A 122,683-nucleotide genomic window follows, 5' to 3' on the forward strand; every position below is an offset into this window, starting at 1 on the left:
GTTCCATGCCTGCTATGATTACCTGGCAAGCAGGAGCTGGAACTGATTCCCAATACTACACTGTCAGACTGAAGTCTGGCTTTGGGGTCTTGAGCCCAGCAAACATGCCCATAACTCTGTCTGAGCGGCTGTAAGAAAAGAAAGACATGAACAGCTTAACGTAAGACAAGTTAAATCTTGATCACTTGAATTCCGTCAGTTCTATGATATCTTTGCCCAAATTTCCGGAGAAGCAATGAGGGAAGGAATGATTTCCAAGCCTGTATTCACTGCAACATAACTCTGCAGCTTTAAACAGATCAACAATTGAAAGCCCAGAACATAACATGGAAAATGTTGCCTTGTTAAATCTAAATTTAACTTTCAAACAATATCAAGGGATGTTGGCATTTCCTCTATACTCTGCATCATCTGGGAACAGTTTTATAGAGAATATCCAGGGAAACAACCCTTTCCTTTGCTGTCTGCCCAATTTTTCTTGCTCGATTACCCTGCATAGAAGACCGGCTCCTTGGCATTTTTGCAGCTTTAAAGTAGAAAACTGGTGCCTGCAGCTCAGGGCAGGAGAAACTGAAGTTGTTGCACCTTGGAAAGCATCCTCCATGCAGAAGCGTGTCTGTGGCCCTAGAAGTCCTGTGCTTTCTTCTCTTGCAGTATATGGAGAGTGAAAAGACTAAAGACATCTTCAAGGAAGGATGAGTATTTTAGCAGAAATGGACAACTTTTGTTTAAAATATCCTGGACTGGCAGGAGGGAAAGGCAAAGGAGGCAGGAAGCTTCTCCTTATGGAAACCCCATTTTCCTGCCCCAGAATGAACCAAACTGGAAATGACCTTTTGGAAGTGCCCAGCCAAAACCTCCTCACAGCAGAGTCAACAGCAGTCCTGGATGGGGTTGCTCAGGGCTGCAGATAGGTATTTTCAATTGAAAAAGGGAAATCCCCATGAAATTAAATGATCAGAGCTAGAATTTAGGGATGGGGCAGGGGGGAAAGGGGGGGAGGGAGTGGATTTCCCTGCATTTTCCTGCTCCTGTGAGAAGATCAAATCGGGATAGCAAAAGCAGCCAGGTCAACTCAAGGTGGGGACGCACCCTCTCCTCCCACCCTCACCTGGCACCCCTCCAGCCAGGTGGGAAGCATCCGTGGGCTGCTTCCCTCAGGAGTGGGTGGGCAGTGGGGCACAGGCAGGACAGTGTTGGGGACAGCAGCCCTTTCCTTCCGTCTACTCACCTTCCTACCTACCTACCTTCCTTTCTAGTTTTCTACTTACTTTATCTATCTATCATCTATCTATCTATCTATCTATCTATCTATCTATCTATCTATCCCTACGTACCTACCTACCTACCCTACCTGCTTGCTTACTTACTTACTTACCTACCTACCTGCTGGCGGTGGCAGCGGCAGCAGCGGGGCTCAGTCGGCACCGTCCCATACCCCGCTCTTATAGGCGGCGGTGGGTGCGGAGCCCTATGTAAATCCTGGCGCGGCCCGCCCCGTCGTACATCCCCACCGCACAGCCCCCCTGCACCGCTGAACGGCCCCACACTGCCGCACCACCGCGCGGCCCCGCCGCACCACCGCACCGCTGCACAGCCCCGCACCGCCGCACCGGTGAGCGCCGCCGCCACGCGTGTCCGCGCTTGCGTGCGTAGGGGGAGGGTCCTGGGGATCGCGGCCACGCGTGTCCCGCTTCCCTCGGACAGGGAGCTGGGCGCTGGGGCTGCACACGCTGCTACCTGCGGCGGGGTTGGGCTGCGCGCGTTGTCGCCAGTGGAGGGGGCAGGGGTCCGTGCTACGCCCGTCTTGGGGCACGAGCTGGGAACGGGGCCCTAAGTGCGGCGGTGGAAGGGATCGGGCCGCACGTTTCTTCCCTGTGGGATGGACAGGGTGGGATGCGATCATGTGTCGCCTCCCGTCCACCTGCGTGGGAAGCAGAGTCCTGGGCTACCACTGTCCGCGTCTGCTTGGGTACAAGGCACAGGATGAGATGGGGGGACATGTCTCCATCTACATGGGGGACCAAGGGGCCAGGGCCAACTGGTGTCTCTGCCTGCTTGGGGCACACACGGGCATGGAACTCTAGGAGGTTGAGGCCACTTGTGTCCCTGGTTGCATGGAGGACTGGGGGTGTCTGAGTCATGTCTTCACCTGCAGGGTGCGATGGAACCACACACATCCCTGCCTGTGAAAGAGCGGGGCCACAGGACAGAGGGTTGAGACTGTGCATATCCCTGTCTGCATGGCGCAGCACACGGAGCAGCACAGGAGAATGTGAAGCTGGAACTCTCAGCTGAAGCACAGGAAAGGAGCCTGTGTGACAGCTGAGTGCCACTCATACCCATCTTCCTTGGACATGAGGTCCCTTAGCTCAGGCCTGCATGCTCCTCCTATTGAGTGCATCCTGTAAGGGCTGCTGTGACTCAGCCGTGCCTGTCTGAATGGTCCTAACAAGTGCTGGAGAAGGCTTGATAGGCAGGGGAGACATGGTGTCAATGTCCCCTTAGGCCTTTACGAACCAAGTTCTGACAGGGAGAGCTGCTCCTGGGGAAGGGAAATGGTTCTTGAGGTCTTGTTGGAAAAGACCAACTGCTGATGTACCCAGCAACTTGTAGGAAGACGTAAAGGCAGCGTAGAGGCGTGGAGGAGAAGTTCCATGTTGGTGGGAAAGGCCTTCAGTAGTCTGTGGCCCAACCTGCTGCTTGGAGTAAGACCACTACTGTCACTGTATCACATTAGCCACAGTCGAGGTTGGAAAGCCTCCAACCACCTCCCCACAGTCTTGGATTGACTAGGCAATAAGTGGACCATGGAGAGATGAAAAGTTCATTAGAACTGGCATGTGGTCTCACGGTTTGAGTCAAAAGCAATCCCCACGTATGAGGGAATGGGAAGTTTGCTTAGTGACAGAAGGAATTTTAAAACACATTTTCTGCTGGAGTCCCACAAGAAGACCTAAGGGGAAGGCAGAGACATGCTCCGCTGTGGCTGTGGTGATGTGCTTTGAGCCTTGGCTTTGCCTCATGTTTCCTGAATGACTCTGGTAAATCTTCTCTGGCACCTTCAGGCCTCGCCTCTAGATGGGGATTGCAACCCTATGCATTTTGAGTCAGCAGCAGATAAATACAGCTGTGTCTATGGGGACTCCCTTCCTACAGTGTGACAGTTGTGTGGACCTCTGTGCACAAGCAAACCACAATTGCTGCAGGTTGCTGAGGGTGTCTCCAGCCAAACAGGCCTCCACATCGGTTTTGGCAGGCTGTTTGCATGGGGAGAGCTTTCTGGCGAGAGAATCCCATGTGGTGATGGTGACTGGGCTCTGCCACTTCTGGCAGAGGTCCTGAGCATCTTCATGCTTCACCCACTGGCCAGACTTCTGTGTTCCTCCTATGAGAACCATGGAGCCTCTGGTTCCCACCAGCTGCTCAACTCAAATCTCCCATCCACAAGACCATGCTCAGCAGAGGGCTGTGGGGTGGAAGAGCTCTGTGGCCCCTTGCACAGGAGCATGTTCCAGGAGGACAGGGGTGGCACTGGGTGACCAGGAACACCAGCAGCAACTCTGAGGCTTTCAGCATCTCCCATAAACATGGAAGTGAAGCCAGAAACAAAAATGCCATCAGTGAAGAGGTATTTCAACAGTGATTTATCCATGTTATGGAAAGCTAAACAAAGCAATTTGCTTGTTTTGTGAGGCGTAGAATGCAGGTGAGCACTTGTGGTGGAGGAGGAATGTGGAAATGCACTTGCTCAGAAACATCTTGTTTTCTAAGGCAAAATACCAATACTCTGGTCTGGTGGAAGAGAGTTAACACAGGTTATGTGCTATGCTCACAACCTGGCAGTGAGCGCTCAGTTATATAAACACAATTAAAGTGAGCACAAATGACTATTTAAATCTCAAACCACTTCATTTGTGGTTTGAGATTTAAACAAACAAGTGGACAGTGTATTTAGTGATGCATATTTTACAATCTGTGCCACTGCAATTCCCAATACATCAAAAATTAATCCTATACTGCTGCTGGCAACCTGTAAGCCTTTCTGACGCCATTGTTTCTTTAGGTTTTGATTAAAATAATGAAAAAAAGAAGCCAGAAGTATTGTTTTGGCTTGTGAGCAATGTAGAAAAAGCTGAAATCCGGGCATCACCGCATCTCTTGGTAACGCAGCTCCTCTGAAATGATGCTAGTCTTTGGATGCGTACCCACAGTGCTGGAACAAGCAACAAAGAGCCATATTTAGTGGAAAACCCTACCTTGGAGTTAAATTCAAGCTTGGCATTCCTGTGCATGGAAAGCCAGCGGCAGCATTGTATGACCAAAAAATGTGGCCTTCATTGTCCATGGCTGAGAATCCCTCTCTTTCAGTTAGGCATTGGACAGGGTTTTAAAAGGTTCAGGTCTCACTCATGAAACTTGCTCTAGATCCAGGGCCTTTGTGGAAAATGAAATGACAAAGAGTCATGAGAAAGGATGGTCATGAAAGAGTGCTGTCAAGTTAGCCCAGAGGTGACCCAGGTCTTGATGTGCGGTACCAACACCACTGGGGATGCAGGGAATTGCCAGCTGAAAACCGTCTGTTTCTTCAATGAAGAGCATGTTTCTATAACAGAGCTTAACATCTTCCTGCCAGGGATGATGAGTTGTGAGCCTACAGCTGGGGTACCCTGGGGCCACAGCACTGGTCCTGCTGCACTTCTCAGGCCAGTTGACACCTCCTGACAGAGCTTTCCCAGGATGATGGGGTCCCTGCCACCTCCCACAGCCCACATCAGCAGATACAGCTGATGGATGGCAGGGTTTTACAAGGCAGCAGAAAACACAAGAGGGAGCTGAGATTATGGTCTGTGCATGTTCTCACCCGATAGAGCAGTCCAGCTCCCTCCTCCTCCTCCTCCTTCTCTTCCCTTTGTAGGTCACTGCTTCCAAAGACTTTGTGGCCAATGCAACCTGCAGAGATGATGTTGAGTTTGACCACGGTTCTGCTGGTGACATGGACCTTGGGGAGTAAGTATGGTTTCAAGGAAGTGGATCCAAGGGGAGATCCTGGATAGTTTCTGCTCCTAAGAGAAATTTCCTCTAACTCGTGGGAGATCATATCAGTGATGGAGACGATTCAGCTTGTGATGAGATAAGAAAAAAATTAAGCAAAATGCTGAACTTGCAGAGCCTGCAGGTTGGAAGACTCACCTCCTGCTCTTCGTAGGTGTGCACAGCTTCTAACCAGGAACTGGAGCCTCCTGCTTGTATTATAATAAAAGCAATAAAAATTAACACAAAGGAAAAATGTATATATTTACTGGCAAAGGCTGACTTGGGTGCACAATGCACAGAGGAGAGCATAACTCCAATGTTAAGGCCTTTGCTTACTCACATGGACATTGAGGGGATCAGAAGTAGAGAGATACCTGATAGAATGAGAGAGCAGAAGAAAATGAAGATCCTTTGAGAGTAGACTGGTGTGGGCCAGAAACTGATTTGGGAACATCATGATTGTGAGCATGAATTTCTAATTTTAGACACTGCTTATCTCTCAAAAGGGCTAAAAAATTTATCTAAGAAACTGTTTGTAAAGAAAGTGTCAGAAAGAATATAGGAAATACCACACTATAAATGTAACTCTGTAATGAAGGTGCTTGTTTCATTCACTTCTTTTGCTGCTCACCAAGTGGGTTTGATCTCTTCTAGGTGCCCAGGAAAGCATCTCCTGGGAGGTCCAGCGCTACGACGGCTGGTACAACAACTTGCTGCATCACAGCCGTGGCTCGGTGGGTGAGTGCTGGGCATGGGATGGGGATGGTGCAACAGGGCAAGCTGATGCTTTGGCATCTGGCTCACTTTACAACAGAGAAAAGATGTTTCTGAGTTGGCCTGACCCAGGCAGGTGACCAGACGATGCCACCTCCCATGGCCCTGCAAGGTGGCTCTTGGCCTCAATTAGAGGTGGCGAAGAGCCTCATTAGAACAGTGTGAAGGGGTCAAGCAGCCCAGCTTTGTCTCCCACATCCTGGCCTTGCCACTTTTATCAGCTGCCCAGGCACCATCTGCAGATCATGCTGGTATTGGATCAGCCCCAGAGCAGAATTGTGCCTTCGCAAGGCCATTAAAAATGTCCAAGGTACAGAGGACCCAGCTCTTCCCAGCAGGCATTTCAGTGGTGGTCAGGGATCCCAGAGGTGAGAAAAGGAATCTTTAGCCAAAATCAGCATGCAGTTCAAGCAGCATTCAACACAAGGTCAGAGACAGAAGAGTTCAGGCTGAACTTACTCCTTTTCTGCTCTGCACAGGGCAGATATTGTGCTGTTGAGCTGATGTGCAGCATGTACCGGTCTGTACTAGGACAAGTATGGGATTTGCCTGTGCTAGTGGCAAGCTGCTTCCTCACACCTACAACCAACCCAAGAGCCTACCTCCAGAAGATCTCTCTGAGACATGGACCAGGGCAGATCAGGCAGGATCTTTTCTGAAATACAATATATTACAAACCCTCCTATTTCCCACAGCCCAGATTGGTCTGATGACACAATTGTGGTGGCAATTACACAGCTTCCTCTGAGTCCAAATGGCTCTCCAACATCAGCCCTTTAGTTACACCAAAGCCTGTCATGGAGATCCAGTGGGTTCCTGGAAGACAAGCTCTCCCTCTTCCAGAGCAGACAGATCAGGCCTTAACATTTGCAAACAAACCTCTGGAAACTAAACCTGAAACTAATCCAGTAATTCAGGATTTCCCCCAGTTCTGTGGAGCTCCAACTCAACACACTGGCCAAGAGCCTTTCAAAATGAACTTGCTCATCAGCGACAAATGACCTCTTGCCTCTGGGCTTTTCAGTTACAGAAGAGGCAATGGGTGCAAAATCAGGGTGTTTCTCTCTCATATTCTGCTTTCTGCCTCTCTGACTGTACCTTCTCCTGTTTCCTACTGTGTTGGGAATCACCATGCTGTGTAGAATAGTCAGCATGGGCAGCTTAGCATCACTCCAGGTACCCAACTGGATCACCAGCTCAGACCTCCAGGAGGCAACTGGGGTGCACATAGACCAGAGAAGGACAACTGTAAGGGAACACGCATATGGACAATCCCTCCTAGTTTTAAGAGGACTGATCCCAGTGTTGCAAGAAGTTTTGGGTGCTGGTACCAAGATTTGCATGTTCTTGGCAAGTATTAAGAGTCTGTGCCATCCTTTTGCTCTCTTCTGGACCCTCACATATACTGGTGTGCCCCGCTATCACTGCTCTCCTGCCTTTTGGGTGCCACCGGACCCATACCATGTTGTTTGGTGCTGCAGGTGCCAGGCTGCTTCGTCTCCTGCCAGCCAACTATGCGGATGGTGTGTACCAGGCGCTGCAGGAGCCCCATGTGCCCAACGCTCGCCAGCTGAGCAATGCGGTGGCGCGAGGACCCTCTGGGCTGCCGTCCCGCAGGAACACGACCGTGCTGGCTGTCTTCTTCGGTACAAGCTGGCACCTGGCCCCGAGTGCAAAACTCGTAGAATCCCAGACTGTTTGGGTTGAAGGGACCTTAAAGCTCATCCAGTTCCAACCCCTGCCACGGGCAGGGACACCTTCCACTAGAGCAGCTTGCTCCAAGCCCCTGTGTCCAACCTGGCCTTGAACACTGCCAGGGATGGGGCAGCCACAGCTTCTCTGGGCACCCTGGGCCAGCGCCTCAGCACCCTCACAGAGAAGAACTTCTTCCTTAAATCCAACCTGAACTTCCCGTTTCGGTTTAAATCTATTACCCCTTGCCCTGTCGCTACAGTCCCTAAATGCCGGTTTGGGTGGAAAAATGCTGGTTTCTGGCACCCCAAGGCCATGCATTGGAGCGTTCCTTATGCACCACTTCATAGCAAACCCACACCTGAAAGATAAAATACCAAAATATGCCATACCAAAGTACTGTCCAGCCAAGAGAGTCTGAATTTACAGTGACCTTTGGCAGTTACCCAAAAGCTGATATTAGTCATTTAATAACTTGCTCATTTGTTTTAGTGGTAGAATTACTTAATTGCAATAGGGACATGCTGTGTCTGATGGCTGGGCAGAACTGCTGCAAGTGGGAGTAGTTTTTGCTGTTGCCTGGGAGCTCGATGGAGTCTTGGGTCTCCAAGCCCAAGAATGTCTATCTCTGGGAAATGCTTTCAGCTCATTGAGAAAACATCCTTTACTTGCCAAAGAAGTGGAGACAATTAAGTCCATGTACAGCTTAAGGTTCATATACATCCCTGGACAACCAAGCTAAGGTGCTTGGCCCCAGGTTGGGCCACAGCAGGGGCAGACACAAGTGTCTTAGGTTCTTACCACTTAGGTTCTTCCTGGAAGTAGTTTCTCCCATCACACCAAAGCTTAAATGGGCTGACAGCAATATCAGCCACCAGGCACAGCATCAGCAGCAACCCTTGGCCTTGAAGGCCACAGGCAAGGAGGAGCTCAGGGCCAAATGCAGAACCATGCTCCTGGTAAAGTGATGGCCAGAAGATGATCCAGGTGCTGATGGTCTCTGGACATCCACTGGCTGAGTTTCTCCACCCTGGTCCTTGAATGACTCTTCCCTACCTGTGAGGTCTGGCCAGCGGCTCTTGGAGCCCGGTTCCTGTGGGCTGGATCTCAGCACATCTGGGCTCCAGCCCACAGTGACTTTTTCAAAGCTGTGAAGCAAACTAGCAGTGAAGGCAGGAAAGAAACCACTGCACAAGGGGGGGTCTCCTCAGCCCATGTACAGCTCAACTGCCCACCATCACATCCTGGTGCTGGTGCCAGTCCTCCCATGCTTACTATGCCTAGGGCTCTGGCAGGTTTCCATGTGCTGTCGGACATCCTGGGGACAGAGAAACCCGGCTGCCCTGCTGAGTTCCTGAACATCCACATCCCATCTGGAGACGTCGTGTTTGACCCTGCAGGCACTGGAGATGTGGTTCTGCCCTTCCAGCGCATTCACTGGGCAATGGAGACAGGGCAGAGCCCCAACAGCCCCCGGGAACAGGTAGGTAGCATTTCCTTTGCTCGTTGCCTTTCTGCTGAACTCGTCTTCGCCCCACACTGGGAGCTGTTGCAGCCAAGATAATGTTTGCAAATGTAAAAGAAGAGAGCACCATTGGTTCCTTAAAAGTACACATCTCTCAAGTGTTTGAACAATTGCAAATGAGCCTAAAGGACAACCTCAAAAGTAGTGGTTCACGTGAAGTAACATTTGTGATTGCTCAAGGTCAGTGCTTTTCTTGGGCAAAGACAATGTAATAACTCTAGGCCTGCCCGTGTCATCTACATGGAGGGCAGAAGAGGAAAAGGTAAAGCAGGATCAATTCGCAGCATTCCTTGGCTACCAATTTTTATCCCTTCGGTCAATATGAGCAGAGGGAGGGCTGTCTGTATTTGCTGAAACAAGTGATAAACGGAGCTTCTTTAGTACCAGCGTAATAAACTCTCATAACCAATTCATGCACTTGAGCCGCTCTAGGTCTGCAATGATGACACATTTTATTAGCCACCAACTTTTACCTTTAGAAACATACCCCAGAACTGAGCCAGGACTCTTACAAAGCTGTAAAGCTTTTCTGGATTTCAGTTATTTTGGAAAATATCCAGATTTTCCCCTAATTTGTTGGTAATTCACTGTGCTGAGGCTGGATGTGTTCCCAAGCCCATGTGCTTTTTATTTTATGCTGGAAAGCTTCCCAATCAAAATCATCAAAGTAAAAAATCCCCCTGAACATTTCACATGACACACAAGGAGGAAACCACATCAGCACATCATGTTTTTAGCAGCATTCCAAACCTTAGAAAAATGAAAACTCCGGTACATTTTCAGGCTGAAAGAATGGCTTTGTGAAAACATTTGGCAGGGTTGATATTCAAGAGTCTGTTCCTGTCCGTGGCACTAATTCCTGCAGTGTGCCTAGAGATTGCTGGTGGGTATACTTGCATCCTGATAGCTCTTGTTAAAACTGATGCGAGAGCTGCTCTGCAAGACCAAGGGGCTGGGTTGGTGCTTTTCAGGCTTTGTTTTTGGCACCTTTCCCCCAAGACCCTGGTTAACGTGCATTCCCTGTGCCTGCTATAGACCAACGAGGTGACAGGCTGGCTGGACGGCAGCTCCATCTACGGCCCCTTGCACTCCTGGAGCGATGCCCTGAGGAGCTTCTCAGGGGGGCAGCTGGCGTCTGGGCCTGGTGGGCGAATCCCAAGGGAGACAGACGGGAGAGTCCACATGTGGAAGGCACTGGATCCGTCCACGGGACAGGGTGGTCCACAGGGCATCTATGGTAAGGGGGGCATCCTCAGAGGGTTTTCACCTACTTGGCTCCATCGCTGACTGTGAGCAGGAGGAGCAGGAGGTCCCTGGAGCTGAGCCCAGAGGGGACCCTGAGAAGGGGCAGGAGGATGTGGAGAGCTGGGAAATCCACATCGGGAGTCCTGTGGGAGAGCAGGCAGTTTCCCAGCCCTAGCGGGAGGTGTCAGTAAATATTCCCATCAGCCTCATGTGGAAGGGAGGCTGAGATGAGCTCTTAGGCAGAAATGCTTCCCTGTGAGGGTGCTGAGGCGCTGGCACAGGGTGCCCAGAGAAGCTGTGGCTGCCCCATCCCTGGCAGTGTTCAAGGCCAGGTTGGACACAGGGGCTTGGAGCAAGCTGCTCTAGTGGAAGGTGTCCCTGCCTGTGGCAGGGGTTGGAGCATGATGAGCTTTAAGGTCCCTTCCAGCACAAACCATGCTATGCCATGCTGTGCCGTGCTACGCTGTGCTACGCTACACTATGCTACGCTAAGCTACGCTATGCTATGCCATTCCATGCTATGCTATGCTAAGGTGTACACTCTGACAAAGGCTTTCCTGCAAAGACACACCATGAAATTAAGCAGCCACATCACCAGGAAGCAACAGGTCATTTCACAGCCAGCATGCAGAGATCAGTGGGTGCTGGTCTCTTTGATCCAAGTCAGGGGAAAGGCAGTGAGGAAAGGATATGGGGAAAGGGGCTGCCACTGATAAAAGCTGCTCAGCTTGCTTTGAATTCCTCACCTTCGGTCCATGCTGGGATCCTGCTACCAATTCTTGCTCGTTCACACTGCTTATCTCAGTGGAAGGAAGGGCAACAGGATGAGGGGATACTGGGCTGCAGCCACAGGGCTGGGGGTGGCCATCCAGCTATGGGCAAAACTAGACCCAGTGCTGGCATTCCCCACTGATGCTCCTGATGGCTCTTGCAGACCTGGGGAGTGCCTGGGGGAATGAGAACCGCTTCCTGCAGGCTGTGAGCATCGCCTGGTTCCGGTACCACAACCACCTGGCTGCAGTGCTGGCACAAGGGCACCCCACCTGGTCTGATGAAGACCTCTTCCAGCACACTCGCAAGTGGGTCATCGCCACTTTCCAGGTGAAGGATGGCACCTCCTTGGCTCTGCCAGGACCCCTGTGAACCTCTATGGACATGGCACTGACAAAGCTCTCCTGTGTCCTACAGCATTGTGCTGTATGATGGTCTAACACTAGCTCTAACACTAAGCCCTAACACTAATCTTAACCTCTAAACCTAACATTAACATCCTGACCCTAAAACTAACACCCTAGCCCTAAGCTAACGCTAAACCTAACACTAACATCCTAACCCTAACCCTAACACCCTAGCCCTAAGCTAATGCTAAACCTAACACAAACACCCTAGCCCTAACCCTAACAACCCTAACCCTAAACCCTAACCCAAATCCTAACTATAAACCTACCCCCTAACACTAACCCTAACCCATAACTGTACCCTAAAGCCTAACCCCTAACCCTTACTCTAACCCTATCCTTTACCCTAATCCTAACCCCTGACATCCTTCCTGGCACTGTGCTGATGCAGCAACCCTTGTGTCCTAGAGCATCGTGCTGTATGAGTGGCTGCCGACCCTGCTGGGGACACAGATCCCAGAGTACAAAGGTGAGTGGAAGAGACGGTATGCTGGGAGTAGGGGATAGAACCGGGGAAGCTGGGAGATATCACAGGAGAGGGGGCTCGTCCCCCTTTCCCTCCAGCCTGGCTGCTGGACTGTGACTGCTGCCTGCAGGTTACCAGCAGCACCTCGACCCCAGCCTCTCACCGGAGTTCGTGGCAGCTGCAGGGCAATTCCTGGCCACCATGGTGCCACCCGGCATTTACAAGAGGTAGGAGCAGCCTGTACCTGGGTAGGGGAAGCTCAGGTTGGGGTGGTGGCTGGGGATGGTCCCTGTCCCTTCCCCACATCCTGCCCCTTGCTGGGACAGCCAAGCCCTTTCAGCTTAGGGCAGCCCTGGCCAGGGGCTGTGGGTCCAGCCATTCTCTGATGTTCCAGAGACCCCAAGTGCCAGTTCCAGAAAGTTCCTGGCTCTGATGGCTCGTTCCCAGCAATGCGGCTCTGTAACAGCTACTGGAGCAGAGAGGTACACAGAAGGGTACTGAGGATGTGGTGGGCTGGCTGTGGGGGGGCTTCATTCCTTGCTTTATATTATGGGGACCCCACAGGGGTCTGAAAGGGAAACTGGGTGCAGAGCGTGACAGCCAGCCAACAGGTGAGAGATCCTCCCCATCCAAACATCCGCAGATGCCACCTTCAGCTATGGCAGGCTCAGACCTCAAGGTTGAGCTGACGTGGAGAAAATGAACCTGGAAGAAGTCCTTGGTCCCCCTATGCCCAGGGTCTGCACCCCTATGGGCAGGAGTGTGGGGCTGCTCCATGTCCTCACCTCCAGGTGAGGAATCATCTGCTCTTCCCATCTCCCCTCAGAGCACCAGGCTGCAGCAGGAAAAGGAGGTGGATGTGGACAACCTTCTGCTGGGGATGAGCTCTCAGATAGCAGAGCGGGAGGATAACATTGTGGTGGAAGATCTCCAAGGTCTGCACTCCCTTGCACTGCAGGGTACATTGGTGGGGAAACCTCTCCCAGGGCTGTGCAGGGGCTGAGGTGGGGAGGCAGGTCTCATCACCATCACCATCAGCACCCAGACACACACTCAGCTCAGCTTCAATCTGCTTAATGGAAGTGCAGAAAAGCTGCAGGGCATGTTAAGCACATCCGTGGGACTGTCCTGGCAAGGGCATGAAGACAATCTCCGTGTTCAGCATGGCCCATGGCAGAGGGATGAGGCCATCCCAGCAGCTATGGCAGTTGGGGTTGCTCCTCCTGCTCTTCCTTGCCATCCTTATGGCTTCGAATCCACCACAGATTACTGGTATGGGCCCCTGAAGTACTCCCGCACTGACTACGTGGCCAGCTGTCTGCAGCGTGGGAGAGACCTTGGCCTGCCCACCTATAACCAAGCACGGGAGCGATTTGGGTTGGAGCCTCTCCAGAACTGGTCAGACTTTGCCCCACACCTGGAGCGACAGGTAACACGGAACTGGTCTGGGCATGGAAAGTGTGTGTCAAAGGATGGCAGGGCAGTCCAGGCAGTAACTGGCTTCTTCAGCAACATAGGAAGAGGGACGTCAATGCGCATCCCAGCTTATTTTCATGCCTGTGGGGCTGTTGTATTGGGGTAACTACATAATTATGAGGTATCAATAAATATATCCTGCCCCAGTGATAACCTCCTGTGCCACTTGGTGCCCTGCTCCTCCTGGAGCTGGGGTGCTCTTGAAGTGATTCTTAGTTGCTCAAGTCCAAGCCATGACCTCAAGGCTGTGTGGGGCTGAGCATCCTCCCAGCCCATGGATGTGAGATGTCTGGGAAATGCACATTCCTTGCTCCTCCTGAGGCTTGCCAAGATTTGTTTGATGCCCTGGCAGAATTCTCTCTTCTCACATGCATGTGGTGGGGGTTTCTGGACAGGTCCTGGAGAAGATCGCTGCCCTGTATGCCAACAACACAGCTGGGCTGGAGCTACTCCCTGGGGGCATGCTGGAGGCTGACGGCTCCCTCTTCAGTGCCATCATCCTGGACCAGTTTGTGCGCCTGCGTGATGGTGACAGGTTTTGGTTCGAAAACACCAAGAATGGGTAAAGGCTTCATCCCCATCTGGCAGGGTGCCCACTGCTCTGCAAGCCCCAATAACACACAAAAACTGGGCCTGGAGGAAAAAGCATCCTCCAGCTTCCTCGATGCCTGAAATGATGCAGGGAGTGAATCCCTCCTGCTGCCAGCAAGTAACACCCGGGGCTACCACTTGGCCCTATGTCTTTTTCTCCAGGCTGTTCACAGTGGAGGAAACTAGGAAGATCCGTAACACCACCTTCCACGATGTCCTGGCTGCTGTCACCTACGCAGACCCCACAGATCTCCAGGCCCACGTGTTTGTCTGGAGCAAGGGTGAGTGCTTTGTGCAACAACAGGGCGCAGGGAGTGATCAGCACCAGCAAGTTAGGGAGGAAAGCAGTCCTGTCTTGGTAACAGTGGCGCAGGGAAAACATCGGGCTGGCATTTTCTCAAGCAGGACACTTGCTGTGCCCCTCAGCCAGCAAAACACATGCAAAATGCAAAGGTTGCTCATAAGCAAGGCGGGCAGCACTCCTCATGGCGGTCACACTCCTTACTGATGCGAGGAGGTTTTTCGTTGCTCTTGCTCCTACATAAAAGCACACATAGGTCTGCAGGTTAAACTAGTGAGTGACCCAGAATGTGATGAAGTTGGCAAATGAGTTAAGCTTTCCATACCAAAACTGCGTAATGTTACCTACTTGCCTTTAATTGCAAGAGTTATTAGCCCCATATGACCATCCTGCCTGGCTGCTCTGCTGGCAGGGTTGTTGCAGCGCTGTTGGGAGGGTCAGATAGGCTTTCCTGCAGATGTGGTTGCAACAGCAGCATGAACTTCCATTTGCTGAAAGCATTTTATCTGCTGAACAGCCCTTACAAGGCATTTTGATTCCCTTGGTGTATGCTCCATGCAATTGCACCAGGAGGACTTCCTGGATTTGCAGCACTTGGATGAGCAGAGGCTCTGAGCTCCATTTTGCTGTGGCCCAGAGTGCTTCTTGCTCAGCCCATCCCACTGGGAGAGGTGATGGCACTGAAGACCCAAAGCACTTGAGTCCAGTTCTGTGCTTGTTTTGCTGCAGTAGGCAAAGTTTCAATCCGAAAGCAAAGGTTGTCCCCTAAGACCTGGAGTTTAACTGAAGCATCCCAGGTTTGCAGTGCTCTCTGGGTCACTCAGCAATGGATCCCACCAGAATTTTAATGCAGAAGTTCTTGGGATGAAGGAGGTGAGATGGGTAAAAGGTTGGTGACACTCACAGTCTGTCTCCCCCCCATGTAGGGGACCCGTGCCCCCAGCCCCAGCAGCTGACAGCTCAGCATCTGGCCAACTGCACACCCATGATGGTGCTGGACTACTTCAAAGGCAGCGGAGCAGGCTTTGGGATCATCATCGTTGTCCTCTGCTGTCTGCCTTTAGGTTTGCCACTCCATTTCCTTACCCACCTCCTCTCCTACTGGAGGAAGGGGCTTAGTGCTCATGGACTAAGGAGATGCTGAGTCTCTGTCAACCCTCAGGTCCTTGAGGTGGCAGGGTCCTTGGGCACCAGAAGGGAGCTGGGCTTTCATGGAGCGGCCTGAATTAAATAAATCCATGCAGCACTGAACTGGGGCCAATGGGGAAGGAATAAACCCCTGTCTGACCCTGTCGCATGGGTGATCCTGTCAAAGTGTGAAGGAGCTTTGTGCCATCTCATGCCTCTCCCTCCCCTGTGTCCCCAGTGACCCTGTTTGTTGCCTGGATCGTTGCCATTCTCCGCAAGAGAGATTTCCAGAAGCTGCAGCAGAAGCAGAGCCCCAGGGTGCAGAGGGAGATGACTGGAGAGGCCATACATGGTGAGGTGGCACTGGTGATTCTGTGATGGCCCCTGGTGTTGCTGCTGAAGTCAGGGCACATACTGAGGCAGGTCTGGGTTTGGACCTTATATCCAGCCTGGGTGTAACAAGAAGCTGTTTCCCCAGGAGGACAGTCAAGCAGTGGAACAGGAAGCACAGAGAGGTTGTGCAGTCTCCATCCTATCCAAGCCCTGCTGATCAAAAATAGCCTTGAGCAGACTGTCCTGATCCTGTAGCTCATCCTACTTGGGGCAGCAGGTTGGGTGAGAGACCCTTCTAACCTGAGGCATACTACGATCCTCTAATTTCACTCTACCTGGAGGAAACCTATGTAGAGCACTTGCACCGTTAGTTCCAGGACACATAAGTCTCCAGACATATAGGTCTGCAAGGGCCTTGCTCTGAAGAGTGGAAAAATCCTTCCACCCTGCTCCATAGCTTGTACTCCTCCTGCATCCATGAGCTTGAGGTCTGCAGTTCGGAGATCATAATTGTTCCCTTAACATGTGCCTGGTCATGAAATCACTCCCAAACTGCATCTTGGTGAAGGAGGTGGTGGGGTGAATATGGATGGGCCCAGGTGTGGCTTTCCAGCTGAGTCCTGTGCTCTCTCCCATCAGCCATGGAATGGCACGGTCCCAAGACAGACAGCTCTCCTATCTACGTTCAGCTCCAAGCTGATGAGGTGCTCAAAGTGCTGGATAGGACAGGGTCTGTGCTCCGGAGCATCAGCTTGAAAGCCTACCAAAGGGTGGAGGTGGTCCTCTCCAGCAATAAAGGGAACAAAGCTCTGCTCCTGAAGAGCCCCAAGGAGTATGACCTGGTGAGTACCATGATGCCTGGGGTTTGATACCTTCCCCCAACCCCCACAGGCCTCTGCTGCCCGTCACAAACACCCTGCACCACTCAGCCCTGGGCACTGGGAGCAGTGTAGGTCCCTGAAGGATGGCTGTGGCCTCCTGAGAACCACCGGGTCCAGCTCATACCATGGAGCAACCACTGTGGTGAGCAGCAGCAGCGCTCACATCCCAGTCGAGACCCTGTTGCTTACCACCATTTGGTGGGGTCTTCTGCAGGTGCTGCTTTTCAGTGAGGAGGCAGAAAGGAGCAACTTCATTGGGAAGCTACAAAGCTACTTGGAGGAGAGCGGCCTCGAGCTGCATATGTCTGAGATGAAGGAGCAGAGCCTGATGAAACGGGCAGTCACACAGGAGCAGAGAAAACAGACTCTGGAGACTTTCTTTAGGCACCTGTTTGCTCAGGTATGTAGAGGTGTGGCAGGTTCAGATGCATGGGTAAAGGTATTTCTGTACTGATTAAGCAATGAATGTTGCTGCTGTTGCTCCCTGTAAGTGCTGGTATCGCGCACAAGGAAGCTGCCAATACTTTGGAGACAAAGGGAGTTCTGCTGTGGTCTTTTGTGGTAAAGAGTCTTTTGGATGATGTAACTGAGGTCTCCATAATGGTCAGTGGTGTTTAGTGTGAAAGTCACATTATGTAGGAGAGACACAGGACTTCCCCATGGTATCTGCCGTGAGTTTAGTGCCAGATGAGCCACTGGTCTTTGTGCAGTATGTCAGGCAGCGGAATGCCAGCCTTCTGCTCTGCCAGTGCTCATGGGGTGTCTTTTGTGGGATACAACCTGCAGGTGCTGGAAATCAACAGGTCCGATGCCGGGGAGCTCAACTTTGAATCTTCACAGAAGGCAAAGGAGTCTCTCACATGTGAGCTGAGCAGGGCTGAGTTTGCCGAGGCCTTGGGGCTCAAAGCCCACTCCATGTTTGTGGACTCCATGTTCTCTCTGGCTGACAAAGATGGCAATGGCTACATCTCCTTCCGGGAATTCCTGGACATCTTGGTGGTCTTCATGAAAGGTGGGAGCTGGAGCTGGTTAGTGTCTTCATCTGTTGCCATCAGTCCTGTCTCCAGGCTCTGGCAACACCACCAGCAGAATGAGGGACAAGATCCATCCAGCAGGTCGATCTGTAGGCACTCCTACAGGTTAAAATTCCCTTCACTTAGGACAGCTTCAACTTGAGTTACAGGGCAGTAACAATGCAATTTGTTTACTGAAAGGCTGTTCAGAAGGGAAGCTATCTTTTACCACCATAGAAAAGTCCGCCCTATCATCTCCTGAATGGACCATGTATCCTGTCCTTGAGACGTCATAGAATCGCAGACTGGTTTGGGTTGAAGGAACATTAAAGCTCATCCAGTTCCAGCCCCTGCCACAGGCAGGGACACCTTCCACTGGAGCAGCTTGCTCCAAGCCCCTGTGTCCAACCTGGCCTTGAACACTGCCAGGGATGGGGCAGCCACAGCTTCTCTGGGCACCCTGTGCCAGCGCCTCAGCACCCTCACAGGGAAGAGCTTCTGCCTTAGATCCAACCTGAGCTTTCCCTGTTTCAGTTTGAACCCATCACCCCTTGTCCTATTGCTACAGTCCCTGATGAAGAGTCTCCAGCATCCTCATAGGCCCCCTTCAGATATTATATGTGATTCTGCCTAAATGACCACTGGAAAGGTGGATTCATAGATGGAGGTGGTGAATGTCAGATTCAATCAAAGCGGCTCCCAGAAAAATCATTGCTGTGCGAAAGCACATTTTGAGTCTGCAAAATAATGCACCAGAATGTGCACATACCCAGTTCTTCCCCTTACACTTGAGAAAGTCAAGCAGAATGGTGGTACACTATTCACTTCCAGTTGCTATTTAAGCTGCAATCAGCAGTATGCTTTCAGTCTTTTCAGAACTGGGTGAGGCTTCACTGCTGCAGGTCCAGGCTCTCAAAGACAATGTTTGAAAGCATCTTTACTGATGAAAATAGAATCTGTTCTTACTTTGCCTCTCTCCCTTCCCACCAGGGTCCCCACAGGAGAAGTCCAAGGTGATGTTCAGGATGTATGACATTGATGAGAATGGGTTCCTCTCCAAGGAAGAGTTTCTGAGGATGCTCAGGTATTTCTCCTCACCTTTCTAGATGTTTTCACAATGTCTGTAAACACAGATGTCTTCAAAAGCGGTTCCCAGTTTCTGTGCTTCTCTCCCCAAGGGTGCTACATGAGTGTGAGCCCATGGGCTCAACACTCACACCAAAAGCCCATTTCTCCCATGAAACTGGTCTGGGGCTCTGCCCTGTGTTATGTGAAGGACTCAGGATTTGGTCCTCTAAAGTTCCCATCTCACCTCCTTGCTCCAGGTCCTTCATTGAGATCTCCAACAACTGCCTGTCAAGAGATCAGGCAGAGCAGGTGACTGAGTCCATGTTTCGGGCCTCAGGGTTTCAGGACAGGGATGAGCTGACATGGGAGGATTTCCACTACATGCTGCGGGACCATGACAGCGAACTTCGTCTCACCCAGCTCTGCATCAAAGGTCGGTGGGCAGGAGCACTGGAACACCGCAGGCCCTGCAGGGCTGGAGGTGATGGGCAGTGCCCAGTAGGTAGCTCCCATTGGTCTCTCCAACCCCACTGCAATAATAGGGCATCAGCTGTTGCTCCATGTACATGTTTGGGGCAGATCAGAGCCTCTCCCTACATCCCTGCCAAAGGGAGATGCCTAAACCTTGTCCGCTGCATCTCGCACATGCTGAACCGCTGTTTGTCTTTCTGGATCATCAAAGGTGTCCCAGAGGTGCTCAAGCAAAATCTGCATAACCACGCCTCCTTCATAAGAAAGAAAGAGTCAAAAAGGTAAGCTCTCCTCCTTAGTGTTGCTGCTGCATCTTTACCTGCCCTGATGCACATCCGTCTGTCACCTCGACCCCTCCAACAAGTGCTCCCACCAGGTGTTTGCAAACCCAGCACTGGGGAAGCAGGATGACCATGCTCAACATGCCTGTGAGCAAGCTGGATGCTACAGTGGGGCTGTTCCCTTCCTCCCCTGGCATGCAGGCAGGCAGAGGGGAGGAACTGCCTCTTGCACAGCCCCTATTTCATTTGGGATGGGAGTCCTACTTTGTTTTCCATAACGGGGATTTATCTTGAAGCGAATCCAGCCCATGTACCATGCAATTGAAGTAACGCAAGCAGGGTTGCAGGACAGAGCTTGACACCTTCCGAGCCTGAAAGTGGAGAAAATGGGAAAAGTTTGGTAAGCCCTTCCTGCAAGTACAGCTTCAGGCTAGACAAAGCTTTATTTCCAACAGAACCATCTCAAAGGAAGAGAATGACCCAAACCTGGACATTGTGAACCACTACGTGGAGCAAGAAGGGCGAGAGCTGAGGAAGAGACCAGGCAGAAAGTGAGCGCACCCTCTCTTCACTGGGTGTGCTTTTCAGGTTCAGGTTCAGCCTTTTTGCTGTTTCTCATGTTGGTGTGCCAGACTGCATAGCCCTCCAGTCAAACGGCACCGCTGCAAGGACCCAGCACCCCCATGATGGTGGTACTGCATAGGCAGGAGATACCTCAGCCCAGGCAGGCACATCACAGCCCCTCGCTGACCAAGAAGCTGCAGGAGCAGCCCTGCTTCGGTGGGGATGGTGCTGTAGCTGGGTCCGGGTGATGTGCCTCTATTAAAAAAAATGAAGTGGCCAAGTCCAGAGCCTGTGATGTTGGGTGTTAGAGTGTATGCCTTGCCTGCAGAGAGGGGCTTTGCTGCCAATTCCTGCCTGAGCTTCTCTTCCCCGTGGGATGCTGCTGCTTCACCCATAGCCTGCCTGCAAGAGCTGCAGGAGAGACTCTGATCCTCACTGCTGTGGCAGCAGCAAATATTTCTACAAGGAAGCAGATAAGTGGTTGTTATTCATGGCCCGAATATCCTGATATGCCCTAATAGCTCCAAGGACCTTCTTCTACCCTAGAATCAGTTTGGAGGATTGAATATTACTATGAGAAGTATCTTTTACAGTTCTTATCTCTGGTTTCATTTATGAGTCATTATCTGCACGTTTGTTACCAGCTTTCAAAAGTGTGTAGGCTGTGGGATGACCTGATATCAAATGCTGAAACTGTGCTCTGCAGGTCACCAGCATCCTCGGTGTGCAGAGCTGGTCACAGAGCTGTATGGGGAGGAAGACCCAAAGCTGGGCAGCATGGCCCTGAGCCATACCTTACTGGCTAAACCTTGACATGACAGCAGCCCTCCTGTATTTGCCAGGGTGAATCAGTACCAGCTGCATTTGTACACTGAAGCAAAACGGAAGAAGTACGAGAGGAAGAAAGTTCAGCAGAAGATCCAGGAGTTCAAGCGCTTTGTTGAGAATTACCGGCGCCACATCGTCTGTGTGGTCCTCTTCTCTGCCATCACCACCGGCGTGTTTGTGGAGAGAGCCTACTGTGAGTGCAGCACGTGCAGAGGGGTGTATGGGCTTGGCTCCTCAAAGCTGCTGGCTGCATGGGGCGTGCTGGGATCTGAAAGGTCCTGGCATAGCTTTGGGCAAACAGTGTTGTTCCACCCCTGGAATAACCAAAGATTTACCTAGGTTGGGAGGCACCTCTGGACGGGTCTGGCCCAATGTCCTGCTCAGAGCAAAGCCAATTTCAAACCTGAATGAGGCTGCTGAAGACTTTATCTAGAGAAGGTCTGAAGGGCTCTGAGGTTGATCCCACCACCTGGTTGAGCCTGTGCTAGTTTTTGGCCATCCTGCATGTGGAGAGTTTATTTTACATCAAACCTGAATTTCATTCAGTGAAACTCAAGCTGTTGCCTCTCACCCTTTCGCTGTGTGTCTCAGAAAGCATTTGGCTCTCTCTTCTCTGTAACACTGTGGTTGTAGACAGCCTGAACAAGCCTGACAGACTTCCCTGACCCATCTCCTTCAGCTTGAACAAGCCCATTTCCCCCAGCTTTTCACCTACATGATGTCCTCCAGCTCCCACGCACCCTGGTGGACTCCACTGGGCTCATTCCAGTTTGTTGATGCCTCACTTGAGGACACAGTACCAAGGTGCACAGCAGAGGAGGACAATGCCCTCCCTTGACCTCCAAGGAGACCTTGTCACCCAGCAGCTCTGGGGGTTCTGACACGGAGAGTCATGCCTCTGTCCCCACACAGCCCCATCCCCGGTGACCTTTTCTTGGTGGAGCCACACAGGTGGTTGTCCCCTTGTTGCAGGGAGGGTTATGGCCCTCAGCTCCAGGCACACTGACACACCCTTCAATCTCTCTCCCCAGACTATGCCTTTGCATCCCCCAGCACGGGAATCGCACAGACCACCTTTGTGGGGATCATCATCTCCCGGGGATCGGCCGCCTGCATCTCCTTCATGTACTCCTACATCCTGCTCACCATGTGCCGCAACCTCATCACAGTCCTGCGGGAGACCTTCCTCAACCACTACATCCCCTTCGATGCCGCTGTGGACTTTCACCGCTGGGTTGCCATGGCAGCCCTCATCTTCTCAGGTAGGTGGCCTGCTGGAGAATATGCCACCCAGGAGCCCCATCTGGAGCAGGAGGACCATGACACAGCAGAACCAGGCAGAAGCTTGAAGAGCTGTATGGAGCCTGCAGAGGCACAGATGCTTTGCACCAGAGGAGGAATTGCCGGGTCCCTGGGCACATCCGCAGGGTCTGCCGCACCTCCATCCACAGCAACAGTGATGCTTTTCTCTTCTGATTTCTGTCTCTCACAGTGCTCCACACTGCAGGTCACATAGTGAATGTCTACATCTTCTCAGTCACACCTCTCAGCGTGTTGTCCTGCCTCTTTTCCAATGTCTTTATGGATGATGGGTAGGTGAAAATTAAAGCGCAGTCCAGGCAGAGTGTACTGGGCATGGACACAAATGAAAGTGGGAACCAGGAGTTTGCTCTGGCCACTCCATGGTGCAATTCCTCTCCAGGTCTCAGCTCCCACAGAAGTATTACTGGTGGTTCTTCCAGACTATTCCAGGTGAGACCACTGCAGGCAGACCTGCATGTCCATGTCCACCCCTCTGCCAAGCCCTGGAGGATCCCCTGTGTGGTTACCCTGATCCCCCAGGACCTTCCAACCCATCCACTCACAGGCATGACAGGGGTGCTGCTGCTCGTGATCCTGGCTGTGATGTACGTGTTCGCCAGCCGCCACTTCCGACGCGTCAGCTTCCAAGGCTTCTGGATTACCCACCACCTCTACATGCTGCTCTACATCCTGGTAAAGTATTTTGGCTTGGAGGCAGGGGTGGTGACAGCGCACCACAAGCCTGTGGGTCAGCCCAGCTGATGAGATCTAATAGCTGGGGGGTCTGAAGAGAGCTGGTGGCCCAAATCCCAGCTCCCTGCTACTGCTGAACTGCCACCAAATCAACCCCTGGGCAATGGCTTGCCATGGTAAGTACAGTGCTGATGGGGGCTGCTCCCTGCCCAGGTCATCATTCATGGCAGCTACGCACTGATCCAGCAGCCCCGCTTCCACATCTACTTCATCATCCCAGCTCTTATCTATAGTGCAGACAAGCTGCTCAGCCTGAGCAGGAAGAAGGTGGAGATCAGTGTCGTGAAAGCCGAGCTCCTGCCCTCAGGTACCACAACATCCCTGGCCACATGGCACCAGCTTAGCCCAGGCTCTTTGCGCAAGCATTGGGGGCTGCAGCAATGCAGGAAACTCCACTACTCAGTCACAGAATCACAGAATCACAGAATGGTTTGGGTTGGAATGGACTTGAAAGTTCATCAAGTTCCAACCCCCCTGCCATGGGTTTCAGTTTGAACCCATCACCCCTTGTCCTATCGCTACAGTCCCTTATGAAGAGTCCCTCTCCAGCATCCTCGTAGCCCCCTTAGGTACGGGAATGGTGTTTGAGGTCTCCACCTTAAAGAAGTCCTCATCCCGGGCCCCTCTCTTCCTGCCAGGTGTCACCCACCTCCAGTTCCAGCGGCCACAGGACTTTGACTACAAGTCGGGGCAGTGGGTGCGCATCGCCTGCGTCGCCCTGGGCACCTCCGAGTACCACCCCTTCACCCTGACCTCGGCACCGCACGAGGACACACTGAGCCTGCACATCCGGGCCGTGGGGCCCTGGACCACCCGCCTGCGGGAGCTCTACTCCCCAGAGAGCCTGGCCCTTATTGGCAAACTGCCCAAGGTGAGCCCCACGCTTCTTCTCCAGGGACATCTGAGCCCAAAAGCATCTGTGGCAGTGTCTGTGCCCAGCCTGTGGTGCTCCTCCAGCCCTGAAGGCAGCCAAGACCTAGGCAAGCGGAAGCAGGAGTTACTCTACTGATGGCTGGTTCCCTTCCAGCTCTATCTGGACGGGCCCTTTGGGGAGGGCCACCAGGAGTGGAACAAGTTCAAGGTGTCGGTGCTGGTGGGAGGAGGCATTGGGGTGACACCCTTTGCATCCATCCTCAAGGACCTGGTCTTCAAGTCATCCATAAGCTCCAAGCTGCAGTGCAAGAAGGTAAAAGGAAGTATCTGAAGCACAATAAGCTCTCCCGAGATGCCCCCTCCTGCTGCTGGCCTCTGGGGGATCCTCCATGATCCATCTGTGAAGGAGCCCCATGTGGGCATGCACAGGGTACTGCCCTCACTCTGAACCTCATCCCCACGTGCCACAGATCTACTTCATCTGGGTGACGCGCACACAGCGGCAGTTCGAGTGGCTGGCGGACATCATCCGCGAGGTGGAGGAGGCGGACAGGAACAGCTTGGTCTCCGTGCACATCTACATCACGCAGCTGGCTGAGAAGTTCGACCTGCGCACCACCATGCTGGTGAGCCTGGCCACCTGCCTGGGGAGGCTGCGGGACAGGCCGGCCCATGCTGGGCCCTCTGAAGTGCTCTGATCTTTCTTCCAGTATATCTGCGAGCGGCACTTCCAGAAGGTGCTGAACAAGAGCCTGTTCACAGGGCTTCACGCCATCACCCACTTTGGACGCCCTCCCTTTGTACCCTTCTTCAGCTCGCTGCAGGAGGTGCACCATGAGGTCAGTGCCCGGGTGGGGACAGGAGGAGGGCACCCATCAGCCATTGTGGAAGAGTGGTCCTAGCCTGTCCCCGAGGCCCTGGAGACCTTGGTGGCCTCTGCACCAAGGGCAGGGCAGAAGGGGCATGAACCCCACTTTCCTTCTGGAGCCAAGATGAGCTGCATGAGTCAGAAAGGCCCCATACCAGCCAAACACACCCTGCTATGGCAAGACCCCGACCGCAACCACTGCCCACAGCTGACAGAGACCTTTGGGGATCCCATCTTTCCTCCATGGCTCCAGCAGCTCCATGGGGAGGTGATAACCTCCCCAAAAGCCTCCTTAGGCTGGGGCACGCTGCTTGGCCAGCATCTGTGCCCAAAGCTGCCAAATGGCAAGGGCCAAGAGGGGCTGGGCCAGGGAAGAGCTGGTGCTGTGGGTTTGACCCGTTTGGCTCCCTCCTGTTGCAGGTGCAGAAGATCGGGGTTTTCAGCTGTGGCCCACCCGGGATGACGAAGAGTGTGGAAAAGGCTTGTCGGCAGCTGAACAAGAAGGACCAGACCTACTTTGCACATCACTATGAGAATTTCTGACTCTACCCAATGCTGTTTCACCCCTGGGCTGCAGTCTTCATTGTTCAACATCAATGCCTGTGTGGCAATGCTTCAGGTGGTCATGGTCCTGGGCTCACACCACCATCCCCACAAGAAAGCCATTCACGGCTAAGAGTATGGGTGCTGAGACCCACAGAGCTGAGACCAGGACATGGTGCAGCAGTGAAACGTTGCCATCACAGCATCACCCCACACAGTCCTAGTGTGAAACCCTTAGCCCAGGGCATCCTGCTACTACCTACATACTCCTGCAGCCCCACACCCAGGGTCACGCTGGCATGACCCAATCCAGAAAATCCAGTTTTCAAGTTAAGCTTGGCTCTGCCACCTCGATAGACTTAGATTAGACATTAGGCAGAAGCTCTTCCCTGTGAGGGTGCTGAGGCGCTGGCACAGGGTGCCCAGAGAAGCTGTGGCTGCCCCATCCCTGGCAGTGCTCAAGGCCAGGTTGGACACAGGGGCTTGGAGCAAGCTGCTCCAGTGGAAGGTGTCCCTGCCCGTGGCAGGGGTTGGAGCTGGAGGAGCTTTAAGGTCCCTTCCAACCCAAACCAGGTTGGGATTCTATGAAGATAGAGCTTGTGCTTTGCTGGGTGGCTTGGGGAATGCCTCTCAACCGCTTTGGGGAACAGCTTGGTGCCTGCACAACCTGAATTCACAGCACTTTTCCCCAAGATCTAGGTTGTTTGCACATATTGTGAGGAGCCAGTGAGCCCTCTCCTTGAAACAGGCTCAGCTTTCCTATTGCACTTGCTTGCGCCCATTAGCACCCTGAGCCTTCCCTGGACTTGCAAAGGGCCTTAGTTGTGTTCATGTCAGCTTCTTTCAGCAGCATCACCATCCTTCTATCGATCAGGGATCTTTGTGCTTGTTTAAGTAATGCCTAGCTTTGCATTGCTGGGCTGCTGCTCTTGCAGGCTCTATTTGAGCTTAAATAAAGCTGATGGAATTTTTAAAGCACTTTCTTGCTTCCTGTAGTTGGGTCTCAGTCACATGGAGACCTACAGTGCCTGAGCTGTAGCACTGGCTTTGCTCCTGTTAAGAATATTTATGCAGCCTACTGGAAAATGAACACAAGCGTTTCCCCCTCCACTGGTGACGCAGATGGCATGGAGTGGGGATGCAGGCACAGCTCCACAGGTTGTGTCCTACCAGACCCATCACCCCCAGCAATGCTCCCAGGGCCTGGCATGGGAGCAAATTATAGTCAAGAAACCCAAATAAAAGCTCCAGCCCTTGGGATATTAAACCGTTCCCAAAGACCACAGGGAATAGGTCTCAATCTCCCAGCAATAACGGGGTCATGCAGTGGCCAGTGCTCCCCCAGCCATGCCAGTGGGACTGCCCAAGAGGCACTGGCTCACTCCCACTGCTACGTGCTGGGCAGCTTCCCTTCTACAGCCACCACACCCCCTGCAGCAAGGTGTGTTTCAGCAGCTCTTGGATGGGTTCTGCTCCCAAAACTGACTGCAGGGCCAGGCTCACAGGTAGGTTTTACCCACTCAGGCCACCACATTAACCAACCAGCTTACTCAGAGCAGTACTCTGACTGCTTCCCCTTCTGGCTACGGACAGTTTCCCTGAGCTATGGCTTAGCCCTGTAAAACACAGCATGGATTTGCAGGCTTTTACTTCTGCCAAGATTAACTTAGCCAGAAGAAGTATGAGCTTTGATTTGTAAGTGGCTGTTGAAGGTTTCTTGGTCCTGCCAGCACTGCACTCACCTGCAGCCTGGTGAGACCCAGCAGAGCAACAGCCCAGGAGTCTGCACAATCCCCAGTGCCCAAAGTCACAGACCCCTTCAAACCTCCAACCCGAGGCTCTAATGAAGACACATTTATTGAGGAAAGTTCAGTACCGGCCCAATGAAGACTGATCTCTCAGTACTAAAATTAATGCGATGTAATCAAAGATTAGATTTCTGTTATCTGCAACCTGTTACCTTGGCAGTACCTCGTGTGTGGCTCACAAACTCAGCAGGAAGGCCAGATATCCCCGAGAAGTTACCATCACCATTCATTCACAGTGGTAAAACCTTTGAGTGATGTTGTCCCCTTACTTCTCACCTGTGCTCCCCTCCATGTTAAAGGCCAGCTGTGCCCCTTGGGACCCACATAAGCACAGGCCGCTCTGCAGTCCCAGCCACAGACAGGGCAGTTTCCCTGCCCTGAGGTGGTCCTTCTGCCCCATGGGGAGCTCTGCTGGGGGGATGACACTGCAGGTACGGTCACAGCTGGCCTCCAGGCTGGCTTCTTCAAAACAGCCCCACGCTCTGAGCTTTGGGCCTGCAGTTTGCTATTTGCAAAGAGCATGGAGAGATTGACCTGAATGAGCAGATGCTTCCCATAGAGGGTGGGCTGGCCAGGCTTTGTTCCACAGGCTGTTACAGTCCCTGAGCATCCCTGAGGGAAGGTGTAAAGGAAGGTGGAGTATTCATGCACCCTGTGATTGCCAAGCAGGAAGAGCTGCGGCAGGCACAGCCCTAGGGCAGTGCTGGGGCAGAAAGATGAAGAACCAGCATGTCTGTCCTTCCTTCACCCATGTGGCTGGTGACACCCTCCTCCATTGTGTCTGCATGGACAAACCTTGTGGCCATGCAGAGACACCCAGCCTCTCCTGTGTGCAGGGGCTGCTGAAGAGCCAACCACGTGAACCACCATCTCTAACCAAACAGCAGTGTTTTGATTCAAACTATTCCCTACTGGTTCTCTATGTGTAGTTACCTGTTAATACTCTAATGGTGTATCCCTCAGTGCCATTCACCCTCATTATCATTTGATTTTGTAGCTCTATTACAAAGCAGTGCCTGCATAAGGTGACCGTGTAACCACGCAATAGCCATACATCAGCCTTCCGTGGCCTCATCAGCGCATCTCAGGCAGGCGGTGACACAGGGAAAGGGCCAGGCACAGCAGATCTCAGGGGTTGTGGTCACTGGGGTCACACTTCAGCATGACTTTGACCCCTTCCCCCCTCTTGGTGGTCTCAAATGCCTCAAGCGCCTTTTCCAGGGGGAAGCGGTGTGTAACTAAGGGCTTGACATTGATCCGCTTGGATGCGAGCAGCGCAATTGCCACAGGCCACCTGCAAGGAAGATGGAGAGCACAGAATGAGAACAGTTAGCACCCTGAAGCCCCACATAAAAGACATGGAGGAGCTTGGTTTCATTACAGTCATTTCCTTAGCTCAGAAACCAAGGGGCGCTTTTCCTGAAACAGTCTTGGAGGCACATGAGCCCAACCAGCATGAGACTCACGTGTTACAGTAGCGGAATATCCCCCGGATATCCACCTCCCTCACAGCAGCGTTCACAATGGGCACGGTGACCATCTCAGGCCCCAGTCCCACCAGCACCAAGGTCCCACCAGAACGAGTGGCCTGGAGAACAAACAAGTGTGTTATATTTTGCAGAACATCCTGAATAAATAACCCCACGCTTTGTGGCTGTAATGGACTGCCTGGGGCATGGCAGAGAAGCAGCGGAAAAGCAGAGTGCTGCCTGCAAAGATGTTAACTCTTTATTCATCTCTCTTAGTTTGTTGTCTGACAAGCACCTTTGCTCCCCACATCAAGCCCACTTCAATTATGCACTACGGGAGTGAGGTAGGTAACTGTCATTCACTGTGGCACCCCAGAAAAAGAAAAGCCAATTCCATTACTGTTCTGCCTTGGGGACAAGTGATACTCACATAAATGCCAGCCTGGATGCAGGCCTGCACTCCCGTGCACTCTACAGTTATCTCAGGCATGCAGCCAAGCAGACTTTCCACTTTGGAGGCCACCTCCTGTGGCGTCTCATTCTTCACCTGAATGGTGAAATCTGCCCCCATCTCCTTGGCTTTTTGCAGGCGAGAGGCAGATAAATCTGGGGAAAGACAAAACAACTCAAGAACTGGAGCATGATGTGAATCTGAAGGGGAGCAAGAATCTGCTTTCTTTACCCCACCTGACACTTCAACAGAACTACCTTATTGGGTGACCAGCTGCCAGCTCTCTCTGAATACAGCATTTGCCAGCGGTAGAACAAAGTAGAAAACTGCAGCCCACTTGTACCTTCTCAAGAATGTATGTAGATGACCAAGGCCAAACGGCTTCCCACCCTTGATGCAGGTAGGCCACCATCAAGGAGCCCTGATGGAAGCACAGATGTACGGGGTCTGAGCACGATTCACAGGCCAGCATGCAATCAGGAGAGGAAAGGGTCTACGTTCCCTCCCTCAGATTCACACAGCCTTTGGTGAGGAGGCAGGGAGGAGATCTGCCCAGAGAAGGATTAACAATGAGGACAATTTAAAGACACAGGAGATGCTGAAGGCTTTTGAGCTGCAGAAGACGGTACACTTCAAAGAGGCTAAAGCATAAACTCACAGATTAAATCCACACCATGCAAAGCAATGTCAAAGCTGCCACCACTAGATTTGAGGAGTGTTTTTGAAGACAATCAGTTTGTAGATCTCTCAATTTCTCTTTGGAATACTGACAATGTGCCAAGACAAACTACAAGGCCAAGCTTAACTCCAAAGGGCATGTACATTGATGCCACAAGCAGGAATCACAGCAGGAACAGCTGTAGCCAAGCACTTTTGTGTTGCTGTCCTGACACTGCAGAGAAGAGGAACCTCAGTGGAGGCAAAAGCAAAAAGCAGCAGGAGGTCAGGACAAGGCAGTGCTGAGCTACACTTACCCTGTCTGAACAGTGCGGATGTGCCTTACCAAAGCTGCAGCTGTCTAAGACTGCACTGCCCAGGGTCTCTCTGGCAATGACTCTTTCATGAAGCAAGTTCACTAGTTCACACAGGACCTTCATCCACTGGTGAAAATGGACTGTACAAAACCATGTTACACACACACTCAGTGAGTTAACCTAGGGAGGAGTTTCCAGTGAGGAAAATAAACACCACTCACTTCTGCATTTTAGTTCCCTGGCTTTCAAGATTATTTGCTGCTGCTCGCACCCTCAAGAATACCTCTCAAAGGGCTCTAGGCAGAGGCAAGGTTGCTCTGACCTTCCTTCCTGATGGCCCAGAATCACCTGTCTATAGACAGCACAGCACTGACAGGAGAGCACAGGAGGCAGCACTGACTGCCTTTCTGACAGGAAACATCAGGCTCAGAGGATCATGAATGTGGCTATTTCACTTCCAATGGTACTGGATGAGAGCAGATCAGGAGCTCTCTGAGGGCTTCCTCAATGAACCATCTGCAGATGCTTTCAGCTGAGAGAACTGCAAAATGCATTAGTTATCAACACTAAGTGCGTTCCTGCTGTTACAAAGCTCTCCTATCCCTTCACCCTCCTTCTAACAGCACTGGAGGCCGCTTAGCATCTCTCCACTAGTTTGTGTCACAGATGAATGAGCAGGCAAGCCCATGAAAAAAGGGAGTGGATCTGGTAATCCAGCGGACCTCAGATACCCCACTAACACAGAGCAACAAAGCTGCTGATGCCAAACTTCTGCAAGGGCATGGCTATACTCTGGTACTCTGCCCAGGGGGTTCTCAACAGCACTGTCATTATCTTTTGAATATCCACAAAATGGTTTGTAAAATGGAGTGAGCTGCCCTGTTCAGCAGGCACACTGCGTCTTCTCTTTCACATCCCCTGGAAGGAAGCCACCCATCCCTCTCCATGCACCACTGGTTACCAGGACATCTCTGGAGAGAAGAAGGTGGACAGCAGAGGAGAATGGCATCTCCTATGCAGAAACAACCTCTTTGTCTTGCACTGACGCAGTGGTCTGGAGGGGCCTGTATGCTGGCACTGGAAAAAATATCTGGATCAACAATGGAAACTAAGCTGTAACACCAAAAATTTCCTAGACCCAAAACTGAGGGATGAGCAATGCCTCCTGTCAGAGGCCTAGAGGCTTGAAGACTCAGAAAATAACGCTGTTGCCAGGGGCATCCTCCTCTCCAGGGCACACAGTGCACCCACCCACCACAAAGAGGAAAATACCCTTCTCACTAGGGCACAGTCTTCAGAGAAGTCAGAGATGAGCAGGGTGTGAAAACATCGAGGGAAAAGAGAAGAAGGACAAGGCTACTGCCCTGATATGAGCCACTGACTCAGCCTCAGTGCTGGAAGGAAGCCAGAACCTACCCTGCCCATCACAAAGTTAACCTGATGTTACTTAACTGCCAGGGCAGGCAAACAATATGCCCCACCTGCAGCAGGAGGGCTTGGGATGCTGGGTGTGGACACAGCCACCAAGATGAGCACCCAGGGACCTGTGGAGGGAGTTTCAAGGGATAACGAATGGTAACAAAATGCAGATGAAAGAGGAATAGATAAGGCCGAAAAGTAAAGGCAGCATCACTCTGGAAGCCTCAACACGGGCTCTCATTCCTGCAGTTGCAGGATGCATCAGTCATGTCTGTCCCTCCCAAACAGAACATGGCCTCAGGCCATGTGTACAGTCATGCCTGATCCTCTGCTACCCAAGCTACAGACCTTTTGCTCTTGCTGTTGTAGATCCTCCATGCAGCATGAGCATGGACATAGGTATTTTTGAAGCACCTGAAGTACTAAGAAACACTCCTGCCCGGCATTGCTGGTGTCACCCAAATCTCAGTGTTCGGCAAGGAGACCACGGGGGGTCATCAGTGCTCCCAGCAATGGACCAAACTCCCCATGAAGTTTGGTCTCAAAACACGAGCTTGCCGCAGTCACAGCTGGATTCAGCCACCCAGAATATCTGCCCCATCACTAATATATTTTATAATGTCTCTTTGGCAGAAACACATCCAGAGGCACTGTCCTGCAACAGGCCAGCCAGTGCATTTCAAAGTGGCCACAAAAGTCACTCTCGGGCAACAACCCCCCATTCCCCACATTTCCTATAGTTGGCCTCCGGTTTGCTGATCTGCTTGGGAAGGAAGTCCTCACATCAGAGAGAGACACAGGACACAGAAATACCATCTGACCTGTGATAACACCTTGGTACACCTGGCCTAAGTGAATCACCACTGAGCATCTACTGAAGCTGACATATGTGCAAGTTATCAAAAGAGGTTACTGCATTGTTTAGAGCTGCAGACACTTGTGAGTGTCGAGAAGGACTAAGTTGTTCATATTTTAAACCTTACTGTGGCTGAACCCCACAGAGCTCTTGGGAAACTGGTCACTTACACAGTTAAAGTGTTGCACCTTGCCTCTAGGCAGAAATCTGCTTTCACCTCCTGGCTCCGGGAGCTAATGAAAGTTTTGGCTGCCAGGATAAGAGCAGCCTGTTCTTGTATCTCTGCTCCCACGGAGTTATCAAATTACACCTAAGCTTCTTGTGATGTTCTTAAACCAACTTAACAGGAAAATATCCTGACACTCTCTCACTTTCCGTGCTGATCTTCCTTCACAAAGGAGTTGAACTTTGATCAGTTATTCATCTTCCCTGACTTTGACTCCATGGGTTCTGAGGGCACCAGCATCCAGGACTTCAGATTTAGATAGCACAAGGGGAAGTTTCCCTTAAGCAGGAATTGCTAATTGTACCTTTAGTGACAGAGTAAGTCAAAACAGCCCAACACCTCCGTATGAATACCCAGTGTCACTTCACTTGCTGGGGAATAAGACTGCTCTTTTACATGCCTCTAAGGAGAAAAGCAGCTTTTCAGAGCAACAGCAATGTACACAGCAAGGCAAGAAGGACAGCAGAAGGTTGCCCATAAAGATCAATCACACTCAACAGCAGAGTGGAGAAAGCCATAGACCTTAGGGAAGAGTAGATGAGGACCCATGAAACAAACCAATCTTCTGCACCCAACTGCAGTCCATTAAATACATCAGCCTCACCCTCCCCCCAAAAAGCAGAACACTAGACTGTCAGGAATAAAGCACTTCAGAAAGAAGAGCAAAGGTTATCAGAAGCAGTAATAGCTTTTATCAGGAAAGCTGCTTTCTGGGAGGAAAGGCAAGCTTTGACACACATGTGCCTTTGGAAGGGTAGTGCTGAGTATTAGTCTCTACCTACAGTGCCAGCTGGTCTAAGAGAGTGTAAGGGAGTCCCAGAGAAGGGACCCAACCCCTTGGCAGACGCAACTGTCTACAGACACTCACTGCAGAAGCTACAAGAGGTCACTTCTCCCCACGTCACGAAAAAGCTCTTCTAGATATTTCTCTGTTTGTGTGTGGTTTGTCAAACGACACACAAACACCTGAAGCCTGAAGTGCTGCTCAAAGTGCTGCACAGACAAACCTGCTCACAGACAAACATGTTGTAAAAGCTCTGGGTGATGAATTCAAAGAATCAAAGTACAGCAGACTACAAGAGAGCCACTGTGGGCAGACAGCTGCCTCACCTCATAGGTGTTGGCTCCTAAAGCTGATGAAAAATAGAGTTCCTTGAGAAGGGCAGCAAAATTCCCAGCAGCAACAAGCCGAACTAAACCCATTCCTCAGCTCATGTCACGAGCAAAGATCTGACTAGGGACAGCCTCTGAGCATCTCAACCGATCACTTCTCAGGTGGGAGAATTCTACAAGTCAGGACCATTACCTAGACCAAGGCATAAAGATATGAAGGGGTTAATTCCATGTAGCCAAGCTTGCTGACCATACAAACCAGGCATCAAGAACTTCCTACAGCCATGTGGAGCCCTATGGCACATACTATATAGACTTGCTTGCCAAAGGTCCCCAGGAGCAGTCTACAGGCAGAGGCAACAGCAGCCCCAGTGTTACAGGGGAGAATGCACGCAGGCAGGACTGCAGATGGGTGGGCAGGCTGGATCAGCTACTTCAGCCTCACCAGCCCCTGCCAGCTCACCAAGCACTTCCCCACCCAAAGATCAGGTCACTCACCAGCTCAGCTTGACAGCAAGGTTTCTTACACATGACTCAAGAGGCAGAGTTGCTTTTCCTGCTATAGCAACCAATATCCTCAAACACTTCACAGAATCTGGACTGATCATGTCCACCAAGCACACACCTGCAGGGTTGGGCCAGCAGAGCCAACAGTGCCCTGGACTTGGCAGCAAGAGGATTTAGGGAGGAGAAGGCAATGATCTGCCTTAGGTTTTCACATGAGCTACTCCTGAAGGATGCTTATGCAAAGGCAAGAAGGTGGGACATGAATTTTGTCTCTCAACTGAAGCTGAACACAGTAATTGAGAGGGCAAAAATACTCTTGGCCCTAAGTGTGTGAGGTGGAGTAACAGCCTTCTGTAAGGTTCAGGTTGGGGCTTTGGCCCCAGAACGCTGAGGCAACCTGTGTTCACTGTCTAGTCGTACCTGTGTCTGCTCCTCCCAGCCATCAGCACTCAGAAAGATCCAAGAGTAGCAGCAGGAGCTGGGAACACCACTTCCGGGGCCTGTTCAAAACCCAGGTGGAAATTTCAACCAGAGAACTTCCTGAGGTTAGTCCCTCTCTCCGTTCTTCTGGGCAAGCTATGCAGAAGAGCCTGACATTTTGAGGAGATGGAAGGAGCTGTGCTGTGTTAGCATGGCAAAGAGAAGGGGGAATCAAACAGCTGCCTGCAACAACCAGAAGGGCAACTGCAAAGATGATGAAGACTCATTTCAGTTGTTGAAGCACCTGAGAATGACAGTTTGTGAGTGGATCCCACAAAAAGCTTCTTCATTAAGAGGCGGTACAATCCTGGAGCAGGTAACCAGAAAGGTGATCTCCATCCTCAGAGGTTTTCCAGATGCAGCCAGACAAAAACATGGCTCAAGCAGCAGCTGGACTAGAAATCTCCAGGACACAGTTATTTAGGGAAGGCCCATTCCCCAAATGCAGGAACCCTGAAAAAGCCATTTCAGTCATTAAGGGTAATCAGAGGAAAATGAACCCTTCAGCAGGACAGCAGAAAGAAGGGCAGCAAAGGAGGACTAGAGAGGCACAATGTGGTTGCACACAGAAAGGACTGTGCAAACACTGTGTCCGTGCTATTAACTAGCTCTACAAGAAAAAAAAACCTGCTCAGAGCAAACCTCCAAGAACAGCTCCAAACAGGGCCTCAAATACGGTGTGTTGCCTGGCCTGCATGCCTAGGTGAAGACTAGAAGCAGATATAATTAAGGTCTATAAGCACTACAAGGAAGACAAAACCCAATCCTCAAGACTTAATCTATGAGCTAAAGGCAAAATACAAAGTTGATGTCAGAAAAGCTCAAAATGGAAAAAAAAACCCAAAACCCAGTTAGTGATCAGAGGCACCGGGAGCAAGCACAGCTTCTGTAACTCTGCTTTGTCATACACACAAGACACACTGCCTCTTCCCAAAAGACCTGCTCAGAGTTTGAAAAAGTTCTCTAGACTTGACTCAAGGACCACTCATTTTTCTCTGGTTTACTCTCCTGGAAGTACTGTAGCTACTCCACCAGCACAACTTGCCTGTGCTAGGAAGCAGAAGTTATTACCCCGGCCTGCTAACCTAGCAGAGAAGCACTAGCTGTAACCTGCATCTTCTTACAGATCCCAGTTAGCTCAAGAGATCAAAGAATTGTCCTGGGGAATGACGTGTTTATTAGGATGCCCTCCAAACAGGCACACGCTACTACTCCATTCATAAACAGACTTTCCACTGTGCTTGGGCCGCCTCCCCTAGCAGTTACCTTGAAGGAATAATGTGGAACTAGTCAGCATTGTACCGTGGGAAACGGGCACACTCTTAAGGGTTAAAAGGACTTACCTGTAATTACCACAGCTGCTGCACCCATCATCTTAGCAACAAGCACATTTACAAGGCCGATTGGTCCTGGGTACAAAGGGGAGAAAAGAGAATATACACAACTGCCAGACAGCCCCAGCCGCAGGCTCTGAAGTTGCCCAGAGCTCAGCATGTTCCTAGGCTAAAGGAGGCTCTGTGTTTCAGAGCTGTTCACCTGGATCACAGTATCACCATGATTCCAGGGTACTGAGACCAGCTGCTGAGAGAGCACAAGGGATTCTGCAAGGAAAACCACCACCCGCTCCTCTGCTCCCTCAAGCTGGTAGGCTCAGCAAACCCAGACACTGCCCTTTGCATTTGGACTACTCAAAATGCAGCACTGTAGCTCAGCATGGGTAAGACAGACCCATGGTCTCCCTCAGCATCCCTGTAACTCTGCCATGAGGCACGCCTACAGTAGAGCCCAAGTTCATCTTGCAGCCTGGCCACTGCCTACCATACCATGGCAGGCAGAAAACCCCAGATCTGAATATATTCACTGTACCAGAGCCAGACACGAAGACTTTGCTTCCCAGAGTGACTCCTGCTCTTTTGCAGGCATGGATTCCCACTGAAAGGGGCTCGATAAGGGCTCCTTCTTCAAAGGTGACATTATCTGGAAGCCTGCAAGAATCAGACACAAGCAACAGTCACTAAAGAGGTTTATGAGGGTGATGACAAAAGCCACGGAACTCAAAGACCAAACACTGCTCTAAATCATGGTGCCAAAATACATTCTTATGCCTGGTCTGAGAAATGCAGGGCTGGAATGCTTTCAAAGAAGTTATATTGCCTTTTTCCCTCCTCTGAAGCAGCAAAGAGGAATAGAATGGTTTGGTTTGGAAAGGACCTTAAGATCATCCAGTTCCAACCCCCTGCCATGGGCAGGGACACCTCACACTACCATGTTGCTCAAGGCTCTGTCCAACCTGGCCTTGAACACTGCCAGGGATAAAGCATTCACCAGTTCTTTGGACAGCCTGTGCCAGTGCCTCACCACCCTCACAGTAAAGAACTTCTTCCTTATATCTACTCTGAACTTACCGTGGTTTAGTTTCAACCCATTACCTCTTGTTCTATCACTATCGTATCAAGTGCACCTAAACCAGTTACCAGTGAAGTCTGCTCAAGCACCAAATGCAGAGATCCACAAACTTCCCCACATCATCTCTCCAGAATGAGGTGAGTCAACCCAAACTCCTTTGCCACTCATTTGGAATAACCCCCACAGCTGCCTACCCTGAAGGCTGCCCTATGGCTGGGACCTACCAGTGAGCTCCCAGACCCCTCATCTGGGTCTGATTTGATTTTTCAGCTCCACACTTTTAGAAAACATCTTACTGCCAATGCTGATGCCACATAAAGTAAAGGCAGCCAGATCCAGGTCTCTCATCATGCCCTGGATATCCTCCCCTGATGCACCAACTGTTTTAACCAGTGGACTGGGCCCAGCATAAACCCTCCTACCAGCAAGGAAAAGTGCATACAGTAGGTATCAACTTTTGGACAGAAAAAAGCACCATAACACATTAAGTGATGGAAAAAAGCAGAGGGGATAAAACCTTTCTGAACTGCAGACAGAAATAAACCTCAGCCCCACAACCCAGTCCTCCAGAAAGCCCCCAGCATGGGCTGTTACACTGTGAGAAAGGTCTTTCTGACAGCCCTGGGAAGCTCAAGGTCAGATCTCAGCCAGGCCAAAGTAACGGAAATGACAGCTGTGGGAAGATATCTGTAAGATAGCTCTATGTCCCTTATATCCAGGAGGCAGTAAAGGACTGACTCCAAGAGTTCGGTTGTCTCAGAGTTTGGCATCACATTTGCTACTAGGGAGTCTGCCCTCCTCCATCAGTGGGGAAGGCAGCTTTGCAGCATGATCCCATCCCAACACAGTCTGTCCATCAGCAGAAGGACAGATAATATCTGCTTAAACATGTGAGAGACCACTGAGCTCAGCCATCACCTCTTCTAGGCAAACCTGTGCTGGCAGAGGCATTTCACGCCAGGGAATCTGCAACGCATCAGACAGGCCTGCATTGCTGACCTGAAACTGGGAGCACTAGAATCAGGCTTTGCATTTCAAAGCTTAAAAAAAATAAAATTAGCCAGAGTGGTATTTCCGCAAATTGGAGAAAAAAGACAACTACAAACCCACCACTGCTTCCCATGCGAAAACTAGTGATGTTGTCAGAAAATGTTAATAACGCAGTGACAGCAAGCCTGGACGAGTTGAGAAGTGAGTCCCACCCAGCCCAGCACGTCATCCCACTGCAGCTGCTCAGGATCCACTCTGAAAGAAGCTTCCTGCCTGAGGACTTTCATGAGAAAAGCATTCAAGTGCCTCTCCCAACAGATTGATCCTGAACACTTCCTCTGCAGACACCAAAGATGTTCCTGCTCATGGAAGCATCAGCTCCCCACAGACTGAGAAAGAACAAGCTCCAGCCTCAGGGGGCCACTACCCTAGATTGGTTTTAAATCCTTGTGTAAATGCACTTCTGTGGGTATAATGTTTCAGAGGTTTAATCAGGTTTCTAGTGTATTTGCCAGAGTACGTAAGTGCAGACTTGCTTTTAAGCAAATGTGTCATCCTGCCACAGTTAAGTACATACTCAAGTTTGCTGAACTGGATATGAAAATAGATGTGTAATGCTGGCAGCTTAGTGGGGCCACTCAGCACCACACAAAGAAGCACCTTAGCAGGGACATTGCTTTCTGTTCCTGTTCTGCTCTAGATAGGATGACTGTTCTAAATGACAGAGGGAGGTATCACCAGTCAATGTGGTGCTTCCTGGAAAGCAGCAGTAAAGCTAGCTCAGCTCCAAAACCTTCAGGCACTGTTCTTAAAAGGCAAGGACATAGAAAGAAGCAGAAAAGAAACTAACAGCAGGTAACAAATAGAAAAGGAAAATAATTGAAGTGTAAAACAACGGTGACACCCAGGAAATACGCAACATGTGTTTATGTCTAGCACCAGAGGGAATAAACTACACCTGTCTGACAAACCTTTGCAAAGTGGCAGCCATCCAAGCCTTATACATGTTATTAACGGGTCAGAAAGCAAGAAAACCTGTTGTGTAAAAGTAAAGAGTGCTCACTGCAATACTCAAAGGGGCCAAGAGATGATTGTTTCAGCTAATCCCTCTCAGGGAGTATTACTTCTCTGCAGAGGGAGCACCAACTAACTTGTAGCAGTAGCTGGCACTGTGCTTGTAGTAGCGGCACAGGTTCCCATTATCAGGAGGTGTCGCACAGAAGAAGATGGTTGGGGACAGGTTGTAGCGGCCAGTTTTGCAGAACTCATCCATTTCTCTTGGGACACCAGGCTCGATGGCCACTCGATCACCTGCCAGGGTGAAAGCACAGTGTTACTTAGGAAGAACAGGCGTGCATAGGTAGCACCAACCGACCATGTAAGACAGCATGAAACCTTGGCACAAAAGAAGCATGAGGGACATCTGCTAACTGAGAAAGCTCATGCTGCACACCCCAGGCAAGTTCCTAACACTTCCTTCACAGTGGCCTCATCCTCAAGACCTTCAAGTTACTTGAGCCAGTGTTTCAGAAGCACAGACACATACAAACACATATAAACCTCTCTCCAGCTGCCTTGCACTCAACCTTAGCAGATGAAAAGGCAATCCCCACCCCAGGCAATCACATGGTGACCAGAGCTTTTTCAGAATCCGTAGTAATTGGAAGAAGAAATAATCAGGACAAAGCAGGTGATCTCTGCTGGCCACCATGCTGCCAGCTGGAAACGGCTGCCCCTTTGGGGACAAAGCTTATAGTGCAGAAGCAAATCCAGGAGTCAGGAAGAACTTGTTGGGGAACAGAGACATCATCATGGTCTGATGGAGTAACCTGGACTGCTGGAGGACAAAGAGCAATTATGTAATTGTAATCATGAGGCAGGATGGACTAAACAAACAAGTGTGGGACTGCAGTACAACTTACAAGTATGCAAGGGACACAAGACAGTCCATTTTATTTGGCAGAGGAAGACAATTAAAGGCAAATCTCCCAGCGAATCTCTCCACCAACAGGCTTTCAGTCAGAACAGGGACAAGCAGGAGGATGGATAGAAGTAAAAACCCATCCAGCCCACTGCACCACCCCTGAAACAGCAAATGGGGGATGTCTCAGGGTTAGAGGAGCAGGACAAGCACATTTTGAATGTTCTCCCAGCCTCTCACTATGTTCAGCTATGGGCCTCCTAAGCTGTATGTGGCTTCTTTGTATTTAGTAACCCTCAGCATTTCTCTTCCTCCTTCCACCACGTAAACTTTAAGCATCCTTTGCCACAGCGGCCTGCAGGTGAAGCTGCTGCATCTCAGGTAAATGCTGCACTTGGCTCCCACTGTCCCTTGCTATTGTATCAGAGAAATCAGAGAACAGGCAATCTTCCATAGAATTACAGAATCATGGAATCCCAGGTTAGAAGGGTCCTCAAGGATCATCTGGTCCAACCTTTCTTTGCAAAAAAACCAATCAGGACAAGATGGCCCAGTATCCTGGCCAGCTGAATCCTAAAAGTATCCAACATTGAGGAATCCACAACTTCCCCAGGGACATTATCACAATAGCTGATTGCTCTCTTTCTGAAAATTTTTTCCTCTGATGTCCAACTGGAATCCTTCCGGAATTAACTTGTGCCCATCACCCCTTGTTTTTTCCATGGGACTCCTTGCAAAAAGGGAGTCTCTGTTGTCTTTGTAGTCACCCTTAAATACTGGAACATGGTCATAAGGTCTCCCCTGAGCCACCTTTTCTCCAGGCTGAACAAGCCCAGCTCTCTCAGCCTTTCCTCACACGGCTTCCCAGGCCTTAGATCACCTTTGTGGCACTTCACTGGACCCTCTCCAGCCTGTCCACGTCTTTTTCGTGCAGTGGGGACCAAACTGAACTCACTATTCCAGGTGTGTCCTGACAAGCAGTGAGTAGAGTGGGACAACGACACCTTCATGAACCAGGTGATGCCTTTGTTGATGTTCCCCAACATCCTGTTGGTTTTCTTTGCTGCAGCTGCACACTGTTCCCTCCTGTTGAGTTTGTGTCCCCCAGGACTCCCAGGTTCCTTCCCACAGAGCTGCTCCCGGCCTGGCAGATCCCAGCCTGTGCTGCACTCCTGGAGTGTGTTCTCAGATGCAAGTCCTGGCACTTGTCCTTGTTGAGCTCCATGATGTTCTCATTAGCCCATGCTTCCAGCCCATCCAGGTCACCCTGCAGGGTGCCTCTCCCTGCCAAAGTGGTCACTTCCCACTCAGTTTGGGTACACTTGATCCCACCTTCCAGATCATTTATGAAGACACTGAACAGTGCTAGGCCCAATATTGATCCCCGAGGGACCCCACTGGTGACAGGTCCCCAGACGGAGAAGGAGCTGTTCACCACCACCCTCTGGGTGCCCATCAGCCTGTTGCCCACCCACTGCACACACCACTTGTCAAGACTGTAACATATCAGTTTCTCCAGGAGGCTGTAGGATGTGCCCTCTTCCTGCCCTCCATGAGCCTTTAGACCTGTATCAGATGTCCTTGAGTTGTCTCTCCAGCTCCTAGGCTCAAGTTCCTTAGTCATTTGTCATAGAGACGCTGCTCCACATCACATCATCTACATGTCCTCCTCTGAAACTTTTTCACTTCTTTTATATCCCTTTGGAAAGGAGGAGACCTGCATGCAGAGCTTCAGATGTGCAATGATGTCCTCTGAGTCTCTATCCCTTTCCTAACATGGATTTGCATTTTTCACCATTACTGTGCCAATATTACCATGCACTGTGTCAGAGTCTCAGGTCTCACTCTTCAGCAGTAATGGTCAGCCTATTTTAGATACGAAGCTGGTTTTATTTCTTCTGTCATGGACACAACTTTCTGTTTACCTGCACTGAATTTCACCTGCATCTTATTGCCCCAGCATCCTTAAGGTCTCTCTGTAACTCTTGCTAGCTCTCCCATGTCTTCTCCACCCCGCCTATGTTGCTGCCATCAGCAGACTTTGACAATTCACTGCTCAGCCCATTTTCTAAGATATTCATGAGCACAGTGAAGTGTAGAGGTCACACCTGGGGCCTAGTACAGTTGCTCCAGTGACCTCTCTACACTGCAGGAGGCCATTTGTTCCTTCAGAAACATACACAGCAAAGAAACATTAACAGCAGGTTGCTGGCAAGAGCAACATACATGTTTTTTGAGGCTTTATCTAGCTTGTTCAAAAGGCACCTTCTACCAGCAGTCACCCCACTCTGCATTAAATTGAGGTCAGACAAGCTCAAAATACCCCATGATAAAGCATACTTAAGAATTCCATAAACTACAGTGGCCAAACTGCGTGATTAATTGCAGCACAGTGACACTCTTTTGAAGGAGAAGGTCACACTGTGCAATTTACAGCTCAGAATATCAGATAAATGAATGTAACAGAAAAGCACAGCCTGTTATCAACACATTCTCCAGAACTGATCTGCAGGAAAACAAATAAAAAGACAGTTTTGATTCCAATTACCTGGCTTGAGGTGAGTCACCCCTGATCCCACCTTGACCACAGTCCCAGAAGCTTCATGCCCCAGCACCATGGGATCCTTCACAACAAAATCCCCAATTCGACCATGTTGCCAGTAGTGAACGTCAGAGCCGCAGATCCCCACGGAATGCATCCGCAGCAGGACCTCTGCAGAAAGGGGAGAAAGGTCCCTTGTAGAAAAACCTCCCTTCTTCGGCACTGGGAGAGCGACAGGTGTGCTGTCCCTGTGCCTCACAAAGGCCAAGCCAGCACTGACACATTATATATATTTATATAGTATATATACTAGTACATATATTTACTAGAATATATATACCTGAACTGCATGGGCACACCTTAGGATTCATGAGACTCCTGAAAACACAAAACTATACAAGGATTTACAAATCAGGAAAGCTTAAAATACAGTAAGGCCCCTGTCAACAAAAGGTAACACTATCTAAGAGGAGCGTGACTACTACTGGAGCAAGTTCATTTAATTTTTCCTTCTCCATAAGTTGATTTCAGCCCTGGAGAGTCGGTGAATCAAACTTCTTACCAGCCCATATGCCTGGCCTATACTACTATACATAGTCCTGCAGTAAGGTCATCTGACATGTCCCAAAAGCTACTTAACGTGAAATACATGAACTGATGAAACAGAAAGCAAAAAAAGCCAGATAAGAGGTGTATCTGTGACTACTCCAGCTCTTCTTTTCAAGTGGAAATGCAGCGTTATCTCTTTCAGCCATACATTCTTTTTTGGATTGTTTTATACTTTCTCAGTATTATTTTATCTCTATAATATCACAGAATGACAAATGAGAGTAACAAAAGAAAGAGATTAGTAAAGAAAACAGAGAGAAGCAGTCATCTCTAGACCTACCATTAGGGCCTGGTTCCGGGATTGGATGGTTTTCCTATGGACAAAAAGGAAAAATCATTCCACAAAAATCAAGAAGGCTGTAGGAATTACAGGAACACAATCTCACCTATACTGATATAGGTATATTGATACCTTTATGCATCAATAACACAGATAAGTTCAGGCTTCACTGCTTAGACTCCTTATGCAAGCTATGCATCAATGCAGAGTGCCACTGACATGGTGGCAAAGAAGCTTTAGAGAAGCACAGGAGGGTCATACCCGAAGAGAAGCCAGTAAGGCCAGGGGAGCACTGACAACCACCTCCAGTGTTTCCAGCTGCAGGAACATCCCAAGGAAAACTCACACATCTGGGTGTGAGCCAGTTTAGAGACCAGCAACAGAGACAGGATGGGGCCAGATCCACCCTCACAAGTCTCATACACCTAGTTTTGGAGACGCATTGTTGAACTAGAGGGACCATCTCAATTCTCACCAAATTCATCACTCAATTCATCACCAAAAGGTGATGGCTTTTATTTCCAGGAGTCAGGCTGCACTTGCTTCTAATGAAGGTGCAGTTGCTATCAAAGGAATTACCCATACGGACACCATTTGGCCTTTGGCACATGTTGCCTGACCTGTGCAGGAACTGTAAAAAATCAACTTCCTTGACAATCATCCCCTAAACAAGCTGCTGCACATAGCCAAAGTCTGCATGTTCCTAAGAGCCCGCCTGCCAGAACTGTTTGTACAGAAAACTGCCTGTCAATGTTTGCTCATGTAAATCTTCCTTCCCCAGTTTGGCACTTCCCAAACTGGCAAACACAGACCTTCAGCAGCGATGCAGTGATTCTAGGAATATCCAAGGAATCACTGGAATATCAAGTGCCCAGTCAGAAAAGCAGAATCAGATTGAAGCACCAACTGAAAATAAAGGCCCCTGTCTCCACGAGGGTACTCCGGCACAAGCACAGACATGACCTGTGCAGCTGCTCCCTTTGAACCCTCCTGCTGCTTCTCACTTGGGCTCTGACATCAAAAGCAGGAACGTGTCAGCCTTCAGTTGGGCTCACGCTGCCCACAAGGCTGCCTACCCAACGGCACTCACCCCCGTCCCTCCGCTCCACGTCTCTCCTTCCCTCCACACGAAGCAAAGAGGGGCTCGGACCCTTAGCCCCAGCCCCAAGCTTTGGGATCCCTGCACCCTGCTTGGTCAGCCCCTCGGACACGGGTGCAGCCGCTGCCCTTCCCGCTCCCAGCCCAGGGGCAGTTCCGCTCTGACCCGGCACCTCTCGAGGGAACCGGACACCCCTCAGCCCTCAGCCCCAGAGGGCTCCCGGCCCCTGGGAGCTGCCCATCGCCCCGGCTTGCCCCGGCTCCCTCCCACCCCGGCCCGGGCAGCGCTGCCGGGCCGCCCCTCGGCCGTCCGGCCCTGCCGCCCCGGCGCCCTCTGCCTGGGCCCCGCCGAGCCGAGCCGAGCCAAGCCGAGCCAAGCCAAGCCAAGCCAAGCCAAACCGAACCGCGGCGGCCGCGGACAGCCCGCTCCTCCCGGCCCGTACCAGGCGCAGGTCCCCGGCTCGGTGCACCACCACGGCCAGGTTCTGCCCCAGCGCCGCCATGGCTCGGCTCGGCTCGGCTCGCGCGGCGCCCGGGTCCAAGGGCCGCCGGCGGGGCCTCCCACCGTTGGGCCGCCCCTCAGCCCCCGGCCGCCCTCTGCGCCAGGCTCGGCACCGCCCCCGCGGCACGGACCGGGCAGGCGCGCGCCAGACGGGGCCCGGTTGCAGGCCTTGGGCCGCAGAGCAGACTGCAGGCCCGAGGCCCAGACCCAGGTCCGATGGGGCCAACCCCGCAGGGCAGCCAGGGCCCAGTAGGCCCCAGATAACCCCCGGCACCTGCATAGCCTGGGGAGCAGCTTCGCCTGGGGTCCCGCTGGCTGCCCTCCCTGCACCCCCACTCCAGCCAGGGGCTCCTGCGGCATGGCCGCTGCGGTCCTTGTATACTGATATAAGACTTGATATAAGTCTTATAGACTTTAAGATATAAGATATAGATATAAGACTATAAGGCTTGATATAAGAAACGCTGGTGCCTGGAAAATATAAAGTACTTTTTAGCTTAACTTAAGTTGTAGAAAGAAAACTATGTTATAAGTCTGTGGAATTTAGGAGCCCCACTAACCATGAGTTAATTGTTTCACACTAGCCTTCTAAAACATTTCACACCATCCTTCTGCTTATCGGTTAGTTCAAAGACAGAACCTCCCAAACATCTGCTCGCTTGGGATACTCCTTGCCTGCCCATCCTGCAATAAATCCTGTTCTAAATCTTTGCTAGTTAACAGAATTATTACAGATACGCCTGGTTTCAGCTAATTGTGTGACTGCTGGGGCGTCCAACTGTGCCAAAGGTGAAAAGTTTAAGAAGAGGAAGACTCGTTTCCTTCATCTTGAAGACCCCTACTCACAAGAGGAAGACTCATTTACTTCATCCTGAGACCCTCACCCATGACCACGGGGGGGGGGGGCACTGCGCATGCGCAAAGGACCCTTTAGCTCATTATAATACGAAGCGGGGATAGGTCATGAATATGTATAGGCGTGTAACTTTGGAGGATAAATGTAGCGGGAAACGACACTGAGGTGTGCATACTTTGGAGGAGCTATCCCCATGCACCTCAGCGCTGAATAAAAACATAACCTACTTTACAACTTCAACGAGTTGTGGAGTAAAACCGCGTATCATAACGGGGTGCCTGCGGGCCCTGTACCCTCTTAGGTCGTGTCCACCCATATGCATGCTTGCTGCTGCGCAAAGTGCAGCAGGTTGGTTCAAACCACCGCTGGTGTGAAGCTGGCAGCGACAGGGTGCTGTGCACTTCAGCTAAAGTTCAAGCAAACATGGCCCATGGGCTTGCGTGGACCCAGCCGGACACAGGAATGGGGCTATCTCAGCTGTGGAAATGCCTTACTGGGGTTAAAGTAAAGAGATTTTGGTGGTGCTGGGTTTCAGGGATGAAAGGTTTTCCACCCAAACAGACTTGGCAAAGAGCTCAAGATTATCCGCTCCAGTGTCCCCTGAGAGCATTCTGAAGCTGAAAACTTTCCAAGCTTGACTTCCTTGGAAAACCAGAAAATGGACATGATATGTCATGCAAAGTCGCCAGAACCAGCTGAAAATAGCCTGCACTTTTAATATTGCTTTTTCCTCCTGCTTGCCTGAATGGGAGTATCTATGAATTTGCTTTTCTTGCAAAAATGTTCCACTTTCCAGGCATTTGTTTTCCCCCCATCAAGGTCATTCCCTGTAATGTGTACCTGAGTTGGAGTGAGCATGAAATGAGTGGCTGTGCGCCAGCCCTGTGGTTACTCTGAGGGCAGTGGAAGAAGTTTGCATGTGAGGAGTGCTGTGTCAAAGCACCTTACTCAGTATTGACAGGGTAATGCAATTCCTGCCACATGCACTGCCTCAGTAGGTGAAACAAGAATATTTGCATTTCTGCAGAATACTGAAAGATGGAGAACAGCCTCTCTTCCTGGATACACTCATATTCTCAAGGCACCCATTTGTGCCTCTCCTCCTTAGGATGTATTTGCAAGCAGACTCCAAACTTGACTTGCTGTGCAAATTGTCTGTGTTATCGTGTCCGCGTCCCAGCATGGAAGGTGCTGTGAAATCTAGAGCAATGTGCAGCCTCTTTGGCTCCCTAAATCTGAAGAAATGCTGGAGGCATATAGTGGGGGCTCCGCTGGGAACTTGGGGCTCTTGCTGCAGTACAAGTCCTTTTGCGTCTTACGTGGGTTTTGCTCCCCAAGTACATGGCAGGGTGTTGAGGGTTCCCCTGGGAGCTGTCACAGGAGTCATCTTCAGCTCCTGTATCACTAAGTCTTGTTTTCCTGATGGACTCTCTTCCCCAGTATTGCTAATTTTCGGATAAACCCCTGAATAAGTGGAGTTGCCTAGACTTATGCATGTCTGGGGATGCCTGGGGAGCTTGTGATTCCTATGCAGCCTTATCCCTCCTTTTTCTGAAGAGAAATTTCTCAGAGGCTCAGTGCTTGCCCTGGATGGTTTATGTCCTTTTGAAACCACCTCCATTTCATTGGGCACAGTCGCAGACTGCTGTTGCAAAAAGTAGAGCTGTATCCTTGCATGCTGTGGCACACACTGGGATTTCCTCTTTGTGCATCAAACAGACCAGGCAGGGGTGTTGGGTGGGCACAGAAGTGTGTGTTTCTATTGCCACGGGCTGTCTTGCTGCAAAAGTGGCTTCTTTGCTGCTTTGTTCTGCTTTTGTGCGCCAGTGCATGGTCTGAAGAGCCTGGCCTCTGGCTGCTGCTGTGCCTGGGTGTTACTGCCTTGACAGGGCAGGTTTAAAGCACTTTGCTTCTGTCGTATTCTCTCCCAGGAGGAACTAATGGTGCTGAATCTTCTTCTCAGGGCACAGTGATGCCCTTGGTCAGCATGGCCCTGTGGCCAGACAGCCTCTTCTCCTGCCCTACAGCATGGTGGGGAGAGAGGAGGTTCCTTGCCAGCATTTGGCCAGACAAGTGTCTTTGTTGGGACAGGAGAGTTGGTTCCTTCAGCTATTCTGCTCCTCCCTGCCGTTACTGTCAGCACTGTCTTCAGTTTCCTCCCCTTCTCTTTTCCACTTTCCTTCTGGATCACATCCACTTCACATTTTCCACCTGCTTTCTCTGCCAGTATTTGCTGCCTGGCAGCTAGCTCCAGCATGCAGACTGGCTCTGCCGTGCTTCCAGATCACAAGAGCTTTGCCAGTCGCTACAAGTCCTCCGAGGTCTTGGTTTAAAAGACATTTTGAACTTCTTGCCATGCTCCATTTCTCTTTCTTTGCCTTCAACACTGCCTGGCAGTCTTTTGACTGCCAACCAAAGAACTCTATATGCCAGACCTACTTAGGACTTAGCTGCATATGCATTTCTTTTTCACGTGTGCTTGTGGGCATCCAACCTATACTGACCGTAGAGGTCATTCACATTCCTTCAAGCACACAATAGAGGTGCTATAAAGATCATGCCATAACCATAAAATGGCTTTGTAAATCAATAATTATTGCCAGAAAAGTTTCACTTTGCATTAGCTTAACAAAAATACGTTTGCCTTTTCAGTCAATGATCAGGATCACTGTTGCCTCGCTAGGTAAGAAGCTAGGTGCTTTATTGACATGACTACAACTCAGTTCACTTATAGCAGTCAAACTCGGCATGAATTTTCTTTTTTTGCAAGTTTTAAAATACCTCTTTGAACCATCTCAGGTGAGGAGAGGGGTGGCATGGCCTCAGGGGACTCATCTCCATGTCTTAAAGAGGAGCTCCCCCGAAACAAAGGGCAGCGTTGCAAGTTGGACACTGGCCAGTTCCCCATGGAGGATGAGGACAGTGTTTTGGGCCCCAGATCCTTCAGCAGTCCCACCAGCCTCAGGTGTAGTGTTGACATGGGGGCCCTTTGTGGAACAAATACCTGCTCTAAGCATCAGATCTAAGTGCAAGGCTCTGCCAGGTCCAAAATGTAACTAGAGGGCTGAATTCCCTGTACCCTGAGCCCGATCTCTTCACCTTCAGGAGTTCTCCATCTCCATGCACAGCTCAAGCAGGATTGGAGGCAGCTACTTCTTTTTCTCTCCCCTTATTTACCCTGAAAAGGATTTCTGTGTTTGCCTAGGAGGTGCTGTTACCCTCAACAGGATCCCTGTGAAGCTCTTTGACGTCCCAGAATAGCAATTCTGTTTCTGACCAACGAGGTCAAATGTTTTCTCCCAGATTTATGCAGAAAACTATCCAGACCTACCAGCACCATTGGAAGAAACCAGCACCAACAGTTAGAAAAATACAATAATAACTTCTTTATCCCAAAGAGAGGAGATGCCATAGCAGCACGTCAGCCATAAAGCCACCATCTTCTGACAACCTTATCTCATCTCTGAATCAAAGTGAGTATATTAGGGCTGCATAAGGTAGGTCATGGCCACCAGACCTAGATCCAGATTAACCTTCAAATGAAGTTCAGTAATCCTGTGGAATAGCTCTAAGTGTGGGCAGTTTTGTTCTGGAATAATAACTGTGTTGTATTTTTAAATCTTACTCCCTGCAGAGACAAGCCCTCAGATAATTTTATAGTGAGGGGATTTCTTCCAAAAACAAGAACCTCTGTTGCTGAATGTGCCAACAGCGATAATGCAGCTCAAAATAGCTATCAGTGATCCTCATTTTTAAATATTTACTTATACTCCAAAACCAGTTCCTTTGCCGTTTTGGGGTGCATGACCACAGAGCTTCCCCCTGCTCTTTGTCCTCTGAGCCCTTCATGAGATGTTCCACCGGGAAGACAGGATCAGAAGTCTAGTGGCTGAACTGCCCCTCAGAAACATGGAGCTTACAAGCAGCCTCTTTGCCAAATGAGCTTTGTCCAGATGGCAGCAGCGGCCTTGGGACATGTGTTGTGTCAGAGGGTGCTGGGGCATGCGTCCACCTATTTTTTTTCTTGTGTGCGTCCTCCCCTGGAGGGAGGGAACTCATCCAGCTCCAACCCCTGCCACGGGCAGGGACCCCTTCCACTGGAGCAGCTTGCTCCAAGCCCCTGTGTCCAACCTGGCCTTGAACACTGCCAGGGATGGGGCAGCCACAGCTTCTCTGGGCACCCTGGGCCAGCGCCTCAGCACCCTCACAGGGAAGAGCTTCTGCCTAAGAGCTCATCTCAGTCTCCTCTCGGGCAGGTTAAAGCCATTCCCCCTTGTCCTGTCCCTACAGGCCCTTGTCAAGAACCCCCCTCCAAGTTTCTTGTGGATACCTTTTAAGTACTGGAAGCTGCTCTAAGGTCTCCGTGGAAATCAAGTAGTGATGTTACTTCCCCTTCACTGCAGCATGCCTTTCTCTGTGTACCACCCTGAAGCCATCTGTCTGCATAAGCATGATTATCTTGCTTATATCTGGCTTTTTTTCTGGGTTTTAGTGGGTTTGGGTTTTGTTTTTTTTTTTATTAGTTTGTTGTTTGGCTTTTTTCCTGCTGCTTGCCACACACCGTTGACTCCAGAATGGTTTTCAGATCCAGCCACATGGTACTCAACTGCAACCCCAGAGAAATGGCTTGATCCAGACTCACCAGAGGAGTGAACAGCCTCTGTTTTGGACTTCTAGATTTTCTTTTTTTTCTTTATTTTCTTTTTTTTTTTTTTTTTGGTAATAAAGGACCATGACTTTTGATGAAGGAAAGTCAGAGAAGCTGCATGGATGCTTTTCAGAGCTTTTTCTAAGTTCATGATGCAGCCATCTCTGAAAACATCATCAAGTCCTCATGGGCTGCTGGTTCCAGGGGAGCTGTTTCATACCTGAGGGGCTGGCTGAAAGAGCAGAATGCTCCCTGTGAGTGAAGCAGAAAAATAGGACAAGAGAGCAGAAAACAAGTGGGGCTTGCCAAGAGGTGCACATTGGTAGCTGGAGAGCTTGCCACAAGGAGGCCTGAAGGCAGAGAGGAGACCCTGGACTGTGGTATCATGGAGACAGGGATGGTAGTGAGAAGCCATTTAGAACTTAGATAATGCATAAGGAAGTTACCAGGTTCTTCACAAAGGAATCAAGCTGTGTGGGAGATCCAGCTACTTCACACAGGGATCAGTACTCCAAGACAGGCTCTGGGTAATACGAGATTTTTGCACTTTGTCTCTCTTATGCTAGGTCATTCCCCAGGGTGTGTTTCCTGAAAGAGCATTTTTTAGCAGTAGCAGCACTGGGCTGGAGACAGTTGTTCGCTTTGTTTTGTAGCCATATCTAATTCATGACTACACCATCCATCACTAAGCTCAACGCCAGCAGTATGAAGGAATGCTATAGAAAACCCACAGGTCTTTAAACACATCTCAAATAACTAAGTGCTGTGACATGAATCATAAACCACACACCCTCACATGAGGAAACACACGGAAACAAACCCATCAAGTGCAGCAAGGAAGCTGGACACTAGTTTGTTGCCTTACCCCTCAAGGTTTGTTTGGGAAGTTAATAAAAAGGTGTTGACATTCTTTCTTTTTAAACAAGGTAACCTATTTACAATAAATTCAGCCACCCAGTGCTAGAAATGAATGCTAGATCTCATAAGGCATTGAATAACTTCCTCTTCTCCAAGAAGTGAGAGAGTGAAGCTCCTGATTCTGATGTGGATCCCACTTCTGACACATGTATGAGCAGGAGAGTAAGTATTGGCCCCAGTGGAATCTTGGCTCTTGGATAGTATTAATAGCCCATATGAGCAAAAGAGATTGAGACTTTAACAAAAGCAATTTAGGGTATCTGGGTAAATGTCCAGAGGGAATACATTGAGAGAAGAAGGAAGCTCTGTCTCCATAAGCAGAGGCGATGAATGCAAGTGGTCCATGTTGTGAACATCTGCAGGAACTTGGATGAAGCAGGAACATGGACAAGCTCCTGAAGGCCTTCTGGGTCCAGGGTAGATTGAACATAAGTAGGGTAGGATGCCACTGACATAAAAATCTACTCAGCAGAAGCCGTGCTTGGAGACTAAAACCCAAAGACAGATGGAAGACATGTTGTGAGTCCAGTGATAACCTGAGTACCTGCAGCATCCAGGTTTCTTACTCTGGCAGCACTAGATGCCTGGAGAGCTTTCCCAATGTCACCAAAAAGTCCTCAGACAGCACAGCAGTTCCTTCTTCAGTGGTCTTCCCAGAAACATGAGGAGCCTAGCAGTGAACTCCAGTAGGGTTTATATCTGTGTTTAATCTCATCCTGAGTACACAGAGGTGTGACATTCTTGTCCTCTTCTCTTCACAAAGAGTGAAAAGATTAACCAAACCAAATGTCACATGTGGTAACCATTGGGGTGGATTGTGGCAGTGCTAGTCTGTGCTCCGTCAGATGGATGTCAAGAGCAAAGAGCATCTCATGACACTTTTGCAGAAAGCACGAGATTGCTCTAAAATCAAACAAACACGGACAAACCCTGCTGCCACCTTATGTCCAACTGCTTGCTGCACAAAACTGGTTTGCAAAGCATCAGAAGGACTCTGAGAAACCTCTTACAGATTAGAACAGCAGGATCTGGGGCTAAACAAACTCTTGCTCTTGCTGGCCAAACTGCTGATGACTTGAGGAGTACCTCTGCCAATGGGAGGGAACAACCCAGACAGATCACAAAATCACTGCCCACCCTGAAATCTTTAGCCACAGAGGAGAAATGGTTCCCATTCTGACCCTCTCATGTATACTGTGCCCATTTATAAGCCTGGGACAGTATCCTAGGGACAGGAATGGCCTGTCCTACATAATTTTTGTGAAAGTTATGCATTGTTTCTGCCACCTTCTAGTACAAACACCTTATAAAAAAGTTGGCATTAGATGGAACAAAGCCAACATGTGAGAGTTCAGCAGCTTTTCAGCTCCGGAGGTGTGCAGAGAAGAATGTGGGAACATTAGGAACACCCCACCCCTTCAGATCTCACCCTTGGAGAAGTTCTTCCCCTTTCCAGCCCACCCCACCTGTCCTTCTTGCCAACCTCCTCTGGTCCTGAAAGGCCTCCTCCTCTTTTTCCTCTCTTTTGCCCCTTTGTAGTCTTGTACAAAGTCACAAGCAGCCCTGTTCCTTGCTGTCACCCACGCAATAAACATCTCTCCTTGCAGTCACCCCCTGCCTCATTCCCCACACCACCAGACTTCTCCCTTGGCTTGCCCTTTATGTTCCTCCTGGTCTTGTTGTCACCTACAGGCATTGGGCAGGTTTCCAGTCTCCCCTGCAAGAGGTGGAGAGTCCCTAGAGCTCAGTGTCTCCTGTAGACTCAGCATGGCTGAGGGCTACAAAAAACATCTGATGTTTCAGTCTTGGGTGGTTCTTTACTAGTCTGTAGGCACCATTGATCAAATTTTCTCCATCCAAGTGTCATTCAACAGTGTCGTTTTAAACAGTCTTGGAGTATCTCCATTTGCTGGAAACCACCATGATGAGATGTTCTGACATTCCTAGTGTTCCGCATTCTTCTCTGAAGGTGAGAAGCTACTGAACTCTCATGTATTCATTTCATTACGCATTTGTTCCATCTGATGTGGACTATTTTTGTGAGGTGTTTGTATTAGGAGGTAGAGGAGATTATGCATTACTTTTATGAAAGGTATGTAGGATTTGCATACTCACCCTTACACTGTGAGCAGCAGGAATGATCTGGAGCATCCTTTTTCGGCCAAATAACTAAGAGCTGGGTGTGGTTGAATGGCACATGGGGCTTGGCATGACCAGCCCACTGTCCATGTACAAATGGCATTCCTTCAGAAACGCAATGGAAATGAACCCACTGAAGGAGGAAGCTGAGCATGGAAAGCTGTCTTGAGTTGAGCTTGGAGAAAGCCTAGCACTAATGCTAGGAGTGGTCTGGAGCCCTTCGAGCCACAGGCTGGAGATGTTGGGCTGCAGGCTGGAATAAGAGGGAGCTCTCACCTGAAGACCAGTGGAGCTGCAACTGATGGGTGCTCAGCTTCTTTCAGCATGTCAGCTACTGACTCCCACAGTGACAGAAGACACTCATGGGCTGTGACTTACAGAATTATAGAATGATAGAATGGTTTGGGTTGGAAAGGACCTTAAGATCATCCAGTTCCAACTCCCTGCCGTAGGCAGGGACACCTTCCACTAGGTCATGTTGCCCAGCCTGTGCTTGAACACTGACAGGGATGGAGCATTTACCACTTCTTTGGGCAACCTGTGCCAGCACCTCACCACCCTCAGAGTAAAAAACTTCTTTATATCTAACCTGAACTCGCTCTGTTTAAGTTTGAACCCGTGATCACCTCTTGTCCTATTGCTACAGTCCCAGATGAAGAAAGAATCCCTGTCTTCTTTGCTGTTGCATGGTTGAATTGACCTGCACATACAGAGTGATACATCTTACTCTGATATTTGCTCTGGAGACCAGTCTTACAGTTTACTTGCGAGGCTTCTCCCAAACAACTCTCAGCAAATTGCTTGTTCTAATTTTTCACATCATGTTCCTTTCGGAAAGCAGTGACTGGTTGGCTCCTTCCCTAGAGAGCAGCTGAGTCCAGTTATGGACTCAGGAGTGATAAAGCCCAGGAGTGATAGACACAACAAGGAGATGGGAAACTGCATCTCCAGAAGAAACTGCAAGGAGCAGCAGGGAGCAGGCATTGGGATGGTGGAGAAAGACTAATGGCCTCACGCAGAATTGAACATAAAGCCACAGAGCTGACTAAACCAAAGTCTGGAAGCAGGGACTCTTGCAAGGACACAATGCTGGCAAAAACTTTTATAAACTTCTTGGGTTTTTTTGCCAACTTTGCTACTTTGAGTTGCTTTCCGTTGAAAAGTGCTGTGTTCTAATTTATACCTGGGTTTGTCTTTGTGGGGTGCTGGGTCCACGCCAAGGGTTTGGCTGACTCAGGGTCACAACATGTCCTGGCAAGAAGTTGAAGACTGGAGCTGAGGAAGACACAAGACGATGCCTTGAGAAATCCCATATAGGCTACATCAGACTTATTTGGTGGATCGGTGACACAGGACAGTGACTGCTCTTTTAACTCCTGGCAGATGGCCATCCCTTATATCCCTGGGCTAAGATGGAAAGTGGCCAGGAAGTGGTCAAGTCTGGCCCTAAATTGCAGGCCAATTAATTCATTGGTGTTCAGGATACTGAATACAGCCTGTTCATTCCCTTCTTCTTTCCAACATACCAATTGGCTTACACAGGAGATTTCAGCATTGACTCACTCCTGCATTTTCTTCTCTACCAAAGCAGTGATTGAGTTGGAAGTTGCTGGTCCCATTAGAGAAGCTGTGTTGTAATTCAGTGCTAAGCCGATCTCTTTCAAGCTCGTGCACTCCCTCAGCTGAGTCCATTGTTTCTGCTTACCACCATCACATCTGTGCGCCTGCCCTGGTTTCAACTAGGACAGAGTTAATTTTCTTTCTAGTAGCTGGTGCAGTGCTGTGTTCTGGCTTTAGTCTGAGAATAACACTGGTAACACACCAGTGGTTTGGTTGTTTCTCAGCAGCACTTACACTGATCAAAGACTTTTCAGTCTCATGCTCTGCCAGTGAGGAGGGGAGAAGGAAGCCAAGAGGGAGCAGAGAGAGGATACCTGACCCAAACTAGCTAAAGGGGTATTCCGTCCCACAGCACGTCATGCTCAGTATAGAAACTGGGGGCAGGTGGCTGAGAGCTGCCAGTTGCTGCTCAGGGATGGGTTGGGCATTTGTCAGTGGGCAGTGAGCAATTGTACTGTGCATCACTTGTTTTTCTCTCTCACACCTTCCTTTTCATTACAATTGCCATTACTGTTGTTATTGTTAGCAGTAGTGCTACTATTTCTATTGTATTTTACGTTATTTCCATTATTAAACCCTTCTTATCTCAACCCATGGGCTTTACCTTTTTTCTGTTCTCCTCCCTGTCCCACTGGAGGTCAGGATGGGGAAGTGGGTGAGTAGCTATGTGGCACTCAATTGTTGGCTGGGGTTAAACCATGACAGTCCTTTTTGGCACCCAACATGGGGCCTGAAGGCCATCTCAAATGTCAGATTTGTTATAAGTGGAGACCAGTGATGAGTGGCATTCCTCAGGGGCTGGTGTTGGGGCCGATCCTGTTCAACATCTTTGTTGGTGACATGGACAGTAGTATTGGGGGCAACTCCAGCACATTTGCTGATGGCACCAATCTATGTGATGTGGTTGACACATTGGAAGGAAGGGGTGGGATCCAGAGGGGTCTGGACAGGCTGGAGAGATGGGACCGTGCTAACCTCATGAAGTTCAACAAGGCCAAGCGTCCAATAAGGTCCTGCCCCTGGGTTGGGGCAATCCCTAGCAGAAACACAGGCTGGGGGAGACTGGATGGAGCAGCCCTGAGGAGAAGGACTTGGGGTGTTGGTCAGTGAGATGCTTCCCATGACTCGGCTTCAGTGTGCACTTGAGCTCAGAACAACCCTCCACGCCCTCCACCCCCTGTGTGCATGTAGGCTTTAACCTGCCAGAGGGGAGACTGAGATGAGCTCTTAGGCAGAAGCTCTTCCCTGTGAGGGTGCTGAGGCGCTGGCCCAGGGTGCCCAGAGAAGCTGTGGCTGCCCCATCCCTGGCAGTGTTCAAGGCCAGGTTGGACACAGGGGCTTGGAGCAAGCTGCTCTAGTGGAAGGGGTCCCTGCCCGTGGCAGGGGTTGGAGCTGGAGGAGCTTTAAGGTCACTTCCAACCTAAACCAGTCCATAGATCTATTATATTAGTTTAATACTTGCTGATCACAATCTTGATTTATTTGCTCTCAGAGTTGTTGCACGTGTTCTTAGAGTTGCATTATGTAGTACCTTACTTGCAGTACATGTTCCCTCTCATGGTGCTCATCATCACTGGGGCCTGGGCTAAGCTTATTGGTTTGATTATTTTTCAGTACAGGTTTATGATATGATAGAGTTGCTGGTTCTGACACTAACCTGGTATGTGTAACTCAGCGTTACTGTCACCTCTGTATTTTGGGAGCCATCTGTTGGGAACTATTATAATTACACATTTTACATTTTCTCAGAGACAATCTACGGAGGAAACATCTCTTTCTTCTCGGGAAACAACCTTCGGATGTTGAAACTGGCATGGTCCTATTGCTAGGAACCATCATGTTGCTGCATGTAGTTCAGATTTTGTTTAGAGTTAAGCAATTATTTGCAGCTACTCCAACTTCCATGACAGGCACTGTAGCTACTGCTACCCTGGTGAGAGATACTACAACTACTCAGACCCTGGCAATGGGTGATGCAGGTGAGCCAGAGGACCAACCCATGTTGGTATCAGATGCCCCCATACACAACAAGAAAAGGACACTGAAGACAGCTCATTTAGTGGAGGAGAACAAAGCAGAGCCATCAAAAGAACAGGAGGAAGAGGCAGAACAAGAGGTAACTTGTTCCCAATCTCTGAGTGAGCTGCAGGATATGTGAAAAGATTTCTGCCATCATCAAGTTGATTTTGGATGAAAATAGACAATGAATTTAATTGTATGATATAAATTGCTATTTAACACTGTATATTACTTGTATTGTTATGACACTTCTATGGTAGCTATATGCCATATCAAGGGTATTCAGTAAAAATAACACAGATTAATGAAGAATGAACTTTGATGAAACTGGACAGTGGTGATGTACTCAGAACTGGCTTCAGCATGCAACAGTCCAACACCACACACCATATTCCCTGCCCTGGAAGACTCTTGTGAGAGATGGAGCCCAAAGTCATCAACTACATGAACTTAATGGACTTTTATAGGGATGGTCCATAGACTAAGAGAATATATTTGTGTGTATAGAGCAAAAGACAGCAAGGGTGATGGTATGTGGGCCCTGGCATGACATAAATGATATGGAGTAAGGGGTAGATACTGTCCTGGTTTTGACTGGGATAGAGTTCATTTTTTTCCTAGTAGCTGGTGCAGTGCTGCGTTTGGGATTTAGTCTGAGAACAATGCTGACTGATAACACACCGATGTTTTAGTTGTTGCTCAGCAGCGCTCAGTCTGATCAGGGACTTTTCAGTCTCTCGTGCTGTGCTGTTGAGGAGGGACAAAAGAAGTCAAGAGAGAGCAGAGACACCTGACCTGAACTAGCCAAAGGGGTATTCCATCCCACAGCACATCACTATTATTGTTATTGTTACTGTAACTGTTATATTTTACTTTATTCCAATTATTAAACTGCTCTTATCTCAACCCAGGGTTTTACCTTTTCCCAATTTTCCTTTCCATCCCCCTGGGATGGGGCAGGGAGTGAATGAGCTGCTGTGTGGTACTTAGTGCCCAGGAAAGCAACCAGCAGCCAGCACCCATTTCTCACATCTGTATTGGTGGACAAAGCTGTTAAACAGCCTGAGCTGCTGGGTGTCTCTACCTGCTCACCACTTACTCTGCACCTTACTTTACAAAACAAACTTGACAGAGCATTTCCGCCCTTGCCTGCAGTTTACATCAACAGCCTATTTTGGCAGGGCTACATAATTCCTTCCCAAGACCTGCTCATTTCTGCAAACAAGTGTTCCCATGCTGGCTATGGCCATGTGAGCCAGCTGTGGGGGGAGAGGATTGATTTTTCTGCCCGTTTTGTCATTGGAGTTGTCAGGGTTTTTTCCAAAGCCTGGTTAAAAGCACAATTTGGTTCCTTTGAAGTGGCTATTTGCAAGTGGCTTTGCACAGCTAGCACTGCGCTAAGTAGCCTCAGAGGCAAGGAAAACCATTCCATTAAAAACTTTTAACTGCAATTAGCTCAACTCAGAAATCATCACTAATTTTCTTATTTTTAGATGCAAGCCTGCTTCTGTCAACTATACCTTTCTCTAAGAGGTGCTTTAGAACTGCACGAAAGCCATAATATATTGGTGGTAGAGAAAATGTAGCTTTAGATTTGAGTACAGTACGATTCAAATCTCAGTCCAGCCGAGCACATGACCACATTCAGCTGTCCTCCAAAGCTTTCGTGATCTTGGCAATGGCTCCTTCCATGCAGTAGTCTTGGCAGCTAACTTTAAAAGCCTACAGTGAGCCTCTGAAGGTATCATAGGTTGTGTTTTTCTAATGTTGCCCCAGTCCTCCCAGGAATCTGTTTGGTAAACAGCCTGTGTACCCATAGTGGGAGAAGATTTCAAGAGGGTGATAAAGATGACTTCACAGATGTCTGTTGCCACAGGACCTGGCATTAAATAGGACAAACCTGTGTTTTCTGCCCAAGACTTTAACAGAGGTTTTTATACACAGGTGGTTCTTGCCTGAGCCTTGGGCCAATTCTCTGGTTAACCGAGTTTGTGGTACCAACTTCTCCAACAAGACATCCTGCAGAATTAGTGTGAGTAGTACATGGGGAGACTCCATGTTCCTGGCACAGCCTGGAGCACTCCTGACACATATAACTCCTTGCTGAAGTCCATGTTGACATGGATATAACCAGGATTTTGTTTCTTAGCTGGGAAACAGCTGAAAGGGAAGGGAAACCATGTAGTTTTGGAGGAGCAAGGCCAGGAAAACCTCAGGATGCAAAAGGGTTGCTGAGTTGGAAGAAAATGGTTTCTCAGAGATGTGAATCAGCCCAGGGCCCTGCCTCATTGCTGGAATACTCCAAAAGACTTCAGCTGAAGAAGATGAGAGAATCCTAGTCTTGCTGCAGGCAGGGATGACTCAAGTGGAAAGGCATGGTGTGGCTCCATGGGTGGAGGAGGGTGCTCCCCTCCAAGAAGGCAGCAGAGGTATTTTTTGTTACTACTGTGAAGTAGGCTGAAGTTGCCTGTTGTTTTCATTGGATTGAAGCAGAAAGGTTGTTTTGAGACACTGAATGAGCAAGGCGGTGGCTGGGAGGCAGCACCAACCCAACAGGTATCTTCTGTTCCCCATCACTGGCCAAGCACACAGCTTCCATCAGGTTCCCACCTCCTCTCGTCCCTACAGCTCTTCTGAAACCTCCTGCTCCTCCCATTTAGCACTGTCAGCACTGGGATGAGCATCTCCTGGGCAGAGCTTTCACTCTGGTGCTTGAGCCTCACCCAGGAATGCTGGTTCTGCTCTGCTAGGGCAAGCAAGGAGCAGTGAGAGCAAGGCAAGGGACAGGACAGAATCATAGAATCATGGACTGGTTTGGGTTGAAGGGATTTTAAAGCTCATCCAGTTCCCACCCCCTGCCATGGGCAGGGAACCTTCCCCTAGACCAGGTTTCTCCAAGCCCAACTAACCTGGCACAACGCGCAGACTGACTTGCCTGCAGCAGTCTGCGTGTGCTCATCTGTGACAAGTGAAACCCAGTCCTTTAGTTTTGTAATTTTTTCACACCGGAAAATATCTGGAGTGGCCACTTGTGTGTAAGTCAAGCACGGCCCAGGTCCTGCGCGCTGTGCTTGACTCACCAGCTCGGCTCCTGCTCGAGGCCTTTGTGCACTTAGTAAGAGAAATTTTATTTAAACACATAATGGCACAGAGAGGTTTTTTTGCCCTAAAATGAGGACAATGCATTCTGTGTATTTGCTTTTACTTTTCTATATTCGTCTTCTTACAAGATTATTTTCAATGACCTTGTTTAGAACCAAATTGTCCCTGTAGCATTTCCCTACTAAAATACACGTTTTCCTGCACAACACTTGTAGCAAATCCTGGTTTAGGATCCTGCTGACTGTGCCGATTTGTCACAAATTTAGGATGATTTAGGATGTGTTGACTATGCCAGTTTGTTGTGAATCCTGATTTAGGATCTTGTCAACTGTGCAAATTTGTTGCAGGTGAGTTATTTAGGTTGCTTGAAGAATCACCATCAAAGGTATTAGGCAAAGTGGTTTTAATATGATGTCAAAATGAGACTTCAATGGCAACGTTCACTCTGTAACTTACTACATGAATGACACATACAAAGGAAAATCAAGTTAGAATCAAGTTTGAATGATTCACAGAGCCACCAGAGACACAAAAGGGTAAGGGAGACCCTCCCAGTGAGTCACTAGTTTTAGAGTGGACCCTCTTGTTTTCTAAGCTCCTGATGGAGCCTAGGTGTGGCTAGGTCCAATCTCAGTCTCAGCCTTGGACAACAGCTTATATCTAAAATAATTACCTCAAGGGATTTATTAGTATTAATTAAACATTCTGTCTGCAACTTACCGAGTAAGAGATCTCTCTGGTAAGGAAGGATCTCTTTGTCAGGTAAAGAATCTCAAACCTTGAGAGGCATCTCTGCTTACGGGGGCAGTCACCTGGAGCACAGTCTAGTTGCAACTTAGACCTTGAATTGGACTCATCCAAAGATCCGTCATTAGTAGCAAGGTCTCTCTCTGCCCCAAGGAGCAACCTTGAGAGGCATCCCAGCTGAAGAGGAGATCACCTCCATGCAGCCACGCTGCCAACCAGGGATTGCTCAGAAAAGGCTCACTTAGGCTTTTTTTATGGGATAAAGGGCTTGTAGTCAAATGGGAAAGGTATGCATGAGACTCCTTGTATTCACAACTTTCCTTGTTTCTTGATAAATGAGTCTTGGAAAAAAACATCTGTTATCTATGTGTTAATTTCATGATCAGTGTTCAAAGCTCATACACACTGATGCTCATTGTGTCCTCTTCATCGAGGACTGTAGTGATAGGACAAGCAGTAATGGGTTAAAACTGAAACAGAGGAAGTTCAGGTTAGATCTAAGGTAGAAGTTCTTCCCTGTGAGGGTGCTGAGGCGCTGGCACAGGGTGCCCAGAGAAGCTGTGGCTGCCCCATCCCTGGCAGTGTTCAAGGCCAGGTTGGACACAGGGGCTTGGAGCAAGCTGCTCCAGTGGAAGGGGTCCCTGCCCGTGGCAGGGGTTGGAACTGGATGAGCTTTAAGGTCTCTTCCAACCCAAACCAGTCTGGGGTTCTATGATTCTATATCATTCCACTCTTTTTTGGGTTTCTTAGAGGAATTCTTGGCCCAGATGCAGCTCAGGCCTTTACCTGCTTTGGAACCTGTACCAAACTACTGCTGGTTTGATTCAGGGGTCAAGTGCATCTGTTACAACCCTTTGTTGTTTGCTAGCCTGAGCTTTGCTCCTGATGGCCTCAGTTGCGCAAGCATCAATGCTGGTATAAAGTCCATGTTTGCTCTTCCCTAGGAAAAACATTTTCAGAACAATTTAAAACAGGTGACCATTTTCCCCTCAGAGTTAACGTATGTTTGAATAGTGACCAGAAATACCCACAGCAGCAGGAGATCCTAGAAAAAGAATAAAAGAGGGGAGTGCAGGTGACAGAGAGAATGGGTAAGGAAATCTGTCCAAAATCTATGAGAGGAGAAGTACGAAGGAAAGCGCACATAACAATAACAGCACTTTCAGAGGCTGGACATGAGTGTGTGCATTTCCCTAGCCCCATAACCTTCACAGACCAGGTTGGGTTTGCCCATGTTTACTCTAAGGCTCTGCTTTAAACAGGAATGGGTTTTCCATGGGTAAGTCAGGACACCTCAAGATACGTCTTTGTAAGTAGAAACTAAGATTGTTAAATGCTTTCTTGACATCAGTTGCATTTTTGAGGAGTATCTGCCATTGAGATCTGTTACCAAGTAAGAATCAGGCCACACACAGCTTGCTGGGTTGACATGGAGCTAGTTTCCCCTGATGGATTCCTCTCTTCTTTCTGGAGTGGTTTCACGATCGTCTTGTCCAGGGAAGCGCATGCATCCCTGTTCCAATATCTGAGGAATACAGATGTCTTCTCTCCGAGTATCTCTCCTGTATAACAGGCTCTGAAGATGATGTGCCTCACTATTCTTGGCAGTGGTCTGTCACTTGGGTTTTCTCCTGGGACTGTCCCAAAACACTGCCTCATGCCCAGCCTTGTCCATGCAAGAAGGTTATACTGGGAGAAAGAAACATGAATTTAAATGGAAGTAGTGGTAACAAAATTATTTTCCACAGGCCACTGTGGAAAGCATTAGATGTGGTGCCTCAGGGATATTTTTACCCTGAACATCTCAGCCCAACTCTTACCTTTCCCATCTTGACTTTGACTTTGGCCAGTTCCTCTCTGTCCTTTGGAGCTGCAAATACTTCAGATCTAACATTCATTCCCAGACTTTGTCCAGAAAGGAAAGCTCTGACTGTCACCACTCAGAAAAATGTGAGAAAACCCGTCTTGTTTTCTCTAGGGCTCACCCAACCCCATCCTCTGTGAGTGTCACCGGTGTTTGCTTCCAGTCTCTAGTCCAGGAGCCTTCCATGCAGCACAGCTTTAGTCTGATCCAATACACAAACACACACCTCTGGGAGATCAGCTTTCTCTTAAGCACAGTTTAGTTTCTTTAGACAGCCAAAGTTTACTTGCTGGCTTTGGATTCATGTGTGTGATTGCAATCATCTTTTTGAAGGATAAAAAGACTTCAAGAAACTCTTAGCTTCCAGTTTTCTTTTATGTAGTGCTTTTTTTAAGGGTAGGTGTTAGCACTTTCTTAATGCTTGAACACTAAGAAATGCTTAAACCCTCTGGAAAACATTGGCTGCATTCAGTGGGTATAATAAATTTAATCCCTAAAATAAGAGGTATGTTTTATTCTGAGCTGAAAAACTTACTGTTTTAAAAACCAAAAAGCTGTTGATCTGCATGTATGAAGTGATAAATAACTGAGTGTGGCCAGAGACCTGCAGGGCCATTTCAGGTTATCCCCTCTTCCATGTAATGTCCCCGTAAATTCATGGAATCATAGAATGGTTTGGGATGGAAAGAACCTTAAGATCATCCAGTTTCAATTCCCAAAACTGCAAGAATCAGAGGTCTGAAAGTTGAGGGAACCCTGGAGGTCTTGGTCCAAGTGTGCACTGAAGGTCTCCAAGGATGGACTTGCCCAGCAGCTTCACTGCTCTTAATGTGCTTTTTCCCCTTGTATCTGACTGGAATTCCTCTCCCATTCCCAAGGGGGGTGGTTAGTTGTTCCCCAGCCATGAGACCTCTCCATAAGAATGAAAAAATAATCATTTTAAACTGTTAAATCTTAAGAAAGGATTTTTAGCCTCAGTTAAATACTAAAATAGTTTTTAAGGCTCCACTACCAAAATGTTTTACATCTACTGCACGTAAGTTTTCCTGTATCTGTTTAATAAAGCCAAATCCATCACATGAATGCAGCATATCTTTCCCAAGAGATGCCCTTGGAACCTTTAATCTGTAACATGGGCAAATTTTTCGGAACCAGCTTTTTTTTGAGAAAAGAAATGCAGACAACAGGCCCAGCTGTCTCTGGGGTCCCAGGTAAGCTTATTTGATTATTTAAATAGTAACAAAAGAGTCAAAGGGCTCAGTTCAAGCCAAGAAAGGGTCATTTTAAGACACGTCAGTTGAAATCCAGTTGATGTGTTACAGAAAGATCCTGGCACAGGCAGGCTGATCCACAAAAGAGAAGCATTTCTCTCCAGTTCCCCCAAACTGCCCTAAAAGAGGCAACATACCTATAGGTGGCAACTTCCACGGAAAAGCAACATTTCCTACTGATTTGCAGCCCATGTCTAAATCCCTGCACCAGAGAGGTAACCCCCAAATAGGGGTATTTAATTAAACTTTAATCAAATTTTACCCTGTTTGGTCCCAGTCAGCATTTTGATGTGCTCAGGACACAACTTCAAGGGCTGGTTCAGAACAGGATAGGCATGACTTGTGGTCAGTGATTAGTCTGGGAATGCATGAAACAGAAACCAGCAGAAACCAGCCCCTGGGATTGGAGGTGCTCTTCTGAATTAACATCCCTGTAAAGACTGAGCTGCAGGGTGCAGGGTGGCGTTGGTGAGGCTGCATTTGTTTCTAGAGGAACAGCTTGCTATCAAGACATAAGTTTGTAGGTAAGACCAGCTAGCGTAGCTGGGGAACGGTAAACCATGACAGCTGCAGGAGCATTGCCAAACACTGTGCTTGTGGCAGCCAGAGCCTTTCTGAACCTGGGATCTATTTCTGAAAGCAGATGGCAGCTGGCAAAATGGCCAGGCAGCAATTCCCATTCCAAAGGTCTCAGCTGCTTTGTCTGTGAAGCCCTCACCATAACTGCTCCTCATCCATCCGAGAGATAAGATGAAAACCAATAGGTTTTTGTTGAGTGTTTTGGCCTCACAAAGTGATGGAGATCTGCAGGGGTGATCGGTTCCCAGCTTCCAGTCAGCTGCGACATCTTGGAAAGGAAGAACTATCCCAGGGACCCATTCCAGGTCCCACTGCTACTGCTCACCCCTGCGTTTTTAGGAAGTGGTCCTCCAGCACAGAAGCCATATCTCCTCGTGACAGTCAGGTCTGTGTTGGGAAAGCAGAAACGCTGGCTGCAGGTGACTGCAGGAAGGCAGGTGAAGGCACAAAGTTGCCTGCAGTGCAGGGGTGTCCTGCCAGGCTGCCTGTCAACCCACCAAGGGCCCTACTGAGTCAAGCACATGGAAGCAGTGCCAAGTGCTGTTGCCTTTGGCCAGCGATGGAACTTGTGGTTCAGATTGACTGCATCAGCAGAGCCTGTTCCAGAGGTAAGATACTAGGATAAAATGGTTGGCAGGAACCTTGTAAAATGCCACATGTGGGTTGCCACCAGTGCAGAGACCTCCTGGGAGCATCAGCAGGGATGACCCAGCCCCTGGCCCCTGGCAGGGAGAAGGTGGCAGCTACTTGGTCTGCCTGGGTCTGGGCAGCGATGATGCCTCTTGCTGGAGGAATCAGGGCATAATGCAGCTCAGGTTGAAACCAGGGACACTGTGGAGACAGCAGAGCTGATGACCTCTCCCAGCCATTTGAAAGGTTGAAACCCCTCTAAGCTTACTTGTTCCCTTCAGCTTTCTTTCCCAGAAGGCCATATGCACATCATGGCCACTGCTGCTGGTGCTGAGAACTCACAGTAACCTGAAAGTCAACAACAACCCTAAGATGTAAGTACTTTCTCCATGTAGGGCAACTCTTTACCACCTGTGGAGAAGCAGCATTAGTGCTTCTAGGTGCAACATTAGTGCACAGCCATCCAGACCTGTGTGCGCAGCTTTTCCAGTTCTGCCTTGGGAAAACATCCAGAAGAGCCAGTTGCAGGAGGACTTCCAGCACTTGTTACCAGTATCCATGATTTCCAAGCTGGAAACACCCAACAGTCACTAGCATTGGTCATGGCACCAGCTGCACCAGACGTTTGGCTTGGACATGTTGGCACAAGCTAGCACCCTCCTTTTGCCTGTTGAAATGCCTGTCCTGGGTGACATTTGGTCCCCAGGAGAGGTCCAGGAGTTCCTACTCATTTCTGCAGCCCAGAGGAGGATGAAAGGAGTGTGTCAACCACAATGAAGCCCACCAGGTGAAGCACACTCTGTCTGCCATGCCTGGAGAGCGTGGGAAATGAAGGGGAGGGAAGAGCTGTGGATTCCCATAGCAGGACAAACACCCTGGAGACTCCAATCAGTTTGCATCACAGGGGAAAAGCTGGGATTTCTCCTGCTTTGAGCACCACAGACCTTGGGAGCAGGACATTTGGGATGTCTTTGGAGATACTTCTAGTTTCTGGATGGAAACTCTAGGCTGGTGTTTTCCTGCTTTTTCTGTCCCAGGGGCCTGAGCTGCTACAGCTGTTTCCCTTCCTCTTGGTGCCCTGCCCACTGCTCTACAGTCCGTGCTGGGCTGAGATCTGCAAGTCCAGCGGTGGCTTCTGCTCCCTCAAGGCATCCGAGCTGGCTCAGTGCTTCCTCAGCTGATCTCCTAGTGCCATCTGCCGTCTGACCCAACACCGTCGTAGCGTGGTGGTGATGCCCTTGTCCATCCCCATCCTCAGCCTGCAAAACGAGCTGGGAGGGGCAGCGTGCTGCCAACTCAGGTGGCCCCCACTGCCCGGTGCTTAGTAAAGAGCTGAACGTGTCATTGCTGTGTCACCGCGTACACTGTTGTGCTTTCGTAGATTTTAGCTAAATGAGTAATCCTATAAACTGTGGATTGGGAGAGGCACCCGCAAGAGGAGATCTCCAGCCCCAGGGATTTCCCAGGCTCAGATGAACCAAGCCATGATTGAGTGGCAGATGACGGTCCCACCGCAGCCAGGCTGGGCTACAGACAGCCTCCCCCCAGCAAGCCCGCTGAGATTCACTGTGGTTTTGGGTAACAAAGCAATAGTGAGCAAAAAAGTAAAAAGGTTTTTTTCTGTTACTTCAGCACTGAGAAGTATTTGTGTCAAGACCCGACCCTGGCCCATGCCTGGGGGAAGAGGATGGTACAAGACAAAAATCTATGCATTTTTCTATGAAAAAAAAATCTGTTTTCTTCACTGTCCCAAACTGCAGCCTCCTGTTAAGCTCCCACAAGGGAGTGTCCTGCTTTCTCGTGCTCAGGTCTCGGATGCCACCTCCTGGCTTTCCCACTGTACTATGCATCTCATCAACACGCTGACACAGAGCAGGAGCACCTTTCCCATTGCACTATCAGATATAACGAAGCGATGTTAAGCCTTAGTGGTTCAAAGCAGCTTTTATTCTTTGCGGCTTGACCCAGTCTCATTTATTTTTGAATCAGGATGGAGGTAAACCCTCTAATCACCCTCCTGCCACCCGCCCGCGCTTAGGAGAGTCCAGGCTTTTGTGCAGAATCCCATCATGGCAGCACCTTGACTCCCAAAGTTCCTCTGGGCTGTGGCCCATCGCCTTGGCCCTGGCACATCTCACCTTTCACCAGATGTTATTGTGGAGGGTGTGTTTTGCTGCTAACGCCAGATGCAGCCTGGGTCTGGGGCTACTTGAGACATCTCCTCATAGCTGTGGCCACTGAGTCTGCCCAAACAGACAAACACTGGGAGGACATCAGTGATCGTTGAAACGGTCTTTAACCATGAAAGGCTTCAGCCTAAGCAAGGAGGGATGCCCTTGGGAAAGAAGATGTGACAGACACTTCTCCTTGCACTGCTGGAACAGACCAGCAGATGGAAGGTGTTGGGGTTTGCTGGAGCCATTTTGATCCTTTGCAGAAGCTGTTTGAGTTGCTCTTCAGTGCATTCGCTGTAGAAATGGGCTGAAGGTACCGGATCATGGAATCTGCACAACTGAGCTGCATCTGGGCACCCTTGATCATCAGCAGGACCATGAAGAGAGCATCCTGACCTCGGAGACTGTTGTGACCAGCAGGTCCCTGGATGAATGCAGGTGTTAAATGACCTACCTCCTTTCCTATATCTCTGGCTTCAGGTAGGGACTGAGTTTTGCATGTGGCCTGCCTGAAGACACCCTGGCCTGTGACGTATCTGATCAGCGCAGCTGTGCCAAGAAGCCTTTTTGCATCAGAACAGCAGGATTTTCTATTTCCAAAGTGCTCCTGGGCCACAGGCCATGCCAGAGCACAGTGCTTTAGGGAGAGAAAGGTTCAAATGCTCCCACGTGGATTTATCCTTTTGTCCCACCTTCAAAATGAGACAAAGAAAAGGGGAATTTCCAGTAAAATGTAAAATTAAAATGTGGCAAAACCAGACTTTTCCCTTATTTGTGCTTCTTCCAGCCCTGATGCCCAGAGCATCCCACAAGTGAAAGCAGAGGGCAGGGGCGGTGGGGGCAGGGGCATTGCACCCACACACGAGCAGGCACGGACACAGGCAGCAAGCACACACGTGTGCACACGCCTGCGCCAGGCGTGCACCGGCCACGGAGGGGACGCTTGGGGACTCTCAGCACAGACGTGACCTACTTTAGCTCCGAGGCGAGCCACGTTTTGCAGGCCCGAGTAAAAGCTTAATAGAGCCAGGCATGAATTATTGACGGCCTGGGCATGTTAATGCACGGACTAACGGTGCTTTTCTGTAGCAAAAAAGTCTCCTCTATAATTTAAAGCCTCTCACGCTCCCATCACCGGCCCCCTGCGCTCTCTGGGGTGTTTCCGCTTAGGTGAGCAGAGCAGTGAGATGTGGATAGACCCAGCAGGGGAGAGCCGGCCCGGTAGGAGCTGGGATTTGGGCAGGAGCCGGGATGAGGGTGGAAGCCAGGATGCAGGCGGGAGTCGGGATGAAGGCAAGAGCGGAGATGTGGGCAGGAGCCGGGGTGAGAGCAGGAGCGGGATGTGGGCAGGAGCCAGGGTGAGGGCAGGAGCAGGAGGCAGCTTTGCCTGAGCCACAGGCAGGGGGATCCCGTGGGAAGGGGCTGGCAGCACTGCTCTGGCAGCCTCGCAGCGAGTCACTTCCCGGAGCAGCAGCGCTCCGCGGAGCCCATTCCCAGGCGCGGGGGCCACTGGGGCTATTTTTGGACCTGCCTTTTGCTGCTCCCGGGTGTTTTATTTTCGCTCGCTGCTCCTCGCCTTCGAGCAGCGCTGCCCTCACAGCCCCGGGAGAAAGGGAAGCACCGGTCCCTGGGGCGGGAACCTGTGCGGGGGGGATTTAGGAGCATCACAAGGCAGGGACAAGCTGAGCTGCAGGAACCCCTTCGGCACAGCAGGGAGACCGCCCCAGGACATCTCCCAGGACAACCACCCCCTGCCCCAGGGGTGCCATTCCCACAGCGCTTTCAGCAGGTACAGATAAGGCTACAAGAAGACATCGTCAGCCCTGGCCGGGGCGCCCTGCACCGGAGGAGGAGCCGGGCGATGCTGCAGCTCCAGAGGACGTTTGCCTTCTATGGACATCTCTCCTCGCTGCACCGCTGGCACGGAGGAGAGGCCTCAGCCTCCACAGGCACTGGGAAGGGAAACAAGCACACCCCAAAAAGGCTCACCGAGGCCTCCAGCAGCACTCAGCCTCAACAGCCCCTTTAACACATGGTAGCAGGCAAGGACTCGCCCTGCTCCGATAGGGACAAGATGCCCCAACCCCAGTCACGGCGTGCAGCAGCATCCCAGAGCAGCCTGTATCCTTGTGGGCAGGGCTGGGGCCACAGGCATGGAGGGGAAGGGGTGTGAGTACCAGCAATCCTGAAGCAGCCCCAGAAGAAAACACAAAAGACCACAGAAAGAGTCACAGCAGCCTCTGGGGATATATTTTTGTCTTTTTTTTGTTTTGTTTTTTTTTTTTTTTTTTTTTTTGCATTTCATATATTATCCAGTTTCACATTCTCATAGGATCAGCAATTATATAGCAACTTATTCTCAACTCATTTAATACAAGCGAGACAGCCATGGTCATATAATACTGAAAGCACTTCAATACCAAGCAATAAGATGCTAGAACAAAAATTGCACAAGTTCTGGTTTACTATGCCTGACTGAATCATTGGTACAGAAGACAACCCTTCTCTTTCAAGCTTTGAACTAAACATTAACTTATCTTACAGGATTACAATTTCTCTTTAATAATAATAATAATTAATTGCACACAAACACACAAAAAATTCTTTATGATGCATAAATATTTCCTTATTACACATGGTACAAAAATACTCGTACTTCTTTTTTTGTTCGGTATTCCCATAAGGATGGCTGATGTTTGGCAGGACTGGATGCTCTCCAATCAGAAGGATGTGGAAAACAAAAAACCCAAAAAAAAAAAGAAAGAGTTTAGATCTTTTACAGCTGTTCTATAGATAGAAATTTGAGGAAGAAAAAAGCTAATAGAATAACCCTGACTTTGAGAGCAGAGGAGAACGGCTGAGAACAGAAACCCAGTGCATTGTACTTGGAAAAAACCAAAACAAAACAAGGAAAAAAAAACAACGGAGCATTTCTCAAATTTTTCTGGGCGTACTGGGAAGGGGAGGGCAGAGGTGGGAGAAGGGGTGAGACAAGGACAGTTTAGTATTTCTCAAAGCCCAGTCTTCACCGAAGCAAGATGAAAACGTTGATGGGTCAATCTGCTGGGCCAAGACCTGTTGCTAACGGTTACACAAACGCTAGAACAAACAAACTTACACTCACACATACACAAGTTAAGTGTTTTAATTCATGCCAGAAAACATGCAAAACCCATTGCCTTTCATTCCCTTCAGCTGAGCCACTGGGACAGGGCGAGCCCGGGGAAGCCCAGGACAGAGACCCCCGGGCTGGGCTTCGGCACAGCCGCACTGCGAAGCTCAGCCAGGGAGGATGGCCTGGGGAGGGAGGGAGGGAGGGAGGGAGGGGTGGAGGCGGCGCATAGCCCATGGTGGCTTCACAGTCCAGGGATGGGGGATGCTGGCAGCCCCTGGGGAGCGCGCCGGGGCTGGGTGCCTTGTCACCAAACCAAACCGAGAGGAGTTTGAGTGATCATCCCTGGCACATCGCTCCGGAGAGGCAGGGAGGAGGAACACAAGCTGAGGAGAGACGCTGCAGGAAAGGAGCAGCAGTGAGCAGGGCTGGCTGGATCTGCTCCCAAAACAGCACCCACAGCCCCTTCTCCACCCTCGGACTTGGGGCACAAGGGTGGATTTGGCTGCATCATCCGTCACTATTAACACAACCACACTGGGTTGATGTGGGGGGCTGGGCCCAAGCTCCTATCCCTCCTCCCCACAGGAGCCCAAGGGATGAACAAGGCAAGCACCTGGCTCCAAGAGCCATCAATTACTTACTAACGAACTAACAAAACTGACGAGACTTCCATCCTTGCTGGGTAGCTTCAGAGGGAGGATACCAGCGCATCTGGAAAAGAAAGCCATGCCAGAGGTCCATGATTCAGGATTATCTCAGCCAGAGCCCAAACCACCAGCTCCTTCAGGCCATGTACAAATTCCACTAAGTTACAGATGTCTCCAGCATGGAAAATGAGGCTCCAGGGTGAGTCACAAATGCTACCTGTGTAGCATCCCAACCTGGGGCTGCACTGTGCCAGCCCTACACTGGCCAGCTCCAATGGCTCATGCAAGGACAGGCCCAGGCTCACCAGGCACTGGGACCTGGCCAGGTCCTCCCCTAAGGAGCACAGCAGGGTCCCATACATCTCAACTACTGTCTGCCTATTGGCATAACCAGAAGACAGCCACCAAGTACATGTTCATACCTGGGCCCCCGGCCCCTACAACACACAGAATATCACCCTCCAAGCTGGGAAAGCTCCTCACCACCAAGCTATATATGAAGTTTACCACTGCAAAAGTGTGCATGAGGAGGGGCTGTTCCCCCCCAGCATGCTCCCACTCCCACACACCCCCCATATTTACATCCTTCCCCTGGTTCAGGCTGAGGCAGGTGGAGGCAGCTCACGCTGGGCATTCAGCATCCCAAAGTGGTGGCCACTCTGCCCTCAGACAGCAGAAGGAGGCATCTCCTCACCACACATTTAAACCAGACCACCTCTACATGACATGCGTTGGGTAAGAACTGGCTCATCCACCACAGAGAAGACCCATGAAGTTTCTAAGCCACAACCCAGCCATTAGAAAAGGCTTCAGGCAAACCACTTCATGGGAAGAACTTGGTAGAGCTTCAAACCAGCAAGACTTGAAGGCTTCCCTGGCAGGTCATTGCTGCCACATCTACTGCTGAGGCCTGCTCCTTGCCAAGGAAGGACTGCTAGATGGGGACCCAACAAGAGACACGGAAACAGTAACTGAACAGGCACTTTCCAGCCTGTCAGTAGATGCAGCAATCTGGCAATGCCCAGTAGAACAGCATCAGACATCCAGATGCTCCCGTTCAGTACATCAGGCTGAGCTGAGGTAGCAGCTTCATGCCCAAGAGCAGCAGGAAAAGTCTGTATCACTCAACTGAGCACAGATCAGAGCAGGAACAGCTCACGGTTCAGTCCTGCTGCTGCTGCTGCAAATGGAGCTGAAACACAGCAGCCAGCCCCCCTCTCCTCCCTCCCTAGCTGGTGCTGACAGGCATCAAAGAGCAGCAGCTACATCCAGGGCTCTGGGTACCAGCAGAATGGACTGTAAGATGGGCAGAAAGTGGCAGCAAACCCTCTGGAGCCTGGTTTAAACTGTTCCCCTTGTTAAACCAGCCGGGCAAGGTTGTCCCCTTGCCTGAACAAGCCTGGCTGGACGCTCTCCTCCCAAGCACATGCACTATGTGCCAGAGGAAAAACAACAGTATTCCCAGAGCAGCTCCAACCCCCACACATGGCACTCTCCCACTAAGAGGGACCCTTGGTCAAGGACATTCAGGCTTTCTTGAAGCAAGGACCCAGATCACTCAGGCAAAGGAAGAGTTGCAGCCACAGCCAAAGCATCTAGCTTGGCAGAAGCTTTAGAGCTTTTCTAACCCATACCTGCCTGCACCCAGCAAGGGAGAATCTGCCAGCCAGGGCTCTCGCCAGAGTCAGGTCTCCTCTGCAGGCTCGAAGCATGCAAGAGACCTCAAGACAGCCACAGTAGGTTGAGATATAGCTGGCAATGAGGGGGAGATGGGAACTGGCTATGTCCTAACCAGGCACACAGTCCAACTGATGCACTATGTGACTGCAATGCAAGTCTCGCAGGGAAGTTAACCAGGAGTGGAGATGCAAACCTGTGTCCCCAGTCCCAGCTGTCCAGAAGCTGTACACAGGCCTTCAGAAGAGTCAGAACTGAAAACCAAGACACCCAGAGTCTCAGTGACAGCCCTTGGATTACTCTCCAAGCTAGGCACATTCACAGTCGGTCCCTTCAAACCGTACTCCCTTTACCCTGTAAGAAGCAGATGTCTGGCACCCCATGAGGATGCCAAGCCAGAGGCATTGTATCCACTCCTTCATGTGAAGACATGCAGCAAGCTGCCAGGACCTTGACACTGCAGCATCCTTACTGGAGCTGGAGGGGACAATAAGCACACACCTCCCAGAAAGCACTGCTGCCTGTGATGGCCAAGCCCTCCCTCCACAAGCACAAGGGCTGTGATGCCAGTAACCGAACAGCTTCAAGCATGATTCAGTGACCTCAAGTCTGTCTTCCTGTGACGGCTCCCACAGGGAGGAGCTCCTGCTGGATTCCAGCTCCTGCTCAGGCACCAGCACCACATTTGAAGCTGCCTATAGCCCGGCACACTGGGCTGGTTGGACTCCTTGCCAGACACCTTCACTAGGCAAGGGTCACCAAATCAGCTCCCACCTGGCCCCATAGCTCACTCCACGGCACAGCAGCCAGATGTGTCCCATTCAGTCCAGTCTTGGGTGGAAGGAATCAAGGACACGAACTTGACCAAGACCCTCCTCCCCAGTCCCATCTAGTGCTATGAACAAAAAGCTATCTTGGTGCATGCACACCATGCTCCATTGGCCTGTAAGAGGGACCCAGCTCAGCTGCACCCTTGCTGCCCAGCCTGAGACCACCACACTGGTCCAGGGCACAGTTATCTCCTTCTACCAACACAGGCCACGAAGACAGCAGCTTGGTGCAGGCAGCAGCATCACTGGCAACTATGGGTCCAGCACAGCGCAAGGACAGGCCCCTTCCTGCCCCCGGCCCTGTCACCAGGAGGTGCTTGCTCAGCAGAGCCACATCTCCTCAGCAGCCACAGTCCTCCAGGGCCGAGGTTTCACACTCCAGCACCCTCCCCTCCACAGCTGGAAGTCATTTGCTTCCTCCTGCCCAGCAGCAACAGGAAACTCCCCCTGCATTCACAAGGTTGCAGTGCTTAACCCTGGGAGCTGCCTCCATCCCACGCCAGGCTCTGTGTGAGCAGCACAGCTCTGGGTTAAGTGAGCACAGCAGCCACACACATCCCCAAACCCAGCTCCTCATCCTCTCCTTGGGGGCCTAAGCCACTTCTGCCCCCCACACCCCCCACCCCAGGCCTGGCCAAGCTTCAAGTTTCAACAGAAATCCTGGGGTTTGTTTCTGCAAACACATGGCTGTCAGTAGTTACAGCATTAATGAGCCTCCAGTTCTGATAGAGCACCTCTCCCTGCCTTCCTCTGCAGGTCTTTAATGCTCATACACCAAACACAAGCACCCTGACTCATGGTGGCCCCACATGCCAGTAGCACAGAGGGGCTCAGCCTGGAGGCTGGCAGGAGCTTGTGCAGATGCAGTGATCCTGGGCACAAGCCAAGGCTCTGACACACTGGCAGGGTGAGGAAATGACCTGCCAGGTCTTTCAGCCCACAGAAAGGATAAGGACTTGATGGGACTAGGCAGGAACACTCCTCACAAGGGGAGATGTTTCTGAAACCAGCAGAAAGCACCAGGAGAACCAGATTGGAGGCAGCAGCTGGGCAAGAGGACAGTTCTCACATCTGAAGTGTCTTGGCACCTTGCTTTTGCCACAGGAGCAGAGAGACTCTGCAAACAGAAGGCTCCTGGAGCCATCTGAAAGAGACCACCAGCACCATAGAAGAATGTACAGGATTGTCCCAAGAGGCTTGCACCCTGCCAGGCCAAGCCAGAGCACTTACCAAGGGGAAGAGGTTTCTCCAAGAGCTTTCAGAAGATCTGTTATCTCTCAAAATACTACATCTATTAAGGAGGAAGATGAGAAAAGGCGATTGGAGACATCCAGCACCGGGTGAAGAAAGTAGAGCCAGGGAGGCTTTTACTGGAAGAGACACAGTTGTTTCTGTAGCTGCATTAGCTCACAGCTGGAAAGGGGTCTGGCCACACCACTGCAAACATCGTGCCTGCTTGTGGGGATGAGACAGACACCCCCCGCTCACTGCAGCCAGCCCTGAGCTGCAGTGTGCAACATCTGTCCCAGCAAACAGCTGGAGAAGATGACTTTGTGCCTTTGCCTGCCACCTTCCAGGGGCCAGAAGAGAAGAGCCTTTCCCTTGCTGCAGCACAAGACCAGCACTACCTAAATGGTAAATGGGATACATACCCCATCAGTGCTTCACTTTCCTTGTCTGGTCCTCTACTGCCTCTCCCAGCTACCCTTGGAATTTCAATTTCTCATCTTGCCCACCATCCTTACGGAGAGCAATTCCTTCAGTAAGATGAAGGAGGGATGGCCTGAATACAGAGATCCATCCTCAAGCTGCATGTAGCTCGGGTGGCCTGCCTTTCCTCCTTAGTTACTTCTAGGGTCTTTCCATCTTTGCTTTGCAGTCAGTTCCAGCATCTTGTAGTGCTCAGGGCTATCCCTACCACTGGAATGGACCCAGCCACAAGAAAGGCTCCCTGTGCAGGCAGGGACAAAGCACAGCGTTGTGCTCCTGGGATCTGGTGGGACCCCAACCAACACATCCAAGAGCTGTATCTAGTTACCAGCTACTGATGTGCAAAGTGGCACCTTCAGCTATGCTGCTGCTGAGACAGCCTGACCCTGGCAAGCCACAGGTACATCACGGTCACCACTTTCCCATGCTGAGGGTCACTGTGTGCAAGCCTTGGGCACACCACCGTGGTGGCCAGCAAGAGCTGCTCTGCTCCAGCTGGAAACCCAGCTGACAGGACACAGCCCAGGGCAGGCAAGGACAACCTGCAAAGGTGCACCCGTGAGGCACTAACATCACCCATTAGCACTCTCCGGACACACATTTCCAGGCTCAGCAGCAGGCACTTCACCCGAGCCACATGCCTGTAGAGTCCTTAAGGGGGCTGGGTTAAGCAGAGGAGCATCCAAACACTTGCAGGCTGGTTAAGACCTAAGCAGCTCAACCCACCACCAACAATGCCTCGCTTGCAGTCAAATCAAGCACATACATCCCCAAGGCAGCTATGGTGAGGGAGGGCTAGAGGACGTCTCATACCACGTCAAGGAGCATACAGGAGATGTTAGGCACTGATCCATTCTGTTGCTTAGGAGAGGTGTTTTAAAAGGCCAATACCTTGTACCCCTCTGGGCCTTGAGGCAGCTTATGCTGCAGCTCATGGATACATTCCCATCTCAAAGCCCATAGCAAACAAGCATTTTTCCTTTTCCCAGACTGGACATGAGTTGTGCTGCTTTCCTTTGGGTTGAGCTACGGAGAACCAGGCTGGCCACAGGTCAGGGAGTCACTTCAGATGGCATCTTGGTCCGGTTCATTTATCAGGCATGATTTAGCAAGAAAAGCTGCTCAACAGGTACCTGGACGAGCCAAGAATTCCTTGCTTGCTCTTCTCTGGCTAGAAGGAAAGGGCTCAGGGCTGCCTGGCCAGCTATGCCAGCACTAAGTCACTGGAGTTTAGAAAGACATGAAGGTCTTGAAGAGTGCTTCACACCTCTGGGAAGCATGAAGGTTGCCCAGAAAGAATAATCCTGCAAAGTCCTACACAACAGCTCCAACAAACACACAGCAAGTTACCAGGTGTAGAAAATCCATCACTGTCTGCAGTTCCCCATCCCAGGGAGGTTCTATCAGAGCTCAGCTGACACAACATGAAGTTCAGGAGAGTTTTGCAGATGGGACCATGAAGCAAGTCCAGAGGTTAGTGGTGCACAAAGGCAGATCCCCATTGTCCAGCAGATCCACCATGGCCATTGCTTGGTGCTGCAGGGCTCAGCCAGGCCAGTGGCACCAGGCGGTCACACACCCAGCAAGTTGCAGCCTCCCCACGGTACAGTACTGAAGGAGGAGCACCTGAGCCTGCTCCAGCACATCTTCACCGTCCTCACAGTTCTCACCAGATCACAGCCACCATGATCTGCCTCAGTCCATCCACAAGAGCAGCCACTGCTCAGGAAATCCAGCTTGCTCTAAGCCAGCTCCCACAGCAAACAAGAGGGGAAGGTTTCTTTTGAGCACCGACATCTTCTTTGATCACTGGGCTCTGCCTCAACTCAGTGCTCGGAAGCCTTAGGGTCCTGCTGGGCTCTTGCACCACCACCACCATACAGCCATGGTCCAGGCCTGCTCCTTCCACCCACCACTTGCTTGGTCAGGTCCTAAGTTCAGGGACCCACATCCACCATCTCCTTAAAGCCTTCAGACAAGGCTGCTGCCAGCAGCAGCAACATGGATGCTCTGAGGGTACCCTGGGCAGCCCACCCCTAAAGGACTAGCACCTGCAACTTGCTTCCTGCCTTGAAAACACCTACCCTAGACAGCCTCCTGAGCTCTCGGTACCCCACATGTCAGCCTAGTCTCCTACAAGCACCATGTTATAACCACCAACAGCATCAGGCATGTTCTTATGAAGTCTGCTACTGCCCACTCAGAGCCTGGCTTAGCAGCACTCCGGAACAAGCAGTTTCCCATCAGATGCAATGCAGCCCGACTCCGTCACACAGGCAATAGCTGTTCACATGGTCCCAACAGAACACGACAAGCTGCATCATTATCTCTATGATTGCATCAAAGCTCTCCCCATGAGACCAGCTCCGCACATCTTTGCACCTCACGGTCTTCTAAGGGCAAAGGCAGACCTGGCCTCCCATCTTCAATGAATTCTTTCCCCAACATCACTACCACACAGAGGAAAAATCCACTATCCAGAACCACTGCAATAAGAAGTGAGCAAGACTCAGTTCCTTCAGTTAGAGCTGACCACAGCAACCATCTTCCCTGACAACCAGTCCCAAGCCAGGCCTTCTTCCCCCTTAGCCTGTGATGTCAGGTTGCAAGGGAGAAGCCAAGCTCCAGGCAGGAACTTGCTCCATTTCCAGTAACTGGAAAGGAAAGAGGTGAGATTAGACCCATGATTAAGGGCAGGGTCTGTCCCGATATGCAATTCTGGAACAAAGTGACCGGCAAGTGCTGTTGTCTAAGGTGCCCACTAGAATTTAGTCGTGTGCTATCACTATCACGTCACTCACCTCCCCCACCGTGTGCCAGGAGTGAGATCAAGGTGTATATTTCTGGTTGCCCTCAAAGGGTCATGGGCTGGGGAGAAACCAGGTTTCTTTCATGCCGAGCGGCAGGGTTGCCTCTGCCCTGGCTCAACCAGGCTGCTCCCCTCCCACCGGCGGGACCTGGCTGAGCCTGGCTCAGCTGGGAGGAGTTGATGTAAGATGGTGCCATGCTGTGTGCGCCATGTCATGTGCGGCCAAGTTGGAGATGTGGGTTAGAAAGAAGGCCTGGCATCTCATTCCCCAGGCTCTGGTGGGTGGGTAGCGTGAGGCCCATGCACTGGGTTGCCAAGGAGATACGGGCTACAGAGATGGGCAGAAGCTTGCAAATCCCATGGTGCACCTTGGAGGAGAGATGGTTACCTTACCAGTCCTTCCAGACGGGGCTGCCATCATGCTTAACACTTCTAGGAATGAAGCTGTAGTACAGCCACTCCACTAGCTGCAATAAGGCATCACTAGGATGTCCCATCTCCAGGGACAGCTCTGAGCTTCAGGGCTAGCCTGCGCTGGCATCATGGCTGGAGTTCACTAGGGACATCAAAGGAGGGATTTGAGAGAGGGTGGGTGGGAAGGAAGGCAAATGGGACAATCTTAAAGTCAGCAGAGTTCCCGCAGGTAGAGGCCCTCGGTGGTGCAGGGTCAGGCCACAGTCACATCGGCCTGCTGGGAACAGCTCCCATTGTGCCAGGCCAGGCCCAGCCCCTGCCATCTCCTGCCCCTTGTCAACCTGTCAGCCCTCTGGGCAGCTCTCAGGAGGCTGTATAGGTGCAGGGAGCAGCCACCTCCTCTCCTGCTCACTACCAGACTTGAACACAGCTGCAGGAGGACAAGCACTGCAGGTTTAAATCTTCTGCGCCAAGCTCTCAGTTTAGCTACAGCCTCCAACTTCATGCCTGCTTCCAGACTGATTGTTATAGAGCTGCTATAGCTCTGGCCATCCCCATGAACATCCTCCAGCCAACACTAGCCTCAGGAGGAAGAACTGCAGCTGTCCTGGAGAACAACCCATGCGCCCACCACCCCACCAGCAAGGCAAACCAACCCCTAACCAGCACAAGCAGAGGGCTCAGCACACCGAGACTAAGGTTAGCCCAGTTTGTGAGCAAAAGTCACTTTACTGACTCGCTCCACCTTGCCCCAGCTCTATGAGGGAGAGGGCTCCAGCCTAGAGACCAGGCAGCTCGGGCCTGCCAACCTGAGTAATGTTTAACCCCATAAAACTTTATTGGTAACATATACTGCACCAGAATGTCTCCCTGTGAGGTCACTGCCAGCTCCAGCACAAACCAGCAAGGAGCTCCTTGGACTCGGCCAGCCCAGGTACTCTTGGAAGAAAGCTGCGTCCAGCCATGTCCCAGAGGGGCTACACTTGCTCCTTAAATGGTGACATGCCCCCAGGTCTTATGGACCTCCTTGGGCAAGGACTCCTACCTATACAGGGAGCTCCTTTGTGCCTCGGGATCATTACTGTAACCAGAATTGCTCTTTGAAATCTAGTAGCTTGCCAACTGGAGGGCAGGAACTAAGACCCCAGAGGGAAAAGATGCTGCTGAAGGTGAAGGCCTCCTTGACACCCTCCACTTCAGGAGAGCAGAGTTTTAACCCCCCATCATGCACCATAAAGCCTGGGGTCTAACCCCTATGCTCAGGGTCTCCATTAGAGTCACCAATTATCATCCTTGAAGAAACTGCAGTAATGGTTTCATCTCCCTGGTTAGGGTGCTGAGGCACTGGCCCAGGGTGCCCAGAGAAGCTGTGGCTGCCCCATCCCTGGCAGTGTTCAAGGCCAGGTTGGACACGGGGGCTTGGAGCAAGCTGCTCCAGTGGAAGGGGTCCCTGCCCGTGGCAGGGGGTTGGAGCTGGATGAACTTTAAGGTCCCTTCCAGCCCAAGCCTTTCTATGACCTTACCATCCCCTCAACCACATCAGCCAGACCAGAAGGGTTTTTTATTGGTCCTCCTTGCCAGGGACAATTCAACTGGCAACAGCCCTTAGCTCCATTAACCAACACACAATGGGCAGCAAAAAAGGGCTACCCAGGAGCAGAGCACACTCCTCCAGTTGTGGCCACCATCAGTAACTTTCAGATAACACCAACGAGCATCAGCCTCCTGGTGAAGGACCAGTCTGGCTCTGGAGGCTCTTGAAGAACAAGCCAGTGCCTGGTCCTGCCTTGGGCCCCGTGCACATCTTGCCTACCCTGCAGAAGCTTCAGCCCATAACTAGCTCACCAGTAAAAGGGCAAAAGCAGCAGAGGCCTGCAGGGGTGCAAGGGGCAGGACAGACAAGCCTACACAAGCCAGGAGCTTGCATCCCCTCCACTGCCTCCATATTGCATTTGGGAGACAAGCTGGGGTTGAAGCTGGGCAGTTACAGTCAAGACACTTGGAAGAAACAAGAGGATGCCAAAGGGCCAACCGAGCATTGACCAGGTGAACAAGGTGAGGGGACACAGATTTTCCTCTCAATTTGAGTAGGGAAGATGAACACCCTGCAGAGAGCAGAGGTTAAGTCCCAATGCTCTGGGGTCTAAGCCCAGAGTCCCACTGCTGTAGTCCCCCATGGCACTACTAAAGGAGCAGAGACCAAAGCAGGCAGAACACAGCTGGCTGGTAACACTAAGCAGGGCAGGGCTCCAGTTTCTCCTGTACAACTGCTCTACACCAAGCACCTTAATCTGGAATTAGGACACTACTTCGCTATTTTGGCTTTCCCTTGCATTTCCATGGTTTCAGGGGCTTCATGCTCAGCAGGGGTGTTGGTCTCAATACATTAAAGCATTCCAGTTTCAGACCAGTACAGGCATCCCTACATCTCCAGCTGTCAGCTACAGACCCTGGGGAACTAGGCAGTGGGTTGAACCACCACCAGCATTTCCAGGGCTCATAAATAAAGTAACCCTCTCTAGTCTGCATCCAGGGTATATAACACTGTCCCATCAGAGCTCCTCACTGTGACAAGGACTCACTCATCTCCTGCAGGACCTTCTCCTCCAGTTTCAAGAGTATTTGAACTGCTTGGCCCCAAGGGGGTCCCAGCTGAGCCCCTGAGCTTCACCACCGAGCTAAGCCTGTTGCCTTTGCCATGACTTCAAGGAGGACATCTTACTTGCTGGCAGGTAGTTTTTCCTCCCAGTAGTCCCAGCCTCTGGCTGCAGGGACCAAAGCAGCCAGCCAGAAACTGAACCCCGACTCTCCCATCTGCCTGCCTCCTGCCGGGAAGCAGGCTGGACCTCCAGGTCAGAAGTCATCATCCAGCCCTGGCTGCTCTGCTCCACACAGACCCATCCCCTGCGGTTTGCTCCGAGCTGGGGGGCCTCAACACAGGGAGGAGGCTCTGCCTGGGAGCCAAGGTGCAGAGGCCAGGGTCGGACCAGCCAAGCAGAACCCGCGGGCGCGAGCGCCAGGGCAGGGCAGAAGGGAGCCGGGTTCTGGCGCAGGGAGCGACTCACCTGAGCGTGAAGAGCAGCAGCTGCGGCGGCGGCCGCTGGGTAGGTGAAGGCAGCATGGGGGATGGCGGGGGTCAGCTCCGTGGTGTACAGCGGGTACGGAGCCCACGCCTCTGGCGATGCTGGAATAAGAGCTGCTCCAGTCAGGTCATCTACACAGCAGGAGACAAGGTGGCAGCAGCTCAGTCGCTGGCCCCAGCAGCTTGGTTCGAGGGGTTTCCAACCCCAAGCTGAAGCTTTGCACTGAGGCATAAAATCTTGCACCCCTCCAGCATTCCTGTGACCAGCTGCTCCTCCAGCCTTGCCAACAGAGGCCAGGAACATGCTTTGTCACTGCTCAGCTACCCACATGGGCTTGGGACAGGCTGGGTCACACACATAGGACAAGGCCGGTGTCACAGGATGGCAAGACAGAGGACAGGGCTTTCAGCACTACATTACAGGCTGCCCAACAAGCCTCAGCAGGGCTGCTCACCCCACCAAGCTACACTGAGGGCACATGACACAGAACCCATCCTTTCCACTTGGCACCTAGGGATGATTTAAAGGACCTGTGGTATCACTTGAACTACCCAAACCAGTTCTGCTCTCTCAACACTTCAAGCGTTGGCCAGAAGCCTTACCAGATGCCTGTTACTCTCTTGTAACCCTAATATTCTGGCCTTCTTACACCAGGCATATTTCAGCCAGAGCATACATACGCATGGCTCTTTTTCCAGCCTGTCAACATTCCCAGGGTTGGGCATCTCCTGGGTTGCACCAGCCATGACCTCAAAGCATACTCACAAGGGTCCCGTGCAATGAAGTGTGCGCCCAAGGCAGGGTGGATGTTGGTAGGGTTTGGCGTGGCCATCAGCTTGCTCTTGGCCATCTTTGTGTTGGCTTTTGCAAACTCTAACCTCAAGGTCTGGGGGTTCTCTGGGTCGAAGCGGATGCCCTGTCACAGAAGAAAGCACAGGAATCTCTCAAAGGGGAGGTTTCCAGTCCAAGCAAGGACTGTGCCTATCCATGGAGCAAAGCCCAACTGGGGAACCAAGGCCACCATGCTGCAGTCACATGCCCAGATTTTCGTCACCTCCCTGCAGCACTTGAGCTCCCACATGCTTTGTATTTCTATGTTTGGCTGGCCTAGGACCATTGTTTCCAGCATGATTGATATTTCTACCAACACTGGCCAGGAAATACCCACCTGCTGGAGCTGGGACAACCCATCCGTACTGGAGCTCCTACCTGTAGTGCTGCTACAGGCAGAGACACTAGCACATGCCGCAGCGCCCAAGGCAAGGTCTACAGCAGAGCAGAACCAGATCAGCATGTCTTGCTGCCCAGCGCCCACACAGTATGCGGATAGTTTTGGGTATGCCTCCCATGCTGATCATCTTCAGGTCTTTTTCTTGAGCAGCGGCAGTTTGGAAACACTGTGAATGTGCTAAAGAGCCCATACTAGACAGCGTAGGCCCTGCCATGCAAATAGCAGCATGGGAAGGCTGGTTTCCTTCCTTTCTGAAGGAAGTACCTTCTGGCTGCAGAGGTCTTGGCAGATCAGAGTCCAGGACAAGGACCTGCTCTGCTGACCTGCCACACTTGACACCTGGGCATTTGGTAAGTAAGGCTTTAACAAGGCCACTAGCACCGAGCAAGTCCTACAGCCACATGACAGACCAGCTTTGCACTGAGCCTGTTTCTCTACCCTCATACCCTGGTAAGCTTGACCTAGAGCGTCAGAAAGCTCATGTTAAACACAGTTGAGCTCCACATGCCTACTTAAAGCATCACAGGGTGCCAGCTGGGTATCACCCTGTGCCTGGCAACCACCTACACCCACAAGACCTCTCTTCTCATCTGTTTTCCAAGGGCTGGTTCCCCAGAGAAAACCTGGCTGCTCCAGGTACCCCAAGCAAAGCCTGAGTCAAGCGAGCGCCCACCTTGGTGCTCAGTGCTCCTTGAAAAGTAGCTCTGGCCACACATTGCCACACATAGGTAATCCCTGCTCATTTGAGCAAGGTGGCTCTCTTAGTTCACCAGTCTTCCCCATACAGGAGGGAGCACTTAATGGATGAGAAATAGGCTTCACAGCCTGAATCTTGCCATCAGAGGCCAGTTATTGAGTTGCATGCAAACTCAAGGAAAAGAAGTAGCTGTTCCTTCCCCATACCCTCAGAGGCCCTGGAGCAGTCTTCCAGTGGTCAGAAACTACACCTGCACTAAGTGTGGAATAGTCTGCATTCATTTGCTCACACTGATGTCAGCCTTAAACAGTTCTGCTGCTTCCCTGACGAGATGCTGCAGGACCACGTAGCTTCTGTACTCAAGGGCACAACTAAGACACCCTAACCCTTCCCATGCTATAGGCAAGGCAAACACAACTTTAGCCCACAGCTCCAGGTCTAGCTACAGCATACGGCCCCTAGACCCCCCAAGGCCATCAGGTACTCCCAGCACATTGGGTACTCACATTTAAGGCGTTCTTTGCTGCTTCAGCACCAGCCCGGCTGTCAAAGGTCACAAAACCAACTGGCTAGAAGAAATAATGCTGATTTTAATTTGAAGTTTCTTCCAGCTCCTCAAGCTACCTGCTACCCCCTCTGCCCCAGACAGCTTACAGCAAGCAGAAGAGACCACCTAAAGCTGCAGAGGGCCTTCAACCAGAGCTTGAAGTGCCTTAGGTCATCTGCACAAGAATCCCACTCAGTGGCTGCTCCCATCACACCAAAATGTTTTGGCATTCATGTACGCAGGGGCACTGCTCATCCTGGTAGCCCCCAGCAAGAGTACCCCATGCTGACAAGGAGGACTTGTTAGGAAGGGGATTAGGGTGGGACTGGGGAAGGTTTCTGGCAGCACAGGGTTTGAGGCTGAAGCATCAAGTCTCATCCAGCCCATATGGCCCTGGGAAGCAATAGAAGATATGGAGCCATTCAGCACATACCGAGAGCTTGGGGCCACCAGGATAGTGGAGAAGAGCAGAATCCTGCTGTAGACATGGTGCTAAACACAACAATGCTTTACAGAGTGAAATAGTACCTGTCCCCCTCCCCTCCCACCATGCCTGGTTTTCTAGCAAAAACCAAAAAAGCTGGAAAGAGGAGATACCTGCTTTGAAGTTAGCTTGATCAGTGACCCTTCATAACCCTGCAGAAGGGAAGAAAGCAAGTCAGTGTCAGGTTCCTGAAGGAGCCAAGCTACAATCGAGACATGACACAACAGCTCCAGGAGGTCCTGTAGCACCAAATCCTTCACGAGGCAAGGTTTGCAAGCAGCAGTAGGTACATTAACGCTTCTTTCCCACCAAAAGAAGGGACTTAGACTAGACTAAGGGTAGAGTGGGTATCTTAGCTAGTGTCTTCTGGCCCTTCAGGAAGAAATCCCATTTTCTAGCCCTTCATCAAGCTACTAAGACTAGCACCCTGCCAGGCTAGTGCCTACAGAGCACAGCTCACCCCCTGCTAGAAGAGGGCAAACAAGGAAACCCCACTTCCCCGAGGCAGCCTACATGTTGATCTAGCGAACGATGGAGAGTTAGGAGATCAGGACACATCCTCAAGGAAGTACTGATCCAGTTGGGCGGCAGGGCTGGCCAAGCAGCCCTCGTCAAGCTTGGAGAGGGCATGATATCAACAACTGTCTCGAGGGGAGGGTCACCAGCTGCGTACAAGCCATAGGTTACCACGCTGGTTCCCCAAGCTTTCACAGAAGGCCAACCTTCCCACTTCATCCTTTCTGCCCCTCTGACAGAGATCCTGTCTGCAAGGTTGGCCATAAGACAGCGTCTTTCTTACCAGAGACCACATTTGAAAACCTTCTTACCTTGAATGGTCGGAAGAGTAGGTAGAGCTCTCTGGGCTTGATATCCACAGGAAGACCACTGACAAACAGTGTCCGTACCTAGGAGAGAGGTCAACGAGGTCTACTGAAAGGAGATGCTTAGCACCAAAGCAGGAGAACAGAGCACAGCTCCGAAGCTAGGTGCCACAGGAGTAAGATGCCTTGCACCAAAGGTGGCCTTGCACACACCAACCTTTCCCTACTGTAGCGGAGCACTGGCCAGGATGAAATACACTCACTCCTTTCCTCCATGCCACAGAAGATTTAGACCTTTATAAATAGTCCCCAGCAGAAGAGCCTGGGTTGATTAGGGCATGGACACCAGCCCCACAGTCTGACTGGACTTTGATGACTAAAACTTGAAAAGACCGTAGACTGCCAAAAGCACTAACACAGAGTCTGACACATATCGATGGTCCAGAAGAGACTAGTACCTCTCTAGCTCTTTCTACAGATCATACACTAGATCTCCTTGCCTTAGCCTATCCTGGCACTTCTGCCACTGATTCAAAGAGAGCCCTCAATTTTGAACAAAACCTCACTGCTATACTCACATCTTTTGACTCCTGCAACAGCCCCAGAACATCACTGGGAGGATGCTTTTGGGGTCTGTTCCAGCTCCTCCACCACCATGCATCAGATCCTTCAGAAGCTGCTCCCAAACCAGCTTTGAAGAGTGTTTGTTTATTGTGCCCAACCAAAAGCCAGCTGTGCTGCACAAAGTCCATGGAGGCTGCTGCTCTCTCCAAGCTGTAGAAGTCATTTACTGAGCCCAAACGCACTCAGCACATATAAGCAAAAATTGAGTACCAGAGGAAGATTCCAATCCAAAGTCTTGAAATTATCTATGACAGTTCACATGAACAGCCAGGAAGAAGAAACGGTGCTGAAGGCTCATGGCCTGGGAGAACTCACAATCAGAGCATCACGGCCACCTTCTCCCTACACACTGGGAGACATTGGCCTGGTGGCCTGTTTCCATAGGAAGCACCATGATGAAACCTCCAAGACTTCTCATAAATCAGCACAGAGCTACAAAGGGAAGTTATGCACAGAGGTCACAAAGACACTGGTGATCATTAACAAGGACCATGAGACCACAAGCACAGCTCAGGCAGCACTGACAGGTGAGGGAAGATAGAAGACTATATGAATAAGATGGAGCTGTGTATTCCTCACTTTTCATTGCACAGGGATGTCACCCCCTGAGCCAGTCCCAAACAAACCATGAGAAGATCATGGAGCAATGCCCAAATGCTCAGAATGGCACCAAATAGTGCCAGACACTTTAGAGCTGCAAAACACGCAGCCAGACCAGGAGCTCTCCAAGCCAGACCCCATCTCCTAGCCTGTTCCCAGGCTGGAGTAACCCCACTGCATTTGCAGAGCAGAAGAAATCTGCTCCCACATTTTAGCTTCCACTCCACCACTGTCTCTTCCCAGACAAAGTGAGTTGCATCTGACACATGGTTAAACTTCTTTTGCCACCCAAGGGAGCAGCACACACTTGCCCTGCTCCTGGGCTGGAGACAGCAAACACGTAAGAGCACAGGAGCACGCAGCAGAGCCTCTGCACCCTCTCACTCTGGAAGCAGCCTCCTCCAAGCAGGGAAGTTTCTCCTTTTTACAGAAGAGAACACAGGACTCCTTGAGCTCCTGTGCCCAAGAGGTCCTGCCTGGGCAGGGAGGCACCCTTCACACCAACTCAGAGCAGCTTAAGCCCTCCAGGACAGAAAGTAATCATGAAAGCCTTGGGTCCTCTGCCCCTCTTGCTCTCTGTGCACACCGAGACCGGCCGCCACCACGCAGTGAACACCCCAGTGGGCCACTACCACCCCCATCAGCATGCAGAGCCCTTCTCCAGCCTGGTGTGCCTCAAGACTGCTGCAGAATGCAGCCACCGAGCACCCTTCCCTCCAACACCAGCTTTCTTCCCATCCCCTCCCGGATTCTTCGGTATGAATGGCCCTACCACACACCCCAGCGTTTGCTGTGCCCTGTCTAGGGCAGCAGTATGCTATGTGGAGCACTCCAGAAACACTTTCCAAGCCCAGGCTCAGGCCGACAGTATTCCCACCCTGCCCAGCCCCTCATTTGATGCCTCGATGGATCACTCCAGGGCCACCTCATGCCCAGACAGAGCAGGCAATGGCACTGTCTCTCATCCTGCTGGCTGCCTCTAAGACTTTGGCGCTTGTGCTTCAGCACCAGCTACAGAGAGCACTCGCAGTGGTGCATTCCCAGAAGACACACGGCCATCTCTGTGCAGTGTGGTGGCACACATGTGCCTCAGCCATGTGAAAGCGCCATCCCTTTTCAATATTTCAGGATCTCAGGACCCCAGAATGGATGTTTCTTCCAAGCAAATAGAAATCTGCATCCCTGTTGGGTCTCTAAATGGTCCCGTGATGTGTCATTTGGTAAGTCCTTGCGACAGGCGTGACAGCATGGAAGATGCATGGCTGCTCAGGGAAGGGGAACTCAGCTACTCAGAGCCCTTACAACAGCCTGAACAGAGCAATGCAGGTGCCTAGGAAAGCTCTTTGTCAGAGTAACAAGCTCCTAATGCCAGTCCCATAAGTTGCTGCTGAAGACAGGAGCAAGAGACCTTTTCTTGAAGGCCAAAAGCTCCTCTTGGCCTCCATCAGCCTGTCACCATACACTGCATTGGAAAAGGTATCTCAGCCAAACCACAGCACCCACCAAGGGCTGGCATCACCCCAAAGAGAGCCTGGAAACAACCAAATGTCACCAGCTTCAAACCTACGAACAAGGTTTCCCCAGAGGATCTCAACACAGACTAAGGAAGGTCCCCGCTCAGAAGAGCTTGTGAAAGGTGAAGAGATCAAGTGATTTGTTTTCAGAGATCTCTGCAATTCATATCCATTCACCCACATTCATAAGCGGTCTAGAAATGGGTAAGGGGAAAGTGAGACCAAGGTACCCAGGGAAGGGAGGGTGAGGCTGGTGAGATCTGAGGACAGAGTGAGGTGAACCAGAGGGAGATCACTTCCAAGACAAGTTGTAAACATGGGATCAGCAGCAATCAGAAAGCAAGGAGATCTGGGTTATCCCACAGGAGAAAAGCAGGAGGCAACTTGCCAGTCTGAGCATCCCCTGCATTGTTGCCAAGCCTGGTCCAACCTCCTCCCCCTGCTCTGGAAAGAGGAAACTGTAGATGAGGGCAACAGGGTCTGAGCAAGCATCTCCCAATGGATTAGCTCAACTGGGACTCTCCAGGACTCCTCTGCAGTCCTGCAGGCTTTGAGAGGCCACTGGGACCAACCAAGCCCTTGCACTCAACACACAATGACAGGGTAGGCTTCTGCTTAAATAAATTTTCCCTGCTTCAACACCCTGCCACCAACCAGCAGGTTCAGCCTCCCCAGAGCAGCTGGAAAAGCCACAGGAGAATAAGAAAATCCATCCCGAGCAAGCTCTGGAGCTGCCTGGGCCAAACTGTATGTTCAGCAGGAGCCTGGAGAAGATACAGCAGATGCACATCTCCAGGAATGCCTCGTTCTTAGACTCCAGTGGTAACAGCCACTCGAGATACCAGGCAGGAGCAACCCCGTCTTGCCCAGGATGCCTGATCCGAACAGGACACACGGACAGGAGGGAAGCGGGGCAGGGAGCAGCTCACATACCAGACAGCCCTGCGGGGTCACACTGCTGCAGGCCCTGCACAGAACACTTCCTTTTCCCCATCCTGCCCCCTCTGGGGATCTCCCCATCCCAAGCACCTGGCAGGGATGGAGGAGAGCCATGGAAAACAGGACTTGTGCCAGGAGGAACAAGACCATCTAGGCCATCTCTTTGAGAGGGAGGATCCCAGCATAGCTTCCCACACAGGATGGAGGGAGGGACAAGGACAAACCCAGTTAGTGCTCAAGTGGCTCTGAAGCACTCACACAGCTGCGTCTCACAGAAGAGACAAATCTATTGCGAGCATAGCCAAGTACTTAACACCAAAGCTTTTAAGAACCCAAGCAGAAACACCTGCCTCTTCCTACCAGAGCTCCAGCAATGCCAGGACACCAGCATGGGTCTTACAACATCCACATCTCCCAGCCATGTCTGCTTTAAAAGAAGAGCTCTTGAAAGGGTCCCAAGAAGAGCCAGGCACTGCTCCAGGGCCCAGCAAGGGTCAAGCTATGTGAGAAACATTACACGTGAAGGCATGAGAACCCACCTCCAGCGAGGTGGCTCTGGTGCATCTCCAGTGCTGTGCTTCTATTGAGAGACTGCTCTAAATCATCCCAGAAGCCAACAAAGCTGACCCTCCCCTCCTGCAGGATCAGCCCTGGTTTTCCATAGCTGTGGCCTCTCCTGCATCACAAAACCAGCCTGGTCCTGGGGCCACGCTCACACCACCTGGAGCACACAAGCCTTTATCACCAGCAGTTAGGAGACGTCCAAGAACAACTACAGCAGGAACATGCTCTAGTGCCTCATCTGCACTGCACCACTGGACACCCCCTGCTCCAGGAAGCCACCCACAGCTACATGCCATTTTTCCTGGACACAAGCCATCTCCCTCTCCTTCACACCAATACATCCACTGAGGCTTCTCCCTGTGCCAGCAGCCACAGGGAGCCCCCGCGCCTTCCAGGGACAAGCTCAGCCACAGCATCCCAAAGGCAGTCCTCGAGGTGCTCAGCACATGGGCTGCCGCTCTTCCCCTGGGAGAGCATCACACTGGTGTGTGCCCAGTGGCACCCGGGGCCACCAGCAGAGCTGCAGCGGGAAACGCAGCCCAGGCCACTTGACGCAAGGCCGCTGGAATGCAGCGAGGCTGCCCCAGGAGCCAGGACTTATAAGGCACAGAGGCAAAAGGCAGTGAGGCGAGCTGGCAGGACAGGGCTGCAGGGAGGGCAGCGCCCAGGAGCCAGCCACAGGGCTTAGAAACAGGACAGTGCCCTCCTCTCACTGCCCATATGGACAAGGGGCTGCAGGGTTCCTGTCCTGGGCAGGTTTGCACATCAGCACATGGAACTGCCCAGGAATCCCAGCAGAGAGGAAGCTGGGGCAGAGAGATGGCTGGTCTGTGCTAGGGACAGCCCGGCAGGAGAGCAGGGCAGCCCCAGTGCCATGAATTGTGCTTCTCAAGGAGAAGAGGCTTGCTAACAGGCTCCGTCACTGCTCCATGCCTCCATTTCCAACCCCCCAGCAGTACTCAATAGCAGAGAGGCTGCAGGAGCTGTCTGCCCACTTGCAATTCCAGCACTGTATCCTCAATCCTGTGTCCTCAGGCACCTCACAGGCCAGTAGCCCTGAGTCCCAGCACAGGACCAGACCAGGAGCTGCTCCAGCCAGTAAGCCCCAAGCACCAACACAGCAACCCACACACACCAGAAAGGTGTTCACCCTTCCCCAGAGGGCAAAGAGGGCCTTAAATCATCCCCAGCACTTGAAGCAAGGAGGCATTTCCCTCCCAAATCAGCCTTTTGTATATAAGGCACCCCAGGACCCACATCCTGCTCACCCAGAGGGGAGGAAGACAGGCTCACCACAAGTGCACAAGCAGTTTACCCCCTGAGGTGGGGGCATTTCACATGTGTCACCACTTATAGCTGGATCAGCCCATCCCAGCACAGCTCTTCCCCATGCCAGGCAGGGAGGGTGCCAGCAGGGCTCAGCAACCCCTGCGGTCAGGGTAGGAAGGCATTTGGAGCAAGGGGGAAGCAGAGAGAGGCACAAGCCCTGCCTGGGGAGCAGGAAGCACATGCGAGCCGATAACCCTGGGCACAATGAGGCAGAACCCAAGAATAGTGCATGGCCCTCGCAGAGGAAGTGCTGCTAGAGCAGCTCTGCCCTCCCATCGAGTGCCATCCCCTGCATCGCTGCAGGATCCCATGGAATGGGTGGCACCCACGCATGGGTTCAAAGCTGTTGAATCATTTGTGGAGGTCAGCTCCACAACTCCCAAGGAATTACTGTCCCAAAGGCCAGCTCCTCAGCTCAGGGAGATGCTGGTTGAGAATCCTCAGGATGCCATTGTGGCCTTCCACCTTGCCAAGAGATCTGCTAAGCTAGAGGAGAATGCGCACAGGTATCATAGCCAATATGCTGAGGGATGCTCACATCCACACACATGCTGTCCAACCCATGGCACTAAGCCCCTGGCTTCAGAGACCCAGCAACACGTGTGCTACCCTCCGATGTTCAGGGATCTACAGATCCCTTTCACCATCAGCTGGAGCCACGGACCCTACCCAGAGGGGAAGCTCTCATACCAGGTAAACCTGCTGCAGACCAGCTCCTGGCATTTGCTCTTCTGCCAGGAGACACAGAGGTGAGCCAAGTTCCTGCTGGCCTCCTCCCAGAGAAGAACACATCGGTATGGATGCAGGACCCTCACAAGGTACATTCTCACCTCTTAAGCAAGTAGATCTGCCTGCTTCGCCTTCCCACAAGGTGATTCCTGAGCACTTTTCAGTCCTGTGCCTCCTCTGCCCACAAACGCACTCAAATATCTCCTTAAACCAACCTGATTTGGGGCAGCACACCGATAGCTGCCCCAGCCTCAGGGAGCATGCTTGGTGCCCCCACAGCCCAACAGCAAGCCTCTCACAAAAGCCAAGTGACAGCAAGCTGAAAGCTCACAGTGGCTCTCTGCTGTTGACAGTGGTTATTGGAGTGGCACCCCCATCACAGGGAGACCTTTGGGGACACCAGTAGGACAAGCAGCACTCACAGGACTAAGCCACCATTGCATCAGTACAGTTCTTGGCAAGACAGCCCTCTCCACTGCCCAGTGGCCCTGTGCTATCCAAATATGGGCCAGGAATGCCAATCCCAACCAGCATCATGACCCAATTTCCCCACAGATCCCAAGCAGACACCATTCCATACAACACAGAGGCAAGATCCTGAGCCCAGAAGGAGAGCCTGGGGAGTAGGGTAGAGCACACAGCAAGAATGGATACAACCCACAGCCCAAGCTTTAAGGTGCCCACAAGGAACAAGTCACATCCCAGCCAGCTCCACACTGCCATCCCACTGCGGGCAGAGAAATCCTGGGAAGTGAAGCTTCCTTCCCTCCTCCAGTACCTCCCAAAGGAGATCGGTGCTCTCTCCAAGTCCACAGCTTGTTCTGCACTTCAAGCCACTGCTACAGGTGGCCCGGGGAAGTCACACTTTCAGACAGACACTGGCCTCCTGCTATTGAAAGCAGATGGGACCAACACACATCCCAGGTCAAGAGCTTCTGACACGCAGCCATGTACCAAGACCCAATCATCACATCCTCTGCAGCACAGAATTGAATGTACCACACCAAACTAGGAGATGCAACATCTTCATAGCCTCTCTGGGCTATGCAGGAGGACTGCAGATTCTCCTCAACAGGTAAGACTGCCCTCCTGGGTCCTTGGGTTTCCAGCAACCACAGCCTGTAGCCAGGTAAGCTTGGGCGCAGTGACCAAGGGGAGCAATGTGCAAGGCCAGCACATACGGTCCCAAGCAACTGTCCTCTAGAAAAGCACACCTCAGCGGCCACTCAGATGGATGGAAGCAGGATCTCTTATCTCTGCTTGGTCACCTTGCCCTAGCACAGGACAACTGGCCAGTTGGGCTCCAGACTGTTCCTTCCCATGGAGCGCACAGCAGAGGTCAACATCTTGTCCCTGTCCACAGGACTACATGCAGGAGACGATGCTCACTAGACATCTGGACAGAGCAAGCCTCAGCACTATCCCTGCTCCCATCTCCAAGCAAGAGCCAGCAGGTGAGCCCTGGGGCCAAAGGAAGCCTTGCCACCTCAGACACACCAAGAAAAGCCCAGACTTTGCATAAGCCTCTAGCTCTACATGCACTGCCCTCCAGCCGTCATCCAAAGCACCACAACACCCCTTTGCTGGGGTGAAATGAGGAGAAGAGCAGGCCTTGGGGACAAGCAGCATCTCAACCATGTCATGACCTCCTCCTCAGACATGCTGGGCTAGCTCAGGATCACAGCTACACCGACACACCTTCAGCATGGCCCTGGCTCAGCAGCTCCAGTGCTGGGGCTGAGTCCCACCACCCTGCTCCACACCAGGTCCAGATTCACAGCACTGGGAACGCAGGAGGAATTTGGTTTCAGCCATTCCACATGGCACACACGTCTTTTAAAGCACAAATGAATCCTTTCCATTTACAGCCTCTGTCACACGAGACTGCAGAGAAGTCTACTGAGAAGGCTACTGAGTCCCAGCCAGTGCCTGGTACTCCTGAAGAGAAGGTGCTCACCACTGCATGAGATGCTGACCACCTCACTTCCACACTCATGCCCTGGTGAGACTTCAAGCTAAAGCCTTTACTTGAGGCCCTCAGAGGTCCAGGACAGGCAGAAGCATTGGTCCATGATCCAAGCAGCAAAGTTTTCATGACTTGGCATGTCCAAGACCAGCAAGCCTAAGGGATCTTTTGGCTCCAGAAGTCCTCTGTACCAGTTCCAGCAAGAATCATACTGGACCTTCTACACTATCAGTTCCTCTAGCAGAGGCATGAGGAAGCACAGCAAAGCCTAAACCACTCTTAGCTCTCTTCCAGACATCTCCAAGCATTTCTGAAGCTGGGTCTCATTTACCAGACCAGCTACGCAGCCAGGTAGCAGGAGGAAGAGCAGTTACCGCATCACAGGGTCCAGCTGGGGTATTGATGCTCAAAATAACTTAGACTTGTGTCTAAAACTTAGATTTGAAGGAGCAAGAACAGAGAAATAAGCTTCTTTACAGGGTATTTACAGAGGCATATTTACATTGTCCTGGACATGAGGAGATAACAGGGAGATTCCCACAACTCTCCCCCAGTAAGAGCAATCATTGATACACCAAGAGGAGGTCTGGGAACACACCAGTTCCCAGAACCTCTGTGTGCATGGTGACTTCAGGGTCTTTGCTCAGCCAACAATCTGTCACTAATAGAAAGCTGCATCTAACATTGAGAGGACTTTTACGATGCACGAAAACAGCTCTGAAGCACCATCCTGCTTCAGCCAGACCAAATACAAGACGATTAGCAAGCGCTGAGCACAACTACTACACCCTCAAGTTCTTTGTAGCAAAGAGCAGCATCACAGAGTCATTTGGCTTCAGAAATATTAACCTTATTTGTTTCAAGTCAGAGAGCTAGAAACCATGCATGCAAGAGGTATCCAGGTCCACTCAAGCAGAGATTACAGAAATCAAGAGATGCCTGGCACCAGTCCAGGAAGTGCTACAGACATCCAGCACGTAACACAGGCTGCTCACCACTGGCATTCCCATGTGGTTCTGGCAGCCCCATTGTGCAACAGCTACAAAAGGCCAGGGATGAAACGCTCACTACTTCAGAGTCTCCCTAGGAGCCAAGAGCCTCCTGCTTCCCCTACCAGGGCATCTTTAACAGGTAATGCTGCAGCCTTGCTGTGGACCAAAAGGGAAGATGATCCTTTCCTAGCAGGTAGTTTCTCCTGGTCCTCATCTTACATTTGATGCTTTCCACATTCAGCAGTCCATGAAGTCCAACCTACCATGATAGCAGCAGCCATCACCGATGGACTTGCAAGCAGGTCCTTGAGCCCGGCCAAGGGGGCATGTGGGATAACCACAGACTTCAGCCGCCTGCATTGGGCATCTAGACAACCAGTTCCAGATTTCCCCTGCTCCCAATGAACCCAGAACTGTCCAGTGACCTCCTGGGAAAGTAAGGATGAACTTCCAGAGTAGAAGCAACACTTTTACATCAGACATCAGAAACAGCAGGGGGAATGCACGGGGTCCTTAACACAACGCAGCCACAAACACAACACAGTGTCCATGGAGAGCAATGAAGGTCTTTCGGAGGCTGGAGAGCGCTCTGCCTGCAGCAGGGGTGTGCAGCACCCAGGCAGCTCCTGCCTCGCACGGCCCCTCAGGAGTGCTGTCACACAGATTGGCGGCTGCCTGGAAAACTAAACAGAAGATAGCAGCGAGTGGGGAGGGATTGAGCTTGGGGAGGTGTCTGGTGAGGAACAGCAGGGACTGCCATTAGGCCCTGTTTGTTTAACATTCCCGTTAACGACCTCGAGAGGAGCAAGAGGCATTCCTGTCCTCCGCATGTCACCGGGCAGGAAGCGGCTGCGAGATCCAGGGGCTTGCAGATAAGATAAAGGGAAAGGCTGAATTTGGGAGCTTCGCCCCACACCATATCTGGGGTGCATGGTGCCCTTCTGCAAACGCTCAGGGATGTGGCAAGGGAGGCTCATGGAGGGGGGGAGTGGAGGAGTGGCTGCAGCACCAGGATCTGGCTGCGTTATCCACACAGTACGGGAAGATATCCCAGCACACCTCCTGCGTACGCTAGGGCTGAAAGATTCCACTTTGCACTAAGTATATTTATCACTCTGTATCAAGGGAGCTCTGGGCAAGAATTTGGGCGGCATCTGGAATTAAGCCCCTCAGACCACACCAGGACCATGAACACAAAGTCACTCCTTCTGCCACCATTAGCTGCTTCTGTGGTGAGGAATGGCTCCCGGTCAGCCAGGAGGATGTACAGCGAAAACAAATGCTCTGAGGGCTCCCACAGGCTCAGGGCAGCCACCACAGAGCCCAACCAGCAGCTCATCACCCACAACATTATTTGTGATGGATCCTGGCAGAGAGAGTCCTTCCCAACAGCAACCCCACCAGGGATGGCGACACCCCCATTAGTCCCAGCCCACCACCTCCCAAGCATCCTCAGCCACCTCTATGGTGGCCAGTCCTTTGCTGCACCCCTGGGTGCAGCACCCAATGAAGCTGCAGACCATCTAGCAGGGTGGATGGAACCGTTCTCCAGCACACACCCAGAGGTGAAACGACAGAGAACAGGGACTGCTTCTGTTCAACTGCTGCCCTATTCCCAAGGCACGTAGCCTTTAACTCTGTTTTCTAGCCACTAAGCATCACTCCAGAGAGGACTTGGCCTCCCCAAAGGGCTGGGATTTCCAGGCTCCCAAAACACAATGGCTTCCATCACCCGCTTTGTCAAACCACCACCCAGCAGCAGGGAACAGGCCAGCACCAAGAGCTTACCCAGCCAGCACCAGAGGGGCACCAGGCCAGCTGGAGCAACGCCATTGGGATGCAACAAGCAGCATTGACCTCAGGGAGCTTCGCAGGCCAGTGAATAATTGGATCAAGGAGCCACGCTGTCCCAAGCACATGTGTGCAGAGCGCACAGAACCCCCGGATCCGAGCCTCCAATACCAAGGAAGCAGCACACGGTCTCCGGTGCTCGGTCTATCCCCATCCACACCAGAGCCACCCAGTGAAGCTGGGACATGTCACCAGCATCACATCACCTAAGCCTTGCTCCACGCAGGGTGGAGAAATGCTACGGCCACCACCTGCCAATCCATTCCACCCCATTACCCACATCCCCCCATGCCGGGTTGGAGACCAGTGGGTGCAATGGCCCCAGGACAGCTGGTGCACGAGGACCGTGTGGCCCCGGTGGGTGGTGGAGCAAACCAGGCGCCATGTTGCGGCGGTGCGAGCGCACGGCGCGCTGGAGCCAGCGAGGGGAGGGGACACGGCACCTCCCCGGGCGTGAGGACTGCAGCAAAACGCTGCCGAGAGCAGCATTTTCCAGCACCCTCTCCAAGATAGATGGCAGCGGGTGACCCACTGCACCAGCGCCTGCTGGAGGGACGCAATGAGAGAGCCACCATGCTTGCAGTGATGCTACCAACATCACTGCAAGACAGCCAGAGAGCAAACGTGCAGGGCTGCAAGCTCAGCTTTGGCATAAGTGCTAGGGACAAGAGACCCTTGCAAGCCCTCCCAGCACAGAGTCCAGCAGCAGCCAGGCTCCAGCTTGCAATAGCCATCTAAGGGAAGGGGACTGTTGGCAGGGCAGCTCACAGCCCTCCAGCCCCAATCAGGCTTCCAAAAGGGAGCTAAGCAAGATCTCCACCACCATGGTCCAAGTGTACCCACATGGGCAGAGCAGTGCCTGGGTGCCAGAGCCTAGTGCCCTCCAGCCACAGGGACTTGGGGACAGAATACTTTGCCCATGGGCACAGGCTGGAGGGAGCAGGTACCTTCCAATCCTCTGCCCCGGGGGGGGTACAGGGACACAGGGCTGAGGAGGGGGCTCCCAATCCCTGCTGCCTCCCCGGGATGGCCCAGGGGCGCCAGCCCAAAGAGCTGCTCCAGCCCCAGGCCCCGACGCTCTGTACCCCAGCTCGGGGCAGCCCCAGCATCCCTTCTTTGCACCCCAACGACCCAGGGCTGCAGCTCCGACGCCGTGTTCGCGGTTCCCCGAGCACGGCGCTGTGCTCCGGACCCAGCTCCCCGACGCCGCGATGCCGCATCCCTGGTGCCTCATCCTCAATTCCGCGATGCCGCCGTGCTCTACCCCAGGTCCTCCAGCCCGACGCCCCGTCGCTCCAGCCCCGCCATGGCTCGTCCTCGGTTCTCACCTCTTCTTCGACGTTGCCGCTGCCGTTGGTGTGCTCGGTGTCCTTGTTGAGGTTGCTCATGGTGAGGTGCCGGGATACAGGGGCGAACGGGGCGGGGGTGGTGCCGGCTGCTTTGGGGCTCCGGTGCGGTGCCGGTGCGCAGGGGCGGTGCGGGACGACGCTGCCCTCCTGGCTCACATGCGGCGTCCCAGGACCTCGCTGCCTTTAAGGGCCGGGCCGGGGGTAGCGGGGCCGAGCGGAGCGCAACGAGCCGCAGCTGCGGGGCCGACGCGCCCCAGCCGCCGCCGCCGCCGCTGCTCCCGGTGCCGCCGCCGCCGAGCACCGAGCAGCGGGGCCGGGACCCGCCCGCCCCAGCCCCGCCCGCGGGGGCCGCCCCCGGGCCTCCCGCCGCCAATCCCGGCCCGGCCCGGCCCCGGGGGAGCGGCGCCGCTGCTCTCCTCTTGTTGGGAGCGAGTTATTTTAATGATTTTTGTCCTCCCCCCTTGCTACGAAAACTTTCTCAACTTTGATGAACTTTTGGGCTTCGACTTTCTTAAAGGGCCCGCCCGCGCCTCCGCCCGCAGCGCGGCCGGGCGGCTCCCCCCAGGCACGCCCGGGGCGGGGGGATGTGGCTGAACCCCGCGGGGGTCCGAGCGCCCGGAGACGGCCCCTCTGTGACCCCCTGAGGAAAGCCCCGAGCCCCGGGAGCAGCAGCCTCAGGAGCTCGGGACACGGGTCCCGTAACCCCGGGACAGCGGCCCTGCATCCCCCAGGATGTGGCGCTGAGACCCCGGGAGAGCAGCCCCAAATCCCCTGGAACAGCAGCGCCTGACTCCCTGGGGACAGCAGCCCAATTCCTCTTGCCAGAGCTGCCCCACATCCCCGCAGACAGCCGGTGGGTGCCACGATCATAGCCTTGCTCTCAGGCTGGGAAGATAAGGAGGGCTGAGGCACGTTCATCTTCCTGCCCTTCTCCCTCCCTACATCGGTGCCTCACCAGTCTCATCCTAACAAAGCAAGCAGGAAAATGGGCATGGGGTTGGGCTCCCAGCTCCTGAACAGAGATCCCCACCGTGCCCAGGAAACAGCCCGACCCATTCCCATCTCTGCTGTGACAGGTCCCTGTGCAAGGCAGATGTGCAAAACCCAAAGGGTCTGGGGTCAACCCACCAAGCACAGTTTGGAACTGGATGATCTTTAAGGCCCCTTCCAACCCAAACCATTCTGTAACTCTAAGTGGGAGATGCTCAGGGGATCTGAGCCTGTTACAGCATTGCTTGTACCCAGTCCTTGCTGTTTCATCAGTGCTGGGGCTGGACAAAACATCATCCCTACTCTGCCCCAGTGAACCCATAGCCCCCCTGAGTTGTCAAAGCAACGTGTACTCCCAGCCTTCAGCTTGCCACGGTTAGCTCTGTCTGGAGCTGCTCTAATGCACTCCTGGCCTGTGCTGTCCCAGCTGCATTGAATGTCACTTCAAAATCAAACTGACCCCATGACCACCCCTGAGCACATTTGCTGTAGCTGAGAGATAACGTTTTGCTCATGTGCATGTTGTGAAGAGGTGTGAGCCTAGCTGGGGACAATCACAGCTGATTTCTCCACTCACACCTGGGTTTAGGGTCCTGTTCAAGCCCCAGCCTCTGTCTTGCTTTACCAGGTAGTTATGCAGAGGCTGCCTATGAAAATTTAACCCTAACCTCTACCATCCCCATGCACAAGCATCATCCAGCACAACCCATGGCGCTCCAGGTCCAGCACCACAGATGACCTGCAGGCAGCACCATTGCTGGGGCGGTTCCTGTAGGCAAGCAAGCATCTGCGGCGCGGTGTTGTTTCATCGCAGGAGGTGTGTTGGAGGGGAGGAAACATCCTTCTGGGAGCATCGGCTTTGCATTTCCTTGTTTTCTAGGTTAGGGCTTTTAACAGCAGCTGTTTGCATGTGGCACCATGGATTAATGTATTGAGTTCTCTTACAGACAGCACCAAAGTGACACTTGCTTTCTGTAAGGCTGTGTAATGAGGAGCTCAGCCATGGAGTCTGCTCCCTGCCAGGTCCTCTAAGAGGGGAGGAAAACCCCCACACTTTTTGATTTAAAAACCAATCTACTGATGTACAGTGATGTCCTGCAGCACGTTTCTTTGGGAGACCCTTCACACCCAACCCTGCCGAACCACAGGGAGAGCTCCCCAACCCACCCATGGAGCTCGGGACAACAGAACTTCAGCAAAGAAAGGGCTTTCTCCGGTCTTCGGTGGTGCAGTGCTTCACCATAACCCCATCCCAGTGTAAGGCTGCGTAGGAATAACTCCCAGGAGTAGCGTTGCCTGTGTGCTGAGAAGACTCGAAGCGAGCCTGCCCTGACGAAGACCAGGAATATTTGCTTCCTGACCTAAGCCAAAACCAGCGTAACCTCACAGAGCTTTCGCACTGGTTGGGGTTGTTTTCTTTTACTTTCTACACAGTTTAAGTCACGAGATGCAGAGCCTGCGGCAAGCGGAGGGAGACGCACAGGGTGGAAGCCAGAGGCAGCAGCGGGATTTTGTCAGACCCCCAAGGAGGAAACTGCTGCCTCTTCCAGAGCAGCAAAAACACCCGCTGCAAGTGGGAGAGCTGCTGCGCTCATCACACTGGGGCAAGAATGGTGGGTCCATCACATCGCTGCCAGACTAATGGCCCATAACATGTGGTTTATTCTGTAGGCAAGATCATGGTGTGACTGTTGGGCAAGAGAGAAGCATCCTCCTTGCATCTCCTCAGAGCTGCATCTTGTGGCTCCTAAGTCCCTTTAAGATCCTCATAAACATCACACCCAGGCAGCCTCTCCCCTCCCAGAGCACTGCAGAGAAGCAGCATGTGCTTCAGCACATGGAGCCCCTGACAGTATTTTCTGCCTCCAGGAGCTTGCAAGGATGGACAAAAAAGTGGGACAAATAAAGCAGTCACTGCTGCCAGCTTGGGCAGGTGAGCCAGCCCACCACCAAACAGTGACGGCTCTGCAGTGGTTTTGGCTGAGGGTTTTCTCTTTGGGTGATTCTCCACTTCCATGTGGAGATGCTCAGCTTTAACTGTGTGATCTGAGACTGCAGCAGCTCAAGTGGTGCAGGACCAGGGCCACACTCTGGTTTGGACCATGCCTATCCAAGTCTTACAGCAATGTATTTTTGCACCAGCACTAATGACCCTCAGGCATCTACCACACAACAGCATCTTCTGCTGCAGTCCAATCAAGGTCTGCATCAGAGACCCTGTCCTTGCCATACCACATGCACTGAGATGCCCTAGTTAGAAGAGCAGAGATGATGCTGTGACTATCCAGCCTGCACCCACCAACCTTTCCCACACTGGTTCCCCTTTGGGATGAAAAAGCTGACAACAAAGTCAAATCCACATTGATGAAAAGCACCTGAAAGAGACCAGAAAGTTATTCTTATGCCCAAGACTACATCATCTCCTGTGGTCATTTGAACATGCACTTCACTTGCAGTGTTGTGACCTACGTAGCTTGCATGGCGTAACTCAGCAGCAATGCCCACCTGAAACCAACTGTGCTGCTACCAGTATGTGGTAGGGCTCAGAAAGCAGCTTGCAAGGGAGGCCTCCAAGCCATGAGCCCCAGCCAGGTCACTGCCAGCTGGAAAACAGCATCTTCACCTCTAGAGCAGCTTCCAGATCTCCTCCATGCTACTTCACACACAGAGACAAGCAGCATGCACAGGGCTATAACCATCCCCAGCCACCGTGCCATGATACCCTATGCAAAGAGCTCTAATAGTGCTGTAAATGATGGAAACTGTAGTGCCTTGCCTAGAAAATGGAGTAAAAGCAATGAGGTGCTCACAACCATCAAGCAGTGCCTAGCTAAGGGGTTACTTAAGTACTTGAGATAGAAACAGGTTGTAATCAGCTGAGAGATCAAGGTGGGACTTGAAATGACAACCACCTGCACACAATCGTGTGTTTTCACACAGTTTCTTAGCTTGACGTTATCCAAGGGCTCTTTCTCACTCTTGAGCAAGCAGGTTAGCAGCTCAGGAGGCTGGAGGGCCAGGAGCAGGCTCCAGCTGCTCAGATGCTATTACAGGAGGTAACGAGGGATGTCCCTCTCCAGCTGGGCTCCTATATCCTATATCTGCTGCCTATCTGTTTTGTGATCCCAGGACTCATTCACACACCTGTAGAGACCTGAGGAATTCCATTGTGGGGATCATGGTGGTTGTCGCATGGTGGGTCTCTGCTGCCCTCAAGGCCATCGCAGGCTGGGCCAGCTTTGCATGAGGTGCTGGGTTGTTTTGCTGTTTCTTGCTGCTTATCTGGGACAACAACTGAGCCTTGGAGCTTGTCCCAGGGCAGAGCAGACTCTCCCATGCCACTTCCAACATATTTGAGGTATGGGGAAGGGAGGATTTTCTCTGCTCACCACTGGCTCCAACTCCTCCTCCTGTCCTTGCCCAGGAGGCCTCATGTCTCTGGACCATGCCAACTCCTCTCCTCCATCCTGCCCCAGAGATCCCCCTGTGCACTTCTCAGTTGCTCCTGCCTCATGCCCTTAGTCTTTCTGGTTAGTTATTCCAGCCTGGGATTTGTAACACCAGCTGGAAAGAGGCCACAAGCCACGGGATGTGGAGAAACCCTGATTTCCAAGCAAGCAGCGCAGACCACCTAACCCTGACACAGTGGCTGGCACTGCCACAGCAAGTGATGGCCATGGGCAAGCTGGGTGCTGGTGTCACAGAAGACTCTTTACAGGACCTTAAATGAGTTCTCAGAGACCTTTCTGGCCACAGGCAGGAGAAGGCTTTAGGGAGGAGATGCTGCTTTTGGTATAGAATGGCATCTAAACATCTGAAGACTTGTTACAGCATCACACAGCGATGGTGGGAAGAGACCTCTGGAGTCTCTCATCCAACAGCCTGCAGGACTGTCACCAGCACTGGATCAGGTTGGTTCTGCCTGGAAAACCCCCAAGGATGGAGAAACCCCACCTCTCCAAGTGTCTATCCTAAGGCTGCACTATCCTGCAGGGAGAAGTCTTCCCTAACATCCAACCCTCCTGAGCCACCATATTTGGCAGCTGTCCCACATTATATCATCTGCAAATACCAAGGAAAATGTAGCACCACCATCTTCGTAACTACCCCTCTAGGAGCTGTAAGCTGTTAGTAGACCCCCTTTCAACCTCCCTTTGAGCAAACTAACCCAGCCCAGCTCCTTGCCGAGTCCTCACTGAGTCCTTCTGTGGTTTCTCTACATCCCAGTCTCCATCTCTGCCCGATGCAGAGCCTACGTGGCTGTTCCTCCTGGCCCCACAATCTTCTGTGGCCCATCTGTCCCTAGACAGCGGGCACAGCACTTGGCCAAGGCCAGGCTGAACAGCAGCTCCTAATCCCTTCCATGCTTTGGACCAAATGCCGTGTGGCTACACTGATCCTAAGCACCACAAAGGTTCAGGTGGTGAAGGGCTGCTCCTATCAGACCATTCAGATTCCTGCTGGTCTCAGTCCTTTTGCTGTATTTAACTGTGGCAGCTGCAGGACACATTGCTCCTCTTGGGAGAAGGGAATGGGCAGCCTTGGAGCACGTGCACACAAAGTGCAGTTACAGGCAATGTTGTTATAAGAGGCATGAAAACTCCAAAGCAATAGGAGGATGCTCGAAGGTTGGAGAGCAGCGGATCACCCCATGTAATGCCCAGAGCAACCCCCTGATGCATCCACTCCATACTCCAAACTGATCAGTGAGGCATGACCAGCCCCTTCCCCTCTGAACCTGTGACATCCCCAGGAGGGATTTAACTAGGAGGGAGACAATGAAAATTGTGGCAGGAAAATCGGTGCTGAGGACTGCTGATATCCGGGTACCAAATGACAGGATGCAAATAGCCCCATCCTGGGGGCTGTGCAGGAGTTTGGGTTGCCTGGTGGGTGCTGGGCAGAGATGAGGAGGGGGGGAATGGCTCATCCAACATCACATGCCTGGAATAGCTGCTTTGAGGACGGTGGTGAGTGCTTTCAAACTTTAATTCCTCTTCGTACGTCACCACTCGTCTTCTCCAGCTCTGCCTTCCCTCAAGAGGACAAGCTGAGGCTAACTGAGAGAGACAAGCGCTCGGAGGTGTGCACAGTGTTTGCTCAGACGCATCACATAGCTGCAGAGCGGCTTTTATGGGCATTTCAGAGCAGCTCCTGGCAGCGCCGCTGAGCTGAGCGCCGAGGACGCTCCCTGCATCCCGTGATGTGAACCCACCGAGTGGGCTTCACACCAAAAAGGGGCGAGGAGAGCTCGTGTTTGCCAAGTTTAAATGAAAAGATGCCACCAAACAGAAGAGCCTGCTCAGAGCCTGGAGCAGAACAATGAACCCAAACGCTTCCCTCTGATGGGTTGCAGATGCAGCACGCCAGGAATCTCCTGGTGGGGAAAGCACTGCTGCATGGAGGGCTTTTGCTGTTTGTTCACCTAGGATCTAGAGACAGCCCTTTAGTCTGCCTCAAAACTCTTCATTTTTTGCCTTGAATATGAAATATGGAGAGAACAAAAAAAAAAAAAAGGCAGAACTTCTCCTTGCTTGTGCAGTGCTTAAACAATGTGCTGTTATCTCTTCACTTCTATAATTAATGTGTCATTTCCATTTTGCAGGCATACTAACTATGGGGAAAGAAAGCAATGGGAATCCCTTATACAGGCTTTTGTTAAAGGCCCCAGAGCCAACCAAGCCCATGCACTGCGTGTTTGCAAGCCTGGCTCCAGCACTCATCCTCCACCTAACTGCTGCCCAAGAGGCATCGGTAGCTGGAGGCAGAAACCTGGCTTTGCCGAATGTGGGATGAGGGCTGTCTCAGTGCCAGAGCCGTGCGATGGGCCAGACCCTGCAGCACCATTTGAGCACCAGGGCTTTCCCTCCATGTCCCTCCCCTGTAGCTCGGAGTGATGAGCTCATCCACAGAGGAGCTGGGAGCTACCCAGGTTGCTGTAGTCTCATGCAGGCCATAGCAAAGGGACTTCTGCAGATGGATCTGTCACAGAATCATAGCACTACAGATCGGTTTGGGTTGGAAGGGACCTTAAAGCTCCTCCAGCTCCAATCCCTGTCACCTTCCACTAGAGCAGCTTGCTCCAGGCCCCTGTGTCCAACCTGGCCTTGAACACTGCCAGGGATGGGGCAGCCACAGCTTCTCTGGGCACCCTGGGCCAGCGCCTCAGCACCCTCACAGGGAAGAGCTTCTGCCTTAGATCTAACCTGAAATTCCCCTGTTTCAGTCTGAACCCATCACCCCTTGTCCTATCGCTACAGTCCCTGATAAAGAGCCCCTCTCCAGCATCCTTGTAGCCCCCTTCAGACATTTACTCCTCACTGGAGCATCACTGGAGCTGCCCCACAGGAAGAGGGACGGGCTGTCAGCTCCAAAGGGAAAGGCTCCCCCATCCCCACTATCACAGCTCTGCTCAGCGCCTGGCACTTGGCACCAACAAGGTGGCACCGATGGTGTCCAGGTCTGTCCCAGGGCAGGGAAAAGGCACGGCACTTGTGGCAAGCCCTCACCAGGCCAGATCCTGCCCCTCTCGCCTCTGCAGTTAGCTGACTGAGGTTTTGACAGGGTGCACAGTGAGACCATTGGCTTCAGTGCCCACGTGGGTGGCTGGAGCAGCAGGGACAGAACGTGGCTTGACCCAGGGCATTGACAGAGGATCAGTGTCATTGGTGTCCTGAGCCCTCGTGTGATGTCCTACCCGAGGGCCTGGCCGGGGCACCTCTGGGTTTCAGGAAACCCAGGCTGCTCAAGCTAGGATCCCTCAGCCAAGTGGAGAAGCCATCCCGCTCAGCAGACCCACCTCTGACCATCAACATGGCCTCTCTAGACCAGGATCTCTTCATCCTCTGCTAAGTTATCTTCATACCAAATTAACAGTCATTATGGATCACATGGAGGGCAGAAATACTCCCAAGCAAACATTGCCATTAAGCATCTAGACAATCAAAAAGGGCCACCTTGAGGGAGGAGGTGTGCAGCTTCGAACTCTGCCGCATGATACGTTCCCTGGTCATCACGGGAAGTGTTACCCAAACTCTCCCAAGAGAAAAGGCGTCCCATTTTCACGCACGTTGTTCATGTCCAGCCCTTCCACACACTGGAGACCTTGTCAAATAAAACAAAAGGACTTGTTGTGGAGGAATCCTTGGCAACACGACCAACATACACATGACCTTCCGACTTGGAAAACAGATGGTCAAAACCCCAAGTGAGCCATACCAGCGCACGCAGCGTGGCTCAGCTCCCCTGCTGCCGGTGACAGGTTGTGCTGCACTGCGCTTCCCAAAGCCTGGCGGAGCAAGCCAGTGAGTGCAGGATCAGCATCACTCCAGCCTGCATGTGGCACAATCTCTGGCAGCCACTAGCCTGGAAAAGCCCTTTATCTGCTCATGGACCACGTCCTTCCAGAGGACACTCCCTGCTCCCATGGGTTCCCCTTGGGCAGCACACTCTGCACCTCCACCCTGGGGTGACGTGTCTCTGGGTGGCTTCAAGGGTAGGCAGTAAGTCTCCATGCAGCCTTTTGCCCTGCTGTTCTCCAGGTGCATGTAAAGCCAAAGGAGGGCAGCCTGGGGCACCTCCATTGTCACACCCCGAGTGCTACTGCCCAGCATGGGGGAGGTTGCAGCCTACCAAGCATGGCACGGAGGAGAGCTCCTGCTGGGTCCAGCCTCCCGTCTCCCCTAGTCAAGGAGAACCCATGCCCTCCTCCTGGGGATAACGCTTGCTGGCCAAGGGTGCAACCTGCTCTATAAAAGCTGTGCTGATGGCACTTTGAGGGCTGCTTCTTGGTCATGTGGATAACGAGAGGGATTAGCAAGTCAAGGGAGGATGAGAGCTAAATGAAGCATTGCCTTGCGAGAGGCTGCTCCGTCCACCCTGCTTTGGGCAGAGAAGGGAAGCAGAGAGCAGCACGGGTCTCCTGCTCTCCTGGAGCTGGGTGTATGAAAGCCAGTGCACCACAGCAGCACCCTTCCTGGCGCCATCCCCACACGGGATGCTCACAGCAGCTCAGCCAGGCAAAGCCAAGGAACCTGCATGACCTGAAGGGGTTTTGAGGGCTCCTTGGCTTGGTCAGAGCCCAGGGTATGCCAACAGGCACAGTTAGTGACCTGTCCCCATCCCCAGGGCACTCCAAGTCTCACCCCTTGGAGTTTCAAGAGCTGGCAGCAAACTAAAGCAATGTATCTTCCCAATTCTCAGTCCCAGAAATGCCAGACTTGTTTAAACTGGACTGTTTAGATGAATTTGTGTATGTTGGTATGTTGGACACCCAGCATGAAAGACTACAGCTCATGACTGAAGTTTGACGAAGACTTAAAACCACAGAAAACAAAGAGTTTTATCATGGGAAGCACTGGTCCCTGAGACGAGCTATAATTACTTCTGTTCTGCTTCGACCACAGCTCATAAACCCCAAAGACCAACAGCCACAAAGACCAGCTTTCAGGAGTTGGCCTGTTTTCCATGGCTTCAGTTGATGGGATGGGAGGGGAGACGCTGTGGTGTGAAGTGCCCATGTCCGCGTGACTGACACACTGGGCTCACACCTGCAGTCCAAGCATTTCCCCCAGATCACAAATTCCTGCAAAGTACCCATTGCATCACTGAGCATCGCCAGAGCAAACTTCCAAGGAAAATTTCCTTTTCAGGCAGGGAATACGGCCTGGAGAGCTGCAGCCTCAGTGAGGAATGACAAGCAAGGGGCTGTGACAGAAACTGTTTTGCAACCTGAATGATCTTATCCCAAACAGCCCAAGCAGTGCCTCCCGCCCCATAATCTCATTAGTCTCCTTGGGAACACCCGCCCCACAAGAGCCCCTCTTTGCCCTCTTATAGCTCCCTATGCACCCCAATCCCCTCCAGGCACTGAGATGAGCTCCCTGTGAGGCTCAGGGGTCTGGCGAGCCCCCCGTGTGTGCAGCCTGCCAGGCACGTCCTGGGAATGCCTGATTTATAGCCCTGTGCCTCGCTCTGTTTACGCCAGGCGAGTTATTTAAAAGGAGCAGAGCGAGAGGAGCCCGGGTTTTGTTTAAAAGTCCAGCGAGGAGATTTGCCTTAAATAGGCAAGAGCTGAGATTGGAGGGAGGCCGCCTGCAGCCCGGACCTCCGGGGCGGGAGAGGAGCTGGCACCAGCGCAGGAGCTGGATGCAGGAGAGGTGGCTCCTGCTTAACCCAGCGAGCTGAATCACGCTGCAGCATCCCTCCAGCCCTGCCTTTGCGTGGCCCATGGCGCCAGAGGCACGCTTCACCTCCATGACATGAAACACGTGAAACGGCATTTGCGGGAGGAATGGCACCGGCCCTCCCAAGCTCGCTCTGAACAGTAATGGTGGCGCTCCAAAAAGCTGCTCCATGGCCAGCATTGGTGCAGCCACTCCAAAGGAAGCCGTCTGCAGCCTGGCGCAGCCCCAGCTATGAGCCCTCCGAGCATCCCCTCTCCACTCCTCGAGGCCTCTTCCTTAGCTTAAAGTGAGGCCATGCTGATGGAACAGCCTCCCATGGGGGGACAACCCCGGCTTGGTTTGCTTGGTGCTCAGCACAGATCTGATTGCTCTCTATAAATACATCCGGGGTCAACAGCAGGGACAAGGAAGAGCTATTTAAACTCAAGGGGGACGCTGGCAAAAACAAAAGGCTATATATAAATTTTCCATGAGCAACGCCAGGCTGGAGGGAAGGTTTTAACTCCTGAAGCAGGGAGATGGAGAAAGAACCCCCCAAGGAGTGGGGTGAAGCAGTGGAATGGGGATTTCTCTGCATCCCCGGGGTGGGAAACCCCAAATTCCCTCCATCCCCCATGCCCAAGACCAGCAAAGTCAGCGGAGGAGCCAGCAACCAGCCTTGGCACCACAGCAGTAGCTCTGCAGCCCTCTCCAGGCAGGACAGCAAGGGGCAAGAAGCTCTTCAGATATTTTTCCACTTTCTTGACTTATTTGGTCAAAATTGCTGACAAATTAATCAGAATAATGAGTAACTCGGGCGCCTCAAAGCACTCGGCAGCAGTGGTCGAACGCTGAAAGGCAGAGCTGTTGTACAAAACCTGGCACCCTCTGCTAATCCCTGCATCTCTGCTATTGCCTGCGCTCCAGTAATCCCTGCTCCTCCTGCTCATCCCTGCACCCCTGCTCTAAGTGCTGCACCATTAGCTCATGCATCATCTGTTAATCCCTAATCCCTCCAATCTTGTCCATCCCTGCAACCTCACTGATCCCTGAGAATTCCGCGTGTTCATCCCTGTGCCCTGTCTCTCCACTAAGGACCCTAGGGAGCCCTGATGTCTGCAGAGCTGCTCCCACCCTTTCCCAGTGTCCCCATTGGGTCCATCTGATCCTTGAATGCCAAGAGTCGCTTGTGGGAATGGCATGGGCAAGATACACTGTGTTTGGGAGGTGTTACGGAGACAGCGAGGAGAAAAGGAGGAAAAGGGGCAGCGTGGTGGGGCAGGCCGGTGTCACGGTGCCACTGAGCAAGCAGGCTTGTGGGACACCAACCTGCCTTTTTTTGCAGCTTATCTCTGAGACATCTGAGCCCAGGGACATCGCCAGCTCCAGCAGAACAGAAGCACTATTCATGGGGTGGGGGATGAAATATTCAGAGAGGTTTAGAGCAGTTCAGTGTCTCCCACAGAGCACCCTGATGGGTATTTCAGGGGATAGGCACCCACAAGAGGGCTGGGAGACACTGGTGGTGCAGCACCAAACAGGCACCCTATAACCGCAGCAGCCACGGGTGGTCTGGCAGGGGATGACTGGGATCAACTGGGAGCATCAGACCACACCAGCAGGTATGCTTGGCACAGCCAAGCTCTGGGACAGCCTGCAAACAGCCGGCTGAGGCAGTGACCAAGGAGGACACCTCTCCTTGAGGTGTCTGCTGCCTTCCCACTTTACTCCCAGTGATGTGACAGCAGTGAGGGCTTGTTCCCATACATGTGTCCGCCAACTGTTCAACAGTTCAACTGTTCATCAGTCCGTCAGCTGTTCAACATCAGCAAACACTGAGACAGACCCCACCTTACCAGTTCCTCCCAGCTGACCCCCGTCCCGCTCATCCCCTCCAAGCAGCATGGTCACTGTGCTCCCACACTGTCACCCCACGTTTTGGGCTCGCTGCAGGGGGAAGGTGACAGTATTAAGTACAGAGGACGTGCATGCCCATCATGGGAGCCCCCTCTCTCCTGGCACACCCCACAGCGATCTGGTCCTTTCTAGGCTGTAAGAGGAGGAAGCCAACCAGAGAGGCAGTGAAGCATGGACTCCAGCATGAGGCCCTGTAAATCACTGTAAATTAAAACAGGGCTGCCCATGTCTGCCAGGCTCCCAGATCCCCTAAGACACAGCTCTGATAGCAGCCCCACTGGCACTGGTGTTGCAACGGCCATGGGAGTGTGTGGAGTCACGTCCTGGGTGAAAAGTTCAGGTCCGAGCTGGAGGAGCCTCTGGGGCAGACTAAGGGCTGCAGTGTATGCGATGCAACACACAGGATGTGCTGGCACCCTGCTGTCCCCAGTCGTGGAGCTGCAAGCCACCAACAGACAAGTGCCCTCTTTGCTCCCAGCAAAGTCAGCGCATGGCAGGACCTGCAGTGTGCTGGGAAGGGGCTTTAGCTCCTGCTACATGTCCCAGCTGTGGCAGCGGCGGGTCAGGAGCTGCTGGAGCAGGGATGTGGGCAGCTGATGGGGAGGTTTGGGGTAGCAGGAGAGAGGCAGCACAGTGCCAACGGTGCCACCACGACAGAGCCGCGCTGGGGCCGCATTCCCCAGGGACAGATAAAGGCTGCCGTAAAAGGGGAGACCTGTCACCAGGGCTGGCCTGGCTTGTCTCAGCACCGCGGGGAGGGCAGCGGAGCACTCGGCGAGCGGGTGCCACCACAGCTCCTGTGGCTCAGAGCCACCTTATCGCAGCGTGCCACGGCTCCTGTGACTCGCTGAGCCATGCCGGGAAGGCACTGACCCACCGGGCACCTCCGAGCTGCTCCGGCCCCAGCCCTTCTGTGATGGCAACCTGCAGCCACGTGCCTGGATGAAGCCATCATACCCCATTGGGCTCCACCGGCTGCTGCGCCTGGCCTCCACAGTTCCCTTTGGTGGGAAGCTGGGATGGCACGTGGGGGAACCCAGAGTTTCCAGGGGTACAGCCCATGCCTGGCTCCTTCCTTCACCCTTGTGCACCCGAGGGAGCAGGGACCTCATGCAAAGGGAAGGCAGGAGAGAGCAGCACCCTCCACAAGAGCCTCGAAGGCGATGCTGGGCACTGTCAGCACGGAGCAGGGGCCCAGCAGGAGCTGCAGGGGGGCCACCGACTGCAACAGCTTTTGCTTATGATGGGCAAAACACTCAAGATCCATAAGCAGGAAGAGGCTCTTTTGGAGGGAACGGCAAAATATTGTCTTTGCACAGCTCGACTCCCCCACCATGCCTTCTCCTGATGGTCTCATAGCTTTTAGGGGGAAGGTTTCCTTCCTCCTCACCCCTCCACAAGCAGCAATGTTCCTCCCGCAGCCAATTAGTGAGCCGGGGTCGGGGGCCAAGGGGCTTCCTGAGTTCACGGCACTCATCATGGAACCACTGCCAAGCAGAGCCGGCATTGAGCAGCACACATGGGTCAGCCCCCCATGGTCATCCAGGGGACAACCAAGTCGTTGTGTCCCGCCCCAAGGTCTCTGACTTTGCCCTCCATCACCCATTGCCACGTTCCCCCCTCAGTGCCTGGCTCCCTGCTTCATCCCTCCCTCACCCTGACAGCCTCCAGCTGCCACCGGGCCCCACGCATCCCTGCGCGGAGGCTTCACCCTGCCACAGGCAGGTTTGCAGGGCTGGAGGAGGAGCACACGTCTGCCCGCAGCCACACCAGCCGGGGCAGCCCCACTCGGTGCCAGCCCCACTGCCACTGCCCACAGCCCCACACCAGCCACCTCTTCCCCGCAAGCCGCGCTGCAGCAGGCCGGTGGCCGCTATCAAATATTCATGGCGCTGCTGGGTAAATAAGCATTATGAATTTATGACTTGCTGAATTAAACAGGCTCCATCTCAGGCCGCGGCCGTTCAGCGAGGTGGAAGGAACACGGCGTTGCTGGCACATGCAGCAGCAAAAGTGCCGGCATTGCCCCAGAGGCCAACCACATTCAAACTCAAACCAAGGCCAGGCTTTGGGAAAACCCTGAGCACAGAGGAGCTTGCCTCAGGGCTCCTTCACCTCTTGCAGATCCTTTGCCCTTCCCAGGGCAGCTGGCAGTGCAACCTCCCCTTCTGTGGAGCTGCAGTACCTTGGAGCAGAAAGGAGTGAGTGAATTCAGGCTCAGGTTCACCACTTTAAGCAATCTTTAGTCCAGCGCTGCAGCTCTGTGACTGACTGGGTTAATGAACAACACAGAAAGTGTTTGCCCGCACAGGCAAGAAGCACAAAATGATCCCGCTTGGCACAGAGCAACTGCCCTGGGCAGCAACACAGAAGGATGCACGGAAGGAGCAATGCCCCGCTCTGTTGGAAGAGGCTGGTTTTCCATAGCCAATCCAACACGCTGGGTGCAAGCAGAAGGCAGCATGGCTTGACATCCAAACCCAGCCTCCTCTTGAGGAGACGTCCAGCTGCCCTTGTGGACATCTTTGCAAGAAGGGAGATGTAGGGATAGGATGGTGAGGAAAAGAGATGGGATAAGCACTGCAGCAGCAGGTGAGCCATTACCTGACCTGGGCCAGTGGTGTAAATGCTGAAGGAAAAGCCGGGAGATGGAATTTCCAGGATTGTCACGAGAGGGAGTGCAGGGAAATATATAAAGAGCAGCCTGAAAGGCTCCCTGACAGCTCCCAAGGGACCAAGGGAGCATCATTCAGGGCTGCTCTGTGTAAGGATCCAATTAAGAGGGGGAAACATGCTCAGCAGATGGGACCCCCACCCCGCTGTTAATGCAGCACATTTTCTCCTCAGGGCTCCCTCACAGTACCAGGCTGGGGCACATCCTCCAAGGAGCAGCACTGCCAGGCCCTGGCCCAGCACCATCAAGCCACCATCCTGAAATTGCAAAGCATGTGTTTGGGCGATCTGCTTCCCAGATCAGCCTCAACACATCTGCTCTGAGCTCCTTTTCCTCGAGTGATAACTGAGCCACCAAGGAGCATCACCGATGGGGTCTGGCTGGCTAGGGCTGCATGAGTCAGTGCTGCCCCTTCCCACCCTATTTTCTTGCCCCTGTCGGGTGTTCAGGGCTTTGCCACTGAACAACTGGAGCCACCCATGCTCCTGGCACACCTGGCTCATCACACAGCAGCCAGAGCCAGCCACGCTCTCCCGCTGCCACTAAATTCACCCCTGAAGCCATATTCCTCAGTGTGGCCAGTTCCCATCACCAGGGGTGCTTCACTCCCACTCCTGCCACTGTCCCCCCATGTCCTCTACCAGGACAGGCTGTTCCCACATGGTTGCACATTCTGGGAGAGGCCACATTCACACCCATGACAGCATGGCCAGACCCCAAGGATGCTCCAGCCTGGTCACCCCCAGCCTCTCAGCGCTGGGGAAGAGCCTGCAGGCTTCAGCCTGGCTCCAGCGGGGACCTTGCTGTGCCCACCATGAGCCAAAGCCATGCACCACAGCAGCAGCAGCTCCTCTGCCCAGCTGGGCTGGGTGCTGCAGGGCACGTAACAAGAGGCTGACAATGGGTTTGGGGGGCTGCACTCTGCTCACTCCAAGAAGGTGATCTGGGGACTTCCAGGGTGGGAGAAGAGGCTGAGATGGGCAGAGGTGAGAGAAAGGATGGAGGACAAGCTGAGAGGAGATCCGCACCTCTGCAGTCAGTGAACACCAGCCAGCACAGACCCACGACCTTGTTTTTTGCTGCTTTCCAATTCTATTTTCCAAAGGCCCTTTCTGGAGAGATTGTGAGTCTGGCAAGAAGGGAAAACAAACATGAGATAAGCCCTCCTCACAGTTTGCCCTGCAGAGTACTGGCATCACCCCACACTTCCCTTGTCTTGGGACTGCAGCAGTTTTGAGGTGCCAAGGAGGAGGCTGCAGTGACCATGACAAACCCCACGGCATGAGTCTATATGCCAGACTCAGGTGTGATGCTGTGAGCTTAATCCACATCACTCCCTCCCCACCAGTGACAGACGGGAGCAGCCAGATGATGAACAGATCCCAGCTCCATTGCTGGATCCAGACCCACAAAAACCCAGGGAGCTTGAACACTTAATTTATTGTGCTTCTGAGGCCACATAAAAAGCTTATTCCTGTGTGGCTGTGCTATTTAAAACCAAGATCTTGCTGACCCTGTGTTCATCCAAAGGACATAGTCCCGAGAGTGTGAAATCCCAACCAGCACAGCATTAACAGGATGCAATGCTCTGAGTTCCTCATCTTGGAAAGCACAACTCGTGCTCAGGAGGAAAACGCTCGTTGTGAAAGAGTGACCCCAACCGTCGCGCTGGAAGGAAACCTCTGCTGCAGCTCAGCCAGCGTAAAACCACTGCGGGGAGACACGGGAGAGGAACAGAAGTTACAGGGCGCTGCAGGTGACATGGCTCCATGGTCTTCTCCAGCAAGAGCTGGCTGTTAAAACATTTAACAGCATATTCAAGACCCAAAATGTCAGGCGTTAGCAGAAGGGATTTAAGTGCATCAATCTCTCCACTGCCAGCAGCACCGAGACAGACCACTGCTCCTGGTGTCACCTTCCTGGGAGCAGGAGCTCTCCTGGTCCCCACCTATGAGACCATGGGAAGATCACGCTATATGGTGTGAAGCCCATAAAATGGAGGAAAATGCTGGTGGGAACGTAGGGAACAGAGGACCAAGGGAGGCACAAAAGACCAGGTAATGGATGGGTGACAAGCGACAGTGATGGGAGCTGCCTGAAGCTGGGGCACAAAGGGAGCAGGGTGGCTTTAGGCTGATGATGAGGGTTTGGTCCTGGGGACATCCCCACCCAGCACCATTCCCCTCCAGCAGTGGGTCAGCCCCCTCAGCATCACTCTCACTGCAGCACAGCCCAATTTGGACATCCTCAGTGACCAACATGAGATAGGGCAATACCGAGCAGACTGGGAGCACTGCAGGATAACAAACCTGGGAATCCACCCCATGCCTGCAGGGCACAATCCCACATGCAGGACACCCAGCTCGCGCTGGAGCTGGCCAGGGCCCAGATGTGTGGAGCTGGATGGTGCAGGAGCACACCGCTGTCCCGTGGCTGCGCCTGCCCACGGCTTCTTGCCACCGACACTGGTTTTTCACTGACGCCAGTAGAAACTCCTACAGAAAACCCCCTGGTCTGTATTTTGCCTTTGCTTCACCCACCTGCTGCTGTTCCCTTCGGCTTCAAGGCAATCCCACAGTCCCGTCCTGAATGAATCACCTTCCCTGCACGCATCCAGCTCCACTGCAGGAGAAGTGTGAGCTGGAAAAGCACTGAGAAAACAGACAGGAAATGTTGGCTGAGCTGAATATCCGCTAAAAGCACCCCCACAGGGCCATGGGGTGAAGTGGGCCCAACAAGGCTATGCCTGGGGACAAGGATGGGGCTCTTCTGTGCCCATATTCCCAGGGCTCTTTCAGCAGGATATGGCCCCAGCAAGTCCTGGAGGAGATGTGGGGTATGAGGAACTCCAGAACACACCATTTTTCGATCAACTGAAAGCAGAACTTTGCAAATAGTTTTAAAAATGCTTAGAAAAAAACCAAATGCTGGCAGAGCCAAAAGTGGCACTTTGATATTTTCCAAGGACTCAGAGGTTTTAATGTTCAGAAGAGGCTCCTCACTTAATAAAAAGGAGGAAAATATTAAAAGGCACATGAGACATTTCAGCTGATCCACAACCTGCCCATGCTTCATGCAGCAGCCAGACAGCAGGTACAGCTACTGGGAGTGACACTGAGAAGGAAACAGGGTGAAGAGGAGTGCTGGGAGAGAGGGACACACGGGGTGTGACTATAGGAACTCGTGCACAGGATGTATCCGCGCACAATGCCAGCCCCATGCATCCCATGTCATTCCATGCTCCCTCGCCCATTGCAGTGGATGCAGCGTGCTGGAGCGCTGCTCCCGCTCCCAGCCTTAGGCCGGTTCCCACGACCTGCTGCGCTTCCTGCGGCTGCTGCATGGCTGTGGGACAGGATGGCGGAAGCACTGCAATCCAGCTGGAAGGAGAGGCTGAGCCCCGGTCCCGGCCTGGGAACAGCCTCCATGCAGCATTCCCCCCGGCCACAACACCCGGGGTGGGATCTGCTCACGGCCTGGAATCGGTCGCACCTGGCCTGAGGATGAGCAGGTCTCAGGAAATCAGACCTTGGGCGATTCCTCGTGGATGTCTACAGCACGGCTGAGCCTAAGCAGCGCCCTTATAAGATGTTTTGCACATTGCCCAGGGCTGGCTCCAGCTCAAACCCACTTCCTCTGTCTCCAGAACGGCCGGCTGAAGGGGGCACTGCGGGAGGCGGATGTCAGTGCTGCTGGTCCTGCAGTGCTTCCCAGCCTTTTTTCCAGAGATGTGCTGGAGGAGCCAGGGAGCAAGGATGCTTCAGCCTCTGCATGCTGAGCACCAGAGCTGCTGGTGGCATCTGTCTCAGGTATGTTGCATACTACCCATCACACACAAGGCAAAGCAGAGCTATCAAAAAACTCAAATCCAAAGGATCCGAGCACCAGTTTCCCTTTGAGAGGCTTCATGAGTCCCCTCCACAGGACAGCATGCTCTCCTACCAGCTAATGTACTCTGCAGTAAGGCTTCTAAAGGGTGTAGTACTTTTACCCATACCCTAAACCTACAGGTGAGCTCCAGCATCATGTGTACACTCAGCTTTTGGTACTGGATTTGGGAATGTTCTCCGTACAGGTAGCTCATGAAGCTTTATATCAGCATTTCAAAGGCCTGCTCACGAACCCCTTACTCAGCTATTTGATGGGCATTTTCCCAAGTGTCTTGCAAAACACTGGGACCTTTCCTGAGCTTGGGCTCACTTGGTGGCTGGAACTGGAGCCCCAAGGAAGGCAGGCCGCCCCTGTACACAAGGACACCAGCATGACAGACCAGCCGTGCTCTTGGTTTGGGTCTCGTGAAGAAAAGAGGTCTCTCTAAATATTTCTAGCTTTGTGTGTGTTCTTGATGAAAAAAGTATTTGTTTTTCAGGGACTCCTCTTGGTGGCAAATGCAGCAGGATGAATCCAGCTGGAGTTACCTGCAACACAAAGGTGTTTCTGTCCCAGAGCTGTGCAGAGCCCAGAGAGGCCCTTTTCCTGTCTCCCCCTTGTTTCTTTCCTCTTTCCATTCTTTGTGCAAAGCTGTGTTCAAATAACACTTCCCTGGAACATGGAGAACTGCAAGGTAATGAAAAGGTTTGCCATCTGGACGTGTTCTGAGCTGACAAACTCTCACCCCTTATAACAAAGCTGGGAAACAATGCACAGCACAGGGGTTCACTGCAGTGAACCTGCCAGCAACAGCGCTCACAGAGACAGGGCAGGCACTGCCCAGCAGGCAGACACAGCCAGGAAGCAGGGAACATCACTTCAGGCACCCCAGAATGCTTGGGGGTGCTCTGTGAACAAAGGAAATGCACTGGAGATCCTCCTCTCCCACCTTGTGGGTGCACAAAACCTTCCCAAGCCGTGTTCCCTGCTCCCCCACAGGTGCACTCCCCACATGGCTTGCTATGGATGTGTGGTAAAGACCCCCAGGAAGGTTTGCAGGCTTCTTTGCAAGGTAAGATCTCTCCATCAGGGACTGTAGTGATAGGACAAGGGGTGATGGGTTCAAACTGAAACAGGGGAAGTTCAGGTTAGATCTAAGGCAGAAGTTCTTCCCTGTGAGGGTGCTGAGGCGCTGGCACAGGGTGCCCAGAGAAGCTGTGGCTGCCCCATCCCTGGCAGTGTTCAAGGCCAGGTTGGACACAGGGGCTTGGAGCAAGCTGCTCTAGTGGAAGGGGTCCCTGCCTGTGGCAGGGGTTGGAGCTGGGTGACCTTCAGGTCCTTTCCAATCCTAACCTATATTCTATGATTCTATAAAAACTGAGCCATTCATCATCTATCTTACAAGGAAATTTTGTATGAAAACTTCAGGTTTTACTTCCTCTCTACCAGTTTGCTGCCAGAGTTACAGGTGATCTATGTTTTAAGCTTTGGAGTCTTTTATGAAAATAGTGCAAGTCTTGGTTGTAAAGGATCTCATAGCATTTTTTCTCATCCTTACCACAAACTGCCCTCCATCCACTAAGGTAAACTTTCAATTCCTTCAGAATCAAAGATGTTTCTACCCCTCTGTGTGGCCAAACTGTGACTTCTGGGATTGATTCAAATAAAGAATGTCATTTTATGACAGTAAATTAAATCACACCTAAAAACCCCAGAATACACTAGGGAAAGGCATACTTGCTGGGTTTGAAACAGCCAATAGAAAAGAAAGGATTGTAAGTTTCTATCATATGAAGCAATTTAGCTATCCATGTTGTGAATAAATAACTGGCTTGCATCATTTGGGAAAACATCCATTGGACCACAGAGCACAAAATTCCAGGAGACAAGCACCTACATATGCACACATTCATAATAAAACTATCCAGAGAACAGTTTCAACAGTATTTGGAAAATAGAAAGGAGCTCATCTCCAGAAAATCAGCACCTTGAGGGTTAGCAGCACCCTGGTTTGTGGTTACCACACTGCAGCTGCAGAGAGCAGCCAGAAGCTATGCTTCGGCTCCCAGGCCGTGAGCAAGGCAGGCAGCTTTGCTGTGGAAAACATTCCTTCCACCAGCTCTTCACCTCCATTCACAAGCCATCTGGAGGGCAAACACCCAGCGAGCCTCAGCGGGAGCCCCCAGCAATTCCACTGAGCCTGCACATTCCTGCGGGGCCATGAAAACATGAGTGTTATGAATCCAACAGTACAGGAACAGAAATGCACTGAGCAGAAGCCTCACACGCAGACAGCCACAAGAAAGAAGAATCGTGGTGGCAGGGCCAGCCATGGAAGCAGAACTGACAAGTTGGTTAAGGGGTTTGACATGATCCACACCCCCAACCAGTCAAGTGCTTCTGCTCCTGATGTAGATGACCCAGAGGCTTTCCCAGCTCTGTACTAAACTGGATGTCATATGCTATCCCTGCTTTTGTCAGGCCTTCCTCTGCAAGGCTTGCATGCTGAAGGATCCTAAACAACTATAACATTTAAAAGCTTTGGTTTGGGGTTTGGAGGGAACGCATCCCCAAGCCGAGCAGCCAAGTGCATGTTTGCACACATGACACAGAAAGAAAGGAACAACATTACCTTTTTCCAGAGAATGGGACAGAGGTGGGATCAGGTTCGAGAAATATGGATACCAGACCTCAACTGAAGCCTCTGAGTGATCCAGTACTTTAAAACAGGCCTGGACACATTATTATGGGGGTGTAGAATTGAGAGAAACAAAATTATTAAACCAAATGGAGAAGGTGTTTTGCCTGGACAGGTCCTCAAGATTCTCAGCTCTGTTTGCAACAGCTTCACTGCCAGCTTGAGGTATCAGCAAACAGGCGTTCCACAGCACTGACAGAATACTGCGCTTCCCTGTGGGAATGGGCATGCCAAGGCATCCAGCACAGCATCCCCGAGACCTGTCCCCAGGCACCAGCACATGGGCCCCATGGAAGGATGGGGCCAAAAACCAGGTGTGAGACCCATGGGACCCACTCCTAAGCTTAGTCTGCTTGAATCTGTGCTGCTAATGTGATGGGAGAGCGTGGGTTATGTGCTGCCTGTGTCACCTCACCACCACACAGCCTCTACTTAGGGAATCCAGAGACAGCGCTTTAAGGATTTCAGGCCTGCAGGGACTCCAGATGTCCCTTCCAAGATTTCTTAGTTTGCAGTGCAGCCATAGGGTAAGAAAAATGATACAAAACAAGCTCCCCCAAGACACAGTTCTGAATTCTTGTCTTGTGAGATTTCTAAGAAGCCTCGCTCAGATACTGAGAAATGCCATGAGAAGAAGCAAGACTTTAATTGTTAGGTTGTTCTTGCAATGTGCAGTCACCTTGTGGTCTTACAGATGAAACTGCCCTTAGGACTTTTGGCTGGACTAGCACTATCCCACCATCAGTGAGCCTGTTCACGCCAACACCCCCATGAATCCTTTTCCCCAACCCCATTTCCAGTCATGGAAACCTATCCTGAACCACCAAAACCACACAGCAAGAATAGCTTCCAACGAAGTCCTGCTGCACAGAGGCAGGATACAGGCCCAATTTTGGCTAAATTCAGGCAGCTCCATTCAAAACACCTCCAGCTCCATTCATCCCATCTTCTTACAGCATCTACAAGGAGCCAAGACAAGACACCTTGAAAGTACCTGTCTTTCTCCAGGGGCAAGAGGCTCACATGCAGATGACTCAAGAGAGGTGAAACTAAGCCATGCCTATAGTAAATGAACAAGGGAGCAGAGATGTGCCAGAAAGGATGAGCTCATTGCAAAATAATTGAAAGAGCTTTTACAAAAATCAATGCAAAGATCTAGCTGGATTCAGACATGCAACCTGCCAGCAGCAAGAGTCCTTCTTACTGCCTGTGTGCTTTCCTGCATACCCCTTTTCACTGATTTGTCCTTGATTTTTTCCCCTTTTTGTCTCCTTCTGCCGCCCACCAGAACCTGCATTGGGAGGCTTTGGCCATATCCTGGAACATGACCTACTCCTACAGCTAAGGAAAAGAGCTCTGGACACAGGGATGGTGCAGAGAAGAAGCTAAAGGTTGGTTTCCTTCAGGGGAAACAGAGGCAGGGAAACACAGAAATATTTCTTTGGGCCAGAAAAAGGTGACCTTTCAAGCTAACCTCTGCTGGGGAAGCGCTGCTCCTGCAGCCCTGCCGCGCTGCCAGCTCCTGCCTGACAGGAGCTTGGGCCAGGAGCCACATGTCTGGACCTCCCACCTACATGTTCCCATCCTTGCTGTAGGCTTTGTACTTCCTGACATGCTTTTTCCATCATACCCCATTCCCAGGTTCTGTTATGCCAGGAGATCACATGAGGAGGGACCAACTGCCTCTCTTCCAGTGTTTCCTGGCAAAGCTCCTGCCCACACCTCCAGGGCAATCCGTCCCGACACTCTGTGCTTGGAGGGATAGCAGGTTTGACAGGGACTCACTCTGCAGTAGTATCTCAGCCCATGACCATCCCATCATCACATCAGAGTGTCTGCAAAGGTGTTGGCTCTAGCCCACAGCATCCTATCAGAGCACAGGCCTCAGCAATGACACACAAACCCACAACAGACCCATCTCATGGTGGGCCACCATGTCCCATCACCAGCTCTCACCCCCTGACATCATCCAGCTCCTCATCCCACTCAAATCTGTGCTGCACACGAACACCTTCACTTGGTGCCGATGCACATCCCACTGGTATGAAGAGGGACAACACATCTTCAGAGCGCAGCAGAGGGAAGTCATACCTTGCCACAATTTCTACGTTCTTTCTTCTGCACACACTGTGGCCCAAGGCCTTGGACATGACAGTTATGGCCCAAGCTTGATGCTCAATGTGCTCTGAAACAAGCTGTTCTCTGACCTGCTTTTCTCTCATCACTAATTCACACCTAGCAGATTTCCGACTCAGCTCATGCATGAACTCTGCTCTGGCACCACTTAATGGCTAAATAACAAATTCTGACAAAACTCATTAAAAAAGAAAGCAGTTGATGTCAGCAATGTGCCTTAAACTTGACCCCCAGCTCTGCCAAGGAATCATCTCATCCCATTGGAAATACAAAGGAACAGTAGAAAACTGTATCAGCACAGCTTGGAAGGAACTGCTGCTTCTTGTTACAGATGTGAAGTGGACAGAAGACTCGGGTTAATGACACTAACCAATGTGACAGTTTAAACTACTAAAATCCACCTGTGGGATGGACACTCACATGAAACCCTCAAGACACGATTCCAGCCTCACGGCTGCACAGATGGGCTGGCTTTAGGGAACTTATCCACAGCTCACCTAGAAACACAGAGCGCCAAAATCCCAGGAATGCTCCTGGTACTTCTACGGCTGTAACACAATACAGGCATGTCAGCACAGGAGGATCAAGGTATGAAAACAAAATTCCCTGGCAGTGTTCATTTTAATTTTTCCCCTAGCAAAACAAGATCCTCATGTTAAAAAAAAGAGCAGTCACGGAACAGGGGATGAAAAGGCTGCTGATGAAAACATCACTCCATTCCCAGATATGCCCTGGAAAGTTCTGAATGACACATTTCTAAAGACGTTTTTAAATAACCATGGGGTATCAATCACATCTACAGCTCCCAATCCTTTTCTCTCTTTACTCTGAAACCTCTGTTTGGAAGAGTCTTCCATTAGGCAGCCCCCTTCCAAGGCAGCAGCTAGGCAGCGCTGCTGGAGGAACCGAGGAGCTCCCTCTGAGGCTCTGGCTGGACATGGCATCCACCACACACCCCGGCGCTGGCCGTGCTTCACCCTGACGGGGAAGGCACAGCCGAAGGACTGACATGTGGTACTCACTGGGGGAACAGGCACAGGGGAAGGGCTACAGCTGCCACTTCCCTGGTACAGCCTCCTCTGCAACAGCGCCGGTTTCCATATCTGAGTGGCCGCATCACCACGAGGTCAGGGGAGCGCCTGTGACCGCATTGCCATGGGGCCGGCCGAGCGGGTGAACGCGCTTCTGGCCAAACGCAAAGACAGCGCAGTCAGGACTGCAGCCAAGGAAGAGCACGGAGCAAATGTTCGAGAGACAGCCCATCCCCCAGGGACCCCACTTGCCTCCATGGCCCCGAACATCT

At 51.7% G+C, this 122,683-nt stretch overlaps 3 protein-coding genes across 3 annotated transcripts; 1 reads left to right on the plus strand and 2 right to left on the minus strand.

Moving 5' to 3' along the window:
* Nucleotides 1–4,946: 4,946 nt before the first annotated feature.
* DUOX2 (dual oxidase 2) lies at nt 4,947–25,191 on the plus strand (the record flags this gene model as incomplete). Its single annotated transcript, XM_080626439.1, has 33 exons — nt 4,947–5,010; nt 5,692–5,775; nt 7,293–7,457; nt 8,799–8,986; nt 10,064–10,265; nt 11,208–11,374; nt 11,860–11,920; nt 12,048–12,144; nt 12,312–12,399; nt 12,744–12,852; nt 13,183–13,346; nt 13,789–13,955; nt 14,147–14,265; nt 15,212–15,349; nt 15,652–15,765; nt 16,386–16,588; nt 16,842–17,027; nt 17,414–17,639; nt 18,631–18,724; nt 18,966–19,141; nt 19,391–19,460; nt 19,916–20,011; nt 20,867–21,045; nt 21,884–22,114; nt 22,345–22,444; nt 22,555–22,604; nt 22,720–22,847; nt 23,061–23,214; nt 23,546–23,778; nt 23,935–24,093; nt 24,251–24,406; nt 24,491–24,619; nt 25,069–25,191. The coding sequence occupies 33 exons, from the start codon at nt 4,947–4,949 to the stop codon at nt 25,189–25,191; spliced, it is 4,620 nt and encodes a 1,539-aa protein (XP_080482565.1).
* A 2,936-nt stretch (nt 25,192–28,127) lies between these two features.
* Nucleotides 28,128–44,860, minus strand: SORD (sorbitol dehydrogenase; the record flags this gene model as incomplete). Its single annotated transcript, XM_080626510.1, has 9 exons — nt 44,784–44,860; nt 43,243–43,276; nt 42,360–42,524; nt 39,042–39,201; nt 36,361–36,479; nt 35,838–35,903; nt 28,899–29,074; nt 28,466–28,587; nt 28,128–28,293 (listed from the first exon to the last, which is right to left on the minus strand). Exons 1-9 carry the CDS (start codon nt 44,841–44,843, stop codon nt 28,128–28,130), a joined length of 1,068 nt encoding a protein of 355 aa, XP_080482636.1. The 5' UTR covers nt 44,844–44,860.
* A 24,404-nt stretch (nt 44,861–69,264) lies between these two features.
* Nucleotides 69,265–98,208, minus strand: RBPMS2 (RNA binding protein, mRNA processing factor 2). The gene is made up of 8 exons (XM_080626632.1): nt 97,911–98,208; nt 85,481–85,558; nt 84,767–84,805; nt 84,129–84,191; nt 82,460–82,610; nt 81,677–81,825; nt 71,166–71,235; nt 69,265–70,920 (listed from the first exon to the last, which is right to left on the minus strand). Exons 1-7 carry the CDS (start codon nt 97,968–97,970, stop codon nt 71,173–71,175), a joined length of 603 nt encoding a protein of 200 aa, XP_080482758.1. The 5' UTR covers nt 97,971–98,208; the 3' UTR covers nt 69,265–70,920; nt 71,166–71,172.
* Between the last annotated feature and the right edge of the window lie 24,475 nt (nt 98,209–122,683).

Source organism: Psittacula echo (assembly GCF_963264785.1).
Source record: "Psittacula echo genome assembly, chromosome: 10".
NCBI classification, from domain to species: Eukaryota; Metazoa; Chordata; class Aves; order Psittaciformes; family Psittacidae; genus Psittacula; species Psittacula echo.

Coding starts and splice junctions, on each gene's coding strand:
- RBPMS2 (XM_080626632.1), bottom strand. CDS start 97,970: ATGAGCAACCTCAACAAGGACACCGAGCACACCAACGGCAGCGGCAAC. Junction 84,806..85,480: donor TACTCTTCCGACCATTCAAG/GTAAGAAGGTTT, acceptor TCCCTTCTGCAG/GGTTATGAAGGGTCACTGAT. Junction 82,611..84,128: donor CAGCAAAGAACGCCTTAAAT/GTGAGTACCCAA, acceptor CTTCTGTGACAG/GGCATCCGCTTCGACCCAGA.